The following is a 136,755-nucleotide window of genomic DNA, read 5'->3' on the forward strand; positions in this document are numbered from 1 at the left end:
CGTACCGGCTTGCGGGGACCGACCCAGTGTTGCGCATACTGCCGAAGTGGGCGCTAGGTGTCGCGGGCTCCGTGTCGCCCTCTGGGCGCTGTCCGGAGTTGGTCCGGAGCCTATGGCTGAAGTTTTCGCCGGGTCAGGCAGGACTCCCGCGGCGTTGACGACATGGCCCAAAAACTTCAGTTCCTCGTACGCGAAGCGGCACTTTTCAGGCTTCAGCGTTAACCCCGACGTACGGATGGCCTCGAGTACAGACTGCAACCTTGCGAGGTGTTCGTCGAAAGTTTGGGAGAATACCACAACGTCGTCGAGGTATACGAGGCAGGTGTGCCACTTCAGGCCAGATAGCACAGTGTCCATGACTCTTTGGAACGTTGCTGGTGCCGTACATAGCCCAAACGGCATTACCTTGAACTCGTATAGGCCGTCCGGGGTTATGAATGCAGTCTTCTCTCGATCTCTCTCGTCCTCTTCAATTTGCCAGTAGCCGGTCTTCAGGTCCATCGACGAGAAGTACCTCGCATGGCAGAGGTGGTCGAGGGCGTCGTCGATTCGTGGCAGGGGGTACACGTCCTTTTTGGTGATCTTGTTCAATCGCCGGTAGTCAACGCAGAACCTAAGTGTGCCGTCTTTTTTCTTCACGAGTACGACCGGCGCAGCCCATGGACTTTTCGATGGCTGTATAATGTCGTCGTTGAGCATGCCGTCGACTTGAGTCCGGATGGCTTCGCGCTCATGGGAAGAGACGCGGTACGGTGACTGTCGGGTAGGTCGGGCTCCATCCTCGGTTATTATCCGGTGCTTCGCCACAGGTGTTTGACGTAACTTTGAGTTCGACGAAAAACACTCGCTGTAGCGACGCAGCAAAGCCAATAACTTGTTCCTTTCTTCTTGCGGTAGCGCCGGATTCACGTCGAAGGGGTGCGGAAGCTTGAAGGTATCGTCGGGTGCGCGTTCAAAGTCGGCGACTGCTATCACGTCACTTGCTTGTTGCGTTTCTTCGACGAACGCAATTGCAGCGCCCTTGTTTAAATGCTGGTACTCCTCGGTGAAATTGGTGACCAAAACGTGGGATTTGCGCTGCTTAAACCGCGCAATGCCTGTTGCGACAGACACACCGCGGTCAAGAAGCAACCTTTGGTCACTCTCCACGATAGCGTCGACGTCGGGAGCAGCACCTTCACAGTAGACGGTGATCATCAAGCTTGCGCGGGGTGGCAGGGTGACGTGATGTGGAGTGGAGTGGCGTCATGGAGTGGTCGGAGGAAAAAGTTATCGACTTCGTCTGCAGATCGATTATTGCGCCGTTGTCCGTCAAAAAGTCCATTCCGAGAATTACGTCGCGGGAGCAGTTGGGCAAAACGACGAACACCGCAGGGTACGTCGTGCCGTCTATGGTGACGCGCGATGTGCACGTTCCACTTGGCGTCACGAGGTGGCCTCCTGCTGTGCGTATGTGCGGACCGTCCCATCTGGTCATAACCTTCTTCAGCTTAGACGCAAATGGTCCGCTCATTACGGAGTAGTCGGCTCCCGTGTCTACGAGGGCGACTACATCAAAGCCGTCGATGGACACCTTGACGTCGGATGCCTCCTTCCTCGAGTTCCGGGTGCGTCGGGGCGTCGCATCTCGGCTTGTGCGTGTTGACGATCGGGCACTGTGCGTCATCGTTGTCATCGTCGTCTCAGCGGACGTCTCGGTCCAGTAGGGTACGCGTCGCGGCGTATAGCTGTCGTCGTGTACGGGAGTCTCGTCTGGTCTGGGTCGGGTCGTCGGGATGAGGGCATGTTGTGAGTCACTGTCTTCCGCGAGTCGTTGCGTCGTTGGAGGGTTTTCATTTTTCCGCGATCGTGCAACTTTACCTCCAGAAGTTGCTGCTTTTAGTTTCCCCCGCGTGGGCTGGGGGACCTTCCACGGGCGAAGTCAGCATTGCTACGGCGGTTCGGCGATTGGTACGGGTAGGGCGATGGCGAGCGGTTTAAACGGGATGGGCCACGGCTGGTTTCAGATCATACTCGTCAATCTCACGTGGTCGTTGGCCAAGGAGAGGGCGAGGTGCGTCGACGGAGAAACCACGCAGTCCGAGTCTCTTGTATGGGCAGCGACGGTAGATATGTGGTCGGCCTCTCCGCAGTGGTAGCACAGAGGACGATTATCGGGAGTTCGCCATACGTCCGTCTTCCTCGGCGTCTGGTTTCGGGCTACCGGGGGTCGGGCGGGTGACAGTGGGCGGCGGTACGGCGGGGCCTCTTGACGGCGTGTTGGAGCAGGGCGGGGTCGACGAACAGCCGCAGAGTAGGTCATAGCCTCGGGCCACGGAGCAAGAATTATTCAGGAGGCGCAACAGGGCTTGCTCCGGCGCCGCGATAAAGTCACTGCGCTAGGCACGGCACCGACGCGCCCTCTGTCGCGAGGCGCCAAAGGGAAAATCCGCGCAGCGCGCTTTCCGAAGAGCTTCGCCGGTTCAAGGTCAGTCGGCGCATAGGCGGCTGCCGCAATGGGCAGACGCCCGCCAGAGGCGAGAGCGGCGAGAGTGAACATCTCGTGGCGAGGAGGCGGTGTCGGCAGTCGTCGTCTGCTCCGGGATTCCTTCTAGTACTTCGTTTCGAGCGCGGTACGGCATGTAAATAGGGCAGTATTTGTTAATAACTGCTGCTAAAATGTCCAGCACTTGTAATTATTTAATTTACAGAAAGAAATCTGGCAATCTTTACAAAATATTCTGTGACACTACAATTTTTGTTCGTCGTGTCCATAGAAGAGCGTGCAAAATATGGCAACGCGGTTGACGCGCCATCTGTTGCGCTGCTCCGCAAACTGCATTTGCTCCTCGCCACACAGTGACATTAACGCACCGCCCGCCCGCGGTGTCCCAGCGCAGCAGTTTCTCCTCCTGAAATACTTCTTTCTCCGTGCCTCGGGCTCGCGGGGTGCTTCAGACAGCACAGAAGTTCCTAAAGCCTGCTGTATTCTTCCCGGATCACGTCGGTCAGTGAAGTGACTTGAGGTTGTGGTGTCGTCATCGGGAAAAGTTTCGGCAGCTCCTCCCTTACCACTGCGCGGATAGTGTCACGTAGTGAGTCGGAGTTGATAGCGCTGGCACCAAGCGTCTCCGAAACCAGCGCATTGATTGGGCGGTCGTACTGCCTCGTTCGGATTTCGAGCGTCTTCTCCATCGCGGCGGCCTCAGACGCGAATTCGGACACGGTCTTGGGGGGGTTGCGAACAAGGCACGCAAAGAGCTCTTGCTTCACACCTCGCATCAGAAACCGTAGTTTCTTTCCTCCGTCATTCCTGGGTCCGCACGGCGGAAAAGTCGGTTCATTTCCTCGACGAAGATTACGACTCCTTCGTTCGGGTGTTGCGTTCGAGTTTCCAGTAAAATCGCAGCTCGTTCTTTTCTCACCACGGTCGTGAAGGTCTTAAGGAACTCGCTTTTGAATTGCGTCCAGTCGGTCAAGGCGCTCTCGTGGTTTTCAAACCAAGTTCGGGCTGCATCCTCCAAGTAAAAGAAAACATGCCAGAAGGTTTCTTCATCGTCCCAACTGTTGAAGATCCGCACGCGCTCCAGCTTCTCCAACAATTCCTCTGGGTCTTCAGCGGGGGCTCCCCGGAACGATGGCGGTTCCCGGGGCTGCTGCAGCATGATTGGCGACGTTGTTTCTTGTACCATGGTGTTGGTTGCAGCGTTCCTTCTCTTGGGCCCTTCTGGCATCAAACCGAACTCGGGTGGTAAATCTTGCAGGCGGAGGCTGGCTCTTGTTGGACTGGCTTGGCGGCTTCCCGACCGGTGCGTACCCAGCACCTCCACCAGATGTCACGAAGCCAAGGACGACGCAGTTGTCTTGCAGGAGAAACAAGTTTATTGGAGCGAACTTGTGCTCCCCTAACAACTCAAAAGAATACAGAGGCGGCGAAGCAGCGGTCAACAAAGTGACTTGCGTCAGCGAGCGTCGCAGAATCGAATGCCCCGGCGTCTGCTCTGCAGGCTTTTAAATGCAGAGCATTTCTTAGCCTCGCCTCTTCCTGCGTCGGACGGCGTCCACAGCTCCGCGTCCGCAGCAGGTGCGCCTTTCCTCCTTCCCTCCTCTCTCTCAACAGCAGCTGCAGCGCGCATGCGTCGTAGTCAGCCCGTTCGCTCCGTCGCGGTCTCGGCGTAACAGGTGCGTGATAGCAGCGCGGTGGGGCGTGGAAGGGCGCGCGCTGCTTGCGCATGCGCGCTCTCCCCCTCGTACTGCTCTCCCTCTACTGCGCGCGCTGCAAATATAAAGCGGCTAGCGGTCGCTCGTGCTTCAGTCACTGCGTTGCTCCTTCCTTCCTTGGTTGACGCTCGCTCCACCCTAACGCGACTTTACTCTCCTCTCTCTACCCCAAACCAACACCAACGCAACTACGTACGACCCAACCACCCACCCTAACGCGACTTTACGCGGCATTAACGACCCCCAATGCTCTGCATTTACTCGTGTTCCCCTCGCGGGAAGGCGCGGGAATTTTTTATCTTTCGGCGCGCGTGGTTCTGGAACCGTCGATTCGCATCGAGAACATTGTAGATGCAAGAAGATTATTCCGGGATGTTCACGTTACATCGGAATGCTCTCCCTATCAGAACAGATAACACATGCGGCACAGAAAGAAAGAATGGAACACGCGCTTCCCTTGGCACGGAGATAACACAGACCGGCGCAGCCGGGCGGTAAAAGCAAAACACAAATAAACAAACCCAATGCATGGTTCGCGGCAATATTAGCGACGGTGCAGCCAGCCATATCAAGAACAAATATCAGCTGTACGAACTTTCCAGAGAAAACTACACGTCTGCGAAGTGGCTGTTCTCTGCTACCGGACACGGAAAAAAGTCGTGTGATGGAGTTGGCGGTATATATTGTAAAACATCACGCTTAGAGTTACACAACCTCAGGGCAGGCAGCACCAATAGCATTCGGTCAGCAGCTGAAATGATTGTCGAATTGCAAAGCAAGCTAAAAAAGGTGACCCTGATTCACGCATCTGCTGCAGGCATCGATGAGTTTCGCATGGAAAAGCGTGAAGAATGGAAGCGTCTACCACGCATATGAGGCATCCAGTCCTGGCACGTGTGGTCTGTCACGAAGGAATGCCCAAACGAACAGCGTTTAACCGTGGCCACAACCACTGACAGTGAGCCCACTGCCATTTGCCCGTTTTCAGTTTCCTGCGATTGACTGTACGAGCTCCTGAGGGCAGATATTACAAACATTTTACTTGAGTTGTATTCCAACACGCATGCTTTTGGCTGTGTTCCCGACTGTAAATAATTAGTAATGGTAGTCTGAGAGCCAATTTCCAAACTTCAGTGTCTTTTTACTTGAATAAATAATTTTGTGAAGAAAATTTGAAATCCCTTCAGTAATATACTCGTGCTGTGACCGAAGCGCCATAATAATTGAAAATTTCGACCATTCCTACCACATCTACCCGATAGAACCACCGGAAAAACTTTTCCTGTTGTTTCCCATCCATCTTTCCTTTCCCTACAAGAAGAGTGGCATCCGCAAAGGAGCGCTTTCGAGCTGGTATCGGCCAGAAACTTAGCTCGTTAAAGAACACATAGGGAAACAGTGGCGGGCAAAAAAAAAAAAAAAAATCCCCAGAATGGTGTTTTTCGTTTAGGAAAATTGGGAAGAGATTGACCGTTCCGAGATGTGACAGTGGACTGTGAATTAGCACTCGTATACACCTGTGCAACGTCCGGCAACAGCGGCCGGAACTTACCGCGCCTCGCGCAAGCCCCAAGTTTGGCACCTTACAACTTTGTTCTGAACAGAACGATGCAACATGTTTTTCCACAGTTTTGTTGTCCATGTAAAGGAGTCTTGTTTCCACAATTTTGAAGAAAATGGAGTATGGGTTTTTTTTATATCGAGTTTTGAATTAGCACAATTTCTGAAAAAGAGCCAAAGTTATTCAATTTTTTTACGCACTTATAAATTCTCTACAAACACCACCTTTTGCTGATGCATTCAGACACGTATGGCCAACAAAGTGTCTGAATTAGAAGTTTTTTAGAAAAGAAGAAATGTAGATAGGGGGCATCAAAAACCGTAACGAACTATCATCTGGACCGATTTCACGATTTTTTCTTTAATTTTTGTTCGCTGCTGGACGCCGATTTCGTGTTGCACTGATTAGCATTCTGGTATTGTTTATGGTTCGAAACATTTTATACACACCCTTTTTACTCCTTGACGTACACAAAGACGCAAACTTGAAAAAATCTGCAGTTGCTGGAACCACCGCTGCGCTCCGGGCACATTCAAACATTTTTTTTCTCCCGAACTACGCACCTAGGGGGGAGAGAGAGAGAGAGAGAGAGAGAGAGAGAGAGAGAAACTTTATTTTGAAGCCTGTGTCCAAAGGACTGCTCGGCTTCTTGGTTAGGTTACAGGGACTCTAGTCCTGGCTATCTATAGTCCTGGCGTGTTTTTAACGTGGTCCAATAGAGCTCTTCAAGCTCCTTAGGGGGTGTGACCCATGCCTCCCAGCAAGGACACACCTAGGAGGAAACAAACTTGATCTTTGGGAGTTTCCATATTGCGCGCATATATCATAAAAAAAACAAGGGTGAACAAAAAATTGTTGTGTACATGCATGTTCGTTTTCTGGTGGAATCGCCCATAGTTGGATTCCTGGTCACAAAGGGGTCAGGGCCACGACTCCTCGTCAGCCACGTTGTCCAAGCGCCCCAACCGCTATCCCGGGAGACACCACCAAACAATGTCTTGCAAGCTGCCCCGTGACTGGTACGAGCTCATGGCAGTGGGGACTGCTGCGCGCCACCATCCCTCTGAGGCCACACAGGGGTGACTGGCGGCACTCTGGTCGTGCATGAACCGAGGTCGGCTGAGGCCTGGCTGCATGCCCAACCACGGCCCCATCTGGAAAACACTGCCTACGGGCGCTTCAGGCGTCACCATCCGAGACCTGGACAGTTGCTCCTCCGTTCGTAATACCCACTTGGCTTCCATAATAATGGCGCATTTCACAACAGCAGCGACCTCAGTTCCATGCTCTTTCAAGGGCACGAAGGTGTGAAAGCAGGCTGGCCGGTCAAGCAGTCGTGCAGCTATGCGAATGGCAGCTCAGCAGCTGGCACATGTCTTCTTCCCCCCCAGCACTCAGCAGGATGGCAGGATGGAAGGAACAAAACTTACCTCGCATTGTGTCCGCTCAGCCGGAACTTGGGCACACCTACACATGCAACGCAGCAGCAATAACTTTACGCAAGCACGGCTGCAAGTATATTGTGGCTTTATTTTGGCTCGGAGGAGTGCCACAACTCAAGAACAGCACGAGGGATTCTTAAAATACAGCTCAGGGGACAGCATTGTGCACAGTACTATTCAAATATTGCTCGACCCAATTCCAGACAGCTACAAACAGCTAAAACAGTTGAGGATCATTTGTATTCCAAAAATCTAGTGCTTCCTCTGCAAAATGATGGCTTAAGTACAGATAAAATGATGCAGGCTTTAAGTCCCACGCTCACTTAAAACACTGTACAGTTTGTATGCACATCCTGAAGAACAAAGTGTGTTTTCGCTTCTGCAGATTTAAAAAGTCCACACTAACACTGACTCCGAAAATGCAAGTGCAGGATTCTCAACGCATCGTACAGTAACGATGCATTGAAGGAATTCTTACCAGTCCGTCTAGGCATGAACTCGAAAATATGTACACTTTCTCTCGCAACATCAATTACGAAACTGCTGACGTGTAAAGGTGCAGAACATCGTCAATGCACTGACATTTTCCTTATATATATATATATATATATATATACATACACAAGCTGCATAAATACCAGCCAGCCTTCCCCTTCCTTGCAAAATCAGGCGCTCCCAAGCTTCCCGTGCAAAAATAAGCAGAGCCCGCACGCTGCAATGGCGACAAATTAAAAATCGCAGAAATCTCCCTGCTCCTAAAACAGCACGACAAAGGTCTTTGGGATTCTAAAAGAGAGAAGAGGGAATAAAAAACACAGGCCGCAAAATAAAAACCTGCGCTTAAAGAACGAGAACGGCCGCACTTGAGAACGACACACGCACCGCCTGGCCGGAGGACAGGAGGCACTGCGGCCACAGGCACAGACTAGCATGGGGAAACCGCAACCAGCCAATGCTGCTGTTTCCCTCGTCTTCTCACTTCCCGGCACCTGGAAGAAGGGAACGACGAGAGCAGGGAAAAACTCTTCTTGGGGAGGAGGACAGTGTATTCATGTAGTGGTACGGGCACATGTGAGGCTTCTGCTGTTAACTCGCATCATAATCATTGCATTCTTTTTTCTAGAAACACTGATGCAAGTTGGGGATTCGCTTATTAACGATTACGCTTTTTTCCATGAAAAATTCAGGCAGACGAGGGGGTGCAATTATTGCTTCGGGTAAAAATTTAAGGGAAGATTCTGACGTACAGAACTGAGATGCAAATGTGTTGTGTGTACGAACTCGTGAGATGGGAATTGGTAAGCTGGAAATCAAAAATCAATTCTCAACAGGACCTACTTTTGTAACTAGCAGAAGCTCGTTATTCAAACTGCCAGGAACGCCACCTTAGCTCGAAATAACAAACGCTGGTAAGTCTGTGATTGCAGCCTACCTTTTATCCTTTAACTCTTTCAATACCACGCCTAACCAAATCGATCACCAGTGATCGATGATTTATATTGCCTATTTTGACAGGTTGTAGTCGTTCATCGTACACCTAATGTGGCCAGTGGTTAGTCTAGGCACTGCACTTTCAGAATCGGTTTAAATTTTCCCGCTCGGGCGACATTGAGATTTTTGATGGCGTCTTTTGCCAGCTTACGTGCGCATGTTTTCGCGAAAGGAGGCGTGGCTACTGCACTTCACAAAAAAGCATGCCACTTGGGGTTATGCAGCATTACCATCAATATTTTTTTATCAAAGTGCTCTCAGCAAGTAAAATACCAAATTATGTTGCCAGCTTTGGCGCTACTACGCAGTTACCCAACTACAAGCTTATTTGCCATGGCGCCTCCATTGCCCGTTACTGTTCCTCAAAACAAGCATGCCGCTCGTGCTTCCACTTTATCTACGTCTTACTTCTGCGATAACAGCTTTCGCTGAAAGTCAAACGATAACACCAAGTCGTCGGGTATCAGTTCGGACTAGGAGAATGCTTCCAATTGGCCTCGAACACCGCCAGCTGTTCACCGGCCAGTCACAGTTTCGTACGAGGGTATTTCCGGAGGTCTAGTATCACTGGTTAGTAGAACTAACCAGCGATAAATAAATAAAGAACTGTCTATCCTGACAAAGTCTTGAACAGCCTTGTATTTGTTTCTTTTTGAAACTGTTAGGTGGTGCTGCAATGTAGTAGGCTCGTAGTGTTAAAATCGCTTCATAGCACGACAGCAGCTTGGTGAAAGCTTGCTGGGCACGGTTCTAGTGCATCGTACCTTATTCCTGCAAGCAGGGTTACCACAGCGACTCAAAACATGATAATACACTGCAAGTGAAAGTTCTGACTGATAAGTGACGATCAGAACGTCAACAAGCATCCACCAAAGAGTTTGGTTTTCAACTCCAAGCGAATTTTCTTCACATCGTTTGCTTGCCTTCAATATTGTGCGGGTCATAATTATTGACAAGGTGTTTTTACATCATGTGGAGGCTAACTGGGGCCTTTAAAAATGTCAGCCCACCAGATTTCTTCTAGAGAACCATCCAAAATAGCAAAATTTGAACTAGTGGTTGGGCTTCACCACAAAGCACGAGCACCACGCGGGCTAACGTTTTCTTTTATATCTGACAAATTGTACCACGCAACTCAATTTTTTTTTCTAGGACGGGTTTCTGACATGTTTATCTACAAAATGTATATTCTAAATTTTTTCTACAACTGGTGGTTTATTATACCAAACTTACTTTTTTTTTATTTTCTTCGACGCCTGGACAAAAATTTCGAATTCGATAATTTTCTTCGCAATCATTATTTATGAAAACATTATTAAAAGTGGTGTTGTTGCCATCTGCATTTTATGTCACTGCAATGTGTGCCTAACCAATATGTACAGCACAGAAAAAATGTTTTGTTAGGCCCCTCAAAATTGGTCAATTTCCCACGGTAACGAAAGAGTTAAAGTGGAAACCAAAATGTAGGGAAGGCCTCCCTTTTGCATACCCCAAAACTGAAGAAGAGGCGGGCGGCACTCCATCCAGCCACTACTTCGAAGCAGCGGCCGCTTTGTGCGGCGTCCACCTCTCCGTGTGGCCAATGGCAGTAGCAGCTTCTACGCATCTAACCTCAGAAATACTGTCGTCTGTCAGCGCGCCCCATCCGCACCGACACAGTCGGCAACATGGGGGTGCTTCTCCCCGTTCCTTCCTTTCCGGAGGCCACACAGCCTCGTGTGCGGGCAGCCGGAGCGTTCCTCGGGCCGTGTGCAGTGGCCCGAGGTTCCAACTATGCCAAGCGGCACCTACGCGCGCTCCAATTAACGAGCCTTTTTACGCATACAACTTCTATGGGGCTTGGCCGGACCAAATCGTAGTTCGAAATATCAGTAAATCTGAATAACTCAAGTTCGAATGACCCAGCTTTGACTGCATACACATCCACTGCGTACAAGGATGGCACCATGCCCGTTTACTTTTCAGAGAATGCAAGCTCACTCAAAATCGAAACCCCAACTGCTGCCCCACACTGCCTTGTCAGAGTCCGCACTGCCATTGTTGTCTGCTCATCCATGCTCCCAGAGCAAGTCGTCCTCAGTGGTGTCGAGCGAGTTTGGTATTCCAGTCCTGTTGGAACTCTTGATGAGTACATCGTCACCAGTGCCACGAGGGCAGAATCGACCTATGGGTGGACACTTGACCTATTCGAAAGTGCTGCTCTTCAATCTCGCCGGAGTGTGTTTTTCAGCAGCGGCCTTGTTCTTGAAGGTCAAGCGGACCATCTGCCAAGACAGGCCCGTACTTCTAGTGAAATCGGCATGTTGGACAGTGTTAATTATGCTTAGATTAACTGACAGTGAAATCAGCTACCCTTCCACTGGTCACGCACACACAATAAAAGGCCACTGGCACTGGCTTGGCTGTGCCAACGACCAGTTATACTCCGCCGACACTGTTGCGAGACAGTATTTTCCTTGCCAAAATGAACAAGGCACTGCAGCACTGCAAAATAATTTCCGCCTAAAATTTAGTGTGCTGTAGCCATACGTCGGCAGGCTCGCCCACGAGTGCACTCGTGAGTGCGCGGTGAGTGAGCCTCGCCATCGTTTTGGACTGGCGAGTGCGCTAGCGAGCGCACTGAGCTCCGCTCACCACGCGCGCGATCAGCGGGGTTTACCATGGTGAGTGCCACTACTGCGTTTGCACTCGCCATTGGAGCCGCTCGCTCTGATGGTTGTTAATGGCGAGATTGCTTTTAGCTTCGGCAATATGTCACCGCTGCACTCCTGCTGTGCGGCACTGTAGAATTAACTCTTTGGTGGCACGATGGTTTAGGAATATGATCTGGATTTATTTATTTATTTATTTATTTCATGTACCCTCATGGCCCGAGGGCATTGCAGAGGGGAGTGGTACAGCGCACATTTTTAGCAGAGAACAATGTTCAACAAGTTTCTTTACAGACATAAATTAAACGCAAAAAAGATAGCGGTATATAATCCAATACCATACAAGGACAGAAAAAAAAGGGAAGTTTTGATTACAAGAAGTTTTGATTACAAGCAATGCAACAATCAGGCACTTCAACCGTACAAAAAACTAAAAGATGTACACAATGACAACAATGCAAAGCAGGCAACTAATCAGCAGCCTGTACTCCAAAGTGCGCGCGCAGCCGATTTTTGAACTCTTCTAAATTGTTAGTTTCAACGACCGCTGCTGGAAGGTGGTTCCACTCTGATGACGTCTTTGGAATGAAAGATGATAAGTAAGAAGCACTACGACCAAAAGGCGTGCCCACTTTGTGGTGATGATCCATGCGCGATAAAACATAGTAGGTTGCCGCGGTGAACAATGCATTTCTTAGATATAAATTCATGTGATATATTTTAAAGAACAAGCTTAAGGGGGGACGTGGCTTTCAAAATCAACTTTTTTTATTTCTTTGTGGATTTTGACGAAAATTGGCACAGCAACTGGAAATGCTTCTGTGATAACACCATAAAAATTTGAAGTTAATATTTTGATAACTTTTTTATGTATGAAATTTTCTTTCTGTTCCGCTTGTACCGAGCTTGAGCGGCTTATAACACACGATAGAAAACTTGTTCGAAGTGCTTTGCATTCTCAAATGAATGGACGAGGTCGTGACAGTTTTAGAATTTTTTTTTTACAACACAATGTTTTTTAGTTTTCATTTTTTTAGAGGTTAATGTGCAACAGGCATGTCAACTGTGAACGATTATTTGAATAAAAAAATCACAAAAAACAAATCTGGAAAACTAAAAGTGTCACGACCTGAACAGTTCATCAAGGAATGTAATGCAAGAAACGGAATCAAAATAGACCCAGCAGTCACGAAGAAATCCCTGGGACAAGCGACACAGGTGGCAAAAAAAAATGTTTTGAGAAAACGCCTTCCGAAGTTGCAACATAGGTTTCGCATATCAAAAGTCGTCACGGTTGTAGCCTTTCATGTCCTTTTGAACATGGGGCTTCTGGAAGGCCTTGCCTTGAAATTGGAGTGCCTTTTCAGCCTTTCTCTTTCCAGAAAACATCATTTTCAGCTCCTCCGTGAAGAGTACATACCCCCCTTTGCAAACCAAACGGAGGGGAGATGGGTTTCAATGGGCTTTCAATGCAAAGTAGGTTAGTTGGTTGGCTGTATCGCACTGGACAACCTCCTTTTGCAGTGTTGTCACCATGGCAACAAGTTAAGCATTTTTTTAACTTAAATTTGAACATTTTTGGCTTTTTTTTTCATGTTTTATCTTGCCTGGCACAGCAACTTAGTACTCATAGTGCAGGTGTTCATTGCCAAAAGTTTGCATACCACAAGGTTGAAAATGAGCTACTTTGAAGCTTGGTAGAGTATTCTGCATAACTCCCAACTTCAATGCAAGAGCATATTTTTTTTTTACTACTTTTGACATTCAAGGCATCCAATATTCCTCGCAGCACAGCCAGTATGCCCTGAGCAATGGTATCAATAATTTCCCTAAAAAAATCACTGTTAAATGCTGCCACAGTAACGTACATTTTTAACGCAGAGAGCATATTTTATTCCTATATTACTAACTCAAACCTGTTTGCATGAAAATTACAAGTGCACGGGAAACATTGCGCAAGAAAGGCGATATGGCTCGCGCGCATCGCAGCGCACGCTTACCGCGACATATCGAGCTTTGATTATACCTGATATGGCTGGTCAGGTCGCTTTTAAGATTAAAACTAACGTCGCAGGCAATAATTACAACTACTGGCGTTCAATCGTAACCGGTTGCCCAGTCATGTGATGCTCCAATGCGCGTCGGCTATGCCGTGCGCGCCGCAGCGTTTGACGCGTCGACCGTTTCTTTCTCAAGGCTAGCGAGCCCACAGTCAAAACACAGCACTAACTAAGCGTGTAAACATCGCAAATCCGACTAAAAGTTCACTTCACGAACCGCTATCGCAAGCGCGCACACCGCGTCACCCTCCGGGGTCTGGCGACGGTACAGTCACGCGCACCACGAAGCGTTCGATGACCTCCGCCTTTCGAGCCACACAACTTCCCGTAATCTGGCTCGTTATCTCTGGCATTCCCATCGCGATAACGTCCGTGTTGAATACCACAGATTGAACAGAAACTCGGCCGAGCGAAGCGGCGAAAATGAACTCAATCCGCTCGCTACGCAGCTCAGGCGGCCGCCGTCTTGCGTTGCGCCCGCGACATCCAATCAGGAGGGTGGACGTTCTGCGCCCCGACCGGAGGACCAATAGCACTTCAGCATTTATTTCTAGCTTCGTTTGTGCGTCGTTTCTTTTCTGCCGTTTGTGCGTTTGTGAATGAACGAAGATAAAAGAGACGAGCGGAACCGGAAAAACGATCGCTCGGCCGATCTAACCATATCAAAATGGCCGCGCCCGGTGGCACCGTTGCGGAGATAGAGCGCTCCGAAAATTGCCGTTTTTTCGCCCTTTTGCGCTGATAGTTTGTCACCGCGCCTGACAAAAGTATTTTTTTTTTGCCACTTTGCGACGCTTTTCAGCGTAAAAACTTTGCAGACGCACAGAATAGGAAACATAGAAGCCGAATATGCGGGTTTCAAAAAAACGATGTTTTGGTCATTTTTCCGAAGTTGAAAGCCGCGTCCCCCCTTAAGCGCGAAATTTTTCTGCGTAGTTCCAGGGGTGTCAACGATAAAGACTGCTACATAAGTGTAACACTAGCTGTACGGTGGTAGTTAGAGAGAATAAATTGAGCTGCGCGATTCTGGACAGCCTCAATAGCATTTGTTAGTGCTTTAGTTCAGGGGTCCCATATCGAAACGGCATATTCAAATTTACTGCGAATTAACGACTTATAGAGAAGAGTTTTAACAGAAGGTGACGTCATATCAAAATTTCTTTTAATATACCCCAGCATGCGGTTCATTGGCGATTACGCGGCTGACGTGACTGTTCCAAGAAAGATCGGAAGTGAGTAAGACGCCCAAGTATTTGCACGATGTTACTGTTTCTAATAGCGTGTCATTAAGGGTGTAGGAAGCGTGGTCAGTAATTTTACGACGTGAGAAGTGCATTAGTTTGCATTTGTTAGTGTTTAGTGTCATTTTCCATTTGGAGCACTGACTGGACTGGATTGGATTGCTGAACCTTAGCTCACGCTATGTATATCCCGGCGTAGCCGAGCTAAGCCACTGCTAATTTTTTTCCTGTGTGAGTGTGAATGAGTGGTGCCTAGTTTTGCCGAGGTATGGTTGTAGACGATAGTCTGCCTGCTATAGCCGGGCCTGTTATGAGTGGAATGGCCTCCACTTAACTCTTTCGCTACCGCCGGAAAATTGACTAATTGTAGGGGTCCAACAAAACATTTTTTTTCCTGCTAAAAAATTGGTTAGGCACTAATTGCAGGAACGCAAAATGCAGATTTTTTAACGGCCTTTTCAATAACACCAGTTTTTTAAAGGTTTTTATATATCATAGTTGTAAAAAATATTAAAATCAAAATTTTTGTCAAGTTGTCGGAAAAAAAAATGATAAAAAAGGAGTTGTGTTTATCAAACCACCGGTGGTAGAAAAAAATTAAAATATACATTTTGTAGGGAAACATTTCAAAAACACACCCTAGAAAAAATGTCGACTTGTGCAGAACAGTTTGTCAGATATAAAAAAAAATCTTAGCATGCATGGTGCTCATGTCATGCGGTGAAGCCCAACCTCCAATTCAAAATGTGCAATTTCGGGTGGTTTCCTGGAATAAACCTGGCGGTTTGTCATCATCAGAGGCACCAATTTGCCCCCACATAACGTAAAAACATCATGTCAATGGCTCACTTTTCATTTACAGCGAGCACAATATTTGGGACTAGCACGCGATGTGGAAAAAACATGCATGAAGTTGAAAACGGAACACCGTGGCTGATGCTTGTTGTCGTTCACGGTCAGTTATCTCTCAAAACATAAAGCTGAGCTTTATTATCATCTTCTTACTCGCAATTGTAGCCTTGCTCGCAAAAATGAGGTACGGTGAGCTAAAATCGTGCCCTGCGATCTTTGGCCGAGTAGCAGTTGCGCGATGAAAAAGATCAGCACAACGAGCCTCCTCTATTGCAGCGCCACCTAACATTTTTCAAATGAAACAGTACAAAAACTTACCGGAGACTCCGTCCGAATAGACAGTTCAACTAAGCAGCAACATTAGACACCCGGATATACCCTCGCATGGAAATGAAACTGGAAGTCGAACAGCTGGCAGTGTAAGGCCGGTTTGAAGCGCTGTCCTCGGCGGAACAGATATCTGGCGACTGGGCGTGATCTTTTGACTTGCATCTGAAGTTCTTATCGCAGAAATCGGGTTAGGGTGGGGGAAATCGGGAGCGCCGTGCTTTGTTCGAGGATCAGTCGCGGACGCTCCAGGCGCCATGGCAGGTAGCCTTGAAGTTGGGTAACTGCGTAGTAGCGCTAAATATGAATTTCACGATACAGAAACGAAACCGAAACTGTTGTAAACTGTTTGCGAATGGTCCTGGGGTAAGTAGAACTACCACAGTACTTGGAACAACGTGCGCAAAGGCAATAAAACTGCCTAAAATCATGAAGTAGCTTTGCAACCAGGCAGTGCTTGACATTTTCAGCCGATTTCCGGGATTATTACTGTCAGAATGCAAACCTGACGATTGAAAATCGTTCGCTAGTTCCCCATTCACACCCTGATAGCAAAAAAACAAGCGCTGGTGCAGAGTAATTACGAGTTGCACGCATTCTTTGTTGGTAGCAGTGACGCGCGATGACCACACCCCTTTTCCACACCCAGGTGATTCAAAAGCGTGTCAAAAATCCCGTTTCCGTAGCAAAAATAAAAACAATACTGATTTTGAAAGTCCATTTTCTGATCTAACTCTGAACAGCTTTACTTGTTCGAGAAACGCCTGGAACGCTATGAAAAGGCGCTCCCAAAAGTATCGATCAAATTGATCATTTTGATAGGCGCGGTAGCGAAAGAGTTAAAATGCAAGGGGACCACACCAAATCAACAGAGATGGCCTCTCGTTACTGGAGGTCCGTTGTTGCCGTATCCGCTGTAACCAGCGTGGACTGTGTACCACAGCCTTCACCTGAATGGCACCCCAGAATGGCACCTTTTCAGAGCCACAACGCTTCAAACGAGCTGCTAACAGCAGCAGTAGCAGCAGCCTGTGCGGCACAGGGTAGGCAAGGAAATGCCACAATTTGCTCACACGATGCTGACAGAATTCTCGAATTGGATTCAGTCACATTTCAGGAAGAATTGGTGTCTACGCGACGCCGGTAGCCTCTTTCCTGCCGATTTCGCTTTCAAACCGGTTTCTAATGCACACAGAAATTTTAGGGCTACTCTTAGCAAAAAGGTGTTCTTTAGAATTCTGCAAATACAGTACTTATGGCAGCAAGTTCAGGTGGAATCATTATGCAAGTTTGATCAGTATGCAAATAAATACAGTTAAATCTGGATATAATGAAACTGACAAAAATTCACAATTTTTCGTTACAAGCAGGTGTTGAGTTAAGGCTCGCGTGAATGAAGCGGAAACGAAACCAAAATGCTAGACATCAGTGGTGGTGAATTCACCCTTAAAGAATTTATTTCGCAGTGAAAAACGGGGATTTGTGCCTGCTGCTTTCCCACAAACTTAGTGACCAAAGAAGCTAGGTCACTTACCCCCCCTTTATTCACAAACACTTTTGCCTTTTGACACTTTCTTGGTGCCTCACCCGTTTCAAGGACCAAGTTAAACTTGTGTGGAAAGTGCACCCTTTTGCGAACTTGACGCTTCTTTCCGCACTCAAAATTATTGAGGGTGCTGGCTAGGATACTGTACCGGCGGTAATGGGGCTCTACGATTTACAGTCTCGTACTCACCGCGGACTCCCCGAGAAGCAGTCTGACATTCCATTTTTCCCATGTATCCCTATGGCTTCGGGGAATCCTGGGACTATCCGCGGGCTGTCCGCAGTGAGTCTGAGACGGTAAATTGAAGAGTCCCAATGTTCTTCTTTCTCGCGGTAGGAGACGGCATTTAAATTTGCGAGCTTGTCTTGAAAAGACAAAACTTTTCATTTTCTGGCAGCATAGCTCATCACTGACAAACTAACACCACAGATGGCAGTGGAGACGGGCGACTACAGGCCGACAGGCAGCCTAGCACCTAACCGACACCGCACTCACACTGGAGGCGCACGGTAGTTTGCGGTGCGTGCAAAGTTCGCTAAATTAGTGCATTTCTCCAGCCGATTTTTCAGAAAGTGCAAAAAGCAATGGGTCATCAGCGTAGCGAATTCGTTACATAGAGGTCGCAAACACGCGTGTTTCTATGGGGATGGCAATGGGGAATGGAAAAACTTCGTTGAATCCAGGGGTTCGTCACATCGAGGTTTAACTGTACTGCATTTGACATGCCTTGTATTAGAGGACTACGGATCAATTTTAACCATTCGGGGATCTTCAACGTGCATCTAAATCTCATCACACGAGCATCTTCGTTTTTTTCAACTCTACTGGAAAAATGGCGGCTGGAGATGGAATCAAACTGGTACCTAACCTTAGATCATCCGGGTCCATTACTGCAGTGCTGCGTAGGCTAAACCAGCCAGCTCCTTCATAGTGACGCAGAACAGCCAAATTAAATTGTGTCCACCTAATAATGCACCAAAACCACTTGAACTTTTATACCGGAGTATTTACACCTTTGGCCCTCTCAACAGTAAAATGCATTAGCAACACAGATGAAGTAATGCCTAAAATGACCTTTGCCCCTGACACATTGCTCAAGGGAATACTTCAAGTCAGGCTAAAAAAAAATCCTCTCAAACCATTTGGCTGCTTATACTGCAGCCACATTTTAATACTTCAGCCTGCCTGACCCGTTCCTCCCAAGGATGGAAGTAATGTCACAGCACCAGTTTCACTACAGTGCGATAGTCCAAGTGTTGGGACCAGGCTTCCGAGACGAAATGAGTAATAACTAGTAATACTAGGCACACCTAGCACCCGCCTTGTCACAATGCGTTCACTTCAATGCCCCTGAAAGCATCCGATGGCTCCACCATAAACATCTTTCGTGAGCCCCTGCCGGCGTTTCACGGGCAAGATTACGGTAGACAAAGCAGGGTGGACACGGCGTTAAACTCATCTTTTGACAGGTGCCTCAGTGATGACGAGCGAAGAAATACCCTACCCGACCCTGCAGCCTGCCCACACCGCATTTTCGACTCCTTACACGCGCAGCCCCACTAACGGAGACTACGCACCCCATCCAGGAGGCAGACGAACGGACAGCCCTGCTGCACAGCGGCCCCTCGGCTGCGGCAGCAGGCAGCTTCATAGCAGAACCAGGTCGACCAGGTTCCCCTTGGGCTGGGTCATGGACTCCGGAAAGAACTCGACGATGGTGTCGAACAGGGTGCTGCGCAGCTGGAACTTGTAGTCAGGGTCGCCCGTGTCTGCAAGAGAGGGTCTCGTGAGCAGGCTGCGCCTCTTGAGGGCCTACGAGGGGGACCGCACAGATCCTTCATGCGCAAAAGTTTCCATGCAAAAGCAACTTCTGCTTTTCGCCTCCACAAGAAACACTGCGGCCAGGACTGAACCACATACGGACAAGTTTTTACCAGCAGCCACGCAAACATTGCAGTCTACGGTGCAAGGAAAACAACCACGAAATCTTTTGCCGATTCAATCTCAGCTGATACAAACTGCCACCATACATACCGCTTAAGGCGCAATATAGGTAGAGATTTTTTACCAAAAAATTTGCCGAAAAGCACCTATATAGCGCTTACTGGCGTAATGTTAGTTGTCATCTGGCAACTGGGCAGCCCATCAAGCCCATCCAAACTGCAAAGGCCACCATCATCAACTGCTGCGATCTGTTTTGTTGCTTCTCTCGCTATCGGTGAATGTGTGCGTGCTCTTTTCTTCTTGCTCAAAATTAGTTTAGACACTTGGTGCCACTTCATTGCAGCATTCAAAAGAAAAGTTGGGGAGTATGCCAAAGCCAGCAGCAACATGTCCGCCTTGCACCAGTTCGGCGTCGCCAAAAGGGTGCACGCTACTGGCGGAAGCTGAAGGGGCGGTTCTCGGTACGCAACGCTCGGAAGAGCTCGTTTCGTGAGCCCTTCAGAACGTGGTGGCGACTGCGAACGGATACGCCAAGGCGCTTGCTGGCTGCCTGCACAGACTGGCTCTCGCTACGGTCTGCACACAAGTGTCCCATGCTTCGCACTCACGTCACGATGACACGCTCTTGTGAGTGTTTAGAGGCCAACTGCACTCACATCTTCGGCAACGCCAAAATAATTCCACCTAATAGTGCACACAAACAGAGGGCGAAATGCAAAATACTGCGTTTCAAACATGAACACACGCAACGCAAACGGCTCGTGAAGATTGCTGTTTTCGGAAACGAAAGGCGGTCATTACCGGCAGCTGGTCGTGAAGTAGGTGATGGAAAGGAAGCAGGAGCGCCAGTCCCGCCGGCCGCTCACAGTGGCCTCCAAATGCGCATTATTTCCACAGAAATTTCACTCACATTTGTGTCCAGGGTAAGGGAGTCGGACACAATTCCGACATCGCGTTACTATTAATCGAGATGAAGGGGACTATCCGACAGTTATTTTTGCATCAGAATAACTGCCGGAGTAGCAATCTCTGGCATTGCGAGTAAAAAATCAGGTCCAGATTTACAAAACTACTTTTTTGTTTTATTTATTGGTACCCTCAGGACCGGGAGGTGTTACAGAGGGGAGTGGTTATTACACAAAAAATATACAAAAAAGCAGCAGATGATATGTATTTATCACAGTGATGCGGCTCCTTCGCATACGATATTAGGTGTCACCGTTTCCTTAAATTGGGTGCGCTGCGAGAAGATATGGGGAGTCGACTCAAGCGAGCAAACAACCCCACCGAATCTACAGGGCACAGGTGACGAAGGGGGTGGCCGTCTGATGTGCGGCTTTCGCCGACCAGAGCGGTAAGAATGAGTCAGAGCCTTGAACAAACAACAAAAGAAAGACTTATATTTGTAAAGGCAAAAACACTATACAAGCATGAGGACATGTAACGTAAACAAGAGACAACTTAGATCGAATACAAAATGCGAGAAACGGTTCAAATACAAAAGGTACAACAGGGAGCTTTGACCAGGAATATTACAAAAAAGAAGAACTAACTAGAAGAAAGACAGTTCGAGGCATATGAGAGACAGAGTCCCACAATATTCACCGACCGGGCCGGATGATGCACCGCTGTCGGAGGCGATTCGGCTACCTGGGAAGCGTGGCTTCGTCGTAGGCCAGGCCGTCCGAGACGATCATGGTGATTCGAGGCCCGGGAGTACGTCGGAGTCCTCCAGGGTGTGGGTCGCCGATGGTGTGGTGCACAAACTGGCAGAAGCCATTGTCACATCACGACGTCCAACGTAGCTGGTTTGCTTAGGTGCGGCTTCTCTTTTTATAACTGTGCCGGCGCGAAGAGAGAGGGCACAACACACAATGGCCCCGCCGCCGCCGACCGAACAGCTTCCCTCTTTCTCCCTTCTGGAATCACCGGCGCGATTTAGCACTGGCAAGGCCACGCGTGCCCCCTCGAAAAAGCTCGAAGCTTCAGTGAAAGCTGAGCGGCGGAGCTTTTATTTGGGTATTTTTTTGCCGGCGAGTGGTCGTGTTATCGCCTCTTCATTCGAGAGAGTTGCAGCATTTTCTCGGGGCGAATAGCATCGAACTGAATGAATCGGACGACTTTAACAAGAATTAGGCGCTGTACAATAAAATGAAAAATAGGCGTCGTACGCTTGAGTTTGTGACATTAGGTAATAGCATTTTCAAACAATTCGTGATCACGGATGATTACAATTGATGCGGGAAGGCGATTCCATTTGATGCTCGTGCATGGCAGGAATCACATGCCGCAGCCATTTGTTCTGCATAATGGTACTTCAACCTTGCGATGATGGCCTAGACCAGGCAAAATATACTCTGGTGGGGCTACAAGTTCACTGTGCAAATGGGGATGGTGACATATTTTGTGGAAAAGACACAGTCGAAGAATTTTACGGCGAGATGCTAAAGATGGAAGATTCAGGCTAGATTTCATCGCTGTTATGCTGGTGGTGAGGTTACAGTTAGAAAGAATAAAACGGACAGAATTATTTTGAACCATTTCAACTGAGTGTATTAAATTGGTGTGCACAGGATCCCAAGCAGAGGCAGCGTATTCTAATTTAGGTCGAATCAGTGTTTTGTAGACGATGAGTTTTAAAGAAGAAGGAGCTTTAGCAAAGTTGCGACGCAAGTACCCAAGCATTGTTTGGTTTAGTAATTATTTGTTCAGTGTGGATTTCTAAGTTTAAATGGACCTTTCCGGAAAGTTGCGCGCCCCCAAACGGCAGCCGCAAAGCAGCCTGAGAACTGTGAGCGCTGCAGCAGCTGCCGCCGCTGCTGCCCCGGCCCCTCTTCATGTAGCTCTACTGTGCCAAACCGTGCCGTGCGCGACAGCGCCTGTGGAGGCAGCATTTGCTGACGGTGCAGCTTCGGCATTTAACATTGTGTGATGCATGCAGAACATCTGCTATCCTGGACAGCTGTTTTATTACCTGGCTTCTTTTTCAAACTTCAGCATTTTTACCACAGCCCGCATTTCTTCACTGCTGCATTTTGGGGAGTTGCAGTGTGTATCCAATCAATTCATGCTACTCTATGTCTGTATTTGTTTCAAGTACTGTTGCCTAAGAAGTGGCAAGTCTTATTGTGCAATCCCGAGCTCTTTTGCTGTTTTCGGCTGTGTGTAAATATGAAAATAGAAATGTTTACTTCCGTAAAAAAAAAAAAAAAAAAAAACGAGGCAGCTAGTATGGTATCATTACAATAAAAGACACGTACACTTTTATTCTAACCAATACCGACTAAAAGGTAAAACTGTGCAGAGGGCGCTAATACAAAACACGCATAGTTGACATTTTGCTTACTTATCGATTGAGAAGTAGTTCATGTGGGAAGTTGTTCAGGTCGCAACAAATTTTCCATATCTGGTTTGGCTTGTCAGCCATCGAATTTGGGAAAACATACCACAGTATCCTCAAGTTCTTCACTTCTCGAATAACTCACTCAATGTGCCCTCAGGTTGTCGATCCGCTGTGTGTGTGTTTCCTCCGCTACTGTCAGTTGACGCCGACCATTTAACATGGGGGGTCTGTTCAATTTAACGCCAAGTTCACGGAGCTCATCTTCAATCAAGAATCCTGGGTCAGCCATGACGAGCTGTCTCCTTTGTTTTCACACAGGAAGTACACCACACCTTAAAAGTGGGAAATAATAATTCCACAATGAGCGACCCAAAAGAAATAGCCGAAATGCTGAGCTCACAACAGCAGAAACCCCGTGCAGGAAACAAGCTGCAGGCAGTCGCTGTCGTTGGAAAAACGGCATCGTTGCCTGCTGGAGCGAAAGTATTGCTTTATCGCCCTGTTACACCCTTTGTGCTGAAATTCATTACAAAACGGGCGTTGATTACTCTGAGCTGACAGGGGTATCTCGACAGTGCTGAATATCACTAGTTCGTCTTGGATGCCTGTAAGTGGGACGGGCGCTTAGGAGGCGGCGCTTCGTTCAATTCGCGGCAGCTAGGAAACAAAACATATAAAAAGCATAATTTACGTACTAATGCCGGGGCTTGCCTGTCTTTACCGGAGGACACTCTCGGTGTGGAAAAATGCTCGCATACGGTCCATGTAACATTTGCGTCTGCTCGCGCTGCAATGGGCTCCACATACAGTCTACGCTCGTTACTGCGGATCCGGCAACAGCGGACTTTTGGTTACAACAGACCATTTCTGTTGGTTTGTCTGGTCCCCATGCATTTTAAATGGAGTCCACTCCGCTCATAACGGACCCGGCTATAGCAGACTATCGGACTAAATTTTAGGCAAAAATTGTTTCGACCAAATGTTTATAGCGGACTTCCGCAGGGCCAGCACCCGATATGCTCTTTCTTTGTTTAGTTTGGCAAGAAAGCTGTTATGTCTGGCAACATTGATGGCGGCCGGGTCGTTGGCGCAGCCAAGCCAAGCCAGGGCCAGTAGCTTCTTTTTTTGTGCGACCAGCAGTATGAGTGGTAGGGTAGCTGATTTCACTGTCGGATAAATTAAGCGTAATTAACGCTGTCGAACATGGGGAAAGACAGGCCGACATCACCAGAAGTACAGGCCTGTCTAAGCAGGCCGTCCACTCTACCGTCAGGAACAAGGCCGCTGCTGATAAACGTGACTCCGGTGAGATTGAAAACAGCGCTATTGAATACGCAAAGTGGGGCACCCCAAGCGCCCTCGCCAGTTTCTTTTTTATACAACTCGGGTTCAGTGGAGTTCGGTCTTTATTATTCCGACGCATGCATCGTTCCCATTCCTTCAGTGAAAAAGGTAAGAAATGCCTCAAGTTGGTTCCCATCCATTGTGTGCTATCGGTGTGCAAACTGGTCTCTTTTGATTTCCCAGCTTTCATAACAGCTGTTGCAGTGACTAGATTAAAATCGTTAAAAATGTGCAAGCTGCCTTGGGGGAACGTCAGGCAGCGATCCGATTTGTTTAGCGAATGGTTTCAGGAAAACCTACCTCGTCGTGAAGGGATTTAAAAGAGCCTAGCTAATCTTGATGGCCATGACTGGTGTTTTATAGCTGGTTAATAATTGCGCCTAGTTAAATTCTTCCTTTATTTGCGCAGCTTATCATGCGTCTTTACGTGCTTGACCGCATGCGCTAGGTCTTTTCCAAGTGCCGGTGCTAAGCTTCGGAACGGTGCTTACGCGATTCTTTGCCCTCGCATTAACACTCCGCAGAGGTGCTGCGGGCATGTAGAAAGAACAAAGTGTATGTACTATGTATATGCAATATCGGTCAAAGTACCCACAAAGTACCCCCCCTGTCGGATACTGCATACTTCGGCTACAGCGGACGTTTTTTTCCGGATTAAGACGGTCCGTTATAACGGGCATAGACTGTACCCTGTGATTCTCGGACGGCTCCCACAAAGCGAATTGGCCATCACGACCCTGGCGATTTATCCGGCGAACCCATTCGTTTTAAAGAGTCGTCCTTCGGAAACTTGTGCCATGAAACATGGCGGTCTTGTAGTGTATTGTTGTACCAACCGAACACACAATTAGTTTGTCCACCTCCTGCAGCTTCCTTGGCGCCATATCATCAGTATCGCGTAAACTACAAACGCTAAGGCAAGTCGTAAACGAGTGTAGCTTTACACACACGGAAATGCGTCACGAATAACGTGAGCACACGATATGGGATTCTTCGTTTTTTCACTCGGCTCCCGGGGGCTGGCGGAAGCAAAAGCTGGTTATTTGTGTTTTTATCGGTTAGCTCAAGCGTCATATTTGTTTTCTATTTCCTCGTGTTGAGGAATTTCTCTTTTCCCGCGGGCAGCCAGAAGCGCGAAGACGCTTTTCAACTAGCAGCAGCTGGTTCCACACTGCAAGCTAGCAGACGACAAAAGGTTCTCATGCAGTGCAGGCAGTTTCAGAAGGATGCGGAGTTTATTTCTTATTAAGGGTTCCATGATTTAAAGATGCTTTAATTGATGCGCAACATAATTTCGCAAGCACAGCGTTTCACTCTACTTTGTCCTTTGACGAGCTCACTCGGCGCACGTGGAGCGCGGTGCGGCCACTCCGTCGCCGCTCGCACCGCGCACGCACGCAGTTCCCATGACGCCTTGCGCGGGCCCGCCAGGAGAAGGAGTGGCGCTGCAGTTTCTGGGAAGGTCTATTACCGGTTATATGCAAGCCTAGGTATTTATAGCTAGAAACAGTATCCAATGCAAGATTACTGAGACAGTAGGTGAAGGTGGATTAGTTGTTCTAGACACTCTCATAACTCTACACTTGCTCACGTTGAGTTGCATTAACCATTTTTGACACCAACAGCAGTAAGGTCAGTTTGAAGAGCAGTTACGTCGGAATCCACCGAATATTGCACAGTCGTGAGAAATAAGTGTACATGAGAAGAAAGGCACGCAGGTACTTGCTCGCACGATATCAAAAAGCAGCTTTGGTTAGGCAGCGCCTAGGCCATCGTATCGCTCTTTTTGAAGGGAACAAACTGCGCACGGGTGGAAGCCGATTACCAACTATTTTTACTAGTACGTCATTACGAGCAAACATGCAGCTTTGTGAGCATCGGACCAGTATTTTCCACGTTGCTGCTCATCGAGGATCAAATTGCAAAATTGGCCTCAAAGCATATGCCATCTCCCCAGTTAGATGATGCACTTTATAAAACGCGAAAAAAGTTACCTATCTAGCGCTGTTTTCTACTTTCACCAGCTAAATGTGCAGTTGATAACATTTTACTTTCAAGTAAACTGAGTGTGACGCTCCACAAAAGTAAATACTTAATTTCTCAGTTGAAAAATAAGTATTTTATTGTTTAGCAGAGGAGCAGTTTGGTTAGCTTTTGCACTTCGCGAAGACGACGGCCGATCTTTGTGCGGACATGTATTTGTTGTCGCAAGCAAGGCTGATTTTCGTTGATGGAGTGAGTGAGGCGAAAGTTGCAAAAATGTTTATTCCCACACGTAGAACAACTTTGGTTAGGTCGCCAAAATTTTGGAGAGGTCTAAGGGGTGGAGGTGGTGCTGGGCCAACCCAAAAACGGCAAATACTGGATGAGGAAGTGCAAGCGATCAAGAACTTATAAAAGATCCTGTAAGGGTTCCAGGCACCAGCGACGCTGTAAAGTCGAACGCGTGGGAAGCGGCGGTTCCGAGAAGTGGGAATGAATGACTTTATGGCAGCCAGCTCGTTAAGAGCAAGCGATCTCTGGGTCATGCCGCTCGCGGGAGGACACATTGTCTGGGGTCGCAGCTGCGCTGTCGCGTTGTTTTGGCCGGAGTGCGTGGTGTAGCCATGGGAAAACATTGGTAGCCTGGCGACTCAAATGGCATCCCGGGGGCATGGCGGCCGCTGGCTCGGGGCCCACCGCAGTTTCCATTAGCAGGATGTAGAACCATTTGGTCCGTCGAGCGGCTGGAGACGGGGAGCGTGGAGCTGTCAACTGTGGTTAGACAGTGGCCGATTTACGGCGATAGCTTTCCTTTTGTTGGCCAGTGCGCGCACGGAGTGGAGGCGTGCGAGGGAGCGCGCATTGCGGCCCGGGATGGGCGCGGCAGAGGCGACGCCTGAGCCGGCCGCCGTGTCCTTTTGTCCCTACGCGCTGTTTGTGGCCCACGATCCAATTAACGGGGCATCGCCTGTCAATGGCGGAGAATCTTGGGGACGCGCCGGGTCGTTAAGACGGATGTTTATGGGTTTCAGCTGGCTTAAGTAGCTGTCCTGTCTCGGACGAGATGCGTGGGAACAGGCGATGCAGACCGCGTTCGTGGAAGCGTGTCCCTGGCGCGCCGCGCTTGCACGTGTTTTCGCGGGTTTTTGAGTGTTTATCGTGTTTGTTTGGTTTGCTTTTGATCCTTTCCTTTTTTTCTGGAGAGAGAGAGAGTGACCAGTGTTTGAGGGTTACGGGGGCATTGCCCACCGTGGTTTAGGCCCGGATTTACTAATCCATCCTATCAGGTGCCCAGGAGATACCGATTGGCCTGTGTATCGGGGGTGGGGCCTAAGTAACCCATTAAAACCAGGAGACACGAGGTCTCGGGGTCGAATCCTCAAGGTTTAATGTGCTATGCACGGCCAGCGTATTGCCGGGCTAGCCAGGTTCGGCTAGAGAGGATCTCACCACTTGGGTAGTCTTAGGTCAGGGTCCGTCGCCGACGGGGGTGCCGTGTGCACAAAGTCTTAGCTGACCTAGGAACCCACTTTATTTCTTACTCTGTCTACTTCAGTCTGTAAATATCCTGTATATGTCTTCCGTGTAAATAGACAGTTTTAAAACCCTCAACAACTCTCATCGTCATCGTGTCATCAGTGCCGTCACCATCAGGCACCAACGCAGATCATCATCATCATCATCAACAAAGAACTACAACGAACAATCATTTACTGATCCTTTTCCTTCCCTGAAGGATATAACAGGAATGTATAACAGGCAAGTGCACGTTGTGCGCTAGTTTTTGGAGCAAAAATATTATTTCAAGTTAAGGGGGGACGTGGCTTTCAAAATCAACTTTTTTATTTCTTAGTGGATTTTGATGAAAATTGGCACAGCAACTGGAAATGCTTCTGTGATAACACCATAAAAATTTCAAGGTAATATTTTGATAACTTTTTTATTTAATAAATTTTATTTCTGTTCCGCTTGTACCGAGCTTGAGCGACTTATAAAACATGATATAAAACTTGTTCGCAGTGCTTTACATTCCCAAATGAATGGACGAGGTCGTGACAGTTCTAGAATTTTTTTTTACAACACAATGTTTTTTAGTTTTCATTTTTTTAGAGGTTAATGTGCAACAGGCATGTCGACTGTGAACGACTATTTGAATAAAAAAATCACAAAAAGAAATCTGAAAAACCAAGAGTGTCACGACCTGAACTGTTCATCAAGGAATGTAATGCAAGAAACGGAATCAAAATAGACCCAGCAGTCATGAAGAAATCCCTGGAACAAGCGACACAGGTGGCAAACAAAACTGTTTTGAGAAAACGGCTTCCGAAGTTGCAACATAGGTTTCACTCGTCAAAAGTCGTCACGGTTGTAGCCTTTCATGCCCTTTTGAACATGGGGCTTCTCGAAGGCCTTGCCTTGAAATTGGAGTGCCTTTTACAGCCTTTCTCTTTCCACAAAACATAATTTTCAGCTCCTCCGTGAAGAGTACATAGCCCAGTTAGCAGACCAAACAGAGGGGGAGATGGCTTTTAATGGGCTTTCAATGCAAAGTAGGTTAGCTGGTTGGCTGTATCGCACTGGACAACTTTCCTTTGCAGTGTTGTCCCCATGGCAACAAGTGAAGCATTTTTTCACTTAAGGGGGCAGTTGGGTCTTAGGGGCCGAAAAATGGTAAAAAAAAAAGTGTTTTCAGAAAAATTGCATTTTCAGCCTCCACAGCCTTTTTTCTATCAGTCTGTAAATTTCCTCATCAAAAGGCACCATATTTTGTTGTTATTATATTATAATAGCATTTTAAAGTGCACTGTTCAGCTCAGCTAGCGCAGAATTCGATGGTGAAATGGCACTTTTCTTGCAATGCAAAGCTAGCATTTCGTCCTCAGATATCTTGGCACCCAGAGCAGGTACAAGTGTAATTCTTTTTGCTTCTGATACCGAAATGTGTGGAGAATACAATGTTGGAAACAAATTTTTCAAATGGAGGCCTTGGAAAATGATTATTGTGTTCAATTAGAACCACCTGCGAGCCATTTCTGGCAGAGCGCGGGAGAAGTGAAGTTCCCTGTGTTGTAAAACGACCAAAAATAGCTGAATCAAAAAAGTTCTTCCTATGTTGTATTCTTTAGTCATTTGTCTGCCTAGCCATGTTGTAATTGCCATTCTGTATGGAGTGGTTATTTAGTAACTGTGACCCAAAATAATGGTAATTAATTATTAATTAACTCAAAATATAATCAACTTACAAAAAATCTAATGGTAGATTTGAAACCAGCACAAAAAACTCTATAATGCAGTGCAGTGTTACTAAAATTGGTTGGTAATTAAAAAATAGCTCTAAGACCAGTCTGCCCCCTTAAATTTGAAAATTTCGGGCTTTTTTTATGTTTTATTACTTTGCCTGGTGCAGCAACTTAGTACTCGTACGTGCAGGTGTTCATTGCCAAAAGTTTGCATACCATAAGGATGCAAATGAGCTACTTTGAAGCTTGGTATAATATTGTACATAACTCCAACTTTGATGGAAGGGTTTTCTTTTTTCACTACTTTTGACGTTCAAGGCATCCAATATTTCTCGCAGCACAGTCAGTATGCCCTAAGCCATAGATTATATGCATTGGTATCAATAATTTCTTTAAAAAAATCACTGTTAAATGCTGCGACAGTAAGGTAAATTTTTAATGCAGAGAGCATTTTATTCCTATATTCTTAAAACTCAAACCTGTTTGCATATTTATTAGAAGTGCACGGGAAATGTTGCGCAAGAAAGGCGATATGGCTCGCGCGCATCGCAGCGCACGCTTACCGCGACATATCGTACTTTGATTACCCCTGATATGGCTTGTCAGGTCGCTTTTAAGATTAAATCTAACGTCGCAGGCAATAATTACAACTACTGGCGTTCAATAGTAACCGGTTGCGCAGACATGTGATGCTGCAATGCGCGTCGGCTATGCCGTACGGCCGCAGCGTATGACGCGTCGACCGTTTCTTTCTCAAGGCTAGCGAGCCCACAATCAAAACACAGCAATAACTAAGCGTGTAAGCATCGCAAATCCGACTAAAAGTTCGCTTCACGAACCGCTACCGCAAGCGCGCACACCGCGTCACCCTCCGGGGTCTGGCGACGGTAGAGTCACGCGCACCATGAAGCGTTCGATGACTTCCGCCTTGCGAGCCACACAACTTCCCGTAATCTGGCTCGTGATCTCAGGCCTTCCCATCGCGATAACGTCCCTGTTTATTACCACAGACTGAACAGAACTTGGCCGAACGAAGCAGCGAAAATGAACTCAAACCGCCCATGCTACGCCGTTCAGGCGGCCGCCATCTTGCATTGCGCCGCGACACCCAATCAGGAGGGTCGTCTTAGCCCGCCCCGACCGGAGGACGAATAGCGCTTCAGCATCTATTTCTAGCTTCGTTTGTGCGTCGTTTCTTTTCTACCGTCCGTGCGTTTGTGAATGAACGAAGATAAAAGAGACGAGCGGAACCGGAAAGACGAACGCTCGGCCGATCTAACGATATTAAAATGGCCGCGCCCGGTGGCACCGTTGCGGAGATACAGCGCTCCGAAAATTGCCGTTTTTTCGCCCTTTTGCGCTGATAGTTTGTCACCGCGCCTGGCAAAACTATTTTTTATGCCACTTTGCGATGCTTTTCAGCGGAAAAACTTTGCAGACGAGACGCACAGAATAGAAAACATAGAAGCCGAATATGTGGCTTTCAAAAAACCATGTTTTGGTCATTTTTCTGAAGTTGAAAGCCGCGTCCCCCCTTAAAAAAGTTTTGCCAACTCCAGAACCATCACAAGCGCGCATATAGTCTGTAGGCTTCCAATCGCTTTTACTGCATTGAAAAAAGAAAAGAAAAGGTGGCTATTGCTAACTATGCGGCTAGTTAAAAATATCTGATACCGACGGTGGTACAGTACGTTGGTGTAGCCGAGAAACCCCTGGCAGCGAATGCATCCCTGTGCCCAGCAGAGCGCCATGCAAGTTGCCAGAGACGCGCGAGCTCCCCTGGACAGGTTCCTCTTGTCCGTCACAGGCCACTCGGTACTCGCTTCCCCCACTACCTCCACAGTCACCGCCATGGGAATGCATTTCCCAGACAGATGCAAAGCCGCTACCACGGAACATGGGAAATGATCAAGAAGCCAGAAGACTGGCACACGCAAAATGTCGCGGGAAGTGGCTTCACTGTCTCAAGGAACACTCCTCCGGAGGCGAATAAAGTCGCTTCTTCTACGCCGATGTGGCATGTACCATGCACCTTCCCAACTTCGCCACAGCGTGGGTTAATGATTACGGCACATCACAAGGACGCAAACTTCACATCACGAAAGAACCGGGACACAGCACCGGGCAGAACTTCACGCCATATTGGATTTAATCAAGCACCTGAGCTTTCAGCGCAGTTCAGAAGACCGTGGTCTGAAGCACACCTATCATGTCTTTACGGACTCACAGGAAGCGTACAGGGCCCATGACGACGCTCGGCACACGTCCACCGTAGTCAGCCACCTTTGTCAGTACATCAGCGGGCTCCGCACCCTGGGCCACGACTTCACAGTTCACTGGATACCTGGCCACTCAGGCATACCGGGTAACAAAAAGGCAAACCGACTAGGCGCGCTCTACTCCAACCTAGTTCAGAGGATGACATCGAGCACGAAACAGAGACACCAGCAACAAGTTACGACCCAAGAGAAACCACCGCCGGGAATACTTAGCGAGCGCCTACAACCCCTCGGGCAGCCCTCTTCTTCCTGGCCATGTCTTTAGTCACTATGCGCCAAGTCCAGCGTGGCACACTCGGAACCCCCTTTCTGCTGCCGCGTTTCCGCAGACCCCACAACGCAGGTTCATCCCTTCACAGCTTGGGCTCGCGTGACCTATGCCCAGTTCGAGCGGACCTGGAGCACCTGCTTTGGGCCTGTCCGCTCTACTCGCTGCCCCGGACTCGAGCCCTGGCCACTCGGCCTGAGCGCCCTGCGAGCTTGGGCCCGGCAAGACTCATCTGCCCCAACTGCGACTGCCATCGAGCTCTGGCGGGCGCTAAACGAGTTCCTTCTGGATCCAGCTGCTCCGCCTCCTCGCGCCCGAGGGGCACACCGGAAGACCTCCGCAATGGACAATGGTGCCGTGGGCCTCCGATCCGTAACTGCCCAGGACCTCGTTTCTTCCTTTTTGATCCCCTTAAGGGTTTTCTTTTTCCCCTCTTCCTTTTTCCTTTCACAGCAGCCCCCCAGGGGCAATTCAAGAGGAATAACGACGTGAAACAACAATCACAACAACTGCCAGGGGCAAACGTCGTCTGCTCGGAGCTACTTTCAACAATGGTACCTAGTGTGTGCTGCGTTTACGAGGCTTAGGACTTCGCCATAGTGATTGCAAGAGCATGAACTACTTACAGCTGAACCTCGTTATAAGAGACACTGATGTAAGAGACAAATGGGTATAAGAGACACTATTCACCCACATGGTTGGCTGCCCTATCTTTCCCATTAAATCGACCTCTTTTATAACAGACATTGGATGTAGAAGATTGGTTATAAGGGACAAGTCATCCTTGAAGTTTAATCAATACTCTCGCTTCTAACAGACATTTTAACTTCAGATGCAGTGCCACCAGTCACTAATTGCAGTTGCTTCCATTGTGGAAACACAGGTGGACAACAGACAGGTGCAGTCGCTATTTATTTTAACTTCAGCAAACACAAAGTGGTTCAGTCAGCTATGAAATGACAATGAGAAGACCTGCCAATGGAAATGCAACTGACAGAAGTAGCTGAAGCTTACTGCCATTCATTGGATGGAGCGCGATCACACATGCGGGCTCTCCTACTCACGTAGCTCCCAATCAGAAGCACTGCAGACGTTGAGCCCTGCAAGCGTAATGAATAGCCTGAGCACACAGTGGAAGAAGCTGTGCGCTCTGGCTATTCATCAGGCTTGTTAACTCAACACCTATGATTCATCTTCCAGAAACAAGGAAAGGAAAAAAAGCTTGTAGAATCGGTTGTAAAAAACAGTGTAAATACAGTCATGAAGCAAACAAAGTTTCATAAATTCTGGGACCAAACAATAATTAGAATGAATCTTTTGAAACATGCTGTAGCATTCTTTTGAGCTTATTGTAGTAATACAAGTGCCCACATTGAACTAGGGTCTGATTAGTAAGTGAAAACATGGTACCCTGTTTATAAGAGACATCTCGTATAAGAGACAGAAACTGCTCCCCGGTACGTGTCTCTTATAAAGGGGTTCAACTGTATTTGGATCAAATATGTGCAAAGAAAAACTTGAGTGCAGTTGGCCTTCAACAAGTGCTGCACATCCAACTGCCTAGACTGCACTGAGGACGACTTGCTGCGTGGGCGACAGCCAGCCAGAAGCAGTCCGGCTTCTGATGTCCTTAAACAAGTAATCTGAGAAGAAACAAGTTATAGCCTTAATAAAACAATGTGTACCTATTCTTTTTTTGCATTTTTCGGCTACAAGCTAAGAGGGTTGACATATATTCCTCATTAAGGCTCAATTTCGGCAGTTACAGAGCAATTTTGGAACCCCAACAGGTGATACAAATCATCGGGGCTCCTAAATTAAAATTTGAGAACAATTACAGTGTGAAGAAATCGGCGCATGTTTTCAGAGCTGGGTAGCTTTCTCAGCGTAAAGAAAAAGACAGGGAATGTGTAACAGGCTTCTGCAGGTGCAAGGAGATGAAACAAGCATATACTTTCTTTGTGTAATTTTGCAAAGTTCTTTTTGATAATACAAATAATTTGCAGTACCCAAAGAGATTTGTATCACCAAGGTCCTCACGTAACTGCACAACACAACGGTGCACTGTTTCGTAATATGCTGCGCTAATTTAGGCGACAAAAAAAGTGTACCTCCCAGGGGTGCCGGGGCTGTTGCGTCGTCTCGATCAGTGTCGGGATGCTTGAAGAGACTGGACGCTTGCAGCTGGAACTGCAAGGCAGACGTGCACTGGCTTGGCCTTACAGCCGCTTAATCAAGCAGCACTGCATGCGGGCGAGATCACGCCTAACCCTTTCCGGCCCAACAAAAATATTTAGAAAAAATGGCCACAAGTAATTAAATTTTGTGTATTTACCCCTTACTAATGATGCTTCGACAAGTTAAAATGGAAATCTCAGAGTATTTCATACAGAAAACAAACCCACACATATGTGTGGGCTGGGCTTCTATTCGTATGATCCGCACTTAGTAAGAATACCTTAAAAACGGCATCAGGCGCAGAAAAACTGCATTTTTACGTATTATTTATAAGTTTCATATTGTTTTCAGGAGTACTTGCATTATAAATAGGATTTTGTGAAAATAAATAACAATGATGTTTTAATTAATGTAATTAATAATTATAATTAATAATAATATCACAAGTAATTACGGAACTATTTCAAGGTTAAGGCGCCAGAAAACATTACCAACGAGCCAGCACAAAACCGCAAATAATTGAGACACCAAGAAAAAATTATTTATCGCTAGCGCTGCAGTGCACGAGCCCGCCAGCCTATTCGCCCCGAGCGCGAACACAGTCGGCCCCTGGCGGCGGCGGGACGAACCGCTCCTAGTGTGGATGGCGCTCTCGCGTCGTCTGCTTTTTCACGTTGCGTGCGGCGCAAGACGCGTGCTGCACACGACAAAACAACCAATATCTGTGCTCGTTTGGCAGTACACAATGACATAGTTATCTCTGCTTGCGCATTTCCTCTAGAAACGCAATAATCAGCGGCCGTTGCGGGTTAATGCACTGGTTTAATTCCACAAAACACCTTCGCCCTGGTCACCGCTTGAGTGTGAAACGTGTTAAAAACATTGCTTCCACACATTGCACTTTTCTTATTGTTGAGGGCAGTCGTCTGCCGTTTCGGGAACGTTGAAGGGTGCTTTTTGAAGGTGGCGTGGTGATTATTTAAAGGATAAAAGTTTAGTACGCGAAACGGGTAAGAAGCGACAAGACCTGTGCATACGCGGACAAATTCCACACCCTTGTAAAATTGCGCTGTGTCCTTATAGAAAGAAGAAACAAACAACAACATTTACACTGCACACGACCCGTGCACTATCGCCCATACATTACCGGACACGTATTTTACACCGGCAAGCTCCTGTGTGATCGTGTCCTTCCCGTACCTTTTCTAAAATAAATACTATTTTTGGACAGTCGTTGTTTATACTGTGGAGGAGGAATAAACATTTATTCAACTGCATCGAGTTGCTAATTTTACGTATTATTTAAAATACGTTTCTATGGATGCGCAAGAATATTTAGGGGGATTCTTCGGTAAAATTAAGCAGTTGTGAGTTTGCAACTGTCATGTGGCATTTCGTGGGTCATGTTCATATATATCATTTTCAAATCCGACATGAATCACCTTGTCCAGAAACGTGTCTCACTCAGCATAACCAAATGCCTAATATGGTCACGTCTTAATCTCTTAAGGTGAACCTAAGTTTTAAAAAAGAGGAGAAAACGCGTAATATAATGCACGTTGTTGCCCACATGTGTGAGGGGTTTGTGCCATGACTCGCTGTTTTTTTTTTAATTTTTTCCCACAGTGCTTGCTGTCAATACAATTTTGAAAAAGGCGAGCCACAATTCCTGGACCAAAGGGGGGTTAATCAGTTTTAAAAATACGTACTGCTTTTTCACCGCTACAGTCACGACAATAATGATAACCATAGTTTGGCTTTTCGCGTTACATGCGTTCTCTTCTCGCTGCCCTTGCAATGTTTGCAGGACCCCCCGCCCCCCCCCCCCCCCCCCCCTCTTCCCGAAAAAAAAAAAACTAAATGCACAGAATTTCATTTTTTAACCAATCCTCAAGAATTAAATGCCAAGACAAAGGCGATATTCAGTTTATAAAACAAAGTTACCGGGAACCCGTTGCGCTGATTCGCAACGAGAAATAAAAAGGAATGTTTTACTACATCTGCAACAGCACAAACTCATTTATTGCCATCTTTAGGGTTCGTAAGCGACCTTATACGCAAGAATGCAAACACATCTCGCTGTTACAGGCACCTGTTAGATTTTAAAAGGAACGCAATTGGTCAACAGAGCCGCCGTAACAGAAAATTTGTGCTCACTGTGAGGTCCCAGAAGCTTGGTTTGCACACTGTAAACCTGCTTGTCACTTCGCGAAAACCTAGCTAAACATGAGATGTTGATTGTACTGCGTGCGTTGACAATTCAATTCGCAAGTTCACTTGCGACGGAAGCCGTAAATAAGTGATCCGAAACCGTTATTCGTCAAACCTTCCTTCAGAGTCGTTGAAATTTCATTTAAAAGACCCGTTAGAGCGGTTACATTTATATTTCTGCGCTGATCAAAATTCAGTAATTTTATGTTGCCTTTTGACCCCACAAAAAATATCGTAAGCTCTTAGAAAGAATTTCGGGGCAGTCAAGTAGTGTTACCATTTCAGGGCATCCCACAAATGCAAGAATGCGTCATGCTACCAGTGAAAGCGATTGAGATTGCCGTTGTAAACTGAATTTCAGAGATCGATGCTTCCTGATTTGTTTCTATTTATGCTTTTATGAAGGCTCAAAGCCGTAGTCTGGAAAGATTGAGCTTGCTACCAGCCACAGCGTACAAGTTCATTGTCACAATTACGGCCATTCTGAGATTCCCGATGAGTCGTCGCTTTTTTGGGCGTAGTAATAAAAACTGACTGCCGCTTCCATGCTATACATTGAACGTTGAGGAACCGAACTACAGCATACCACTCTTGTTTGCACCTTTCGTGCGCACATACGGCGGGAAAAAGGCACGAAGCGCGCCCACAGTGTGCATTCTTACGGGCCGCTCAGCGGAGCATCCACACTAGCAGCGCGACGCTGTCGCCACCTACATGTCGAGCTCGCGGCGAATACCGCCCAGCAAAATTTTCGTAACGACGAGAGCCCAGCCCACACATATGTGTGGGTTCATTTTTCAAGCGTGATGACGGAACACACACGAAGGGAACGGGTGTATTTTTTAGCCGATCGTGTTTTTCCAAGTCCTGCAAGTCGTGTCTTACGCTTGTTATTCAGAAAATATGAGAATAGCAAGAAGAAATATCAGTTTTCATCTTGAAGGCGGCTAGCGTAATCGTGCCTGCTGGGGCGCCATTTTTAATGCGCGATTTCTCGCCCCCTGGTGGCGAAATGTATGAACTACCGAAACCAATAAAGTCTCGGAAGTGTTCGCAGCGGCTACCCAGGGCTGTGAAACCAAAACCGGAACAGGCGCCATTAAGTGAACGAATTCGCTGACCCACACGTTTGTGTGGGCTGGGCCTTAAAGGGCTAGAGGGGGCTCCACCAAGACCAAACACAGCTCTGTCGAGTCTGAAAGCAGCAGCCTCAGGCAAGTCGCTCAGCTCCATTCCAGCCACGAGAGACGCTCTCTCACGCAAGGAGTGCTCAGTTCGGGGCCGCAGTGACGCTAACACGGTCAGGAGTGACGGACCACGGGCCGGCACCAAAAAACGGGCTCATCAGTGCCCAAGCGGAACTAGAGGCCCCACTGCAATCTGGCTTCTGTCGGCAGCCACACACAGGACTCTCTGGTGTAGTTGCCTCCCTGCTCTCCTAATGAACCCAAACGTGTATTCTGTCTTCTTCGGGGCCCCTTTCGCCGTGCTGTGGCCCTTACAACTACAGTGGAATCTCGGTCATACGAATCTCAAGGGGCGGCAAAAATATTCGTATCACCCAAAAATTCGTATCATCAGAAAACGAGAAAAAATGGAAATGTGCTGCGCATGCGACAGGCGGCGGCAATATGGCGTCGGCTCTTGCCGCGAAGAGGTACAGGTAGCTTCAGCAACCGCTTCTAACCTTTTGTTAAAACGGAGCTCAATGTGTAAATTAAATTGCTCATGCGGGAAAGGAGCTGACAGTATGGGAGAAGCACTATAAAATGTCATCTACGCCAAATATCCACCGCGGAGGTGGCCCAGCCAGCTGCTGCTAGCGCTCCGAAATTGCCGCAATCACAATGAGGCGCGCGTCTCCCTATTGGCGCAAGTCGTGAGGCTCCTCCCAATGCAGTTAGCGGTAACCGAGGCAGAGGCTGGCGCCTGGGTGCCGGGCTGAATCGTCAGCGCGGGCGTCAAAAGAACGCGCGCTCATCGCCGACGCGACGCGCGCACACGAACTCAAGCCTGAACCGCATGCCATTCGGGCGCGTCGGCGTTTGCGCGCGCGTTGTTTTGACGCCCGTGCTGACGATTTCGCCCTAATGTCAGATTTTACCTCGCTCGTAAAATGACGCGCGACGCGCACGGCAGTGGGAGGAGCCTGCCGACTTGCGCCAACGGGGAGGCACGCTCTTCATGGCGGCAGTTTGAAAGCGCTCCGGACAGCCCGCTGGCTCCGCCGGAGATGTTTAGGCTTACCAAGGTGGCGGATATTTGATAGGCGCTTTCCCTAGCCGCGCGGACGATGCTTTACAGTGTCGTTTTCGGACTCATCAGCTCCCTCACTTCATAAGCAACTTCTTTTGTTCTTTAAAGAGCGGTCAGAAGCGGTCGGTCGAGCCACCCGCCCTACTTCGCGGCCGTTGATGCCGCCATGTTGCCGCGGCTTACCGCGCCGCGCGCCGCATGCTGGTGGTATTCGCGGTGGCGTCAGCGCGCCTGTGGCTTGCGCGGCGCGTTTTCGTGAGCAGAAAACGCTCCATGCAGTTCACGCTTAATGATTTTGTGCCTGCGTGCGACCAAGGCCACACGGCCGCACATACACTCCCGCCTCCCGTCCACGCCGCAGTCATCTGCTCGCGGCTCGCGTGTTCGTATCAACCGCACCGGGTGATAAATGCGAACGGATCATCCGAATTTTTTTACATTGCGTACAATGCATTTTGGCCGGGGAATTTTGAAAATTCGTATCACAACGAAATTCGTATCAACCGAATTCGTATCACCGAGATTCCACTGTACTTGACAACCTCGGGGGACCAAGGGGAAAAAGTTGGTTCAGGTGGCCAACCTCACCAACCTTTCAGGCTGGGAATTTCCCATCAGAAAAGCTCGTCTAACCCAGACGTTTTGTCACAGAAAAGCCTTACTATGCTCCGTACGCACAGCGCTCTTGTAAAGGCCCAGTCGTCAACGTGCACACTTGACCAGCAAAATAAAACTGTGCAGCATGCGTCCCTACTCTGTAATTTGCATCCTGTGGTAACAAGGCTCTTTCGGCATTGCCGTGCCCCCTTAGAGCAGCGTTTCAGTGACAGCCCTGCACGCCTCAAAGAGGAGGAGGGGGCTCCCCTCACCTGCCTCTCCTCGTCGGTGTTGGAGTGGTCCACCGTGTCGGCCAGCTGCGTCTGCAGGTAGCGCAGGGCCGCCAGGGGGTCCTCGAAGGTGATCTCGCGGAAGCAGTGCTGCCGCACCAGCTGCCGGCAGCGCCGCAGCAGCTGCTCCTTGGACGGACGGCACAGCTGCTGGGCACAGGCCCGCCTCCCGGTTAGGCGCTGCCGTGTTACAGCGCCCACTCCCGACGACCGCCCAGTAGCAACCCACACCACTGGTGCCCACCAGCGGTGGCTGCACTATGCGCACTAGATGAAGACAACGTGGCGCACGCTCCATGCGCAAGACGTGATGCTGGCCGCCTGTAGTGCTGGCGGCCACGGTCAGCTGTTAGAGCCCCGTAACCGTCAATCCTTAGTAGGGATGAGAACCCACCCCAGGCCTTGAAATGACCCTCGTCCTTGCACACCGGACAAGGTTGAGCAGCCTGCCTGACGCGCTGCCAGTCACTGCCTCTGCCGGTACGTGACCACCTTGGCGCCCACACCCCCTTTTCTGTCTCTGCCCTCTCGCGATTCACGCAGCGCACTCCCTTCCCGTACACAGACTGCACTGCAGCCATTCCCATCCGGGGCATGCCACAGGCACTAAGCACGCAGCAGCATGGGGCGATCAGCTTAAGTGGCTCAAGGGCAAAAGAGAAGGTGGCACTAACCTGCAAAGACCAAAAGTCGTCCAGCCTGACCTTTGGCGAGTTGGGTCGGCCAGGGTTGCCCCCAAAGAGGTAGTGCACCTGCAGAGAGACACTCGCGTGACGCCTCACAGCCCCCTTCGTGGGCAATGCCTGCAGCGCCTTTCTTCTTCTGCTCCGTCACTCTGGTCCCTCTATCCCCATCACGGGGCAGCTGCCAACTGCCGCTGCCAAGCGACATTCCGTCCTCCCTTTGCCAGTAAAACCAACGCTAAAGCGCCCAGGCTGCATGTCTTCCCTGGGGAGGATGGCAGTGAAGGGGACGTCCTTTCACTCACCTTTTTGACGTGGTCGTACACGAGCTGGTGGGCAAACCGAGGGCAGGGCTCTTGCACGCTCTGCTTGGACGTCGCCTGTTGGCCATAATCGCTGTGGTAAATGCACGACCTGCACTGGCCAAGCCACAGTGAGATGAGAGCCCCGTGTGTGGCGGCAGCCACTTCGGCCTCACCACTTGTTCTGGTTGATGTCGTAGATCCAGAAGGAGTTCTTCACGTTGTCTTCCCGTTTCTCCTTGTCCTTGTTGGAGCCCGACAGGACGTGGATCTCGTTCAACTCCGGGTCAATGGTCGCCCTCTGTGTGAAACCGGCCGCCGGAACTGCAGAGACCGGAAGGAACTCGTACTCGCACCCATGGCGCTTAGCCACATCACCACCAAAGCGCACAATGTTCCTGGGGACAGGTCAGGTGAGCCCGTCAACCCGATTCGAGCAATCACAACAACCTCGAAAAGTTCATTTCGCACTGAAGCTGCGCCCACCCAGACTGCCGGGGAGGGCTCCAGGTTAACCTGGGCCACCTGTGGCTCTTTAACATGCACCGAAACACACGGGCGTGCCTGCTTTTTGCCTCCATCAGAACCCGCATCCTAAGGCTGAGCCACCGCGACAGGCGTGCACAAATTTACCTTCAACTTTCTGGCCGTCGCACAGGATGTTCATCTGGTCTGTATCAACGTTGTATGTGAAGAAGTCAGTCAGGTACTCTTTGGAACGTTGGCCAGCAAAGATGTACAGCAGGCGTGATTTCTGCGAGACAAAGCACAAAACCCCGGCGAGCAAGGAGAATTATTGCAACGTCTAAATCACCACTTCAGCATCACTTCCGTGGCAAAGGGAATAGTAGCGCCAGCTTGAGCCATGAACAGATTCTCCATTGCAGAAAGGCATAACACAGCGCTTACACGATTAAAACATGCACTAACTTCTTGGTCTGGGAAAAAAAAGAGGTACAGAATCCAGCATATGCAACTAGGAGAGGTCAAGTTACAACATGGCTAATGTTTCAAACATTACACTCTAAAATTCCCACTGCCTGATGTCCCTTACTGTATCTACTGTAAAGACCCGCATGTAATACAGACCTGCACATGATACGAGGTATAATTTGGAAACAGCAAAATCAGAAAAAAAAAGTTTTTATCCACATATAATGCGAGGGCAAAGAGCTCACCGAAAGCATCTATCTGCACTCCAGTTACCGTTCAGTCATCGTCGGTTTCACTGGCACTGTCTCCTGACGTTGCTTCGTCAGTAGGGTTGCCACCTGCCCGGCTTTGGACCGGCCCGGCCCTTTTTTTAAACAGCGGGCCGGTTGCCGGTTCATACTTAAAACCGGCCGTCATTGGCCGGTTTTTCAGCCCTCGGGCCATGATTATGTCTGTTTTGGCGTTTTATATGCGTCAATTCAACAACTAAGACGATAAATATGTGTAAAATATGTGAATATGTGAAAAAAGATGATAAATAATAAATAAATAAATATGTGAAAAAAGATGATAAGTATGTGATATATAAGTCAAAGTGCAAAGTCCAAATCGTTACGCCCAAAACTCGCTGCAGGAAAGCTAACTCCAACAACAAGTTTCCACAAAGGCACATCAAGCGCAGATGCACAGCCAACACTTCATCCCTGCAAACATGCTGAGTGGCGCAAATACACAATACACAAGAAAGAAGACACGGACAGGCGCTTCTTGTGTATTGTGTATTTGCGCCACTCAGCGCGTTTGTAGACCTCAACCAACACACCCAGCAAAACGTTCTCTTGAACTTTATCCCTGGCCAATCTCCCCGAGTTGGTACGTTCCAAACATTTCAAGGGCATGATCATCATCTAAGTCCAAGCTCATACGGCTTGAGTTCCCCTATATAGCTCCCGCAGGGAGCTAAATAGAGGAACTCTACAGACAGCAACTTAAATTGAGTTAAACTTAAACTGGGGTTCAACTTAAATTGAGGACGACTCAGCGAGCAATGGAACGGAAGATGATAGGTGTAACATTAAGGGACAAGAAGAGAGCGGAGTGGGTCAGGGAACAAACGCGTGTTAAGGACATATTAGTAGAAATTAGGAAGAAGAAATGGACATGTGCAGGGCATGTAATGCGAAGGCAAGATTGGTCATTAGGTTGGTCCAATTAGGTTGGTCAAATTAGGAAGGCAAGAAGGTTGGTCATTAGGGGAACAGAGTGGATCCCTAGAGAAGGCCAGTGTTGGAGGGGGCGTCAGAAAGTTAGATGGGCAGATGAGATCAAGAAGTTTGCGGGGATAAATTTGTCGCAGTTAGCACAGGACCGGGGTAATTGCAGAATAATGGGAGAGGCCTGTGCACTGCAGTGGGCGTAGATAGGCTGGTGATGATGATGATGACATGGTGCAATTTTCCCTGGGAATTCGCAGATGAAGTGCCACTCGTGCGGCAAAACGACATTTTTTCGTTGCGGCGGAAAAGTGCCAAATGTTTGGAACGGTCGGGCAGCCCCCGCAAACGCTGCTCTTGCGACGCAGAAGGGCCGGACCTGCGGCCAATAGGGGCCCGAACGTGGGACAGGTGGCGCTGCTGGCGCCGTTCAACAGCGCCTCCCGCGGAATAAAATTGCATAAATGGTCTGGACGTGCCCTGGCGTCTGCATGTAGAGCACGCGTTTACGTGTTGCTTAACCCTTTGAGGGTTTTTGCTGTACGTGTACTGCGGCGGTTTTCCGTCCTGCAAGGTCTCTGCCGTACGGGTACGATTTCGAGCATCTGTTTGAAATTTCGCGCCATATTAACGATGCATGCCCTCTGGGAGGTGCTGCCACCTCCTGGGACTTACAAGAAGTGTTTGAAATTTGATTGTGCTACCTTCTTGCGGTGAAAAACAGAACTCTCTGGCTTCGGCGCGTTACGGCGTCTGTACGTGTCAACGCGTTTCGTGGTTTCAGTTTCGCCACGTGATCGCATCGGAGGCGCGAGAAACTTGATCGGCGCTCGCTATCAGGGGCAGCGGAAGTTGATTCTGATCTATATTGGCGCTGCTCTTATCTTGTTTATTACCCACGCTCACTAGGTATTCGTGCCCTCCTTGCTTGGAACTGAAGTAACCTACTCAGAGACTCCGTTGCGGGGGCGGCGGAAGTTGATTTCTATCTATATTGGCACTGCTATTAGCTTGTTTATCACCGGCGCGCACGAGTTATTTTGCTCTCCTCGTTTACCGAGTTGTCTTCGAGTTCTTCAGATGCACAGCAAAGCGGCGATATGGCCCAACGAACTGCCCGCTCTAATGACACCGACCGCGATGACTCTTCTGACTCTGAGTTTGCTCCTTTCACTGAGTCTGAATCGGAAGACAGTCTTTCTTCGGAAGAAGACAGCTCATTTTCGGACATGCGCTTTATGCGTGCAGACTGCGATAAGGCACTGCGCGTAGACCCGTGTTTCAAGGAATACCACACTCTGAAATACTACTGAACATTTTTCAGTTCTAAGTGATGCTGACCCCAAAATACTGTTCCTGCTAATTTTTTACCATTTATTCTACACTTTAGACATTTTGTACATTCCAAATCCGCAATAAACTAATTTGACCACCAGGGAAAGTTTTTTTCCAAAAAATTCGACCCTCAAAGGGTTAAAGGGACACTGAAGTGAATTTGTCAAGCTCCCGTTTTTGCTTGCACTGCGTAGACTGGCTCAAATTAGCACACTTTTCAACGTTTATTCGGTTGACAAATCGGTAATTATTTTACAAAGCGCGAAAGAAGAAAAACTACCATGCGCGGTTTGCGGCGGCCGCACCAACTAAAGCTGTGACGTTAGGAGGAGCGGGCACCGTGATTGGACGATGCCCAAGGTGAGCAACCAAACAAGTTTCGGTTTCGGTTCTGTAAAACACAACCGTTGGCGTTGTTGGATGGGCATTCTCAATAACTCAGTAATCATCGTACCGCGCTTCTGCCATGTTGTCAGCTGTAAAAATGCATAAAGATAAGCCTCCTAGGACGGATTGGAATCGTAGCATTCACTAGCCGAAACCTACGCAGTGCATGAACGCCCTCCGCGTACCCGCAGACGCCCAAATGTGATGCGCTTTTCCCCCATATTTGGAGCTTGCCTCCCTCATGCCTGTGTCGTAAAAAGCGTGTTCGCACCAGTCCAAGGGTCTGTTCATTCTGGCCTGTGCCCACTGCCTGCAAGCAGTCGGTGCTTATGGCAACAGCACGCCAACGAGAACTCGCTAGCGCGCCAGTGCCAGCCTGCGCGTGTTTTGTGAACTAGTTCGTGGAGCCATGAACGTTGCGGCCCAAAAAAAGGTGAACTCAATATAGAAAACATCGGTGGAAAACGAAAAAGTTAACTTACAAAAAAAAAAAAAAGCACGTACCCGCGGGGATTCGAACTCGTGACTTGCAAAATACTTGCGGTTGTATACCTATAGCAACCCAGACCGCTCGGCAACGGAGCGGGCTCCGCTGGCGTTGGTAATATAGGGTATATATTGTACAATCAGTTTACACTTTTATTTAGTTTTGGCATTTCAAGCAGCTTAGGTGACTATTTCTTGTATTGCGCTCGTGCAGTAAGCGTACCCCGAGTTTCCACAATAGCTCACGTCTAGCAATTGCATTTCGTAGGCGGAAAAGCGTTCGCAGATGCGTAGTCGTGCTGCTGACCGCTGTGCTTGTTCGCCCAGCGCAAAAAAGTGCTTCCCACACCCTAGTTTTACGCTGTACGGTACAAATATCAGTTGATTTTATTTCCTTAGTACCTATATTGACTTCGCTGACTCTTCTCCCGCCTTCAAGAGGCCTTATATTTTCCTACTGGCATACCAGTCAGCGAAGCGTCGCATGTGCGCTTGTGCAGCGCTTGTGTGAAGCGACCTTGACTTGGAGCTAGATACAGTGTACAAACTAACCAAGTAAAGAAAGGCAAATTCTTCCATTCACAAACGTGTCCTGGCTTCGTTTCAACTGAGCGAACGAATTGCGACGACCCGTCGGCGGCCGGCGGACGAAACGCTGGGCCGACTGACTCCGTCTGAAGGCCGGGGAGCCATGCAGTAGCGCAGCCAATTGCCAGGTTATCCCCTCCTGACGTCACACGAAAACGCCGCAGAAAATGGGCGAGCGTAAAGAGAGGAGGACAGCATTTTCGAATTAATTTTTCTACTAAATAAAGTCGCGTAAACGCGCCCAGGGTGGTCGAAACATGGCCTGGGGACTCCGGACTACAATTTGCGCAAGTAATCCCGCAATGTTTACATATCACTTCAGTGTCCCTTTAAAGCACGGGGATGCGGCCACTTGGAGCGTGTGGGTCGTCTCTGACACGAAGCCAAGACGACCTGTGATGAACAAGACGATCCCCACTGTAACAAGAACAAGACCGCAGCAAACTATACCGCCGTGTCTTTGTGTCGTGCACTTCAACCTAGGGAACGATGACTAACGGAAGTAGTAGCACTAACTACCGACTGAGGCAGCGGTTAGTGTGATTTTAAAAAGTGCCTAGCCGCTCTGCTGACATCGAGCCGATTTGAAGTCGACTTCACAACTAAGCGCCCATGCAATGCTGGTAAGACATGTTTCCAGCGTCTAATATAAACAGTTTGATACTGAAGTAGTTATATATAGGAAAGCGTTATAGGGCCTTTATTAAAGGGACACTGAAGTGAATTTGTCAAGCTCCCGTTTTTGCTTGCACTGCGTAGACTGGCTCAAATTAGCACACTTTTCATCGTTTATCCGGTTGACAAATCGGTAATTATTTTACAAAGCGCGAAAGAAGAAAAACTACCATGCGCGGTTTGCGGCGGCCGCACCAACTAAGGCTGTGACGTTGAGAGGAGGGGCGCCGTGATTGGACGATGCCCAAGGTTAGCAATCACACAAGTTTCGGTTTCGGTTCTGTAAAACATAACCAATGGCTTTGTTGGATGGGCATTCTCAATATCTCAGTAATCATCGTACCGCGCTTCTGCCATGTTGTCGGCTGTAAAATGCACAAGATAAGCCTCCCAGGACGGCTTGTAGTCATAGCATAGCGAGACCTACGCAGTGCATGAACGCCCTCCGCGTACCCGCAGACGCCCAAATGTCATGCGCTTTTCCCCCATATTTGGAGCTTGCCTCCCTCATGCCTGTATCGTAAAAAGCGTGTTCGCACCAGGCCAAGGGTCTGTTCATTCTGGCCTGTGCCCACTGCCTGCAAGCAGTCGGTGCTTATGGCAACAGCACGCCAACGAGAACTCGCTAGCGCGCCAGTGCCAGCCTGCGCGCGTTTTGTGAACTAGTTCGTGTAGCCATGAACGTTGCGGCCCCAAAAAAGGTGAACTCAATATAGAAAACATCGGCGGAAAACAAAAAAGTTAACTTACAAAAAAAAAAGCACGTACCCGCGGGGATTCGAACTCGTGACTCGCAAAACATTTGCAATGAATTCCTAGTGCCTCAGACTGCTAGGCTACGGAGCGGGACGTGAAGGTCCTGCTAATATAGGGTATATATTGTGCAACCGGTTTACACTTTTATTTAGTTTTGGCATTTCAAGCCGCTTAGGTGACTATTTGTTGTACTGCGATCGTGCAGTAAGCGTCGCCCGAGTTTCCACAGTAGCTCACGTCTAGCAATTGCATTTCGTAGACGGAAAAGCGTTCGCAGATGCGTAGTCGTGCTGCTGACCGCTGTGCTTGTTCGCCCAGCGCAAAAAAGTGCTTCCCGCGCCCTAGTTTTACGCTGTACGGTAAAAATATCAGTTGATTTTATTTCCGTAGTACCTATATTCACTTCGCTGACTCTTCTCCCGCCTTCAAGAGGCCTTATATTTTCCTACTGGCGTACCAGTCAGCAAAGCGTCGCATGTGCAGCGCTTGTGTGAAGCGACCTTGACTTGGAGCTAGATACAGTGTACAAACAAACCAAGTAAAGAAAGGCACATTCTTCCATTCACAAACGTGTCCTGGCTTCGTTTCAACTAAGCGAACGAATTGCGACCAAGCAATTTTTTTTAACCTCCTTGATTGCGACGACCCGCCGGCGGCCGGCGGACGAAACGCTGGGCCGACTGACTCTGTCGGCCGGGGAGCCGTGCAGTAGCGCAGCCGTGGCGCAGCCAATTGCCAGCTCATCCCCTCCTGACGTCACACGAAAACGCCACAGAAAATGGGCGAGCGTAAAGAGAGGAGGACAGCGTTTTCGAATTAGTTTTTCTACTAAATAAAATCGCGTAAACGCGCCTAGAGTGGTCGAAACATGGCCTGGGGACTCCGGACTACAATTTGCGCTAGTAATCCCGCAATGTTTACATATCACTTCAGTGTCCCTTTAAAAGTGCAACCGCTCGTTACCCTGATATGACACACACATTTTTTGTCAGAAATTAGGTGTGGGCGACGCTCGTTAATTTCATTAATTACCTAATTTAGGTTAATTATTAATTAGTCATTGATTGGGTTAAAAGTCAAATTGATGCCACTAGGGCTTCTGAGGTACCAAATTAAAGGTATCGATGAGGGGAATCATGTGGGACAAATGGAATAATGCATCCTGCTTATAGTCATGAGATAGTCACGTGAGTCATGGATTTGGTTAAAAGTTCACGTTATGCTACTAGACCTTGTGAGGTATCAAATTAAAGTCTCGGTGAGTGGAATCACGCCGAACAAATTAAAAATTGCATCCTGGTTATAGTCATGAGATAGTCACGTGTCATAGATTGGGGTAAAAGTCAAATTGATGCCACTAGGGCTTGTGAGGTATCAAATTAAAGGTCTCGGTGAGGGGAATCACGTGGGGCAACTTTAAAATCGCTTCCGAGTTATAGTCATGAGATAGTCACATGAGTCATAGATTGGGTTAAAAGTCAAATTGATGCCACTAGGTCTTGTGAGGTATCAAATAAAGGTCTCGTTGAGGGGAATCACGTAGGGCAAATTAAAAATTGCTTCCTAGTTATAGTCATCAGACAGTCATGTGAGACATAGGTTGGGTTAAATGTCAGTGTGATGCCACTAGGGCTTGGGAGAGATCAAAAAAAGGTACTGATGTAGAATGTTTTCATACAAAGTATTTTTTTAAAAGATAGCAAAGGAATGTTCTTGACTAAAATTATAAGAATAACCGGTTTGGGTGACATCAGTAGACATCACAAGCCGAGACAAGTCCGCGAACAATCCGTATTAGGGTAGAGCGCACATTGTGGATGAGATTTTGTTTTTAGCTAGTACTTGTTTGTCTTTATGTTTGCTGACTGTTTTTAGAAACCGTATTTCTTGGTGTATTAGTGAACTTTCTTCACTGTTGACGCGCCACTGCTGTCGAGGCCACTCAATTCGCCGCTGAATGAGCTGCCGAACCTCAGTTAGACGCTAAATATCATTCGCCTCTAATGTCCTTTGGTGTTGTCGTGTAGCGCTGAATTATTGACGTTTAGAGCAAATGTCATTCGCTCTAAACATAATTTGATCTGCCATCTGAGAGTTGCACTAGATATCCTACGCACTTTCGAACGTAATATCATATTATTGCTCATAAAAATAAAATAATGATAAGGTGAAGCATTTCTGGGGCAGCCACTGGTGTACCCAAGGTAATGTGGCCTTCGCAGAACACTCCGTGCCAATATATGGCTTGCACAACGTTAGCGCTGGCCGCTTGCATAATGTAGTTGTCCAACAACGTGGGGCGCGAGGGTAAAGTAACACGAGGGTGAGGAGGGAACACAGTGAGAGCCTCACATGTGTTGCTCTCAGTCCACCCCGGAGAATATTTCTACGGGGTTCTTTCTAAATACGGGCTGATTTTTCTCAGCCCCTGCAAAAAAAGTTAGTCAGGTTTGGATATATATATACTGTAACGGTGGAATGAAGTGAGCGTCAAAGCTAAGGTATCTGATGGGATACAAGATGTCTAGCGGAGCAGCAGAAAAAGGATGGTCGCAATGATCATTATGACCACTTCTTTGTCGACGCCTCGAATTCATACAGTATTGGAATGAAAGTGTGCGGATGAGTATTCATGTTCTGGAACCGCACATGTGGCAATAATAGATCTATTACCTTTGCATAAATGCAAGTAGGGTACCATAAGCCCATTCTACATGGTGCGGATTTACAATCGAATTCGCAGCTGGGGCATCGTTAGTGCGGCAATATGTCGTTTTGCTGCACAAGCTAAAGCAATCCAAGTGATCAATTTTCGTTGCTGCCGAAGCTACAAAATAGGTTGTTTTACTGCTCGAGCAGTGCTTGAGCAGTGCCGCAAATGCGAATTCGCAAGTATATTCGCACCAAGCAGAATGGGCTATATGCTATTAAAATATCATCGAGAAACGCTTCGGAGAGTTCCCATCCATCCGGCATATTGCTAGAACTATGGAGGTATTAGCGTTTCTTTTCACGCCCTCGGGCGTCGCTAGTATTGGCGTTGTGGCAATGGTGGCGTGGCGAAGCACCCACCGATCGAAGGCCTACGTCACAGCAATTCAAACCAGTGTCGCAACTTAAGGAGAACCAAAGGGAGAATGGGCTCAAAATAAAATAAAAAGTGAACACTCCTAATAAGGCGTTGCACGAAAGAGGTGGTCATAGCCTCTCCTGAAATTTCCTCATCTTCATGGTGGAAAAGTTTACAAATGGTGGTGCCAGTATTCAGATAGTTGTGAATAGTTGTACCAAGACGACACAAACAGGTACCTCTACATTGGGATTCATGTGTGTCCATTCATTCATTGCACTAATAAGGAGCAAAAAAAAACGTATAGTGCTGTTACGTTAAAATAGTAACCCTGCGAAACGTCGTATGGCGCTGTTGCGCCGCGCATTCCCGAAGAAAAGGGTGACGTTGCCACGAGTATTCTTGGTGACAGTCATCCTGGACAGCGCATCATGTGACTGAGGCGCAGTGTTGGCGGTAACGCGTTACAAGTAACGGCGTTACCGGTAACGCGTTAACTTTTTTGGTAACGTAGTAACGCACCCATTACTTTTCCAAAGAAGTAATGGGTAACGTACTTACGGTACTTATTTTGAGTAACGTGTAACGAAATTACGTTACGTTACTTTACTTCCTAGAACTTAAAAAATTAAATTTTAATTTTTTTCGCTATCGTGGTACTTTCTGGAGCCGCACAGCTTTGCACTGACGGAGCTAAAAAACAGCTTCCCTCTGGTGCACAAGCTGTTTCTCAAAGTAAACACGGCAGTACCATCGAGTGCATCCGTTGAACGCATATTTAGCGTAGGCGCGGACGTGTTTACCAAGAAGCGAGGTAGAATGTCAGATGCCAACTTCGAAATTCAGCTGTTGCTGAAGTACAACAGCGGAGTGTGCTTCGGGTAACGGAGGAACTTGTTCACAGAAACTATCTGTACTTTGACATGTGAATAAAACATATTCAAAGCTTCTATCTCGGCTGGTCTTAATTTCTGTGCTAATGAGGGAGGCCGGTTCTTCTGTAAAGTTCCGTGCCAACATGTTATAAATCAGCTTCATATATACTTCCGCGTTTTTTCTTGTAACTATTCGGGTAAAACCCTAAAAAAGAGAGGGTAATTAAGTTTCCGCATGGACATATTTTAGCTATGGCGCTTACGCACATATCAAACGTCGAAACAGGAAACCGCAAATGTTTTAGTTCGTGAATGAAAAGTAACGCAACAGTAACGTGCGTTACTTCTTATCAGTAACGGTAACGCGTTCCTTTTATTTTGAGGTAACGTAGGTCGGTAACGTGTTACTTTTATTTGCAAGTAACGAGTAACGTATTTAGTTACTTTTTTTCAGTAACGCCTACAACACTGCTGAGGCGTTACTCGTTCCGTCGGTGGCTTGCAACATACTCTCTAGAGCATGAAGTCATTTATACCAAATTTCACTACTGGAAAGTCTGGCACTGCAATCAGGTGCCGTCATGGGACTGCCTTTAAAATTCCTGTGTCCCGTGATTGACAACTCTCTTTCCCCAACGGTGGCTCGAGTTTCTTTTCCTCCTAGCAGCACGACGCTCCCTATGCATTACTTTGGAGCAAGCCCTGCTTGCTTTCTTCAGGCGCTGTGTGTGGCTTTTTTTTCGGGCAGTTAATTCGCAACAAAAAGCCATAGAAAAAAGAGCTCTGAACAGAAGGAGTGAATGCCGGAAAATTGGATCGAATTGAGCAAACTACAACTAGATCCATGATGGGGAGGGCGAGCGGGGGGGAGTGGAGGAAAGGTGGTGTTACAGGCACGGGTGGCAGAAGACTACTGTCTTTCGATGACATTTGCAGCAAAGGAAGCAGATACGGGGCCTTTTTTATATTATTTCACTTCAAAATTCAAATTATGGGGGATTAACTCGCTGCAGCTGTGCACCTGGGCCTTGAGGACTCTGGATTACTTTTTATCACCTGGGGATCTTTAACGCGTGACGAAATCTTGACATACAATCGCCTTATTTTTCTTCTCCATATGAAAAGCAGCCGGGATCAAACCCGCGTCCTTGGGCTCAGCAGCATAACTGAGCCACTGCAGCTGGTGGTATTTTCCGTTACTGCCGTAAGAAGCTGCTTCTGAAGTGCGCTGGTTCGTCATGTGTATATTTGTTTACTACCGTAAAACCGTAAGGCGCCCTAGATGTTTACCATCCTGGTACGTTATTGTGTTGGTGCCTCGTTGCTCTGCAGGTCATATAGTAACAAAGTAGCAATAAAGAAGCAAAACAAATGAATGAATTTAATTTGTATGTAAAACACAAGCGTTAATTCGAATGGCGAGGAGATGCCACCTCAGTAGAGTTGTAACTTTCCATCAAATAGTGAAGGGCGTGAAAAAAGTTTTCATGTTTTTTAGAAAAATATCGAAAAAAAAAAAAAAAGAAACACGATTTCGAACATATCAAGAGCTCGACATGCTTTTAAATGGCTGCTGAAGAGCTTTTCAAAAAATTTGTTGGGGGCATTGCTTTATAGTTTTCTTGACAGTGAATTCGATTGATTGATTGATTGTACCGTATTTACACGATTGTAAGACGACCCTTTTTTTCAAATTTGACAATCCAATGTTGGGGGGTCGTCTTAGAATCGAAATCGAACCATGTACCGCTTGCAACGACAAGAGAGACAAGAAATCAGGGGTGCTTCGAGGTGTAAACAGCTTTGCACGCTCATTTCCATGGTTACGGTAACCATTTCATACATTCTGGCGTCAATAAAAATGATGCACCTTTTGTAAGTTGGACCTAGAGCGACTAACCTCCCACTATCGCGTTCGGAAGTGTACTAAGCAACGTGATATGATAGTGGCTACGTTTGCACCGTGCATTGAATAAAGGGATTCGCTAATACTCATTTTGTTTATTAGAGACCACGACGATAAAGCCGGTCGTGTTAGAGACGAACAAAATGCTTCGTGAAAGCGAGTAACGTGCTCACGGAAATTGCGAGCGGCTGCTTCCGTCAGCCGCCATGTTGTTTTAATCACGATCGCGCGTGGCTGCTGCCGGTTGCTTCGATTGTCATCTCGAATAGTTTCCCGCTCAACCCAAAGCGCATAGTTTTCCGCATGCTTATACAAAAGCTTTTCTTTTTTTAGCATCTAATGTGCGCATTACGAGTGCCTTTATGACGAGCGCACGGCTCTTGAGGGAGCACCGATAATCGATGGAAGAGCCGCCGTAGGGGGGTATTGTATTGGTAGTTGACGGAAGAGCTTCTCTTTGTGATACAATTTTCTAAGCGGGCGCGTCGCCGCGTGCTCCTGTCGCTTGTGTCCACGACCGGCTTTCTCGAGTCACTTCTCGAAGAACACTTTCTCGAAGAACACTCGGCGCTCGTTTAACAACTGTGCAGCAGGACGGAAGTTCGGAATCGGTGAATGTGTGGTGCGGAAGTGGCGGCTTCAGCGCGAGAAAATTTTCTCATGCGACTCCAAGCGCCGTGGCTTTCGCGGGCCGAAGTCTGGCCGCTTTCCGGAACTAGAGACGAAGCTTGTGGCCTACGTGACTGACCTACGCGATCGATCGCTGTTGGTCACCTGCGAAATGGTCACGCAGCAAGCCCGTGTCTACGCTGTTCAGGCAGGGATACCAAGGTCTCAATTCAAAGCTAGTAGGGCCTGGGCGTCTAAATTTATGAAGAGGGCTGGTTTTTCTCTACGTCGCCGCACCAGCGCGTGCCAGAAGTTGCCGGCCGAATACGAGGAGAAAGTCCTCGCCTTCCACAGGCACTTCCTCAAACTCCGCGACACCCGACGGTACTTGCTTGGCCAAATCGGCAATGCCGACCAAACTCCCGTCTACTTTGACATGACGAGCAACACGACAGTGAGCGTGAAGGGTGCACGCGATGTAAACCTACTTACAACGGGCAACGAAAAGCTCCGTTTCACTGTCATGTTGTCGTGCTTGGCTGATGGCACCAAACTCCGCCCGTACATCGTCTTCAAACGGAAGACGATGCCTAAAGAGGCACTTCCCAAAGGCGTGGTGGTACGGGTGAATGAAAAGGGTTTCATGACGGACGACATGGTCGTGGAATGGTACCGTCTAGTGTGGCTCCTGAGGCCGGGGGCATCCCTCAAGAAAGACATCCCCAACATGCTAGTGTTGGACTCATTCAGAGGCCACCTTACCGCCAAGGTAAAAGCGGTGCTCCAGAAGGAGCATGCCGACATGCTTGTCATCCCCGGTGGCTTGACGGGGCAGCTTCAGCCTCTCGACGTGGAAGTCAACAAGCCTTTTAAAGACCTCCTGCGCCGCGAATACAACGAGTGGATTTCGTCAGGAAGCCGCGAACTTACGCCAAGCGGGCGTGTGAGGAGAGCCTCCCTGGCTACTGTGTGCGGGTGGGTCCTCTCCGCATGGGCGGCCGTACCACGCGATGCCGTGGTGCGGTCGTTCGCGAAGTGTGGACTCACACCTGACGACGACGTGCTGTGGGACTGCAGCAGCACCAGCGAGGACGACTCCAGCGACGATGAGTAATCCTCCGCAACCACGTGAATAAATTTCCCTTGTGTAAAATGCGCACGTTTTTTTTTTTTTTTTTTTTTGAGATGCGATTTCGGGGGGGTCGTCTTAAATTCGAGTCATCTTACAATCGTGTAAATACGGTAGGGTTTAACGTGCCGATGCAACGCAGACGATGAGGCGCGCCGTAGTGGAGGGCTCCGGATTAATTTTGACCACCTGGGGATCTTTATCGTGCGCCGAAATCTCGTACACACGGGCGTTTTTGCTTTTCGCCTCCATCAGAAAAGCGGCCGCCGCGGCCGGGAATCGAACTCAGTAGGACAGTGAATTCGGAAAAGATGTTTATTTCTCGTGAAAATACAACCAAACAGCCTTTTTTTCGTGAAAGCAAACGACCCCTGCACGGGGTGCGGTCAGAGCACTGACTACCATTCGAGATCGGGCAGCGGTGGATAACGCCCTATTCGGAAGCCCCGGAGCTGGGGTGACCACTCAGCCCGCAGAGCTCATTCTGTTCCCATTCAGATACGGGCCACAAAGTCCCTAGGAAAATGGAAGACGCACAAAATCTTTCCTTATAATAGGTGAGCTTGAAGGAAGCATAAACTGAACAAGTCTGCTCGCTGCGAGCTTTAAAAAGGAGTTTTCCCCGAACGACTCATGGCCAACTTTGGATTTTGGGATGCAGGGATTCTGAGCAGATATGGATCGTCGCTTTCACTACCAGCGCGAACACACCATCGCAAACACAGATCACCGTAAAGCACAGAGTTCAAGCCAACGTCATTTGTGAGCTTATGGGCCTCAAGAAGTTAGCCAAGGCGATCAAAGACTGCAAAGACGGAACTTTGAAACCTCTCTTCTCGGTCAAAACCCACAAAGCTGACAACCCATTCCGAGTCATAGTCGAGGACAAAGGCACATGGCAACGGACGCTCGCAACCATCCTTCAGGCAAAGCTCTCCTTGCTACCAGTCAACGACCCCTTCCTGATAATGAACTTTGAAGAAGTGGTAGAATTCCTTAAGACATGTCCGCCTGTGACCTGTGTATTGATCGATATTAAGGATCTGTATTACAACATACCCCAGAACAAAGCAATCAGCGCCGTCGTAGAAGCGATTGACACATACGGAGCTGTTAAGTTCCAAAATCTGTGTGGGTTTTGCGATAAGGATTTCTTACGATTGCTCGAGTTATACTTGAAATCCTTGTACACTGATTTTGAGGGGCATTTGTATGTGCAAGATGACGGCATTTCCATTGGTTCGTGTTTGGCGCCCGTGTTGTAAGACATTTTTCTGGCTGCAGGGGACCAAGGAATCGGGGCAGAGCTTGGCAACACGAATGTGGTAGCCTGCTTCAGATATGTAGATGACTACTTAATGTGCCTTGACACAAGGCTCGAACCCGCAGACACCCCCGAGCAATTGATAACCGTTTTCAAGGACGCCTTCAGCATGCTCGAATTCACCCACGAGGCCCCTGAGAATTCTTGCATTCATTTTCTAGACCTACACATAAAAATAGGCATGACTCACACTTGCTCGATGTACAAAACTAGGTCGGAAAAAGGGCTTTTGAGGTACGACTCGGCACATTCAAAAATAGTTAGAAGGGGCATTGCAGTCTCTTGCTTGACACAGGCCATCGGAAAAACTTGCTACCACCTCACTGAAGAAAGCTACGCCTTACAAACTTCTAGGCTCAGGAATCAGGGATACCCAGACAGCCTGCTGGCATTGGTCAGTGAAAAACTGCTCCAGTCTATCACAGGAGGAACTAGGAACAAAGAAAAGGATGTAACAGAGAAAAAGACTCCGGTAGCTATGCCATACATCCATGGAATATCACACAGCTTGCAGAAAAGAATGATGTCAGAGCAGTTTTCTCTGCGCCTTCAAAGCTAAAAGGCATGTGCGGAAAAGTGAATGGCAGAGAGGAAAGCAAAGAAGAATGCGGCGTGAAACACAGGCAGAAATTGGTTGATTGTCAGACGCGTGTAGTGTACAAAATACCGCTGGCGTGTGGGAAAGCTTATATCGGACAAAGCGGAAGGTGCGTCAATGAACGCCTCAGAGAACACTGATTGGCATGTCAGCAAACACAGGCAGCGAGCAACCTGTCACTCCATTGCAAAACTTGCAAACCGCGCGAGCACACCGCAGTTTCAGAACATGCACATTCTGGCACGCGCTAAACAGGATTACGCCCGAGATCGTAGAAGCATATCACATAATTACAGAAGAGGAAGGGTGCGTTAGTACTCCGTCAATACTGCTCACTAGTGGGGAGCGAAGATTCATTCAGAGAGAGCCACCATGATAAGAAAGATAAGATACAGCAAGAAGTCACTCCCACATTTTTCCTGCCAGTGTTCTTGTGTATTGTAGTCAGCTGAGTAGATATGTTTCTGCACCTTCATGGTTTGGTTTTTGGTTTTATCGGTTTTACTGCGCAAGCGCAAGGTGCCGCCCATGTGTGTTCACTAGGTGTCTTCCGTTTCTGTCGTCTTTTTAAATAAACAGCTGCAAGTTTGCGCCTCGTCCTTGTCTTGTTAGTGTCCTTTCGTCTGAATACTTAGTGCAATTCAACATGAAGCACCACCAACAAGCCCCATTCTATGTCCTTTTAAACACATTCCTAGCAAAATTTTTCAACACGCCATCAGCCCCTTTTTCGCATGTGTAACTTTTTTTTTCGCATTCGGGCGGGCGATAACAAGCTCTGGGGCATCACTGACTTTTATCCCAATCTATGACTCACATCACTATCTTATGACTATAACAAGGAAGCAATTTATGATTTGTCCCTCACGATTCCCCTCATCGAGACCTTTAATTTGATCCCTCACAAGCCCTAGTGGCATCAATTTCACTTTTATGCAATCTATGACTCAAGTGACTATCTCATGACTAACCGGAAGCAATATTTAATTTCTCCAAAGTGATTCCCCTGAACGAGACTGTTAATTTGATACCTCAGAAGCCCTAGTGGCATCACTTTCACTTCTAACCCAATTTGTGAATCACGTTACTATATCTGACTATGACCAGGAAGAAATTTTTAATTTGTCGTACGGGATTCCATCGAGAGATTTAATTTAATACCCCACAAGCCCTAGTGACATCCCATTGAATTTTAACCGAATCCATGACTCAGGTGACTATCTCATGGCTATCATCAGGAAGCAATTTTTAATTTGCCTCACGTGATTCCTCTCATCGAGACCTTTAATTTGATACCTCACAAACACCAGTGACATCAATTAGACTTTTCACCGAATCCATGACTAACGAGACTATCTCATGACTATAACCAGGAAACAATTTTAATATGTCCCACGTGATTCCCATACCTGCCAGGTTCGCCGAGATGGCATTAGGGAGATCTGTCCGGGGGGGGGGGGGGGGGGATTGTAAAATTAGCAGCAACAGAATGGAATAATATACATTTACATGCATTTCTAATTTAGTTACTACAGAGTAGGAGCTGAACTGTTTCGTCCAAACTACAAACGAGCTGCACCACTGGTCAGCTGCTAAATCTTCGATGCGGCTGATGCCACCTTTTTCAAGAAGCCCAGGGAATACTATCAAGCATAACAATGTTCGTTCCCGCTACACTTCGCCAAAAGAACGCGACTGAGCTCGGATTGTACCAGAACTTGATGCTCGGAACTGGGGGCAATTTTGTTTTACCATGCTGAACTGCCTCGCATTCAGCGTTTCTGTGGTACTGACCAGTTCAACTTGCGCGCATGGCTAACTATGCTTTATAAGTTATTACGATGTCCAATGGTGTAGGATGTGATTGGGTTGTCGGCAGCTCCAGCGCAATGTGGCTAGACTGAGAGAAAGGTTAAGCCAAACATGGGTGTGCATTCGGGAGACTTTTGTTTTGACCGTACAATCGTACAAAACCATCAAAATCCGGGAATCTCCCGGATAATACGGGAAACCTGGCAGGTATGAATTCCCCTCATGGAGACCTTTACTTTAATTTGATACCTCACAAGCCCTAGGGTATCAATTTGACTTTTACCTCAATCTAGACTCACGTGACTATCGCATGACTATAACCAGGAAGTAATTTTTAATTTGTCCCTCGTGATTCCCCTCATCGAGACCTTTAATTTGATACCTCAGAAGCCCCAGTGGCATCAATCTGACTTTAACCGAATCCTTGACTCACGTGATCATCTCATGACTGTGTTGAAGCAATTTTTAATTTGCCCCACGTGATTCCCCTTATCAAGACCTTTATTTTGATACCTCAGAAGCACCAGTGGCATCAATTTGATTTTTAACCGAATCCATGACTCACGTGACTATCTCATGACTATAACTAGGAAGCGATTTTTAATTTGTCCCTCGTGATTCCCCTTATCAAGACCTTTATTTTGATACCTCAGAAGCACCAGTGGCATCAATTTGATTTTTAACCGAATCCATGACTCACGTGACTACATCATGACTATAACTAGGAAGCGATTTTTAATTTGTCCCACGTGATTCCCCTTATCAAGACCTTTATTTTGATACCTCAGAAGCACCAGTGGCATCAATTTGATTTTTAACCGAATCCATGACTCACGTGACTACATCATGACTATAACTAGGAAGCGATTTTTAATTTGTCCCTCGTGATTCCCCTTATCAAGACCTTTATTTTGATACCTCAGAAGCACCAGTGGCATTAATTTTATTTTTAACCGAATCCATGACTCACGTGACCATCTCATGACTATAACTAGGAAGCGATTTTTAATTTGTCCCTCGTGATTCCCCTTATCAAGACCTTTAATTTGATACCTCAGAAGCACCAGTGGCATCAATTTGATTTTTAACCGAATCCATGACTCACGTGACTATCTCATGACTATAACTAGGAAGCGATTTTTAATTTGTCCCTCGTGATTCCCCTTATCAAGACCTTTATTTTGATACCTCAGAAGCACCAGTGGCATCAATTTGATTTTTAACCGAATCCATGACTCACGTGACTACATCATGACTATAACTAGGAAGCGATTTTTAATTTGTCCCAAGTGAGTCTCCTTATTAAGACCTTTAATTTGATACCTCAGAAGCACCAGTGGCATCAATTTGATTTTTAACCGAATCCATGACTCACGTGACTATCTCATGACTATAACTAGGAAGCGATTTTTAATTTGTCCCTCGTGATTCCCCTTATCAAGACCTTTATTTTGATACCTCAGAAGCACCAGTGGCATCAATTTGATTTTTAACCGAATCCATGACTCACGTGACTACATCATGACTATAACTAGGAAGCGATTTTTAATTTGTCCCAAGTGATTTTCCTTATCAAGACATTTAATTTGATACCTCAGAAGCACCAGTGGCATCGATTTGATTTTTAACCGAATCCATGACTCACGTGACTACATCATGACTATAACTAGGAAACGATTTTTAATTTGTCCCTCGTGATTCCCCTTATCAAGACCTTTATTTTGATACCTCAGAAGCACCAGTGGCATCAATTTGATTTTTAACCGAATCCATGACTCACGTGACTACATCATGACTATAACTAGGAAGCGATTTTTAATTTGTCCCACGTGATTCCCCTTATCAAGACCTTTATTTTGATACCTCAGAAGCACCAGTGGCATCAATTTGATTTTTAACCGAATCCATGACTCACGTGACTACATCATGACTATAACTAGGAAGCGATTTTTAATTTGTCCCTCGTGATTCCCCTTATCAAGACCTTTATTTTGATACCTCAGAAGCACCAGTGGCATCAATTTGATTTTTAACCGAATCCATGACTCACGTGACCATCTCATGACTATAACTAGGAAGCGATTTTTAATTTGTCCCTCGTGGTTCCCCTTATCAAAACCTTTAATTTGATACCTCAGAAGCACCAGTGGCATCAATTTGATTTTTAACCGAATCCATGACTCACGTGACTATCTCATGACTATAACTAGGAAGCGATTTTTAATTTGTCCCTCGTGATTCCCCTTATCAAGACCTTTATTTTGATACCTCAGAAGCACCAGTGGCATCAATTTGATTTTTAACCGAATCCATGACTCACGTGACTACATCATGACTATAACTAGGAAGCGATTTTTAATTTGTCCCAAGTGATTCTCCTTATCAAGACCTTTAATTTGATACCTCAGAAGCACCAGTGGCATCAATTTGATTTTTAACCGAATCCATGACTCACGTGACTATCTCATGACTATAACTAGGAAGCGATTTTTAATTTGTCCCTCGTGATTCCCCTTATCAAGACCTTTATTTTGATACCTCAGAAGCACCAGTGGCATCAATTTGATTTTTAACCGAATCCATGACTCACGTGACTACATCATGACTATAACTAGGAAGCGATTTTTAATTTGTCCCTCGTGATTGCCCTCATCAAGACCTTTATTTTGATACCTCAGAAGCACAGTGGCATCAATTTGATTTTTAACCGAATCCATGACTCACGTGACTACATCATGACTATAACTAGGAAGCGATTTTCAATTTGTCCCTCGTGATTCCCCTTATCAAGACCTTTAATTTGATACCTCAGAAGCACCAGTGGCATCAATTCAATTTTTAACCGAATCCATGACTCACGTGACTATAACTAGGAACAGATTTTTAATTTGTCTTTTGTGATTCCCCTCATCAAGACCTTTACTTGGATACCTCAGAAGCCCCAGTGGCATCAATCTGACTTTAACCGAATCCATGACTCATGTGACCATCTCGTGACTATAACTAGGAAGCGATTTTTAATTTGTCAATTTTTAATTTGTCCCACATGATTCCCCTCATCGACACCTTTAATTTGATATCTCACAAGCCCCAGTGGCATCAACGTGACTTTTAACCGAATCTATGACTCACGTGACTATCTCATAACTACAGTTGAACACGGATATATCGAACACGGATATATCGAATTATTGTCTATATCGAACAGTGCAAACATCCCCTTGAAAATCCCATGCAAAAGTATAGGGCTGTTGTGCGCGTGTATCGAACTCCCGATCACGGGCGAATTCGATATATCGAATTCCGCGCAGAAGGTGCCCCTGAAAGTTTGCTTCCTCTGATGGGGTGGAGTTGATGATAATGTTGACTCAACACAGGAGCTGCCTGGCTTGGTGAGACAGAGGCGGCGTCCGCGGCATTATGTCGCTTGAAAACGCGTTCGGAATTCCTCGCAGTAGTTTTGAGGGCGATGCACACATCAACGTTGACGTAAAGGCGAATGCAGCACAGCCCGCCCCGGCTATTCCGGAGCGTGTCGGGTGCAAAGCGACTTCGTTGCACGCCTCCAGAAGGGGGAGGTGTTCGGTTCGGATACTGAGGATAACGGCACTCAGTGCCTGACAACGTTCCCAACCACCTACTGCAGCGGAGGTTCCGTCAGCGTTTTTCGCCTCTGTTGTGGCACAGTGTACAGCGTTGGTTTTCTCATTTGTGCGTGTTTATAATCTTGAAAACAATTTGGTGATATTTACGACGCAGAAGAAAAAAACAAGCGAAGCTCAAAGACATTTCAATGATAAATAAAGTGCGGTGGTCATCATGCTGCGGCTCGGATTTTCCGTGCTTTGAGGGTCAAAACGGTTAACTACCGTTTTCCACGACTTCAGAAAACTCTCAGTGTTGTGCGGAGTTGTCAGATAATCTTTAGATAGGCGTATTTTATATATCGAATTATCGATATATCGAATTCTTTCGCGATCCCCTTGGAGTTCGATATATCCGTGTTCGACTGTATAACTAGAAAGCGATTTTTAACTTGTCCCACATGATTCCCCTCATCGAGATTTTTAATTTGATACCTCAGAAGCCCTAGTGGCATCTATTTGACTTTTAACCCAATCCATGACTCACGTGACTATCTCATGACTATAAGCAGGATGCATTATTCCATTTGTCCCCCGTGATTCCCTCCTCGAGACCTTTAATTTGATACCTCAGAAGCCCTAGTGGCATCTATTTGACTTTTAACCCAATCTATGACTCGCGTGACTGTCTCATGGCTATAACGTGGAAGGAATTTTTAATTTGTCCCACGTGATTCCCTTCGAGTCCTCTAATTTGATTCCTCAGAAGCCCTAGTGGCATCAATTTCACTTTTAACGTAATCGATGACCCAAGTGACTATCTCATGACTATAACTAAGAAGCGATTTTTAATTTGTCCCACCTGACTTCCCTCATCGAGACCTTTATTTGATACCTCACAAGCCCCACTGGCGTCACTTTGACTTCTAACCCAATCTATGACTAATCAATAATTGATTAAGTAACATAAATGAGGAAACTAATTAACGTTTGGGCCCTACTGCCCGCGGGAAAAACTCCGGTGACCACGCTCGCGCCAAAAAAAAAAAAAAAAAAAGTGCCTCTAGTTGTGGGCGAGACGGCATCCGTCCACAACTTATGTTTTCCGCCGCTACAGCAGAAAAGTGGCGCTAGTGTTGCGCGGCAAACTCCAGGTTCAGGGCCCTATTCGCCGCGAGATTGACATGTAGGTGGCAACAGCGTCGCGCTGCTAGTGTGGATGCTCCGCTGAGCGGCCCGTTAAGAATGCACACTGTGGGCGCACTTCATGTCTTTTTCTCACCGTATGGGCGCACGAAAGGCGCAGAAAAGAGTGGTATGCTGTAGTTCAGTTCCTCAACGTTCAATGTATAGCATGGAAGCGGCAGTAAGTTTTCTTTACTACGCCAAAAAAGCGGCGATCCATCGGGAATCTCACAACGGCCACAATAATGACAATGAACTGTTACACCGTGGCTCATAGCAAGCTCGATCTTTCCAGACTATGGCTTTGAGCCTTCAATGAAACCATAAATAGGAACAAATAAGGAAGCCTCGATCTCTGGAATTCAGTTTACAACAGCAGTTTCCATCTCTTTCGCTGGTAGCATGACGCATTCTTGCATTTGTGGGATGCCCTGAAATGGTAACACTACTTAACTGCACCGACATTCTTTCGAAGAGCTTACGATTTTTTTTGTGTGTTCAAAAGGCAACATAAAATTACCGAATTTTGATCAGCGCAGAGATATAAATATAACCGCCCTAACGGGTCTTTTAAATGAAATTTTAGCCACTCTGCATGAAGGAAGGTTTGAAAAATAACGGTGTCGGATCAGATTTACGGCTTTCGTTGCAAGTGAACTTGCGAATTGAATTGTCAACGCACGCAGTACAATCAACATCTCATGTTTAGCTAGGTTTTCGCAAAGTGACAAGCAGGTTTACAGTGTGAAAACCAAGCTTCTGGGACCTCACAGTGAGCACAAATTTTCTGTTACGGCTGCACTGTTGACCATTTGCGCTCCTTTTAAAATCTAACAGGTGCCTGCAACAGCGAGATGTGTTTGCATTCTTGCGTATAAGGTCGCTTACGAACCCTTAAGATGGCATATGAAGTTCCGCTGTTGCAGATGTAGTAAAATGTTTCCTTTTTATTTCGCGTTGCGAATCAGCGCAACGGGTTCCAGGTAACTACTTTGTTTTGTAAACTGCACATCGCTTTTGTCTTGGCATTGAATTCTTGAGAATTGGTAAAAAAAGATGCAAAGATAAAAGTTTTCTGTGCATTTCGTTTTTTTTTTGGGGGGGGGGGGGGGGTGCCAACGTTGCAAGAGCAGCGAGAAGAGAAAGCATGTAACGCGAAAAGCCAAACGTTGGTTATCAGTATTACTTACAATCGAAACTACACTAGGCGTCGTGTTCTGTAGCGGTGAAAAAGCAGTACTTCAACACGTATTTTCAAAACTGATTAACCCCCCTTTGGTCCGAGATTGTCCAGGAATTGTGGCTCGCCTTTTTCAAAATTGTATTGAAAGCTAGCATTGTGGGAAAAAATTAAAAAAGAAAAACACCAGCGAGCCATGGCACACACCCTCACACATGTGGCCAACAACCTGCATTATATTACGCAATTTTTCCTCTTTCTTTAAACTTGACCATATTAGGCATTTGGTTATGCTGAGTGAGAAACATTTCTGTACAAGGTGATTCATGTCGGGATTTGAAAATGTTATATATGAAAATGACACACGATACGCCACATGACAGACGCAAACTCACAACTGCTTAATTTTACCGAGAAATCCCCCCTAAATACTCTTGCGCATCCATAGAAACGTATTTTAAATAATAAGCAAAATTAGCAACTCAGTATAAACAACGACTGTCAAAAAATGGTATTTATTTTAGAAAAGGTACGGGAAGAACACGATCACACAGGCACTTGCAGGTGTAAAATACGTCCCCGGTAATGTATGGGCGATAGCGCACGGGTCGTGGGCAGTGTAAATGTTTTTGTTTGTTTCGTCTTTCTATAACGAAACAGCGTAATTTTAGAAGGGTGTGGCAAATGCACGGGTATGCACAGGTCTTGTCGCTTCTTACCCGTTTCGCGTACTAAACTTTTAACCTTTAAATAATCACCACGCCGCTTTCAAAAAGCACCCTTCGACGTTCCCGAAACGGCAGACGGCTGGACACAACAATAACAAAAGTGCAATGTGTGGAAGCAATGTTTATAACACGTTGCACACTCAAGCGGTGACCGCGGCGAAGATGTTTCGTGGAATTAAACCAGCGCATTACCCGCAACGGCCGCTGATTATTGCGTTTCTAGAGGAAATGCGCAAGCAGAGGTAACTATGTCATTGCTTACTGTCAAACGAGCACAGATACTGGTTGTTTTGTCGTGTGCAGCACGCGTCTTGCACCGCGCGCAACGAGAACAAGCAGACGACATGAGAGCGCCATCCACACTAGGAGCAGTTCGTTCCGCCGCCACCAGGGGCCGACCGTGTTCGCGCTCGGGGCGAATAGGAACACAGCTTGGTGAACGTCACAGCATCACTATTTGCATGCTGAGGAACCAGATGGCGTTGCTTGTATGAGTGCGGGTGCACCAAAACAAACGCACGTCTGCTCACAACACGATGTCGCGCGCCGTTTTCAACTACTGCTTCATCAGTGTCTACGCAAGTGACAGCCATCACGTCCGTATGGCTGCATTCAGGTGGATGTCAAACTTTCCTTCACAGGGAAAAGGTGTACAAAAAAACCCAAAGGAAAAACATCTAAACTGCACCAAAATGTTCTAGGCACGCACAACAAGGGAACCCATGGTTGCTTGCTATGTTTGTCTTCTCTGCTATGTGTGCGTATATTGAAAAATTGGCGATTGTCATATGAAACTGAAAATAAACATATTTAGTGGGGAACAGCCTGAAACAACTTGCCCAGAAAGTACAATAAAATCTATTTTTTATAATCCCAACAAGCTTTGCTTGTGGCAGACTTAATTCAGTCTGCGAACAATGTGCCTCTGAAATGCGAAAATTGCGACATTCGCACGCCATGTAGACATTTCCAGGCATTGCGAACTTCGCACGTGCAAATGTTCATTCCACCGAATTCGCAGACGAAAAACTCGTCATGTAGAACAGGCTTTTATGATACTCGATTATGGAGTTTTTTTCCCAATTTGTGCAACCGAAAGTCAACCCTTGCGCTATAATCGAATACCAAAATTCAAGTAGCCTAAAATGCGCAATGGTGCGCCAAATTCTCATCAACACCGACAGTTTTGGCCATTTTGCGATATATGCTGGCAACATGTGCCAGAGCCACTGTATCCACAAGCCACGACCGGCTACGTTCATTTTCTGAAATTTTTTCTGTGCTGGTAGTGATGGCGGCGTTGAGGGCGAGTGCAGTCGCACAGTGTGGGGGGGGGGGCCTCCTCTTCGGCTTCCCTTGTGACGGCATCGTGTCGTCCCCAGCAGGGCACCCGTCTCAAGAGACGCGCTATTTTGATGGCTGCAGAAATGGGCAGTTCAGCACCCTCCCGAAGATGGCAGCTCCAGCGGGAGCCCTCTTTCCCGTGCGAGCCCAGCCAAAAAGGGCCTCGTGGGCCTCGCCATAGCCGCCACGTCAAATTGGGGAAGGGTGTTGCGGAATTGGTCACAAAACCGCGCAACCGCCTCATGGCAGCCAGTGTTGTACTGATACAGCTCAAAACAAGCAATGTCGCTCGATGTGGGCATCCCGTGAACAAAGTTCGGAGCCTTACAGGTGGCTGTCTAGTCAGTGTTCCAAAAATGAGAGGGCTTTTCCATGATTCCGCAAGCCTCGCGTTTCTTTTTTGCCTCACTCGACAAAAAGTTACCCTTTACATTAGTATTGCGGTTTTATTTTTTTCTTTCTGGATACAATGAAAAGCCTCCCTGCGTGTCGTAATCGCGGTCACGCTAAATCAAGTAAATACAGTATCCTCACTTATACGCGACAACCGATTTTTGTCGCGTATATGTTCTCTAGCTCATATGAAAGCCAGCGTTTTATATAGCCCGGTAACCGCAAGCAATTTCTAAACAAATTGGCGGAAATAATTTTAATTTGGCAGCAAGCTTTCTGAAATCGGAAGGGTGGCGGTTCGTAGTGTCGAAACTTGACACTACAATATGTGTCCCTGTCACATGACCTGCAAACCTAGCAGCTACTGTAACTGCTGAAACGTTTATTTACGTATTGAAAATCTTTTACACTAGTATTTGTACAAGGTTAAATTGTATATGTATTTCTAAACACTATTCTGAAATTTTTAAAGACACACCACCCGCCATCACTGGGTGCCTCTCAGCATGCCTCTCAGTGTGGCTAACTGAGCCTCCATGCCCAGAATCAACGGCAGCGTTCAGTAAACAGACCCAGCGAAGGAGCTTTGACGATTCTGCCTGAGTCGGGGGCGTTTGTTCTGCCGAAATATTTGATTTCAGTTTCCAAATCGTCAACAGCAGCTTAAAAAAAAAAAAAAAAAACCGTCGCGCTTGGGGAGAATCGAACTTCTCACCTCCACAACGTGAAGCCAGATTCTACCTATCGTCTATCCCAACAGATGGCACATTCGTGCAAAATAGACCGTTGCATTAAAGGGAAGCTGAAGCACTTTCCAAAAAATTTGAGTTAGATTAACAGTTATATAGGTAGTTTCTTGAGCGCTGATTCCGAATATCACATTGAAATTTATCGTACATAAGTCCAAGTGGCATTTATCTTGCAAAAAGCGCGGCCCCGTTTGAAAGACGCGCGCTTTTCGTCTTTTGACGCCCCTGATTGGTTGCGCCCATCATGACGTCAAAGGAGGACACCCTTCGGCCGCGCGGGTTTTCGGAAGCATTGCGAACGATCGCACGGTTACCTTTGCGGCAATTTAGCTTGCAGTTTAATTTTCGCACATGACTGGAAGTTTGTTTTATAATTTCCCGTGCTGTTGGTTCAATTATCTTGGAGCTTAAATTTGCTTTACATGACAGAGAACCACAAAGCAGTGACTGTGACGTCGACTAGTGGGTTCCATCAAAATATTTTTGAATTAGGCAACCAGCATAGGGGGATTTTATACCTTATGTTAATATTAGGTACTGCCTTAACTGTTTCTTATTATACACAAAACCATTTATGCCGAAGATTAATGGGCGTTTTATAAACAATCTACCAGCGAAAAGCACGTACGTGCACTGCGCGAAAAAATAGCGTTCATGCGCTGTAAACGTATATGCGAGACACATCTTGCCGGTACACGCATAAACCAACAAGCAGACTCTGCTTCCGCATTTCCTTTGTTCGTTGTCGCCCACCCCAGCCCCGTTACTCATCCCCGTACACAGACCCACACGCGGGCGCCATTTCGGCAGCGGCACTACGGCGGCTCCGCGATTGCTAGCTGCACTTCGATGAGTGGCGTCTTACTGCTTCACATGCATTTATTCTGAAAACACTGCAGCATACTAGTGCCTGCTCAGCATTATTGGCTGTAGTAGGGCTTGATTTTCGCTTGTGCGTTGCGCATCCTGCTACAATATTACGGCCACCTCGTTATAATTTAACAGACCATTCGGACAAGGCAGTTACGTTGTAGTTACGTTACTTTAGGTAACAATCACCAAACATTTGTGATAATGAATCGATGGCCTGTTTCAGCATTTCTAGATTTAAGCATTTACCGCGCTAGTCGGACAGAGGCCGTATATTTACTCTTAGCTCCTAATTTTTTTAGTATCATCATTATATTATCACTGACTATCACTGGAGCACACTTGAGGTTCAGTGACAACAAGTGCTTGCCAGGTTATAATATGCAGCCACACGGAATCTTGGGCAAAAAATTAGGCCCCCGCAGTCAACACAAATTATGGCACGGTGGTGGTTCGGAGTGGTGTTTTTTTTTTTAATTCCAGACAAGCATCACCTTATCGTGACATGTATACTTGCAAAAGAAGTAATCTGGTTGTCTTGGTTCTTTTACTTTGTAGGAATACTGTTTACCTCTTAGCCGGGAGAGAACTTCTATCAGGATTGGCCCCTTGTTTTAGTTTCGCCAAAAAATTGTTTTTTTTAACACTGTCCTGAGCCCATAGGGAAAGAAAACCGACGCGTTTAACGAAACAATTATTTCCTGAACAAATGTGACTTGGTTTCTGGAATGGAACAAAACATCCCCGGCCAAAGTACAGCAGTATTCCCCATCCTTCCTAAATCTAGAATCTAATGTGAACATTCACGTCCGTCGCATAAAAAAAAACCGCATTGGAGCGGTTTACAAAGTATTTAACGTAGTGTAGTATATTCTCTGTCATCAAGCACAGCCACCTCGGCTGTCGCTTCCGTATGTTATCAAGCATCCCGGCGTGGCATTATTCTGCTTAGGAATACGGCATGATAACGTATGCCTCGTTTGGCGTTCGTGCATACTTTTTGAACACGAAAATTGTACAAATGAGTGCTATCAACCACAACAACAACAAGTATCATTCACAAGGAAACACGGCTAAAAGAGCATGGCCGAGGCGGCCGATCCAGCCGGAAGTCCAGGTATGACGTTTTTCAGCCGGTTTTCACCCGCGCTCTTCGGTCTTCCGGCATCGCGCGGCGAGATGGGGGCGGGGCATCGGGCCACTTTTGTTTGCTCATTGCGCCCCTTCTATTGCATGTATTGCGAAAATATTTCGTACACATGAACTATTCAATGTGTACTTGCTGCTAATCAACTTTTCTTTTAATTCTAAAACCGCTTCACCTTCCCTTTAAAAAAACACATAAAGGAACACGGAAGCCTGCGATTCAAACTTTTTTAGCTGGGAACAAGTTTTTAAATATCGTTTTTCATTTTGCATACAGACAAAAGTATGTTGCCGCGCTACTCTATGTCATGGTTGCCAGCATTAGTTTTGGTAGGGACAGATACGGCTCGTAGATCTGAAAATTTCGATTTAAAAAGTTCTAGGGCGTTATCTGCAAAACCGTTTCTCGTCAAGGTGCTTTAAGTCCTTTCATCTGGGATCGAGAATATACACTCGACAAAAATCGGTTGTCTGTCCCTTTAAAGACGGGCCCTGCAGAGGAAACAGATGCTCAGGGGGGAAACATTCCTCGCTGAAAAATGGTAACTTCAGAGACGAGTACCGAACCCTGAAAGTCAACCAGTAAGCAACAGTGCTGAGGACAACCCACAGAAGCAACCTCCGAGCCTCTGACACCAGGCTCAAGTTGCCCTTGACACGCCCCAGTCCCCCTGTTTGCAGGGAAACGAAATGGTTCGCTCCCCGCAGCGCAGCAAAAGCAGAGCGTGCCGAGACACACCTCGTGGAAAAGCATCGAGTGGCCTATTCTCGCCCGGACATCTTGAGGCCCACTGGCTGAGGAGTCGTCGCGCAGTTTGTGCCACGTGTTGGTGGGCACGTGGTAGGTGAACAGTCCGCTGAAGGCTGTCTCCAGTGCCCGGTCCTCCACCGGAAGGGAGCTGCTGCAAGACAAGAGGGGGGCCACATGGAGGCCACAGCCGGCACACACGCACTGGGCCACAAGAACCAATGGGGCGATGAAAGAACTGCGTCTTCCGGAGAACCCCTAGGGCAGCTAGCCCCCCCTCAACAGTTATTTAAAGTGTTTCACACAGCTCTATGTTATTAGAATAAAAAAGAAAGATTGTTTAACACAAGGATGAACTTGTGAAGGCAACTGGCAAGCAGTGGCCGCCAGGGGCGCTGTCACACAGCTGGACCTCCCCCGCGGAAATTTTAATCGCAAACTGGAGCCCCCGACCAGCCCGACGACGACACCCCTTTCTCTTCTAGTACAAGGGTATCGGGCGTTGCGATGCCGCCTCCTTCAGTATCTCTCAAATTTTGGGGCCTGAGCTACCAGGCGCCCAGTGTCAGAATATGTAGGTGCTGACACTGGCCGGCCACCGTGGCGGAGAACGCGGCCCCATCGTGTCCATCCTCCAGCACGTGCACTTTCCGTGTTGCTCAAGCTGTTTTCTGCTGCCAGAGTTCACCCCGAGGAGTAGTCGTTACGCTTCAGCTGCCACGCTGTGGTCGCCACCGATAGTTGTGGAACTCACGTGGCTGAGTGAGATGTCGTGGCCTCTGCACTTTTTTCGATGGCAAGCCTCGGCAAAAGGCAACCTGCAATGCATTGTGTTGTATCTAGCCAGAAAGGCGACTTATAGTGATAAATGTGTTTGTTACACATTATGGCTATTCTGGCTTCAGTGGAACAAAAATACATTTATTTTACCCTCATGTTTGCGAGCGGCATCACAGGCCCGTGTCCATGTACGAGGACTGGATGACGCCCCCTCAGTGCACCAATGCCGCCCGCGTTCTGCGTTCCCCGTAGGCTGACATCGTGACAGGGACTTAATTTGACCTCTCCCCTTTATTAGCCATCCCCTTCCTAATAAAGTTCCGCCTATCTAGCCATTCTTATGCTGAATGTATACGTGGGCAACCAGGGCGTAGACAGAGGGCGGCATTCTGGTGTCAGAATGCCCCCCAACATTTTCCGAGTGCCGCATCTTCCCCCCCCCCTCCTCCTCCTCATCCTTTTTGCCCAGGCAATCAACACATCACATCCTTATAGTGAAATGTAAAAACAAAAAATAAGAAGGGTTTGTTCAGAAATATGGTTCTTCGGAGTCCTTTACATACCCATATTTTTGTGCACATATTACAGTCGATGAAACAAATAACCCTTAGGCATTACTAAAACAGAAGAATGAATATTGTTTCAGCACAGGATCTATTTCATTTTATTTTTTTACCCGTGGCGTATAACGCCCCCCGAAAATATACTCTGGCTACGCCCCTGTGGAAATAATTGACACCAGAATGGAAGGCTCCAAATTAGGAGCACACGGGATTCTTCGCATCACGCAGGACACGGGCACCTTTTGCATTCTTTCGCTGACGTTGCAGTCAATGTTACACTTCCGTTCTTCGACTGAGCTCCCTGACCAGTAAAATATCACGCTATCAAAATTATGAAAGTCACAAGGTCCCTGAACAAAATAATTGAGACTTCTGCAAATTTACACACACAAAGAAAAATCCATGCATAGACAAGGACGAAGAAAGGAAAACACAGACACGAGCTCCTGTGTTTTCCTTTAGCTGTGCTCTCTGCGTGCTGTCTTTCGTCAAAATGTGCAGAAGAACCGATTGGCCCAAGTTCCAAATTTACAGTCAAACACGGATATATCCAACACGGGCATTTCCAACTAATGTCTATATCAAACAGTCTGAACATCCCCCTGGCAATCCCATGCAACAGTATAGCGCTGTTGTACGTGCGTATCGAACTGCCGATCACGGGCACATCGACATATCGAACGCTTCTCCTGATGGGACGGATGCAATGACGGCGACTTCTTGAGGCGGCAGCATGGCGTCGCCTCAATGGCCTTCAACACCCGCTCGCACGCCGGCATGGGGGGCAGCCCTAGGGCAGCGAGTGGTCAAGGAAGAGGGGGAAGCGACCAGAAGCGCCTGAGCGCTTACCAGTAGTGGCTTGCGCAGGGGAACTGATGCGGCGTGGTGCATGGTTTTGTCCGCGGCATGCGTTACGTCGTAGCCTTGGTCCCGAAACAGAAGAATTTGGATTCAGCGACGAAAGGGGACATTATTCGACAGGTGCAGGCCGGTGAAAAGATGTCGGCTGCGGTGCTATTCAAAATTTCATGCAGGGGATACTGCGCATTAAACCTGACGTAAAGGTGAAGGCCATGGTCTGGCCGATCCGAAGCGTGTGGTGTGCAATGCGGCTTAGTTGGCGGCTCCGGATGAGAGGTGTTCAAATACCGGAGACCCTCGAGAGGGAACTCAGAGAGCTGCCAGCATTCCCACGTGCCATTCTGAATGACCCAATGGCACACGAGTCTGCGAGTGCTGACGGCGACGATCGGGCTGTGGCGGACATCGCCGACGCCACCAAAGCGGACCCCATGACAACCTTCCCAACTGCTTACTGCGGCCGAGCTTGTGTCAGCGTTCAGATTAGCCACTACTGTGGCACCATGTACAACTCTGTATTTTCTCATTTGAATGGCGTTCGTGAGCTTCAAGTTCAACAATGTGGTGAACTTTGTGATACGGGAGAAAAGCAAGCGAATCTTAGACTCTTTTCGTGTTGAAGTGCGGTGGTCGTCGTGCTGTGAGGGAAAAAAAATCGGTAAGCTACTGCTGTTACAATCTCCGGAAGCTAACAGTGATGTGCAGAGTTATCAGATAATCTTCAGTCAGGCATATTAGAAATAACTGAGGCTACCGATGGCGGCATCTTCCAAGTTTTTTCAAAGAGGCATTTACACAGACACACCACATGCCGTATGCCATGGCAGTGGAGCAGTTAAGTTTAGACAGCCACGTCGGGGCCAGTTTCCACCCACTGTACATTTTGGTTTTACACAATATGTTGGCAAAGCTGTATAATTTGCCCTGACTGTATAACCGACCCGCCTACATTTATTCTCAACTGACATCCGCCAATTCCAGTTTAGAGTCACATAAGTCTTTTACCTCTGCGCATGCACGCCTGTCTTTCCGTGAGATGGACAATCACTTGGCACCGTTGATATTGGCGTAAAAGATGAGCTGGACAGAGAAACGCCAGGGACATTTTTGCTGACCATTTTCGCGTCGAGTAGGTCACTGCCTTAGCCATTAAAACGTCGCATCTGTAGCCTTAGGTTCGTTTCGGACCAGCCCTCCCACTACACCGCAAAACAGCGCGGGTTGTGCTCCTTGCTATGGAGGTAGCATTTCTGACGCAGGCGTAACAGGAACATTGCTGACGTCTTTGGGTACATTAACCCTTTCGCTGTCGCTGACGTCCCAAGACGTTCTCCATTGTGCTTCCAAAAATTCACACCATAGCGCAAGCTGGCACGCCTGGACTGTTCGCGCCATCTGTCGAATCTTTCTAGTAACTCGTATTTTCACTTGCAAGCTCTCTTACACGGTATATTGAAGAGTACGGAGCGACCGTGCGCACCCTTTGTTGCTGGTCACTCTGCGTGCTGTACCGTCGGGATAAGTGACCATGCAGCACGCGTGCGATTACAGGTGCAAGGGTTGTTGTTACATCCGCAACAGGTTTCGAGAACTTTTTTTTTTTATTCTGTTCCCGCATCTGCTACGGCGCGCCAGGTTAGCCCAGTGCGCCGTTGCCTCTCCAATAGACTAAAATATGGCTCAATCACGGCTTTCACTCACTCGCCGTGCCCTCCCTTGCCGGTTGTATCAATGTTGTATGTGTCCCCTTTCACCTCTATCTGCCATCATGATTTTGCAACATGTCATTTCTGTGCATTGTGTGGGCTGCTGATGCTGCTCTTTCCATGCGCGCGGTTACTTTCGGATGACTGACCGCACGGAAAGGGGTGCGAGTTCCGCAGCATCGGATCCTGAAGTAGAAGCGGTGAGGTCACCACCCCAGAAGCGTGCACGGCAAACTGAAAATATCTGGAAGAAAGGCGATTTCTCACCCACGGTCTGTCCTTTTGACGCGTTACTTTCCAGACGCAATGATAGTCAAATAAATCACCGTTCTCCTTCCCCGATATTCTAAAAACCAAGCCCACACTGGGGGTGCGTCACGGCTAGAAACACCCAACAGTGAAGGAACCACAGTTGGACGAATCTGACAATATTCTCTACACGGCAGGCATTACCACCTCGCAGCTTCAGCGCTTTACACTGCCCAAGCAACAGCTTATGCTGTGCGCAGACTCTTCGGCCCAAATGGGCGAGCGTGCGCGTTTAGGGCCAGCTTTCATTTTAAAAGTCCGTAAAGTAACCATGCTCTCCCGAGTCGTGCGGATGAGCGATAAAATTCTCTGCCATAAAAGTGTTTTGGCAACGAGCTCAGAAGGGTCGCACGGCTGCGTTCTCGCTGCTGCTGTTCTGCGCACTCCTGCAGTTTCAGCGAAAAAAATTAAAGTGGCCCAAAATTATTTGGTGCTGACAGCACTTTCAATGTCAGTGCCAATGCTCTTTTTTTTTTACCCCAGCAGCAGCAGCGATGACTCCAGCAACAATGTGGATTCTTCAGATTTTAGTTCTGATGAAGACTCTCCCATTCAGACTTTGACAGGTGCTGGCAGGGAAGGTTTGTTTTCGACTTTGCGCTGTATTTATAAACAAAGCCTGCCTAATATCCGACGACTGCAGTATTACTTTCATATATAGGGTCTGGAGAACTAGCGGCAGGGATATTTTTCCAAATGCACCGCGCCGTAACGCATTATCACCTTTAAGACAGTCTGGCGCTCGTGTAAAATTAGCGCTGCGGAGCGACGCACGCTGCTTCTCAAGAGCACTAAATTTTTTAAAGACGATAGTCTTTCTTGGGCTACATAAACACAGAAATTTTGGTCTGTCTGTCTGTCTGTCTGTGACTCGATAAAGCCATCCAGCCAAAGTGAAACAGAAGCTGCGCAATAGTCTTATATACTCACGCCAAAATCTAAACATTTAAGTCCAGTGGCAATGTTTATACTTGTCAACGTTGTTGAACAAGAACAAGAACAAGACATTACGCAAATATAAGGCAGAAAATGAATACGTAAGTGACATCTGCCGTGTTCCTTTATTAAAAACATTGTGGATGCTTGGTTTTTGCGATGGCAAATGAAATCTACATCAAGTGCAGAGAACCATTGCCTGGTGTTGTCCACGCTACTACAGTAAAGCCCGCTTATATCGAACAGCGCGAGGATTGTAAAATAGTTCGATATAGAAAGTGAAGCAAAAAAAATACTTATATGAGAGCAATCTTGTGGATGGAGTCACGAGCTAACGCTGAGCTCTTACCACCCCGCAGTTCACTATTGATACGACCCTTTCTCGGAAAGAAAACAATAATTTATCGTGGCGGAAGAACTGCGTGAGTGTAGCCTGCTTCTTGGAGCGAACGCGTTGCTGGTGACTGCTTGCTCCACAGTATCTAAACAGTTGACAAGCACAAGACCACTGCCCACAATGGCACTGCAGTATCCCCGTAGCAGGGCCACGGCAGCGACGGTTTCGCTCGTGCTCGAAAGCGGTACATAGTCCTCGGCGTCTTTGACAGAGCGGCAGAGACAAGCATGGATACAAGCGAATAACGGCGAACCCAGCCAACCGAGCAAGTGAGCGCAGCGAGTGGCGCGGACTTGAAGTTCATTGACACCACAGCCCGCAGCGCCCAAGTGGCGCTTTTGGCTCCAACGGCATGCATGCGTGGAGCTGGTCCACTATGCAACGCTAGTTCACTCTACTGCCACGGCCGGTTTGAACGCGCCTGAGCTCACGCGAGAGTTGCAAGTGACACCCGCGCCACCGCTGCGTGCCGGTGTATTGCGGGAAAGCCTGCCGCACGCCTAAGGAGAGCGAAAAATCTCGCGCGGGAGAGTTCAATATATCCATTGTGAGCAAAATCGCGTTCAATATAAAAAGTTTTAAATGCATGTAATTTTTACCAGAATTATACAAGGGTTCGATATAGGCAATAATTCGATATATCTGTGTTCGATATAAGCGGGCTTAACTGTATAGCTCCTGGTGGCGTTCATTAACTCTTTCGCTATCGCGGAAAATTGATAAATTTTAGGGGTCCAAGAAACCATTTTTTTTTTCCTGCTAAAAAATTGGTTAGGCACTAATTGCAGGTACACAAAATGCAGATTATTTAACGGCTTTTCCAATAACACCAGTTTTTTAAAGGTTTTTATATATCATATATCAAAATCATCAAAATATCAAATATCAAAATATCAAAATCAAAATTTTTGTCAAGTTGTCGAAAAAAATGATAAAAAAGGAGTTGTGTATATCAAACCACGGGTAGTAGAAAAAAATTAAAATATACATTTTGTAGGAAAACATTTCAAAAACACGCCCTAGAAAAAATGTGTACTTGCGCGGAACAGTTTGTCAGATATAAAAAAAAATGTTAGCATGCACGGTGCTCGTGTCATGCGGTGAAGCCCTACCTCCAATTCAAAATGTGCAATTTCGGGTGGTTTCCTGGAATAAATCTGGCGGTTTGTCATTATCAGAGGCACCCAATTTGCCCCCACATAACATAAGAACATTTGTCAATGGCTGACTTTGCATTTACAGCGAGCACAATATTTGGGACAAGCACGCGATGCGGAAAAAAACATGCATAAGTTGCAAACGGAACGCCGTGGCTCACGCTTGTTGTCGTTCACGGTCAGTTATCTCTCAAAACATAAAGCTGAGCTTTATTATCATCTTCTTACTCGCAATTGTAGCCTTGCTAGCAAAAATAAGGTACAATGAGCTAGAATCGTGCCCTGCGATCTTCGGCCGAGTAGCAGTTGCGCGATGAAAAAGATCAGCACAACGAGCCTCCTCTATTGCAGCGCCACCTAACATTTTTCAAATGAAACAGTACAAAAACTTATCGGAGACTCCGTTCGAATATACAGTTCAACTAAGCAGCAACATTAGACACCCGGATATACCCTCGCATGGAAACGAAACTGGAAGGCGAACAGCTGGCAGTGTAAGGCCGGTTTGAAGCGCTGTCCTCGGCGGAACAGATATCTGGCGACTGAGTGTGATCTTTTGATTTGCATCTGAAGTTCTTATCGCATAAATCGGGTTACGGTGGGGAGAAATCAGGAGCGGCGTGCTTTGTTCGAGGATCAGTCGCGGACACTCCAGGCGCCATGGCAGGTAGCCTTGAAGTTGGGTAACTGCGTAGTAGCACTAAATATGAATTTCGCGATGCAGAAACGAAACCGAAACTGTTGTAAACTGTTCGCGAATGGTCCTGGGGTAAGTAGAACTACCACAGTACTTTGAACAACGTACGCAAAGGCAATAAAACTGCCTAAAATCATAAAGTAGCTTAGCAACCAGGCATTGCTTGACATTTTCAGCCGATTTCTGGGATTATTACTGTCAGAGTGCGAACCTGACGATTCAAAATCGCTTGCAGGTTCACCATTCATGCCCTGATAGCAAAAAACAAACGCTGGTGCAGAGTAATTACGAGTGGCACGCACTCTTCGCTTGTAGCAGTGACGCGATGACCACGCCCCTTTTCCACACCCAGGTGATTCAAACGCGTGTCAAAAATCACGTTTTCGTTGCAAAAATGAAAACAAAACTGATTTTGAAAGGCCATTTTCTGATCTAACTCCAAACAGCTTTACTTGTTCGAGCAACGCCTGGAACGCTATGAAAACGCACTCCCAAAAGTATCGATCAAATTGATCGATTTTGATAGGCGCGGTAGCAACAGAGTTAGGAAATCAAACGGCAACAGTAAGAAAAGGTTCCACCAGGTAGGTTCCCCGTTCCTGTTTGGAATGCTCGTGGAGTAAGGCAACGTGGGTTATAGACGTTGCAGTAGGGTGCCTTGATTCTTGCACGTCTCTGCCGTACAGCAGCACTGGCATCAAGGCACCTGACTTAGAGCAGTGGAACACGGTAAATTTAAATTGACTGGAGCAAATCTCAAGCGTGTTGTCTTGGGAGGAATGAGACGGGAGAGGAACAGCACGAGGTGAGCGGGAAACAGAAGGGAGGCCTTTACTTGGAGTCGACTATAGTCTTTCGTCGACATTTGCAACGAAAGGAGCAGATACGCGGCCATTCTTTTTGCTTGTTTTTTACCACAGCGGTGACAAAGAGTTGTTGTGAGAACACCAACAAGCATGCTTGCATGCGTATTTTAGAGACCGACTGACTCTCGAGTGGCTTCGCGAAGTGGCACAGCTGCCAGGGCTGTTAGGTTGGTGGGCCCGCAAAAATCCAGAACCTGGTGTACAGCGTTGATGTATATACAGTCGAACCCCGCTACAACGAACGCCGCTTCAACGAAATATTTCTAATTCCCCGTCAGCTAGCCATAGAAGTCAATGCAACAAAGTCCTCGCCACAACGAACCGATTGTCGGGCTTGCTTTCGCTTCAACGAAATTTGCGATGATTTGGGCTGGGTTTGAGCATTTGTTTTAGAATAAAATAAGCATAGTGCCAGCTGTCTGTAACTTTTTATACATTCAGGACGCTTAGTTTCACCGCCCACACCGCCACCAAAAAAAACTCATAGGCGGACGCCATTGTTTGATGGTGATAACAATGTGGCTGGCCGTCTTTACCTGAGGCGCAGGCCCGGTTCGCCAAGCCAGAGCTACAGCCTAGAGCACTGCACGGGCCCGAAGTCGATTATCGGCGGGCCCGGCCGTTAATGGGTCCGATGTAGAAAAGAGCATCACAATGAATATTCTTGGTTCATTGTTGCGCGCTTCTTGCTGTTATTTGTATGCATTGTTTTAAAAACGTCTTTTGCTACGTCTGATGGTCACTATACTGCAATTTTAATGACATTTCTTGTACTGCACCAAGATTTTATATTTTGGTGTATAACATACCAAAGATACGATTACAAGGAATGCCCAAGAGGGGAATGAATTAATTCAGATATCCTGGAGCTGTGCACCTATGTCTATGTATGTACACGTGTTTTAGATGTCGCACCAATCAAAATGCGGCTGTCGTGGCCGGGAATCAAACTCGCGTGCCAGAGAAACCCCACCGCTTAACAACCACTGCAGGTGAAGTATTTCAACGCGCGTACATACTCGTTGATTCAAATACGGATCAAAAAATTTCAGCAATACCAACTTGTGGCCTAGACAACCACGTGAAGTTGCCAAGAGTCTGGTAATCAAAGGTGATGATGTCTCTCGTGCAAGAATACGAGCTAATATTATGCCGATGTGGCGTGAACTGCAGACGGTGAAAACTAAACTATGTGCACTTTTAAACCCTTATTTGTTGCGTTTCAGTTCATGATGTGCTTGTACAGACTAGATGCTCCGTCTGATCACCCGGGATATAATAAACAAACTTGCTTGAGCGTCAAAGACCGGGCCTGGTCACACACGCGTGGGCCATCCCTAGACCAAAAAATAAATTACCGGTCCGGGCTCGGGCCAGGCTCACTTATGAATGCCCGGGCCCGGACTGGGCACGGGCTAGGTGTTACGGGCCCGGGTTGGGCTCGGGCTTCGCGAAGCGGGCTCGGGCCAGGCTCGGGCCTTAAAATCAGGCCCGTGCAGTGCTCTACTACAGCCAATTCATATCCAGTTGAAATCGCATTGATTTCAACTGTATTGAATCATAGCTTAGAAATGTAGAAACATTTTGTATATCTTAGAATTCCTAAAATGATTTCTCGCTCGTTAAAATCGCCTATTTCTTGTTTGTGTATACTTTTTGTGCTTTTTTTTTTGTTTCACTGAAAAATAAACTGTCAATAATTACAGCTTTCACAAAACTGCTGTTAAGTGTCTTAAAAGAGAAATTTTTGGGGTACAATTTCATGAATAGCAATGTTAAGGGGGGACGTGGCTTTCGAAATCAACTTTTTATTTCTTCGAGTATTTAGATGAAAATTGGCACAGCAACTGGAAATGCCCCTGTAATAACACCACAGAAATTTCAAAATCATATTTTCAAACTTTTTGATTTACAAAATTGTCTTTCTGTTCACCTTGCACCAAGCTTCAGTGGCTTATAAAACGTAATAGAAAACTTGTTCGAAGTGCTTTGTATTCCCAAATGAATGGACAAGGTCGTGACTGTCTTAGATATTTACAACACAATTCTTTTTAGTTTTCAGTTTTTTAGAGGTGAATGTACAACAACCATGCAGACTGCAAACAACTACGTGAATAAAAAATTCATGAAAAGTAAATCTGGAAAACCAAAGTGTCATGACCTGAACTGTTATGTAATGCAAAAAACGGAATCAAAATAGACCTAGGGTCATGAAGAAATCACCGGAACAAGCGACTAAGGTGGCAAAAAAAACGTTTGAGAAATCGGCGTCTGAAGTTGCAACATACATTTCACTCATCAAAAGTCGCTAGGGTTGTAGCCTTTCATGTCCTTTTGACCATGGGACTTCCGGAAGGCCTTTCCTTGAAGAGTTTGGGTTTGGGCTAGTTGGTAGCAGTAATCCATGACTTCGTGTAGCGCAAAAAAAAAAAAATGACAGAGGACACAGGGAGGTGACGGGCACAAGCGCAAACTTCCAACTGAGTTTATTGAAAAAATGCGTGAATGTAAACACATTACCATAAAGAAAAAAAGACAAAAGAACAACAAAAGCAAGGCACGATAAAATTTGCACAACGCTGTGACGTCGACAAAAGGCAGCGTTTAAATTCACGCATTTCTTCAACAAACCGAGTTGGAAGTATGCACTTGTGCCCGTCTGTGTCCTCTGTCGTCTTTTTGCGCTACACGAAGTCATGGCTTTCCTTGATATTGGAGTGCCTTTTCCAGCTTTTTTCTTCCCACAAAACATCATTTTCAGCTCCTCTGCGAAGAGTACATAGTTTGCCAGTTTTCAGACCAAATGGGGGGGTGGGGAGATGGCTTTCAATGCAAAGTAGGTTAGCTGGTTGCCTGCATTGCACTGGACAACTTCCCTCTGCAGTGTTGTCGCCATGGCAGCAATTGAGTGAAGCACTCTTTTTTTTTTTTTTACTTAAATTTAAAAACTGACTTTTGGCCTCTTTTTAGGTTTTATAACCTCGCCTGGTGCAGAACTTAGTACTCGTACATGCAGGTGTTTATTGCCAAAAGCTTACGTACCACATGGATACAAATGGGCTACTTTGAAGCTTGCTATAATAATCTGCATAACTCCAACTTCAAAGCATGCATATTTTTTTAGTACTCTTGACATTCAGGGCATCCAATGTTCCTCGCAGCGCAGCCATATGCCCTAAACTGTAGATGTATGCATTGGTTTCAATATTTTCCCGAAAAATTTCATTTTTTAATAAATGATACGACAGTAAGGCACATTTTTAACGCCGCGAACAGGTTTTTATTCCGAACTCGGACATGTTGGCGGGGATTACTAGAACTGGATAGGAACCGTTGCACGAGAAAGGCGACATGGCTGGCGCGCATCGCGGCACGTGTTTACCGCGACATATGATACTTTGATTATCCTGATAAGGCCCATCAAGTCGCCCTAGGATTAAATATAACATCACAGCATTAATTATAACTACTAGAGTACAATTGTAACCCGTTGTGCAGTCGGGCGATGCTCTAACGCGCAGCAGCTATGCCGTTTCTTTGCAGAGGCTATGGCCAAACATAGCAATAACTAAGCGTGTAAATATCGCAAATCAGACGAAAAGTTCACTTCATGAACTGCTATCCCAAGCACACACACCTCACACAAGCACAACGCACAGGCACGCACACAAGCAAGCACCCTCTGGGATAAAGTCCCACGCACCACGAAGCGTTCGATGACCTCCGCCTTTCTAGCCACGCAACTTCCCGTAATCTGGCTCTCGATCACAGGCATTCCCATCGCAACGTCTGTGTTGAATACCACAGCAGATAAAATGACTGAACAGAAACCTGGCCGAGCGAAGCAGTGAAAATGAACTCGGAAACGCGCACTACACAGTTCAGGCGGCTGCCATCTTGCGTTGTCGCAGCAACACCCAATCAGGAGGGCCGTCTCAGCGTGTGCCGATCGGAGAGCCAATCGCGCTTGAGCATCTATTTCTGGCTTCGTTTGTGCATCTTTCTTTTTCCACCATTCGTGCGTTTGTGAATGAACGAAGATAAAAGAGGTGACCTGAACCGGAAACAGGATTGTTCGGCCAATATAATGGTAACAAAATGGCCACGCCCAGTGGCACCGTTGCAGAGATACAGCGGTCCGAAAATTGCAGCTTTTTCGCCCTTTTGCGCTGATATTTTGCCACCACGGCTGGCAGAAGTATTTTTTGTGCCACTTTGCGACTGTTTTTGGCAGAAAAACTTTGCAAACGCACAGAATAAGAAACATAGAAGCCGAATATGTGGCTTTCAAAAAATGGTTTTGGTCATTTTTCGGAAGTTGAAAGCCGCGTTCCCCCTTAAATATGTCGAGTAGCTCAAGAGAAAAAGAAAAAGTTTACTGGAAGCACTCAAAATGGGCCATTTTTCTGCGGTCACGAAAAAGTTAAAAAACTTGACGTACACGTCTCTCCACCGAACGATTCCAGGCACCTGCATTACGGCCACTGCAGCTTGGTGACCAGACAGGCCCCCGTGGCGGGACGCACTCTGGCGGCGCTCCAGAGAAGCACATGGAGCAGTGAACGAGACCTAGTCACACCGCCGTATGCAGTGTCAGCCCCTAAACATGTTCTTACACCGTGGGGGCGCCTTTGTGGAGGGCTCCGGATTAATTTCAATGACCTGGGGATCTGCAACCTATCTCGACACACGGGCGCTTTTGCTTTTCGCCTCCATCTGAGCAGTGGCCACTGCCGTCGAAACCATGTCCTCGGGCTCAGCAGCGCAATGCCTCACAGCCGCCGCAGTGGGTGCACGCCTCCTCACCAGAAATACAGCACACGGAACGGGTCGTGTCGGTTTCGAAGAGGCCCACTCCAATCGTGACTGACGGACGATGCGCTTCGAAACCGACCGTCCCGGTCGCCTGCTTCCACCCAGTCGGAGCTCGCTTTTGCAAAAGGAGCACTTCAAAGCAGGTGGGAAGTGACGCACGACTGGCGAGCATGCCCCCCGTCCCATCACCTGGTGAGGATCTTGCCCCCGAAGACGTAGATGGTGTTTCGCTCGACGTCCATGCACATCTGGTGGTCAAAGATGAGCTTGGGCCCGCCCATGGCAGCGGTGTCGTCCGTGATCAGGGTCCACTTGTTCCGCTCAATGTCGTACACGTAGAAGTCACTCTGCGCAACAAGCACGGCGCCCGTGTGTGGAGGCACCGGGGAGCCTCCCCCCGCTGCCGCCCCCCACCTTGAGGCACTCGGTGCTCCGGGCCGAGGAGTCGAGGTAGCGGCCCAGCGTGAAGATCTTCTTGCGCTCGGGATCCAGGCACATCTTGTGGCACGAACGTGCGCTGGGGCCACCCTGGGGCCATCGGACAAGACAGCGCGAGACGATGCAGCCACTTACTGCAGGGACTGATGCCCCTGTCACATGGCAAAGTACACGTCACTGGCGAATGACACGATCAGGAAATGAGAAAGATGATGACGCAAATGCCCCCAGAACATTGTTTAACCTTTACCTTTTCTAAACAAAACAAATTTATTTTTTAAATAAAACGGTACAGCCCCTTTTTAGGTGACATTCACAGCACAAGCCGCGACAAGTAAGGACTCTTTTCAAGGGTAGAAAACCTGTGCGCAAAAGGCAAGACAATAGGGAAGGGACAGGGCGGGCCATTCCCCATTGTCCTGTCCGTTCCCCATTGTCTTGTCTTGTGTGCGCAGTTTTTGTAACCCTGGAATGCAGCCCCAACTAGCCCAGCAACACACTGTACTAAGTAAGGACTCCATATCTGACTAAGTAGCAAACACGGCAGAGCTTTGCAAAGGTGTTGTTTGCTTTTTTTCTACATAGAACAACACGCAGGGAAAGATATTTATTTGCTACTAGGTTTTAGACACGTTATTAAACTTCTTTGTTTAGTGACGGACCACTGCTGTCCAGACTGGGTTTATTTATTGATACTGCTAGCCTCAACTCTGGAGGCTGTTGCAGGATTGTGGGATACACAAATAATAAGTGTGCTCTCCTGTACAATTCACAAAAGCAGAAACAAGGATCAAGGTGAAAACAACCACATCCGTCAAATAGACTACACACATAAACACATAGCGATTCAAGGGATAACAACGATTATGCATTACATATACAGTGTAGACCGCTTATAACGTATGTCGCAGGAGCCGCAAAAATCCGCACTATAAGCGGTACCGCACTATAACCAAAACATGCGCGAATTCAACCAAATCGCCACCTACCTCTCAAGTCATCCTAAATTTTTTATCACCCAAACGCACGGCACCTAAAAACGAAGGCAGGGTCTTTATTTCGTATTATTTTTAACATCAGCCGCTGCTGCAGGGTCTCACATTGCAAAAGCGCGGTCTTACAAGCGGCGAGTGCGGCTTTAACTTCCGTTGTGTTTGTGTTTTGAAAGACTATGGCTGCGTTTTTTGCGTCTATGAAGATGCCGAAGGACATGATAAGAAAGGCCAGCGGGATTTTTTTTTTTTTTACCCCACCTTGTGTTCACGATGCCGAAGGCGGCTGCTTATCAGCGCAACGTACTGGTGGTGGAAACCTTCGCGCGGCTCGCTTGTTCGGAAAGAGCGGTGGCTTACCTGCACAATGTTCTAAAGCGTGAACCGCATGGAGCGATTTCTCGTGAAAACGTGCAGCACACGCCGCAGGCGCGGATACAACTGGAGTAATGTGTGCGGCGCAGTAAGAGGCGGCAACATGGCGTCGGCACTGGCCGTGAAGCGGTGCAGGCAGCTCCAGCGACAACTTCTAACCGCTCGCTGAAATGCCGCACGAGGCGCAACCGAAGATGCTCATGCAAGAAAAGAGCTGATAGTGTGACCGCAAAGTAGAATATAAACTGCCATCCACGCTGCTTGTGAAAGCGCCCATCAAAAAATACCGCGGTGGTAAGCCTAAACTAAAGTCCCTTCATCTGATCGAGGGACTTTAGCCTAAACACCTCTGGCACGGCTAGCTGGCTCGGGGCGCTTCGAATCTCCCGCCATTAGGTGCGCGTCTTTCCATTGGTGCAAGTCGTCAGGCTCCTCCCACTGCCACGCAAAGAAGCCACCGCGAGTGCGGAATCGTAGATGCGAGCATGAAAAAAACGCACGCGCAACGCCGGTGTGCACAATTCGTGTGCGAAAACGGGCCATGCGGGTCACGATTAATAGAAACAACTTGCCACGCGCGGACGGGGAGTCAGTCGCTATCTTCCGAGGTGCATCAAGCAACGACAGCTGTGGTTATCACGTACACGCGAACTAAAGGGTGCCTATTTTTTTCTTCTGTGTCGAAGTTAGAGGAGAGCAAGGGGTGTGCGCTGCGTCAGATAGCCGATTTCATCATTTCTTTTTTTCTTTTGCTACCCTAAAACGATGCCCCAGCTGCGCCGGTCGATCAGCAGACCCGCCGAAAAACTGCACTATAAACGGTATTGTGGTTCGGCCAACCGCATCTTAAGCGGTATGCTTATGCATTTGAGTTCTATGGGAGGCAAACCGGTGGTCACAAAAACCCGCATTATATCCGGTCCCGCACTATAAGCGGTTACGTTATAAATGGTCCACACTGTAGTAACACATGACAATTTCAGCAATAGGGAGTACAGAACACTTATCAAGAAGGACTATTCAACAAAAAATTAGACAATTTAGAAGAAAAGTTATCAAGGGATGAACTAGTAACAATTACATTAGGAAGACAATTCCATTCTCTTATCACACGTGGAAAATAAGAGTATTTAAAGGATTCATTGATCAGGAGCTCAAGTGAATGTGTTCCCCGAACTCATACACATTTGTGTAAATGCCATCTATTCTTGCGCAGTGCCAAACTTGTGCTGCATTCGGGTGGTCGCTCTGATACTATGGCTCGGAGTATACCGATGCGGACCCTTACCCCAATACCTGATCTGGGAGCAGCACGCGACCGTGGCGCCGCGGCATGGCCACCATGGCTACTGCAAACAGCCAGGCCAAGCTGCTGTCCTCCTCGGCATCGATTTCGAGCTGCAGAAGCAGCGCAGACGGTTCCCCTACACTCAACAGGCATCCCCGTTTCGCCATGATGCGGAGATGCCCTCAGTAGTAGCAGAAACGTCGGAATACTCCCGCAACAAACTGCAGGCTAGGTCTCAGCGAACGCCCCCCCCCTTCCCCGGGAAGGCGAGCATAGGCGAGTTGCAGCGGCCGGGTTCACGCGACCCGACCGCCTCCAGGTTTCGGCGGCACTCCCATTTCAGAGTCAAGAGCAGTCAGAGGCGCTCGGAGTGGAGTACGACACCCTAAGATGACCCATCGAACATACGTCGGGCGCTCGATTTCGACCACCCAAACACGGAGCCGCTTTCCAGAGTGCTCCCGAGCGCTCTAAAACGACCACCCGAACACAGCATAAATGGCCTTCACAGCTAGTGGCACTAGTGTTGTCGTGAGACAGGGGTGCGAGACTGCGCCTTACAGAACCACCACTGTGGGGGTTGTGGTTGTGGTGGGGGGTTGTGACGTCCAAGGACGTTAGCGACAGCCAGCCCCAAGTTGTCTCCATCAGAGATGCCGAGTGAAGTGAATGGAATTGCCAACTGTTCCTACATTCCCCCTGGGCGTGGGCAGCACACGAGGAGAACAGATGCCGGCAGTGATGAAGCAAGGAGGGCCCCCCCCCGCAGCAGCCGCCAGCGCTCACCTCCGCCTCGGTGTCCCTAGACAAGCACGTCCAGAGGCCCGTCGATGTCTGGTACGACCAGAGGTCTGCAAGGTCCTGGACGCCGTCCCATCCGCCAAACAGGTACAGGGTCTCTGCACGGCCAGGGAATAAGCTCCAATGGGGCCCCGCTGAATCCCTTGGGGGGGCCGCATGGCCAGCCCAGCAATCCTGCGGCTGCTCACCGGTCTGCACGTCGATGCACATCTGGTGGCCCCCACGCATCCCAGGGCGGTTCTTGCCTTCCGCTGCGCACGCAGAGAACCTCAGTCGGCACTCCCGCCCTCCTCCCCCCAATTCCTCGTAAAGAAAAACCAGCTGGGCTAGCAGACAATAGAAAAATGATGCCTCTGAGGTGCCACACCCCTTCCAGCTTGCCCGCCACAGTGACCCTTCTCCTGAACTGTCAGCCATGCTTAAGCAGAGAACGACGTACGCTTGTCGGTGCACAGGATGGGTGTCCACTTGGGCCGGTACTCCTCGTTCTTCAGGTACTCATTGAACACGCCCTCTGGAACGAGGCAAGACACGTTTCCACAGGCAGGTTTGTTTTTTGCACCCTTTCATCGTACGCTTATTCCTCGAAGACAACTCCCAAATAGCTGGTTTTAAATGTTAGCATTGAAACCAGCTAATATTGAAATTATGCTGGCTTCACACTCCACCCAGGACCTGAGGCACGCTGCAGTTGAGGGCTGCAGATTAATTTTCGCCACCTGCCGGGGGGGACTCTGGACGAGGGCCCAAGTCTCAACATTGTTCCCCCCCCCCCCCCCCCTGAAAAGCCACCACTGTGGCTGGCACCGCAACCCTCGAGCCCTTGGCCGCAGCACCACAATGCAGCGGCTGTGATTGGTGTCCCGTTTGCTGCTACTATTAAACGCATCCAGCGACGATTATGCCGTACTAATACGGTGGCTTGGTGACGGCACATCCCCTATCGGCAATTCACGGAACAAACGTCCGAAAGATAGCCCTTGCCTCAGAGCATCGCGACCTACAAAGAAATTTGTTCCGCTCAGCTGCAAATGTCGTCGACAGCCGGCAGTCTTGTGCAGCCCCCGGCTCCCTCGCCCTCCCGTGACAGAACCCATGCCAGCGTCCGCCCAGTCTTTCCTCGTGTCTGCACTGACACCTCGTGTCAGCGTGACCCCCGTTGGGCCCCGTTGCGAGCGCTGCACTTGGCGCTCCAGGTGTGAACCCAAGATCGAGGGCGAGCCCTCTTTAATTGTGCGATTGAAATATTACCTTGAACATTTTTTTTTGTTTGCTTCCGCAATAACGATGCCCGTGTGCATTTTTCAGAAAAGCCTGCTAGCAGCAGTTGTGCATTAATGTGCCACCTCAAATTTGGCTCGTATTTTCTTTTTGCTGAACAGTGTTCACAAGCATGAAGCGTGCTACCACCAGACCTGGAAGCACTTCGCCCATATAAACAACGCCTTGCTTCCACCATGTCTTGGCCTCGGCGGAAGGCAGTGCTCACCGTTGGCTGCCTTCTCCAGGAGCTGCTCGCAGGCCGCGAAGTCCCCCTTCTGCACCTGCACGGAGGAGAGCAGCACGCGTGAGACGGAGCCCCCCCCCCTTCCCTCGGGGGCGCGGCTCACCAGCAGCTGGTGCAGCCTGCTGAGCAGGGCGTCCTCCAGCTGCACCTTGGTCCGCTTCTGCAGGGACTCGAACGCCTCGCAGTAGTTGTGCTGCCGGAAGTGCTTCAGGCACAGCCGGATCGCCTCTTTCTCCCGGAACTGGCAGGGGGGCAGCAGCCACTCCTCAACGCCCGTCCCGGGCCCCCCCACGGGCCAGCGCACAAGCTTCGCCACCCTGCTCCCACCCAAGCAAGCAAGCGCAGGCGAGGAGGACACCACTCTTCCCCAAACGCCCCCATTCTTGCACGCACAGCCTCGACCAGTGTGAGCCTGCCCATGCCGCAAATAACCCCCCTCGTTCTGCTCGCCATGTGCACTACCATCGCACGCCTGACCACTGCCTCACCAGCGCGTGCCGTGCACCGCCGAGTGGGAGGAACAGGAGGCACGCGCTTTCCTCCTGGCACTGACCACCCTGCGCACAGGCAAGATACATGCAGCCGCACATAACGCAGCACGAAGCACCCACAGCTGTCACCTCTAAGGCCCCTCGCAGCAGAACCAGCAGCCAAAAAAAAAAAAACACATGCTTGATGAGCTTCTTCTGCCAGTTACGCTGACAAAACTGACCCCAGGCCCCCCAGTGCAGTCCTAAAGACTGGGGGGTTGCACATGCCGAAGCTGTGGGGGGCGGCCAATTAATTCTGACCCCCCGGGGAACTTGGTGGCCCGCAACCCACGGGCGTTTTCCCTTTTCACCCCACTTGCTGGGGGGGCTCAGCAGCAAAGATCCAGGGTGGCTTACCGTGCTGAACCAGCGCAGGGAGGAGAGCACCAGGTCCCGGTCCTCGTTGCCCTGAAGCTCCACGTGCCAGATGCTGAAGTTGAAACTGGGACCCCACGACTGGATGGGCACTGCAACAGCCACGAGAGCAGCAGCCGGCCACTGACAACACCGCTCCTCCCGGGCCAGCTGCCGAGTGCCACACTACGCTACGCACACTTGCGCTTCTCAACAATGCAGCCGTGCGGGCTACTGCAGTTTCTGTGGGAAATGCAAGGCATAAATATGGACTGCACTGAAGACGGACACTGCAGGGTTTTTATCAAAGCGACGGCACAACTCGCTTGCTCAGAAGTGTCGTTTGGCTCACTCCTTCTGCTGAGAGGAACTCTTTCAATTTTTCAAGCACAGCACGCATCTCCTCTGTTTGCAGACTTTCATCCCGTTTAGATTGCGCTCTATGTTTAGTTTGTGCTGCATGTTTTCCACGACAACTTCCATTGTTGAACTTACGAACTGGAGCTGAATTTGAGGATTTCATTTTAAACTGCAGAGGAGAAGAGAACATTACCTATTTTGATGTAACGCGAAGGAAACTGGTTGCCACTGATGGAGTGCTTGAGTGCGAATGTCTCCGTCAGGTGGTCATTCTTCAGGCCACTGTTCAAAAGGGGAAAATGTCACCCGAGCGAAGCAAGCACTGCACAAGGCCTCGTGACGGTTGGCCAGAAAAGGCTGCACACCTGTCCAGAATTTCCAGCATGTGTTCGTCCGTGAGCCCGCCATAAATCTTGAACTTCTTCATGTTGCACACATGCGTTTTCTCGTACTTGCCAAATGTTATTGTGTGAACTATTGCGGGCCGCTCCAACTTCAGGATCAAAAACTGCAACAAAAGACAAATTATGTTGGAGGATTTGCCAACGCTTTCACAGCTACAATGTGGCCAACACGGGTATTTTCGAGTTCTTTGCATCAACTGATACATATTCCGTGATCAATCCGTTACTCTTATGAGGGTCACATGTAAGAAATGAATGCTTTGAACGAGGAATGTACGATCTCCTTGCAAGGCACCCAACTGGAAGGGGACCATGAAGGCAAAACCACCTGGTTTAGCATGAAACAACTGGCCTCTGGTAGCTCACTCAGCCCCACTCGAGCCACGCTTTTAGCCATGCAGAGCAGCCCCACATTTTGCGCTACACGACGTAAGCAGTGACACAAAGGGGGAACAGTAAAAGCACAGTTATCAAAGTATTAAATGCACATTGGCAGTGAAGTGACACGACAGAATGGAACCAGAGGCACCACTATAATCCAAAAGTCATGTTTCTTTGCAATCGCTTTAGTTGGCAGCCGCCGATTGCACAAGCGAGATCGTAATGAAGTGGCAAGAAAGTTATGGGTTTATCTGTTTTCCTTAAGGTTATTTGTTAGAAGCTTTCTATAAAATTGGTTATCATTGTCACTGGGACAAAGCAATGCCTTCAATGAACCAAACTCACATTTTGTCTTCATGCCTCTTTTAAGGATACACTTGCATGCCAGAATAACAAGGTGCTGCAATTGGTTTTGACATTCACCTCTCAAACAGCCCCAGACACCCTTTCAAATGTGGCTGCATCTACGTTCTAACTTGCGACCGAATTTAACACTACAAAACTATTTCGTTTTTCGCCAGCACCTTCAACTTACTTCAGCGTTTTGAACAGCACCATGCCTCTAAGAGCTCGTATTCTTACGAGAAGGAGGGTTCGATAACCGCTTGTGATATAACCACGAATGGCACTACATGCCTGAAAAAAATCAAGGCTTCTCTTGAAGTAGCATCTTGAAGTGTTTTCTTATTTTACAACTGCCCCTTGAGTGCACTAAAAAGTAATCCTTAATTCGAGTATTCTTCACGCTCGACGTTGTTTCTAGCGTGTTACGAGACTGAAGCACTCAAGACAGCAAAATAATTTAGGAAGAAAAGCGCGCTTTTGTACGGTCCACGAGGACGTTTCAGAAAGTCCACGCAGAAATCGCAAAAAGTGTACTGACCTGAGGGGGGTAGTTGGAATCGGATGACCATCTTGAGTACTGATCTGCTGGCTTGTCCACGAGTATGTTTCTAAAGAAAAAACGAAAATGAAGTGAGCCACACGCGAGGCTGTTGAACCCGATACACAAATAGCTCGGACAACGCGACGGTTGCCACAATGACGCAGCATAGCAAGCACTATTATTGTCCAACAAAAACTGCACGTTATTTATGAAAAGAGGTCATAAATGGTGAAGGTGACTTCACTGCTTCTTGAAAACAGCTGCCGCGCTACAACGAGTAACCGACACTGAGCAACGTTGAGTAGATCACAATGCGACTGCCAACATTGCGAGGGAATCGTCAACCAATCGAAAAGAACGTTGGGGTCTCCTGAAACATATTTCCCCGGATACGTACTCTGGCAGGTAAGACCCCGTGTAACTTGAGCATTTATGGATGCTGTACTTCAACTTTTTGCATGCCGCGGACGCCATTTTTGGAGTTGACGGTAAACAATGACTAGACCGCACTCATATAACTAAAAACAATACTAAAACAAAATGCATAAATATGAAATATAAAAAATAAAAATTAAAAGGAAGAGTTTTATTATAATTGTTATAAGTGTTTAGTTTAGGTGAGATGGAATAAAATCACAGCCCGCATTACTCCGCGTTTAGCTGGCGCAGAATTTAAAACGGCCTCACGACCAAACGAGTACAGGCTGAATTTTTAAAAATGCGAAGTGGAACCATACGGCGTGCTGTAAGTTACAACAAAAGATGTGGGATTGGCGCGGTTGGAAGCAAACTGTGGCTCGCTATTTTGCACGCTACGACCCTCGGGCTTTTTATCTAAATTCGAGTGAATTGAACGCAGCGCCGTTCGCATTTGGCCTTTAGTACACGCTTCGCCAGCCATTACCACATTTTAACAGCCTTCACAGTGGTCAGGAACTATTTTTTTTTTCTAGACAAAATGCACCAAACCTATAAACCGATCATAGATTGACCAGTATCATTGTAACTTTGCAGAAATGAGATCGATGCCATCAGCTTCTGGGGGGGTAAAGTGATACTACGGTGGCTAGAGGGGGGAGGGGGCGACGGAGTGGCAGGACGTGTTCGTGTCGGCTGCCGCCTTTATGAGCAGTTTTGACCGGGTATTTTTCGCGTTGGTGCCTAATTTTGTGCCCAACGGATCCGGGAAGTTACCAGCTACACCGGGATAGCGGACATTTTTCCGTGAGTGAACTGTACGTGACTTTACGGCCTTTTTTGTCTCGACCACGCCGGCGGAGGTGTTAGCCCTGATCGCCGTGTTCGTGGGCCGCGCCGGCCTTCCGGCCGTCTGAGGCTATTGTCATGGTGGAATATGCTGTGGAGGGTGAAGGCATTGCTCCGGAAGAAGTTTCAGATGATGCTGGCTGGAAAATTCAGAGCGAGAGGAATTCTACGACCAAGGCAAGGCTACCATTTGGCGGCAACGCTGGTAGCCCTAACGTCGGGCTGGGACCCACGAACGGCCGAGTGAGCACAAACACGCCAGCTAGTGTGAAGAAGGGTATCATCCGGCGCGCGAAAATGCCTCCGCTGCCGAAAAATGATATTAAGATTATCGTCAGGATCAGGGGAGGTCTGAATATTGCCAAAATTGGTGTGGCCGTGGTGGCTGATGCAATCACGGCTGCTGCTTGCATAGACGATGTGAAGCGAGAAGCGGACACGATCTGCCCGAATTGTCAACAGAATATTGTGGTGGTTAGCACGCCGGAGGACGAAAATGCTACGAAGTACGTGAGGATCAAGGATCTGTGCATTGCTGGGCACATGCATGAAGCTGCGGCATATCGTGCGGCGCCACATGAAACGTGCAAGGGGATAATAAGAAACGTTCCTCTCAGCGAGAGCCCTGCATCGCTCCATCGCAAGATTGTTAACCCGCATAATCCCCTCGCCCTGGCTGCCAAGCGAATCAAGGAGTCGGGCACGGTCATCATCGCCTTCGACGGGTACAAGGTGCCCAATTATGTCCGGTATGGTAACGCACTGGTTAGGTGCACGCGCAAGCAGATAGATGTTTGTTATGCGTGTGCAAAGTTGGGACATCGCGTTGACGTCTGCCCCTCACCGGAAGAAGCGGTCTGCAGGGGCTGCGGATCACCCAATCCCGGGGAACCCCATGGATGTATGCCCAAGTGTGAACTGTGTGGAGGTGAGCACATCACGGCGGGCAAGGAGTGCAAGCAGCGGTTCCGTACCCCATATGTGGTCAGGCGCCGTCGTTTTGAGCGGGCTATGGCAGATACCAAGGTTGAGGAAGAAGAGAAGGGAGGCTTCAGGTACGACGAAAACCAGTTTCCGTCGCTGGGGAAGACACCGGGGGCTGGGCAAGAACAGGAGCGTGGGCGTCGACGTTCCAGATCAAGATCAAGGGGACCAGGAAGAGCATCTCGCAGCCGCTCCGGCGGCCGGGCTGGGAGCAGATCGGCGTCCATGGAGGTGCGCTTCGGACTGGACAGACAGTTGGGAACTGGGACTGTGCGTGGCCCCAAGGGGACTGAGGGGCTGGGTGTGCGCAAGAGTGGTGTGTTGCATGGTCTACAAGGCAAGGGCCACGGTGGAGTGGCCAGTGATACTGCCTGGGTGGAGCGGGCAAGTTCCCGAATGGAGATGCCTAGTGTGGTAAGGCCAGAGCATGGTAAGAATGAGGAGAGATTCAAGAGGTTAGAGCAAGAAAACGCAGAGTTGAGAGAAATGGTGAGGATGCTTAGGGCAGAAATATCGGCTCTTAAAGGAGCCATGAAGAGAAAATACAACTTCGTTTAATTTAAAAGAACTAGGATTCAGTATCTCACTCAGCTCCATTACAGCCACAAAAGATGTTTTTTAACGAAAAAAAAAGCAAGAAGTATTTAAAAACTTTCAAATTTTGCGCCACAGTGACGTGTTATGAGCGAGAATGACGTCAGATGGGCCAACAATAAAACATAATTTTCAGTGCGTTAACTGCACGTTAGCATTAAAATGATGCGGTCAAATGCAACTACAGGCCCCATTACAGACGTCCAGTCATGTGTCGTCGCGACACGCCAGTTAGGCGGCCGCCAATCGCACAAACAAGGTTTCGTGACGTCATAGAAAAGTTGCGGGAAATTGGCTAGGGGGTCGCGACTGCTCCACACGTTTTCTTTAATATCTCCGTTATTTGTTTGAAGATTGCGATAATATTGGTATCATTGTTATCGGGACTAAGCAGTCTTTCTAATAAACCCAACTTGTATTTTGTCTTCATGGCTCCTTTAAGGGTGCGGCAGTCCCTGCACCGGCCGATAGTGCAGTGCTTGAGCCTGTAGAGAGCATGGATGTTGCTGACGTAGGTGAGGCTGGTGGGTCGCGCCCCTCAAAAAGGAAGGCATTGACCCATGAAGCGGAGCCCGTGCCGAGGAAGTTGAGGTCTGAGGTTAAGGAGATGATGTCGGGTGTTATTGATAGTATTAAACAGGTCAACGATGGTCTGGCGCAGCTGAATAAGCGTCTCACGGAGTCGCTCGCCTCGATCGATGGAAGTTTCTCGGAGATGCGATGTAGAATCGAGGCGTTGGAGAACAGGTGCAATCTGAGTGCCTCTCACGCCCCGAGATCGAGATCTCAGTCTCCAGGTGCCCCGACAGGGAAGTCTGAGGCTCAGCAAGGTGGCTCGCAGCAACAACTTCAACATGGCGCGGCGAAATGAGACTTTTCGTGTATGGCAATGGAACTGTAGAGGGTATTGTCGGGCGCTTCGACGCGCGAACTGGCGCGGGCCCTGGGGCGAGCAGCGCGGAAATGGAAAGCACGTGTTGCGCGGCGCTTTCGAACGCCGCGAATTCCGACAGGGCCGCGCCTGCTCGCACCGGATGCCCTAACCGCCGCCACATGGGATGGCCACCGACGAAGATGACTAGCTTTTCCTTCTTTCCCGGCCCTCAGCGGCAGGAGTAAGGGAAGATGAGACGAGGAGACGCGGCCCGGGCGCAGGAGAGCTCGGCCCGTCGTCTGCGTGCTCCGCGCGAGTACTGTTTTTTAGTCGCCCGCCGGGCTGTAAATAAATCTACAGTTTGTATCGGAGGCTGAGTCTGTCGGTTGAGGATACCCGGGGTGAGATCCTCAGCGCTACTGCTGCTTGGAGGAGAAGCCCCGGGGAAAAGAACAACCACGAAGATAACTGGCGCAGTCGACAGGATCTTCAACAGCGACGACTCAGCTAGCCGGCGGGCGAGAAGGGCCCTCGACGGACGGAGCAGGCGGAGAAATCGCGGTCTGCTGAACGAGATCGGCAGGAGCAGCGAGCTCGCCACCCAGGTGGAGAAGCGGCTCGACCGGCGCTCTGCGAACTTCTCATCGGAGACCGAGGCAGTGTCTGCGGCCTGCTGAGCGGCGGAGAAGTAGCTTGACCAGCGCTCAGTGGAGGCATCAGCAGCCCACTGAACGAGGAGCGGCAGGAGCAGCGAGCTGTCGGCAGGCGAGAAGTCGGCGGGCCATTGTTTGGTGGACACCTCGGCTGAAGGAGCCGCGCCTAAATGGATACCCCATCTGCACCGATGCGGCATCTCTACAGGCACGGAGCCATGCAGGTCAGTGCCTCCCTTGATCCTGGGTGCGTGGCTCACCATGACATGTAGGGTGTGCTACATGAGCAGCCCTGAGATAATGGGGGGCGGTTAGATATGGTGCGATGGAGCTGTGTGTGAGGGCTGACGAGGCAGCAAGCGTCAGGATTAGGTCAGCCATGTCATTCGCTGAGCAGAAGGCGCTACTGCAGGCGAAATTGAAGATTGCTGAGGCGGAGTTAGCAGCGGAACGTCTAACGAGTGAGCGTTGGAGAAGAGCTAACAACGCCACCGCCTCACCGATCGGGCAGCGAGCGCAAGGGTGCAGCGAGATGGATGGGAGATTAGATTTCATGAGCATGCTGGGCGATTCCACGAGAGAACGAACATGCGTGTACACGACCATTTTTTGTTCATTCTGGTTTTTTTATTATATATGCGCGCAATATGGAAACCCCCGAAAATCAAGTTTGTTTTCTCCTGAGGCGCGTAGTTCGGGAGAAAAAAATGTTTGAATGTGCCCGGAGCGCAGCGGTGGTTTCGGCAACTGCAGATTTTTCCAAGTTTGCGTCTCTGTGTACGTCAAGGAGTACAAGGGGTGTGTATAAAATGTTTTGGGCCATAAACTGGACCAGAATGCTAATCCGTGTAACGCAAAATCAGCGTCCTGCAGCGAACAAAAAATTAAAAAAAAATCGTGAAATCGGCCCAGACGATAATTTGTTAGTGTTTTTGACGCCCCCTATCTACATTTCTTCTTTTCTGAAAAACTTGTAAGTCGGCCATTTTATTGGCCATACGTATCTGAACGCATAAACAAAAGATGGTGTTTGTAGAAAATTTAGAAGTACTAAAAAAAATTGAATAACTTCGGCTCTTTTTCAGAAATTGCGCAAATTCAAAACTCAATATAAAAAAAACCCCATATTTGATTTTCTTCAAAATTGCAGAAACAAGACTCCTTTACTTGCACAATAAAACTGCGGAAAAACATGTTGCATCATTTTGTTCAGAACAAAGTTATAAGGGGCCAAACTTGGGGCTCGCGCGACGCGTCTTGGCGCGCCGCGGTAAGTTCTGGCCGCTGTTGCCGGACGTTGCGCGGGTGTACACGGGCGGTAATTCATATTCCACTGCCACATGCCGGCACGGTCAATCTCTCTCCAGTATTCCCAAACGAAAAAAACTATTCTGGAGATTCTTCTGTTTTTTTGGTTTTTTTTTTCCGCCTGTTTCCCTAATGTGTTCTTTAACGAGCTAACTTTCTGGCCGATATCAGCTCGAAAGCGCTCCTTTGCGAACGCCACTCTTCTTATAGGGAAAGGAAAGAAGGATTCGAAACAACAGGAAAAGTTTTTCCGGTGGTTATATCGGGTAGAAGTGGTAGGAGTGGTCGAAATTTTCTATTATTATGGCGCTTCGGTCACAGCACGAGTAAATTACTGAAGGTGTTTCAGTTTTTTCTCAAGAATATTTATTCAAGCAAAAAGACACAAGTTTGGAAATTGTCTGTCAGACTATCGTGATTAATTATTTACAGTCAGGAACACAGCAAAAGGCATACGTGTGGGAATACAACTCAAGTAAAATATTTATAATATCTGCACCACAGCTTCCTCGGGCGCTCATACAGTCAAGCACAGCCACTTCGCAGACGTGTAGTTTGCTCTGGAACGTTCGTACAGCTGATATTTCTTCTTGAAATGGCTGGCTGCACCGTCACTAACGTAAACAACGTAGCTGTACACAGGGGCACTTTCTTCCAGGCATTCGTGCACCTTGTGGAGCGAGCGCATAGCATGCATGTGCGGTATCGTGTTGCATGTGATCGCTAACTACTGCGAAGCTCTGAACTGATTTTCTTGTAGTTACAACGCACGTAAACAGTGAAACCTGTGTTTTGTGCCAGTGGTACGACTGGATTTCATTTGGCAGAATAACTGTCCAATTTTCAGAGAAGTCGAAGTGCAGTACAATGCTTGATCGCCGTTCGCATCTTTTTGCTTCGTTTATGGCAATGGCCTGGGTCCGCCTAATAGAGTCATGGGAAATCCACTTGATGACCCATTTGCCTAGCTCCTTCACGAATGCAGCTGGCGGTAGACTCTTTTTTATCAGAGAACCAATTTCCCATACAGCGTATGTGACGTCTTCTTCGTCCGAAACGCCCAAAGCGGACATGGTAAGGTTGTCGGACATTGGGAATTGCCGGCACGCGCCCAAGAAACACTGCGTCGATGGTGAGGTGCAAAGACAAAGCTCCTTTAAGTTGCTCATTCTTCGGTCAACCCCTGTAACATTTTGCAGGGCCAAAGCAGACAGGTCGGCATTCGCACAATAAACGCAGACGCACACTTCATGCTGGGGTGAGTGCAAGACTTGGGCGGGAATGAACTGTGGGTGGGGGAACGGGTCACACTTTTTTTTTTCAGAACAACATCCGCTAGGCTTCCCCTGCCACATCTATCAGGATAAGAGTGTGCGGGTAGTCGAGCAAGCAAACACGCGCACAAATCCACGTGCAAACACTTAGGCACAAACGAAAGCATCCACCCATGAAAAAAAAAAAAAAAAAAAAAACTTTTAAGGGGAGGAGTCAAAAGCAAACAAAAATATGGCAAGAGTAAAGCAAAGGGAAGCATCCGTTGAGAGCCCATCAACCAGTGAGTTGAAGGACAGAAAAGGACGGGGCAGTAGCCTCCCCTTACTGCAATTTTCGTACGCAAGCGTATCAAAATCGCTAGTAATACTGTAATGTACGCTTCGCCTTTGTGATATGTGACTAAACAATAAATATACGGCAATAATATGACAACAGACCAGAATTTAATAATACGTCAAGAAGCCAGGTACCCGACCGCACCTGATTCTCATTCCAGTAAAATAGGTTCGCGTGCACGTGGCGTCTCCGAAAAGCCTCCTACGGCCTCGTAAGCCGTGGTGCAGGTGTTTGTTTCCTGGTTAGTTATTTTTAAGGTCGTTCTCTTATGTTTGCCTCAAAGAATGCGGTGGGATACCCTGTACTGACGCCAGCGCACCATGCACCACCAGCGGAAATGCGCCCGTCGTGGTGGGGAACTGATTAGGGTCTGAAGGTCAATCCATTCCCTCCCTTGTAACTGCCCGAGCGCCATCTGTTTCGGTTGCCTGCGCATCGGAGGAACCTTTGTTTTTTTTTTTTTTTTTTTTTTTTGCATCCCGCAAAATACTGGCGCCGCAAAGGAGCGCTTTCGAGCTGATATCGGCCAGAAAGTTAGCTCGTTAAAGAACACATTAGGGAAACAGGCGGAAAAAAAAAAACCAAAAAAACAGAAGAATCTCCAGAATAGTTTTTTTCGTTTGGGAATACTGGAGAGAGATTGACCGTGCCGGCATGTGGCAGTGGAATATGAATTACCGCCCGTGTACACCCGCGCAACGTCCGGCAACAGCGGCCAGAACTTACCGCGGCGCGCCAAGACGCGTCGCGCGAGCCCCAAGTTTGGCCCCTTATAACTTTGTTCTCAACAAAATGATGCAACATGTTTTTCCACAGTTTTGTTGTCCAAGTAAAGGAGTCTTATTTTCGCAATTTTGAAGAAAATCGAGTATGGGGTTTTTTTTTATATTGAGTTTTGAATTTGCGCAATTTCTGAAAAAGAGCCGAAGTTATTCAATTTTTTTAGTACTTCTAAATTTTCTACAAACACCATCTTTTGTTTATGCGTTCAGATACGTATGGCCAATAAAATGGCCGACTTACAAGTTTTTCAGAAAAGAAGAAATGTAGATAGGGGGCGTCAAAAACACTAACAAATTATCGTCTGGGTCGATTTCACGATTTTTTTTTTAATTTTTTGTTCGCTGCAGGACGCTGATTTTGCGTTACACGGATTAGCATTCTGGTCCAGTTTATGGCCCAAAACATTTTATACACACCCCTTGTACTCCTTGACGTAAACAGAGACGCAAACTTGGAAAAATCTGCAGTTGCCGAAACCACCGCTGCGCTCCGGGCACATTCAAACATTTTTTTCTCCCGAACTACGCACCTCAGGAGAAAACAAACTTGATTTTCGGGGGTTTCCATATTGCGCGAATATATAATAAAAAAACCAGAATGAACAAAAAATGGTCGTGTACACGCATGTTCGTTCCCTCGTGGAATCGCCCTGCTGCAAGGGGTGCTCGTAGATATGCCCTCCCAAGAAGCGCTTGTGCTTGATTGGTTCGCTGGTGCCGAGGCCAGGCTAGACTCCTACTGTGTCCCGCCAAAATGGCGAGCAGGGGTAATTCTTCCCTACTTGAGCGTGAGGGCTAGACGGTGCCTAGCTGGACTCTCAGGGGAGCAGCGGAAGAGCTACGCAGTTCTTAAAGCAGCAGTACTGAAGGGGCTGAGGCTGGCTTCAGTTGCGCGTGAGCCTGTCGTCGCATCGTGCGGAGGCGCAGAACATTCGGGGAGCATGGCCGAGCGGCCAAGAGCTTTGCAGGATGCAGCAGCCCGGGAATCACGGGAGGAATCGGATGCAGTTGATGTCGCGCACACTGCATCTTTTGTTTCTGGAGATCCCCAAATGTCATGTTGCGAAAATGTGATCCCCATGGGGAGCTCCTACGAATTGGAGGAGGAAAGTGTAACTCAGTGTACGGCTGCTTATGTAATGCAGCCCCTGGCAGTTACAGGTAGGACTGCAGGCGTAGCTGAACCGACAGTCAGTGTCAGGGGTAATGTGACCGCTAAGCTGCCTTCTCCTGATTACGCTGACCAGCAGTGCGTAGTGGAGCACGGCGCTCCGAGCGCAGGAGCGGCCGAACCAGAGGGTTCGCCTAGAAAGGGGAGGAAGCGTCAGCCAGCTTCACCGCAGTGCAGCGTGGCTGCAACGCATGCTGACGAGCCGGCAGTGGTCCCTTCTCGAGCGAGAAAGCGAGGAGTAGAGGGGTTCCCGATACTGTTGCGTCGGTCAGCTTCACCTGAGTGCAGCATGACTGCGGCGTATGCTGACGAGCCGGCAGTGGTCCCTTCCCGAGCGAGGAAGCGAGGAGGAGAGGGGCCCCTAATACTGTTGGGCGATGAGGTGCGCCGCATGGCAGGGGGGTTTTCGGACGACGACGGCCGGTGCGTACCACCTGCTAAAGGCCGCTCGCTCTGAATGAGCTAGATGAGGATTGTGGCTGTTTTGTCATGGTGACCTGTAGCCAGGGTCAAGAGGCACTGGCCGTGCTATTGATATGTCGTCAACTGAAGGAACGATGGCGCACGCGCCAAAAGTGTGTGTGGTGTGTGTTTCGTGTGTGAAACATTCCTGAAGTTATGTTTCACAGTGGTGGTGGAGGTGTCGGGCGCTTCGACGCGCGAACTGGCGCGGGCCCTGGGGCGAGCAGCGCGGAAATGGAAAGCACGTGTTGCGCGGCGCTTTCGAACGCCGCGAATTCCGACAGGGCCGCGCCTGCTCGCACCGGATGCCCTAACCGCCGCCACATGGGATGGCCACCGACGAAGATGACTAGCTTTTCCTTCTTTCCCGGCCCTCAGCGTCAGGAGTAAGGGAAGATGAGACGAGGAGACGCGGCCCGGGCGCAGGAGAGCTCGGCCCGTCGTCTGCGTGCTCCGCGCGAGTACTGTTTTTTAGTCGCCCGCCGGGCTGTAAATAAATCTACAGTTTGTATCGGAGGCTGAGTTTGTCGGTTGGAGATACCCGGGGTGAGATCCTCAGCGCTACTGCGGCTTGGAGGAGAAGCCCCGGGGAAAAGAACATCACGAAGATAACTGGTATGCTCGTAAAAGGGCGCCTCTACAGCAGTATATTCGCACGTGTGAGGGTAGGCCGCAGGCTATACTATTGCAGGAGACAATGACGGAAGAAGTTTCTCTGACGGGCTACCGAGCCGTCTTCGGCGGATGTAGAACTAAGGGAACTTGCATTATGGTGGATAACAAACTGACGCAGGTGGTGCATGACCTTAAGATACCGTTCAGTTCCCTGGAATATGTCATGATTGAGGTTATTCCGAACCGGGTGACCAAGGGAAGCGTGTTTATTCTGAACGTGTACAGTGCCCCGAGAGATAGGGCGCAGAGGTTCAAGCTCAGTGCTGCCACTCCTGCGCCAAATGAGGTATCCTGCGCCATCCTGATAAAAAACCACGATTTTGCAAGCAAGTGCGCCAAAATTTGTGTCGCGCCAATCGCGTGCAGCCTGTTACAAGCACTACTTCGCAGTGGTCTCTAGATATGTATAACTAAATCGGGTTGATAACTCCCTCGCACCCGCAATCGTGTTTTCCGCGGTGAGTTTGGTTGGCGCTGTCACTGTACCGCCGATCGTCTAGCAAGTCATTGCAGCGCTGGCGTACCGCGGGTAAAAACTTTCCTTCTTGTTGCAGTTTCCAATAATTCCTGCTATAAACAATAGGTAGTTTTAGGTGGCGTTTATTGCCGGTTCTCTCCGCTCCGAGAGCCAGCGGGAGCGCCGTTTCGCGGCATGCATGACGCGGTCGTCTGCAAGCTCTCGCTTCGCTTGTTGGGCTCGCGGAGGGGACCGCCGCAAGTGAAGCGGGCCGTGAAAAACAGCCCGTCTCTCTAAAGCACGAACCTCGTGGAGCGTTTTCTGCTTGTGAAAACGCGCCGCGTAAGCACCCGCAAGCTGCGCGTGGCGCGGCAACATGGCGGCGGCTTCGGCCGCGAAGTGGTGTGGGGAGCTCGAGCGACCACTTTTAAGCGCTCTCTAAAACACCGCTCAAGGCGCGCACGAAGTTGCTTGTGTGGTAAAGGAGCTTATAATGTGGGCGAAATCGGTACTATAAAACATCATCCGCGTCGCTAGTGAAAACGTTCATGCAATACCTGCCGGGGTGGTAAACCTAAAAACCGCCGACGGAGCTAGCCGGCCGTGACCGGGCTGTCTCGAGCGCTTCAAAACCGCCGCCATGAGGCACTCGCCTCCCCATTGGCGCAAGTCGCCAGGCTCCCACTGCCGCGCGCGACGCGCGTCATTTTCTGAGCGTGGTAGAAACTGCCGCGTGCGGTCGTGGAAAAATCGCACGCGCAACGCCGACGCGCACGAATCGCATGCAAAAGTGCTCCATGCGCATTTCACGTGCACATTTCCAGCTAGCTTGGAAATGCGCACGAGGACTGATAGCAAGCGCCTGCATCTAATAACATGAAAAAGTAAAACATGAGGGCTTGCCTCAACAATTAATAAACTAGAGAAGAGGCGCGAGAGGCGCGTTGTTTTTTTGCTAGGCAGGTTTGTCGAAGCCTTTCAATATTCATTATCGTGTTGTATGTTGTCTTTTATCCACACCAGAAATAAACTAAATACCTTGCAAATTATGTTTTGTTGCATTTTTGCTATTGCGTGGATACTTAGGGGATTTAATTGCATCAAACTTTTGGCGACTTCTAGCGACTGTTTCGAAATAAGTGGAAAAAAAATCCCATTGCCCCAGGAATGACAGGTTGGGCTATAAAGAGCCAAATATGGCTACTTTTTCTTGTGGTTGTAGAACTTTTCTTTATTGGCTATTTCTCTATTCTTGGGCTATTGGGAGAGCTGACTTGTGAAAGCCATTTTTAATGCATGTTCGAGCCTGCCAACTATGAAGCGTTTTCAGTGACTCCTTGAAAAAAGACTTCCCCTAGTAGGGACAAGAAGACCATTATTCTTGAGCTGTGCCATCCATTTGTGATCGCATGTGGGAAAAGCACCTTGAAGCGCATTCCATGACGACCTCCACATCAATTACTGGACGATACTGGTCAATTTTTAGTGTTGAGAGATGCTTTGGACACATCTAGCAGTTGATGTTTAGTTGCTCCAAGGTGCTCCAAAACTGGAATTTAGGTGCTCCAAATTGCTCCAAAATTAATAATTTGCTGATACAAAAATTGCTCCAAATCACCGTTCATCAGTGGCACCACTGCAAGCTGCTTCTTCAGAAGGCCTCTAAGCTTGCCGGGAACCACCCGCTGATCGTGGCGGGGGATTTTAATGCTCCGTATCACGTGTGGGGGTACAACCATGACACGGCCAAGGGCAGGGACCTCTGGCAGAACGCTGCAGAGTTCGACCTTACACTGGTCACTGACCCTGCCTTTCCGACGCGCATAGGGACGTCTTCGTGTAGGGACACCACCCCTGACCTCTGCTTTGTAAAGAACGCTACCAGGCCTAGTTGGTGCAATCTTGTCGAGGACCTCGGTAGTGATCATTACATTAACCAAGTCGCTTTTGAGGTTGAGGGTAGGCGCCCGAGGGAGTTGACCTTTATAGACTGGGATAAGTTTCGTGTGATCTGGGAGGAGAGAGGAGAAAGGGAGGAGAATATCGTAGGCCTGAACCGGCCGTCTCTGGAGGATTGGGTCGCCCAGGTGAAGGAGGATGTAAAGGAAGCTACGGATAGGATCACTATGGATCTGGAGGTGGACAGTGTTGATAGCAGGCTGGCCCACCTGATTGAAGCCAAGCAGTCTGTGCTGGCTAGATGGAAGGGGCAGCGGCTTAATCACAGGCTGCGTAAAAAGGTTTCAGAGCTGAATAAGCTGATTGAGGAGCACTGCCAGCTTTTGTCTAGGCAACAGTAGGATGAGATATGTAACTCGGTGGATGTGCAGGTGCGCAACGGGAAGTCGTGGGGCTTGCTTAAGCATTTGCTCAACGATTCCAATACGAGAGCTAGTCAGGGGCACGTCCTTGCTAGAGCTACACACGATGCAGTGAAGTCTGCCTCGAAGGAAGAGCTGGTCGAGCAGCTGGCCAACAAATACCTCCCTGTTGCAGCCCCGGATGATCTTCTGGCGGAGCAGACGTACACGGGGGACGACAACTTTTCCTTAGATGAAGACTTTTCTGTGGAAGAGATACGTACGGTTTTGCATAACCTTAACAGCAACTCCGCTCCCGGGCCGGACCGGATTTCGAACAAGCTTTTGAAGAACCTGGACAATAGATCGATCGAGTACCTTACCGGGGAGGTTAACGCTATGTGGAGAGATGGGGAGGTTCCGCAGCAGTGGAAGACAGCGCTCACGGTGCTGATTCCTAAGCCTGGCAAAGCCCCGAGCATTGATAACTTAAGGCCCATTTCGCTCACTTCATGTGTGGGCAAGGTGGCGGAACATGCGGTGCTCAATCGGCTTACGAGGTACCTTGAGGAGAACGAATTGTACCCCCACACCATGATTGGTTTTCGGGCCGGGCTGTCGACTCCAGACGCAATGAAGCTTATTAAACATCAGATCATTGACGGGGGTAGTGGGGGCGTTAAGGCCATCCTAGGGCTGGATCTAGAGAAGGCTTTTGACAACGTTCGACACTCATATATTCTGAAGTCTATTTCGGATCTAGGCTTGGGGGTGCGATTTCACGACTATGTGAGGTCCTTCCTGTCAGGTAGGAAGGCTACCCTGAGGGTTGCGGAGATGGAGTCTCGGACACTGGATCTTGGGGACAGGGGCACTCCTCAGGGGGCCGTCATCTCGCCCACATTGTTCAATCTGGCCATGGTCGGATTGGCCAGGAAGCTCTTGGAAATTGATGGTATTAAACATACCATGTATGCTGATGATATAACCATGTGGTGTCCTGGGGGTAGTGAGGGATATATCGAGAGTGTTCTGCAGGAGGCAGTAGATGCAATTGAGACTTATTTGGTCCCAACGGGGTTAAGGTGCTCTCCCGCCAAGTCGGCGCTGTTGGTTTACAGTCCCACTAGAAGGGGACCCAAGCCCAGGGGCTGGGTTCCCGTGGACAAGATTAGCATTCAACTTCGAACGAGGAATGGGGATATGATACCTAGGGTAGATAACATCAGGGTTTGGGGAATGCTGATTGAGTCTAATGGCGCCAACCCGCTGACGATCGCGAAACTTATTGCCAAGACAGAGAATGCGGTTCGCTTAGTGAAGAGGGTGGCCAACAAGCAGAATGGGTTGAAGGAGGACAGTCTAATCCGGCTTATGCACGCCTTTGCGTTGTGTCACTTTACCTATGTGGCGGCTATGCACAAGTGGAAGCCTTCAGAGAAAGAGAAGCTTGACACGCAGATAAGGAAGATCACCAAGAAGGGGTTGGGAGTGCCGATGTGCACCAGCAACGAGCGGCTTCTCTAGCTGGGTATACATAATACCTTGGATGAGATAGCTGAGGCTCAGGAGAGGGCGCAGATGGTGCGTCTCTCTACGACTAGCGCGGGTCGGCAGATTCTGAGAGAGTTAGGTGTTCCTCAGGAGAGGATTTCGCTGCTTCACGTCGGTATACCCTTGAAGGCCCGTCAACGGTATCAAGTGATGCCTATTCCTAGGAACATGCATCCGGAGCGAAATGTCGCTAGAAGAAAGGCCAGGGGGGCTTGCCTGCTGAGACTCATTCGCAATAAGAATCAGAGGGTTAGCTTCGTCGACGCTTCTTTTAACGAAGAGAGGAAGGCGTTTACCGTAGTTGTCGTGGATAATGAGGGCGCGGTCGTCAACGCTGCTTCTGTTCGGACTGATAGACCGGAGGACGCCGAGCAGGCGGCTATTGCGCTCGCCCTGGTTGACAGGAGCAGGCCTTTTATGTATAGTGACTCAAAGTCAGCCGTTAGGGCTTTCGAGAAGGGCTCGGTGGCTAAGGTTGCTTTCAGAATTATGAAGACCTGTGAGATCTCTCAGCACTACTTATGTTGGTTTCCTGCTCACCTTGGGGTGATTGAAGGAGCCCCTCTGAATCTCAACGAGTCATGCGGCAGCGCGAGACCTTACCCTCCGCTCTGCCCCGCGCCACGGCGTGACAGCACTCCCTGAGAACAGAGACCCCCCTTCCACATACAATGAGGTAACTAAGTACTATCTTCTTAACCGCAGGATTTACGGTTTGCCGCATCCTAAACTAAACCGGGCTCAGGCACTTACATTACGCTTGCTGCAGACTGGCACTTATCCTTGCCCGCGGAGGCTCCACATGTTTTATCCTGAGACGTATACGGAGCCTTATTGCATGGACTGTGGTGATTTAGCCACACTGGAACACATGCTCTGGTCTTGCGAGCGAATTGAAGATCCGGCTATCAAGGACGCGTCCAGGTGGGAGGCTGCACTTCGCAGTCCGAACCTGGACGATCAATTCTGGGCTGTGCAGCAAGCTCACGACGTGGCTGTGAGGCTTGCGTTGAAACGGAGGAAAACGTTTGAGCGATAAAAAGACAGTGGTTGAGAGTCAATTTTTTTTTTATTTGTGCTGAAGGACATTTGATGCGCGGTGCAAACATCACGAGCTGTTTGCAGCTCAGAGCTGCATAAATACGATTAACTAAACTTATTTTAGTGAGGAGAGAAAAAAAACCTATGCGTGATTCGCTAGCTAGCGAACGGCAAGAGAAGCTTAATGTGACAATCTAAAAAAAAAGGAGAAAGAGTCTCAATGCGGGCTTGTTGGTGCATACTTAAATATCGAAAACAGCGTCTGGTCTCGTCTCGCCTTTCTTGTTCTTTGTAGCGCTGTTTTCGATATTTGATGAAGAGTGCATTTTACACCCGGACGTGTAGCGGAATTTTCAGACGCTGCAGGGTGCGTTGGCATTCACGAAAAGGCGTGATGCTAAGTTAACGCAAGCAAATTGGGGAAGAGAACACGAACGACTCGCAACGCGGATTTTCAACTTAGTCCTTCACCCGTCCGACGTATGGTCGGTGGCCACACACATAAACAATTAAAAACATGCGAACAAGCAAAAAACTACGTTGGGGACACACGCAATAAATCGCGGCAACTCTTTGTCGTTCTGTTCGCTTCAGCGTTGGCCAGCACGGTATACCTTTAACAGAAGCTTTAGTATTGTAAAAGAATGTGTTCATGTTAGTGCTTTGGCGAACCTAACATGCAGCAAATATTTTCCAATGCAGTAGCTTTTACAGCGCGGAATCACAAGGTCAGAGGAAATACATATAGCACAGCAATCCACATACTCAAAATGTTCACTGGAGCGCACATGAGCTTTTTATTTCATAGAACACCTATCATATTTACATATCAGACAAGGAGAAGCAGCGGTATAGCAGCGGACTCTACTTGACCCTCAACTTTAAATGCTTCTGGCGCTCCCTTTGAAGAGCCTTGTTCTTGTTCAAAGACTTTGTATACATGCAGCCTACCACAATTTTCGCAGTAAGTTCTTTGCGATGATGCTCGCCCCCTGCTCAAAAACTGCACAAAGTCGTGCACACTGAATGCGTGAAGTTTCTCTGTAGAGAAGAACAACGTAAATACATCCTCTAACACCATTACAATTGTGGCCAACGCATCGCCAGGCTACAAAAGGCCTCCCTCTCAAACTGTAGCGTCCACACTATATCCGCAAGGCATTCAGTTGCTGCTCTGATGACTGTCAGGCCAGAAGCACACTACTGGCAAGAAATTTTATCACATAACTTTCTCGTTACATATCCTGCACGTTCGGTAACCGCTTCATTCAGGCAAAAAAACATAATTCGCGCTTTCGACGCCATCAGTGCACGCAACGTTACCTATTACAGCGCACATTAATTGCACAATATCACGCACTGCACACCTCTGGCACAGTGGCACATGAGCTACTCTTCCGAGCTTTGACGTGACGGCGATTGACGTACACAGCGGGCGGGTGGGCGGGCGGGCTCGCCGGCGAGCACACCAGCGTTTTCTTCCTCCATGCCAGCGGTGGTTTCAGCGCCCCTAGCGACGCCGGAAAATTTCATCGCACATCGCGCCTCTCCTTTCCACGGCGCGGATACGTCGCCCGTCACACTTCCCACCATAGTGATACTGGGTCGGGTCATTTGTTCCCATCCGCCGAAAACGTGAAAACCCTGAAAAAAAAATCATCAGAGTGGTTCAGCATAGCTCCGAGACTAGTGATTGTTTTACCGTATTTTTGCGTGTTTTTATACTGTGGTTTTATACTGTCTAATGAAAGGCAAAATTTTTGTGGACCATTTTTTATTAATTTCGGCCAACTTGGTTTTGAACTAGAATTCTCCGGCTCACCTGGGTGCATTAGGAATAATGTTACGAACTTCAACAAGATGATAAGAAGCCGAACATTTTTGCCGCAAGCCCTTGAATTTTGTTTCAGACGTGAGTTTAATCTATACATTCATAATTCTACTTTTTCTGTCCTCTTAGCTTTGGCAGCAAAATAAACATACATATTGAGTTTATCCCAAACAAGTGCAAAGCCATCATTGCACCATCTCCCTCATCGAAGTTCAGCAAATGTGATCGAGCACGGCTGAATCATCACTTCTCGAGTTTTTTTGTTGTTTTTTGTATGGGGGTGGGGGTTTAAACAGTCAGGCCCCGAAGCAAGCTAAGACAAACAGGAGAAATTTTATTGTCCGATTAGATTGGTATAATATAAATATCCTACTGATTAAACGATCGATGGAGAAACGTAGGGTGAGCTAAAAAAAAAAGAGTAATTGGAAATGCAGTGATTGTTGTCAGAAAGCTTGCGTGATGTCAAATGTGTCATTAGAAAAGCGGCAATCTGATTTTGCGGGCAAGCGATCTAAGTTGATAGTTAATAAATTCAAATCGCCAAGACGTAATACCTCGTATAAAGAGGCTAAATTGATCGATTGATTGGCTGTTTATTGAAGGAGGTCGTAAGACCCTGAAGGAGACGGGGATTTAGCCTCTGTTAAAAAACAGAGGGTAAATAAAGTGTCACTTTATTATTTTGTGTGGAAGCCTGCCTGTCAGAAAGTCGGGCCGGGAAGCGGGCAGTTTTGGGCACCTAAAGAGAACCGGCCACCGGAAGAAACCCTCAGGCCCACGCTTCAAGTACTGTCAGCCCATTGCGTGGTTCTGACTGGGTGGAAACTGAGCTCGGTCTTATTCAACCTGGTTATGAAGGGACGAGCGATCGTGTGTTCCGCTATTCACAATAGCGGCGGCGGCGTGCGGGCTGACAGGTAATAGCAGCACCTCAAGCTCGTTTACTAAACTGCGACTCCGGGTTGCGTCTCTGGAAAGAACATGGTCGTCATGATTCAAAGTTTCCTGCCCCGGACGATGTGCGCGAATAAAACGTGGCTTCGTCTCAGTGAAATCAGAAATAAGACGCCGGAATATTGTTTTCAAATCAAGCGTGGCGGGCGAGCCATTTTCTTCGGGAGAGAGTTAAAAAATGCCACTTAATTTCCCCGAGCCGGCTCTTTGCAGCTGTCGAAACAAACTGTGGGGTAAAAGCGTGCCTCGCCCTGGCACGAGGACATTCCTCTCTCTCTCTTGGCTGTGCACCACACGCGGCGGTCCGCTTTCTTTGGCCCCTTTGCGTGCGGGGAAGTCGGGAGTGCTCGGCTCTCTTCTGCCCTCGAAGCATACGCGGGCTCGTATGAGCGCAGCGCTCTGCTGCAGGGGTCGCCGCCCAAATACATGCGACATGAAGGGCGAAAATAAACGCGCCAGCATAAAACTGGCGCTCCTCGAGGCGTGTCCCCCGTGAGTTTTTTTTTTTATGGGTTTCTGGGGCACGGTCTGCGCCTGGTAACGTCACTGCATACACTGGCATGCCATACCAGGCGCACGGGAAGGCGGGTATGCGCGTGGTTATAGGCTATAGCTGACAACAGCTGCGTAGTATAACGCAATGTCACCAAGCCTGCTTGGTGTCGCCTCTGCTGTAGGTCAAATTGGCCAGAGAGGCAGCCCCAAATGTGGCCATCACAGGTTTCCCACTATCAGCGGCGCACCGAGTTCCCCCGGCATCCCGAAGAGGCTGCTCAACAAGTTTACCCGGGGAGATAAATGTCATGCGTGCGAAATCCGTGGACAGCCCCTTTGGTGCACGAAAGGCACTCACCGGGACGAAGGACGAGCACTGCAAAGAGAGCGACCAAGCAGGCTTTATCGCAAAAGATTCCACACTTCATCTCACCTTCTCAACGCTCTTGAAAAAGCTCGCAATTGCTGCGGGTTGCAGATCACTTTGAGTGGTGCTGAAACCGTTCAGCCTCGTTGCTCGGGACCAGAAGAGCCGCCAAGACAAGACACCGGGCTTGCACTGACGACGCCACTGTAGCTGCCACGAGGAGGAAGAAAAAAGAAACTTTGTTAAAACGCGTTGAAAATGTCCCGGGCGCGTATTTCCAAACGCTTCGCTGCACAGCACACCCACGTGACATGTCCGCTCGCGTGATGCAGAATGGTAATTAAATGTCATTGGCTGCGCCCCAAACCTGAAGCGACCTAAAACATAACAAAGCACTATTATTGACAAGACAACACGTAGATTCATGAATAAACACAAAAACTAAATTTAGAAAAAAAGGGTAACGAATTAAAAAATTCACAGCATATCCACGGGGTGAATGATGATGAGTGGGCGAAGCTCCTGAGGGGAAATCATCGGTAAAACCGTGACTCTTCAGTGAAAGTTCGCCCACTACATCTGTGCCCGAACGTAACGTCTAGAAAGTCTCGCTTAAACCGCGCGTCGGCACCTTGGGGCTGAGCTCGCCTGATGCGTTTTGCAGACGCCTCACGAGCTCTCACTGCATCGGGGTCTGCCTGCCGATACGCGCGCTTTCTCGCCGCTTCCCGTTCTCTGACGTTTTGGAGATCCTCTTCGCGCCGCAGCCGTGCCGCTTCGCGTACGGCAGGGTCCTCGCGCCGTTGTCGTGACGCTTGGGCCTCTCGTTCTCGAACGCTGGGATCTTGGCGGCGTCGTCGCGCAGCCAGACGACACGCTCCGGCCTCCCGCCCTCGTACGGCAGGATCTTGGCGGCGGCGTCGCGCAGCTTCACGGAGCGCTTCTGCCTCGCGGGCTCGCACATCTGCAGCCTTATCCATCGGGCGACTCCGAGCGCGCGCCAACAGCGAACGGATTTTATTACAACGCTCCCCGCCATCTATAGTTCATCTCACAAGCCAGCTGCAGCACTGTGGAGGCTACATTGTTATCAATAGTGCGCCCACTGAGGGCGCCTAATCCGCCGTGAAGGGGGTCCTGAAAGGACACTCCCTTCTCCCCTCTCGGCAAGTGGCACCGCACGGCCCCGGCGCCTTTTGTCGCTTCCTTCGCGGTGAGTTAGGCGCCCTGAGGGGGACAACAATGTAGCCTCCACAGTGGTGCAGCTAGCTTGTGAGATGAACTATAGTAAACAATCCAAGAACTAAACTAGAGGTAGCCACGCCATCTAGTAAACAATCCAAGCGCATCTTTTCATCATATACAAGTACCGCCATCTAGTAAACAATCCAAGAACTAAACTAGAGGTAACCACGCCATCTAGTAAACAATCCAAGAACTAAACTAGAGGTGGCTACATACATACGTCGAGAATGGACAGACCCACGCCCTAAGGAGCTTCGCCCCTAAAAAACAACTAATAAATAGACGTGCTAGGGCTCGAACCAAAGCGGTCAGCGCCAGTGCTCAGTACTCTACATCGAGGCCACAGAGCCGGAACCGTCGGCTCCTTTCAGCACGCGCTCAAAAGAACAGCGCTCGCCGTGGCATCGCACATGTCACGTGGATGCTCTGTGCAGCGAAGTGTTTGGAAACAAGCGTCCCCGGGCTATAGGTTCACCAAAGACGGTCCACGCTGTGGAAGGCTGTGAACTTGTCTCTTACCGCGAACAGCCCCGAGAAAGCTGAGAGCTGTGCAGCAGGTGACGTCGTGTGCAATCCATGTGAACACGGATATAGAACAAAAAACAGATACTAATCAAGTAGACACCCTTTGTTTGGCCAAACCCAACGCGCGTCGGAACACCGCGAGCAGCCGACGTGTCCCTTGGAAATCTGCAGGATTGCTTGTTGTTGTTGTTGTACCCACGCTGCTGATTGGAAGAAACGGGGTGGCCTTTTAGGGCTATGACACTTGAAAATGACTGTGGAAATTGAGCTTGTCACTGCTCAGAGGGCGCGACGAATAAAGTACACCCAGCGCCGCCCCGCGGAAGCTTGAGCTAACTTTGGGTCGGTGAGAGCCAGACGGCGGGCGTGCGTTCATATTGTCACGGGACGTGGCGGACAATCCCCGTGGCGCCATGGCCCACCATCAAGGATGGTGACGATGAAGAAGAGCTGTGTGCGCCGCGCTGCCAGGCCCTTCGTTCATGCTCAGACTATATTCACCTCTCTCACTTATGGAAGCCTAAATTCTGCGAATCTCGTAAATGTGAGGTCGCAATCACAAAATTTCGTTGCAGAATCCCCCCTTTAAATTTTTATCTATACAAAGCTGGTCAGGCGTTATCTCCTCAATGCCCTTTCTGCAATGCCCCTGAAACAATAGAACACTTTCTTTTAAATTGCCGCAGCTTTTCCTCGATGCGACGCACGCACCTTGAATACACGTTTAATCGGCTGAATCTCCCTTTATCTTTAACCGTTATTCTTTCCCTGGGTGCTTCCGTCGTAGGATATTGCCACAGAGATGTCGTGATCGCCTTTCATTCCTTTGTTGCGGCGACAGGCCGGATGCCCTGCTAGATAGCTATGCCTTCATTCGCAAGATTTTTTTTTTCCTGACAATCCTGTTCAATCCAAAGATTTTTTTTTCTACTCTCAATGTTTTTTCTCGTACTCCTTTTTTTTTTCTCTAAAATAAACCGGGTCACAGCCTAATTATTACTGGCAGCTTCTTGGCCAATCCCCCGCGTGGGTACGCGCCATATCATAAGGAACCAACCAGCCAGGCCGGGCTCCATTTTGGCAATGATGTAAATAGTTGTTTAACCATTATGTAAATACATCGCTACGTGGTCCGTGTCATCTGCCGCCACGTAACATTTGGTGGAGCGTGCGGGTTCGTCATCCCCATCCTAGTCCCAGCATCGCATCGCATCGGTATGGACGTTGCCGCCAGGGATATCGAAGCCGCGCCGGGCAGCCCCAGCCCAGCAGAGACCACCGCACGACGATGTCCCCCGCCTCGTGTCCCCAGCCCGAAAGACCCAAGTGACGACAAGCCGAGATGAGCCGTGCCCATACAAGCCGAAGATGGATTCCCCCGCCCTTCCGTCCGACGTAGCCTTAGGACCTTTGGCGTTTCGTCGCGGCTGAAGCCATTGCTGTTGCTGGGCCAGGCATCAATCAACACCATCATCGTCATTCGTGGCGGCAAGCGATTCGTCTGCATTTCTCATCGCACACTCATCCGCATTGATTCGCCAAGTGGCGTCGGCGTCGACCGGCGGGGTGATGTCACGGGACGTGGCGGACAATCCCCGTGGCGCCATGGCCCACCATCAAGGATGGTGACGACGACGAAGAGCTGTGTGCGCCGCGCTGCCAGTCCGGGCTCCGTTTTGGCATTATGTAAATAGTTCTTTAACCATCATGTAAATACATCGCTTCATCGCTACATGGTCCGTGTCATCTGCCGCCACGTAACAATATATACGGCACCTCTCAATTGTTTGTTTTTGCGATTCTGCAATTGTTTTTGAAAGGTGTCTCGTGCTTGAAAACTGTTCTGGCAAATAGTTTCCCCATGTCTCAAGTGCTTCGGTGCGATTTCCGGACAATTACGGGGCTGATCGAACTACTACTGTCGGCCTCGCGTGCGCGAGGAGTTGATATTCTACGTTCCCGCGCGCGTGTGCGCCGTGAAAGAAATTGATGGGGCTGACTGTAGTATCCGGAGTTTTCGCATCTCGGTTGACTGGTAGTTCTACCACCAGGGGGATAACCCCAGGCTATATATATGACGTCACTGAATAAATTATTCTCTTTTTGGCTTGACTCTTTCAACGGGCGTTTGTCTCCTGCTTCGCCCTTCGGGGCCGTCGCCGACGCGACACTACACTGACATCGTTGCCAAGTCCCATTCTCATCAAGGGAAGCTTATTTACAGCGCCAATTCAGGTAAGTATTAATTTTTTTTTTGTGTCACAGCCTAATAAAGTGACCCCAGTTATATACAACGCCGCTTCACGACAGAAGCGCGTTTGTGTTGTTTCCCCTGTTCGCGAAAACACACAGTTACTTTTTCGGTTGCCCTTCTTCGACTCGGTTGGTGTTGTCACTTATTGACAACGGATTCCAAACGTTATTAGCTGATGGCAAAGTAAACGCAGTTCCACACAGTTGGAAATCTGCTGCGGAGCTGCGGTTGTCTTTACGAAGATTCCGTTAGTTTCGGCTTCTATCTTGTGAGTAACGTTAGAGCCGTCTTAGCGGCTAATTGTGATACAGTTTGTTCAGGCCGTTCAGAATTCTCCAAAAAAGTATTTGCTCCTCCTCCTCATCCTCTGCTTAAACAATACTAACCTCAACTTTCAGAGTACGCAAAACGCATTAAAGAAGTCAGCGCGAGTGAATGCAACCTTGCCTTTGATAGCTTGCGACGCTCTCGCTTGGAATGCGTGGCCGAACTCTGTACACTTCAGGGAACAAAGTAGGGCAGTGAGCGGGATGCCGCCTTGACATTGCTTTTGGCATCACTCGCGAAGTGCTGTAAACATATATTCTTGTGCCGCCTTTTGGCATCCATTCGGTGCCGTGAATGTCACTAAAAAAAGGTTACTGCTGATAAAACAATAGTGGTGGAAGCCCTAACACCTTGTGTTATGCAAATACTATAGTATTTGCATAATGCCGTCGTATACGACGGCATTCGATTCATCGCAGCGCGCGATGTATGGAACACTGAATGCAAACGTTTTAGTTTTACGGCCCTCCGTGTCTGCGCTGCGCATTAAAAGTCATCGTACTCATAATTTTACTCCTTCCACTCACAAAAAATGTCATGGCTTTCTTACTGCTGAAATGCATTTCTTGCGGCGCTTATTCTCCAGGGCTGCCCGAGTGTACAGAACGATGGCAGTCTGCCTTTCGCAATTGTGGCAGTTCTTCACGCATTAGACTAATTGTTTTCTGCGGCATTTTATCTTCAGACCCTGCAACTTGCAATTATAACAATGTTTATAAAAAAAAATTCCCCCGCATTTCCCCGCGGGGGAGAATGTGAAAGTGCGAATGCACGGTTGTCGGCCCGCTTGCGGCGCTTGCGCTCGGCCCCCGCAGCCCACCGCCTCGCCGCCTTCTCTTCCATCTCTTCCATCGGGTTTGTAGTATCACGTGTACACCACGCAGTTATCAAGCCGCTATAACGCCGCTGAGTCGCCAACGCACGCCGCTGACGACGTAGTTTGAATGCGTTAAAGATATAAGGCGCGTCACTAACACTGATATCAGCGTCGCGTCCGTGGCTTGGTCGGTAGAGCGTCGCGCTGCGGCCGCAAAGTCCTCGGATCGAAACCTGGCGCCGGATGCTGTTTCTTTTTTAAATATAGAGGAGCACTGCGGACGCCGCCGCCGCCGCCGCCGGCGGTGGATGGTTTGGGGTCGCTTATAAAGTGCATTCGCACTTAAAACTTCCGCCACACAACGTCGAACCGCACGCAGCGCGCCTGTTTTTACGTGCGCTGAATGGCCGGTTGCGACATCCACCGACCCAGAGTTGCAAAGCGGCGGAGATAGATGGCGCTGCAGTCGCGCGCTGCGCTAGGCAGGGGGCGCTGCTAACGGCTTCCGGGCAGTACTTTCGGTTTGGTGGCTACTTCCGGGTAGTACAAAGCTGCGCGGGACCCATAGCCACCATAGGGACCGGGTGGCCGTTGTATGGCACCACCGTCGCTTCAGCGAACAGCGCTGCCCGTGGCGAACCGCTCGTCAGTGGAATGCCGGTGGCGGTCAGCGCAGCGTAACTGTGCATGGCTTTCTGTCGTTTTTCTGCGGTGCGGCTTGCAAAGCGTACGTAACCCCACGTGCATTTTTCAGATCGGTAAATCTTGAGCGTGGATGTGACGTTTACGAGGCATGCCATGTGTGTGATTTACGCCCATACTCAGTATTTACAAATAGCAAACGACGCTCAATGCGCCAAGCTGGAAGTCAAGCTGGAAGTGAAAGTTCGTTGCTTCATGCAATTTTTTGATGCCTGCATGCAGTTTCGCGTATCGAGGAGTATACTGCAGCTAAATGTTCCCACAAAGCCGGTGTGTGCAACCGATCTATGAATGCTGCGGCGCTGGCCTTGGGCAGTTGATGGCGAAACGGCGTCGACGTCGTGCACAAGCGAAAGACAAAGTTGGGGGGTGTCTTCTAAGATTTACCTCAAAACAGAAATTGTGATGGACGACGCTTCCGTAACTTCATTACCTACGGCTGAAACGTGTTTAATTTCACAGAAATGATCTTACTACAGTCATCGGGAATCGTTGATAGAATAAATACCGCATGATAGAGAACGTTATTGCTTGTCGTGGAGAAGCATTGCTTTACAAGAATTGCAATGGTTGCTGGCTAGTTGGTAAATGGTTTTTCAAAAACCGATTCCTGCATGGCTGAAGGACGCAAGACAGGAGGACGTGCCCGAAACCTGTACTCAGCTTCACAACTGAATGCCGCAGTCGGTTTACAAGCTGCCACCTACGCTTGAAGAATCATGCACACCTTCGTCTAACGACGATGAGGGTTTATCGCAAAGCTCTATCGTGTGGGTTTTCTTGGTTGCCTTCTGGATTTAAACTTTGACTAGTTAGCGCCGAATTTGACCAGCACGCAGTTTGGTCTTTTGATCGCAGCGTCTTTGACTTTGACCATTTCCCATTCGATTTCGCAGGAAGAAAGCTTTGCGTTCAACCATCATAATCATTAGACGGAGGGCTAGATGACTTTGCTATTTAATTTTGAACTTCCATGCCCCCCTCTCCAAATCATAACTTTGTCCAGCGTGTCGGAAATGTGTCTGTGCTGGAGGACTCGGGCTGATGCACCCATATTTGAGGCAACTAATAGCGCGTTTTTGGTGTCTTCACCAGGCATTACACAATTTTTTAGGTACTCTGTAAAGAATACTGAAGCATTAAAAAACACCGGCTGACGTTAACACTGTTACATTTTTAACGATCGGTGCCAGCATTTATTTCACGCAGGTGGTAAAACGGGAAGGGGAGGAGGGATGGTGGATGGTTTGTAGCTTGGGCTGTTGAGTTGGTGAATAACCTTGGATCTTGATAAAATGACCACCACAAATGTGGGATTTCCACTTCGGCTTTCAGGCTCCCATGCTGTCACAGTGTCGCTCACCAAAACCGAAGGCACAAAGCTCACGGTTACAGAAAGTGTAAACTACCGCAACATTTCTACGGCTACACGGTAATCCATCTCGTATGCAGGTGCCTTTCTATTTAAAGCAAACATATCGAGGTATCCCAGCGCTGCGTAGTCATTTAAACCAGTGAAGATAATTTAAAGTGGTATAAATGAATTATAATATTGCTAATTGTTTTATTCCTACTCAGATCGCGCGGATCCAGGCGCAGAGCGCTGCAAAAAGCGCTCGTGTCAATGTAGCCCATTCCCGACCTTACAAGCATCCAATAAGTTTGCGTAGCCGTTAGTGCATTTAAGAAGAAAAGAATATTACTAATAGTAGTTTTATTCGTACTCAGAACGGGTGTAGCCAAGCGCAGATCGCTGCAAAAAGCGCTCATGCCATTGCAGCCGATACCCAACTTTAGAAGCGTCCGACAAGTTTACGTAGTCATTACTGAATCTAAGAACCCAACACATCTGTCTAGACTTTGTTTCACCGCACATATACGCTCACAAAACCACCAAAACATTCAAAGCACCGAAGCAAACACGACAAAAACAACGGGAGGCTGTGTAGTCCAATGCACCGGCTCATTCCACTGACGAGGGGAGCGCCGAGTGGTGGCGCCACCCGTCCAGCTGCCCGGTCCCTATAGCATCCCGCGTTGACAGAAGCAAAATGAGCTCGATGCTCCCGATTGTTTCGCGACATGGTCAGCAGCCCATCCTCGACGCGTCCGATCTCTTACGGCGATCAACTTGGAATTAGGGAAAAAAGCTTTGCAGTGCTAAATACGTTTACAGCGCCGACGAAAGTGCCGGGACGGTGACGGAGCTCTGCCACTCGCAGGTTCACCGATCGATGGTCGTATGAAGTGAAATTTGAAGTGAAACTTCTTGTTTAAACTAATGCTCTAGGTGACAAGGACTTTTCAACAACAGTCGATCAAAAAACAAGAGTGACGCGATCGGAGATGATCTTTGTTTTAAAAAGCCAGCGAGTCCTGCGGACCGCAGGCTAGCTGCGGCGCGCCGCTCTTTTGCGTACCTGCGCACTATGCGTGCACTTTCATTAAAGAATGCTTGTTTGCGTCGCCGTTACGAATACATGGTGCAGCGTTAGCTTGCTTTTTTGTTGCGTGTCTCGGTAACAAAATGCAGCGAGCGTCACAAGCGTGAAATTTGTTGTGCAATTCCGAAATTAGTAGCCGTAAGACAAAGTGTTCGGGCGAACTGAGAGGCGCTCGCTCTCCTTCTTTGTTCTCATTTTACTTAATTACGCTCTTGCACCATATATTCCCAGTTCGCACTTAATAGGCTAGAATAAGGGTCAGCAACGTTTTGAAGTGTAGGGCCCAGTAGCATGCAGCCGACACGGCGGAGGGCTGAAAGGCAAATCGGGTGGGAGGGGGAAGGGGCTTTGAATGCAAAGGAAAAAATTCAGCGAATTGCCAATAATATTTGACACTAATCTGGCGAAGTGGGAAGATGAGAGACAATTCAACTGGAAGCTATCAATTCTCTGTTCTTGTCTCACTGTCATAACTCCATCTGAGGAAAAAACTGGCGTGTCGGCGTTCAGATGTTAGCGACGACCCCTGCACTAGAAGATAACCAATAGAGTCAGTGATGATCGTATGTAAATATTGGGGGCCTTGCGCCGTGTATTCGGCTGTGTTATGTTATGCAAATATAGAACACATATCTGCAGGCAGCGGGCGTGCGGTTTGGTGCTTGTTTTGCGTCCTTTAATGGCGCCTAATTTGTTTATTTGACGCTATTGCCTCGCCTATTCGCTAGTATACGTGTACCCTGCCGTTCGTAAATCGTGCGGCGTAAAACGTTACGCAAGAATCATTTAGTTTGCGCAAATACAAAACAAAATTTTCACTCTTTTTCAAGCCGCTGCCAGACCAGCAGCGTCAGCTGAGTCGGCTGCGCAATTCTTACGTTCGTTTGCATGCTCCCGCTCAAGCAACCTGCAGGCTATAGGATGCAGCGTTCCGTGTTTATGCTACTTGTGAACTTTCCTTTGTCGACCGTAAGCAAGAAGAAAGAACGATAATTGTTGCCAGGAAGTTAGACCACCCGACCTGTCACCTGGTGATACTGTCCCACGCCGCGAAGACTGTGACAGCTCGTTCAAAAGAAAGCCGATAAATCGGCTTGTTTTAGCGGATATTATTTTGTTTAGCCTCTGCAAATACTTTAAGAGCTATTTAATACAGTATGCAGTCATTTAAACACGCCACTAAGCGATAAAACTAAGCACAACCAACGTTCACTCGGGCTTGTTATTGAAAACACATGGGGGGCGGCGAGGTTCGTCTGCTTTTGTACTACCCAGACGTGTCGGACACGAGGGGGCGCTGCATGCCGTGCTTCAGGGAAGAGGACGAGGCATAGCGAAGCAGGTGGCGAAGGGGGTCAATGAACTCCGGGCGATTTCGGACGACGTCCATAACATCGCCGTCTGCACGGTGCCGGAAGTTGATCGGGCAGAGGAGGCCACGTAGCAAGGGCAGTGGTAGAAGCCAACAGGGAAATTTGGACGCTCGCTAAAGCAATGAATTTTGAAGTGGTTGACCTCAACCGGGAAGTGCACCGTGCAGGCCGGGGCCGGGCGTTTGTTAGGGACGGAGTACATTTCACTGAGGGCGTAGCGGAGCCGGTGGGCAGGCGACTAGCTGCGCGGGCGGTAGCTTTTTTAGGGGGGGCAAGAGCATCCCGGAAGCTGGACTAAATTACAGGCACAGTAAAAATGCGGCAGGGACGAGCGATTGCGATCGAAGTAGAATGTACAGCGCAAAGGAAAGTACCAAAGTTAGCACACAGGGCGCACAAAGGCTTAGAAAGGGGCATGAGGTAGCAATGCAGGCGAGCGAGGAGGCAAGCGACGTCCCCCCGCTAACCGACTCTTATCCCCAACATCGGAAAAGAATTAACCGAAAGAAAAATCGGGGGGTGACTGAGATTAACTACATAAACATGCACGGTGGCAGATCACGAGAAAAATAGTTAGAGGTTCGCGGTCAACTAGAAAAAGAAAAAACTGAAGTATATACCTTTACAGAAACTTCTCTTCGATATTTAGAAGACCCCCAGCAATGCATGAATATATATGGCAAGGCTGTAACAGAACGGTAGGTACTAGAAGGGGGGGAGGGGTCCGCATGCTTATTCAACAGGGAGCCAATTGGCACAGAGTAAACGAAAACTACGAAGAACATATGTGTGAGTTAAAGGGGTCCTGAAATGCCTTCCGCCGATGCATAGATGTACATGTAACCAAATAAAGCAATGTATTAGCAGTCTCCTCCCGCAAGAATTTTGTTAAAGCGATGAGTATTACCTGAGAAATCGTAAATCAAAAACCGCGCATTATCGTCGCGCCGCGTTTCCTCCTCCTTTCAACTTGCTCTCCGCTGTTGACGGCGGCGAGCCTTCCCTCCCATGGTGCTGCGCTCCGCAGCGGTGACGTACTTCCGCTATTGTGCTGCTCATACTGGCGTCTGCTACGGGCAAGCCATTCCTCCATGGGGCAAGCTTTGTTGACACCATGAATCCCGCACTCCGCTCAAGGCTGGAAAAGCGAACGAAAAATCTGGCCGCATGTGTGCGGCGGTCTGGCCTTGCCCTTTTGCGATGTACGTTGGTACAGTTGCCATCGGCGGCACGGCGGCACGTGACTTTTTATCGGCGGCGAACTCGCAGCCGCACGGAGAGGATCGTGCACTCATTCTCTTTGATGCACCGCGCACTGTTTATCCAAAAAGCGCCGTATCAGATGTGGCCCCGCTGGTGCCGGGTCTTATTTTGCGGCGGTGGTAATTCCTGCCGGCGGCATGTGAAAAAGGCATTTTAAACCGATACAGAACCCGTGCACAAAACGCTTCAATCATGTGACCAGTTCCGCTTGGGGCGACGCGTGGTGGAGAGCGGCAACGTTGGCAATGCTCCGCCGCGGCTCTGAGCATTCTAGCGCTGGAGCGAGCGCCATTTCTTTGACAATCTCAAGCATCGGTTGCCTTGGCAACAAGGCACAAACCGCTCTAGAAGTCAGTTATGGTTCCGTGATCCCGGTTCAGCTCGGGGCCCCACCTCGCGACATGTGGGCACTGCAGTCCCGTCACGCGCGCTTTTGGCTACTCCTTACACCGGCGGCATCGCTCTTGGCCGGTCAACAACGACGCTTTTCCGCACAACGCGCCCGAAGAGAACGGACCGACCGTGTCCGACGCTCTGCATTTGCACAACAATGCACAATTTGCGGAGTAAACGCATTGTACATCATTGGCGAAAAGAAACAAAGTGAAGCCTTAAAAGGGTAAATATAACTAAGGTACACTCTTCTACTCGTAGCCAACTGTGGCTGTCGAAAATCACAATTGCGGCTAAGAATGCTGGACAACATTAATAGATAATGACTGTGTGTATTTCTTTTTTCTTTTCCAGTTGCGAAGTCAACCTATGTCGCCACCGAAGGCTAATCTCTCTGTGGGAAGTATCGGTCCAAGGAGGGCCTAGCAGAGCGGGGCCAACAAAAGAGGCAGTCTCGGCTGCGTGAAGAGTCGTTGTGTTGCGGCAACAGCACGCGCTCGTGGCCGCCGCCGCCGCAACTCCATCCGCTTCCGTCGCGCACCGGTGGGAAAGGTCGTGTGCGCAGAACAACAAAAGGCTGGAAAGTAGATTGGAAGAAAATAAAGGTAGAGGAAGCCGAAGGGGGGGGGGCATTGATGACGGCGGCCGTCATCGTGAGGGAAGCGGCGGCGAGCGTGCGCCGTTAACCCTAATCATTCTTGGTCACAAAACGATGTCGGCGCGGCAATTTCCTGGCTCTCCTCTCCGGCCTCTGTGCAAAGGGGCCATGCGGCGGCAGAGCTCGGGGCTGTTGCGCACGATCGGCTGACTCGAACTTCGCGGCAGCAGCCGTCCGTTAGCGCTCTCTGGCCCCCTCGCAGGCGTGCGCCGCCGGGACCGCGCAGAAGTTCGCCGTCGAGCCTCGACAATCTGTGCGAAGCGTAGCTGCCACAGCGCACAGCGATCACAACCAATGGCAAAAAGGAGAGATGGAGGAGACGTGTCTCATGTCGTCTGCTACTTTACTTCTTTTGGACGCCCGCCCTGCACGTCGGTAGTGAATGTGCCGGTACAGAAAGTATCATCATCATCATCATCATCATCATCACCAGCCTATCTACGCCCACTGCAGGGCAAAGGCCTCTCCCATTATTCTCCAATTACCTCGGTCCTGTGCCAGCTGTGACCAATTTATCCCCGCAAACTTCTTGATCTCATCTGCCCATCTAACTTTCTGCCGTCCCCTGCAACGCTTGCCTTCTCTAGGGATCCACTCTGTTACCTTTAATGACCAGCGGTTATCTTGCCTTCGCATTACATGCCCTGCCCACGCCCATTTCTTTTTCTTAATCTCTACTAATATGTCTTTAACACCAGTTTGCTCCCTGACCCACTCCGCTCTCTTCTGGTCCCTTAATGTTACACCTATCATTTTCCGCTCCATTGCCCGCTGAGTCGTTCTCAATTTAAGTAGAACCCTCTTAGTGAGCCTCCAAGTTTCTGCCTCCCATGAATACGCCAATTAACAGAGAGTATACAGTTCCCTTATCCATATTGCGCGGTTGGACGGGTGCATAGAGCCACGCGCGTCCGTGCACAGGCGCAAACGCGCACCAGGGAATCTCATTCCACAAACATAGATACGGTCAGCGAACAACGGAGAGCCGGAGAGTGACTGCGGCAACGGCTGGGTTGCACATGGCGGGGGAAGCCAGAACTCTCGGCCGGGGAATGGGTTCCGCTGGTGCAAAGTAAAAGCGAGTCGATGGCGCGGACTCGAGACCCAAGTGTACTTGCTGCTGTGCACCACACACACTGCTGAAAGTGCCCGACCGGCCATACCTGCAACACAGCCTCGGAGTGCGGGCGAACCGGCTCTTAGCTCGAGACTCAGAAACGCAGCTGGCCTCCCGGGTTGGAGCAGCGTCGTTCGCCCGCGGCGTTCTGGAACACGAAGAGGTCACACAGCTCTATTTTATTTCATTTCATTCAGTTATTGGCTCCAGGAAATGCTCTTACAACAAGAAGTCATTGGGAGAGCATCCATCTGTGACTTTGCAGACTACATCCAATGATACAACTTTCCCCAAAAGTCAGTGGGGCTGGTCTCGGACTCGCTGCGTAAAGTTCACGGGCGGTGAACGATGATTCTGCACACTATACGGGAAAAACCGGGCTGCTTCGGGGGGAGATCAGTCCAAACGGAAGGGCCCATCCCCACTTCTTACATTCTCCAACCATCATTATTAAAACTGTTTATTTGCATCAGAGATTATCGTACGTTCGCGTCAAAATTCCCCGCTTCTACTCAGCATCGCCGAATCGAATTCATTGCCATCCCACATAGCCATCTTGACGCAGACTTCATCGTTTCAATCTGCACTCTTAGCCTTCCTTGAAAATGAATATTTATGATGTTTTTTTTACGGCTTCACATCTGTATTTCCGCTGTACGGCGCTTCCTGTGCCTAAAATGTTTTTTTCCCCTTCTTAGTGTTGTAGTTCCTATTGTTCATGTGGTTGATTTATTGAACTGTGTTGCCAAGAACTGATTTTATCTGTGTATAATTTAGTCCCCCCCCCCCCCTATGTAATGCCCACGGGCCCTTAGGGTATGTATATGAATGAATGAATGAATGAATGAATGAATGAATGAATGAATGAATGAATAAAATGCTTCGCGTTGAAATACATTGCACATGCTTACAGTACTTCTCAGACCCGAACGTGCGCAGCGTTCGACGAAGGGCGCGAGGTCCGCATTTGTTTTGGCCACTTCGTGACGAGAGAGCCAGCGCATGGCAACTGCCTTTTCTCTCGTCCAAGCACTCAGCGCTGTTAAATAATACCCCTGTCAAACGTGCCTATTTAAGTGCACTTCCGCCGAGTGCACTCGGGCTTCCCAAGTGACACTTAGGCTGCGCGCTGCTAAACGACGAAATAAAGTGCCCTTGGCCGTGATGTCAGTGACGATAGCCGGCGTAAATATTACGCAAAATTACTTGAAATCCCCCCTATTTATCACGTGAGGAATATTGTAAACAATTCGTTGGGTTTGAATTGTTTAAAATCGCAATCGGCGCATCGCACAAGACCACAAAAACAGAGTCGGGACGGCGACTGAACACCGGCGCTTTTATCTTCAGTGTTATTCACTGCGCAGTGAATGACAGCTGCATTATTGTTCGGGGGAAATTATCTGAAAGCGTTGAATACAACGGAAATAGGCTGAAACACGAACACAATCACAGGGCCACAAGAAACCACCTACGAGAACGCCGCAGAGAACGGCTGCCATGGAGCAAAACACCCACCATGCGGCGCTGGCACGTTGTTGAGAGAGAGGTTATTTTCTTATTTTTCGTCGCTGCTTCAATTTTTGTAAAAGTAAATAAGCAATATATCTATAATTAACTTTTAACGTTACTTATTATCATCTAAACGCTCGCGGTTTTACGTTAATCTTTCCGATTTTTGGACTTCTGTTCCCGAGAGTACTCACTCGGCGAGCTGGCCCCGGTAAAGTGTGTTTGGGGACCACACTCAGCTTAAAGTGCGTTCCTTGTAAAGTGTCATTCGCGTTTGCCGTTTAGCTGCTCCCGAATGACATTTTATCCAAGTGCACTCCGTGTAAGTGCACTTAAATAGGCACGTTTGACAGGGGTATTAGGCCATTATTTTCTGGCGAGCAGCTGCAATTGGTGATCCGGATGAAGGGGCAGGTAGAAGGTGTTTTCTACTCGGCATGGCGTGACCGGTGTGTCTCAAAATTTCCAATACCAAACTCGGGCAGCCGCTTTTCTCGAAAACTTCCGCCATTTACTACTTCCCTCAGCCGCAAGTATTACACGTGTAGTCGCGCTAAGAAGAACGTGGAAATGCGGCTCGGCGAAAGGGATTCTTCCTTCAGATCTGTCTCCGGATCTTTCGGGGGGAGTACAGAACGGCGCAACTTTCACAGTACTCCATATAAGCGTCGATCGAATGGCAGAGTTCGCGCTCTCCTCTTCGCCGTGTACGTAGTGTTTTCTTTTTAACACGAAAGTGTTTTATTCTCGGATACACAAAGATTTCACCGACGTCATATCCGTCACGGAAATGACGTCGGTACAATGGAGCAAGCGGTCTGTAAAGGGTGCAGCCCGGCACACAGAGTCTTCTTGCAGGGAAGCAACATTTTGCACTGAAGAGCATGTTATACTTAGGGTTGTCCGTTTTCGAGTTTTATATTTTCACACGAAATTGTTTTATGCCGGGATACACCAAGATTTCGCTGACGTCATATCCGTCACGGAAATGACGCCAGTACACGTTTGCTGAAGAGACCCGCCAGCAGTACGTTGCTCGCCAAGCACACCCACAAGACAGCCGCCGACTCGCAAATCATGCTCAGCTTCAGATTTCGCGGCACGTTTTGCTTTCGTGTTTTACCGATTCCTGTGACAGAGAAATCAACCAAGGTTTCTTTTTCGTTTTTGCTGCTTTTCGGCGGCGAAATTTAAAAAAAATCCTGCGTGCACTTTACACTTCGGGTCGCATGATGGCTCGGGGACTTCGCATCACTGCCCTTAAAAGTGCCCGAGCGAGCTTGCGATGGCTGCAAGGACTTACGCACGCTTTCTGCAGATATCGGGCAACCATTACTGGTTCAACGTATCAACTAAACTGCATCGGCTCTTCAACTAGCGGTGCACACTGAAAGCCACCATACTGAAAAAGCACGAAACGCGTCCACATTTTACTCAAAGGGGCCATCAAAACACAACTTTGTTCAATTTGAGAGAACTAGCCTTTGGTAATGCAGGAGAGTTTGTTGCTGGGCTAGTTGGTGCATATTAAGTTTAGAAGAAACAAAAAGTAGCAGGGACACTGCTGGGGGCCCTGTCAGCAGTGTCCCGTCATCAGTGTCCCTGTCACTTTTTGTTAACTCTTAGTCCTTGTTTCCATGTTCAGCTGGTTTCTTCTAAACTTAAAGGGGCACTGACACAAAATTTTGAAGGCGAGATAACTTCGGAGATAGATTGGTGGGAACACATATACATCATCTACAAAATATCAGCGGCGAATACAGCCTAGAACATATTTAAAATCAATTTTGAAGCGTGCGAAACGCAATCGAGCAGCCAGCAGAAGACCACGCGCAATTGTAAATAAACAACATCCAAACACGTCACGAGTTTGTGTTTGCCGCTTCCGCACTGCCGGCGTTTTTCGCCGGCTCGCCCGGCTCGCCGCTCCAATCGGAGGGCCGGAGGGCGGAGCTTCTGCTCTCGAGAACGAACGACCCGATCGTTGGCGGCGGAGGCCTTGGCGGAGGCGCCGTGATTTCGTCAGCTCTTCGGGCAGCTGGCCGCGACCAAAGTTCTACAGCGATTCCAGGCACTCTGTTTCTATTACTGTTTATTACCATTGGATGCGAAAACGCGCCGGAGGCACGAAAAACCCACTGAGCTAGCCGCATGGTCACTGTGCAGGCGGCGGCCACGGCCGCGAAGTGGCCCAGGCCGGCGCAGGTAGCTCGAGTGATAGCTTGTTACCGCTGCACGAAATTGTCCCCAAATTCCGACCATCGTGGCTTACATGAGAAAGGAGTTAATGATGCGATGGCGGGTTGCATTAAAAATTGTCATCTGCACCGCTTACGAGAGCGGCACTCGAATATCCGCCGCAGTGCTAAGCCGAACACATCTGTAGGCGGACCTGTAGGCAGACCGGCCGGCTGCTCCCAGCGCGCATCTTGCCACCCACCGTCTCGAGCGTCGCGCGTCGTTCTTTAGCCGCGGTAGCATTTGCACTCGCAGCGCCTGCGTCACATCCACGGTCGCTTTTTAAGCGCCTCACGAGATCAGTACGTGGGGGCATTCGCAGAAACTGCCGTCGATGCGGATTCGACAGTGCTACGGCGGCTCTGCTCTGTGATATCCCTCCGACGGTCACGTGGTCAGCTTTGTTCACACAAAATCCACAAAATCCATCGTTTCGCGGCACTTGCTGAAACCGAAACTGTGACTGGCCGCATTGAAAATGCCTCTAATTAAACAACCGTCGCACGCTGAAGCAAATGAGGTTTCTACAGGTTATAAGTAGGTCACTAGCTACTTATCGCAACAAAAAAAAACAAGATGCAAAATTTTTGTGTCAGTGCCCCTTTAATAGCCTTTGGTAAATCACTCAGCGAACAAAACACGAAAGAATTTCAAATTTCGGAAAAGCTTTCAATTTTCGCGCTACACTTACGTATTATGGGCAGAAGTTACGTAATGTGGGCCAGCCCTAGAACAGTCATCAGTGTGTTAACTGCGCGGGAGCATTGGAGTGATGCGATAAAACACAGCGCTAGAGCCCCAAAAATCACGTTTCTCGGCCTCGGCGGCTTCGTTGGCGGCCTACAAACAAGATTCGGTGACGCCATAGAGAAATAGGGCTCCTGCGCTGCCAAGGGAGCGCTGCGCAAACGACTTCCAGATAGTACTGCCGGGTATACATAGTACAAAGCTGTCGGGGTCCCATATATAGGATACCGTGTTGACAGGAGAAAAATGAGCTCGATACTCCCGACTGTTTTGCGACAAGGTCTCCTGCTAATCCCTGACGGGTCCGATCTCTTCCGGCGATCAACTTAGGATTAGAGAAAAAAAGCTTTGCAGCGCTAAATACGTTTACAGCGTCGACCGAAGTGCTGGGACGGTGACGGCGCTCTGCCACTCGCAGGTTCACCGATCTATGGTCGTATGAAGTGGGATTTGTAATGAAAGCTTCTTGTTTAAACTAATACCCTTGGTGACAAGGACTTTGGAACTACAGCCGATGAAACAAAAATTGGCCGCGTATCTGTCCTTTCGCTGAAAATGTTGTCAAAAGACGATAGTCTTTATCGACTTTTGCCAAGTAAATGCCTCCCTTCGCTTTCCCGCTCACCTCTCATGTTGTTCCTCTTGCGTCGCACTCCTCCCACAGTAAAGATGCCAAAGGTTTGCTTAAATCATTTTAAATTTCCCGCGTTCCACTGCTCCAAACCGGGTGTCTCGATGCCAACGCTGCCATACGGCGAAGGCGCGCGTGAATCGAGGCGCCCTACTTCAACGTTTATAGAACCGTGTTTCCCTATTCTACGTGCGTTGCAAGCAGAACGTGGAACCTATCTAGTGGAACTTTTCGTATCTGTTGCCGGTTGATTTCTTAAAATGGCGCCAGAAGCTATAGTGGCGCGGGCAACAGCAGGCGACGGCAGAGTGAATTTTTTTTTTCTGCAGTTGATGAAGTATTTAAAGGGACACTGAAGTGAATTTGTCAAGCTCCCGTTTTTGCTTGCACTGCGTAGACTGGCTCAAATTAGCACACTTTTCATCATTTATCGGGTTGACAAATCGGTAATTATTTTACAAAGCGCGAAAGAAGAAAAACTACCATGCGCGGTTTGCGGCGGCCGCACCAACTAAGGCTGTGACGTTGAGAGGAGGGGTGCCGTGATTGGACGATGCCCAAGGTTAGCAATCACACAAGTTTCGGTTTCGGTTTCGGTTCTGTAAAACATAACCAATGGCTTTGTTGGATGGGCATTCTCAATATCTCAGTAATCATCGTACCGCGCTTCTGCCATGTTGTCGGCTGTAAAATGCACAAGATAAGCCTCCCAGGACGGCTTGTAGTCGTAGCATTCACTAGCCGAGACCTACGCAGTGCATGAACGCCCTCCGCGTACCCGCAGACGCCCAAATGTCATGCGCTTTTCCCCCATATTTGGAGCTTGCCTCCCTCATGCCTGTATCGTAAAAAGCGTGTTCGCACCAGGCCAAGGGTCTGTTCATTCTGGTCTGTGCCCACTGCCTGCAAGCAGTCGGTGCTTATGGCAACAGCACGCCAACGAGAACTCGCTAGCGCGTCAGTGCCAGCCTGCGCGCGTTTTGTGAACTAGTTCGTGTAGCCATGAACGTTGCGGCCCCAAAAAAGGTGAACTCAATATAGAAAACATCGGCGGAAAACAAAAAAGTTAACTTACAGAAAAAAAAAGCACGTACCCGCGGGGATTCGAACTCGTGACTCGCAAAACATTTGCGGCGAATTCCTAGCGTCCCAGACTGCTAGGCCACGGAGCGGGACGCGAAGGCCTTGTTAATATAGGGTATATATTATACAACCGGTTTACACTTTTATTTAGTTTTGGCATTTCAAGCCGCTTAGGTGACTATTTGTTGTACTGCGATCGTGCAGTAAGCGTCGCCCGAGTTTCCACAGTAGCTCACGTCTAGCAATTGCATTTCGTAGACGGAAAAGCGTTCGCAGATGCGTAGTCGTGCTGCTGACCGCTGTGCTTGTTCGCCCAGCGCAAAAAAGTGCTTCCCGCGCCCTAGTTTTACGCTGTACGGTAAAAATATCAGTTGATTTTATTTGCTTAGTACCTATATTGACTTCGCTGACTCTTCTCCCGCCTTCAAGAGGCCTTATATTTTCCTACTGGCGTACCAGTCAGCGAAGCGTCGCATGTGCAGCGCTTGTGTGAAGCGACCTTGACTTGGAGCTAGATACAGTGTACAAACAAACCAAGTAAAGAAAGGCACATTCTTCCATTCACAAACGTGTCCTGGCTTCGTTTCAACTAAGCGAACGAATTGCGACCAAGCAATTTTTTTTTAACCTCCTTGATTGCGACGACCCGCCGGCGGCCGGCGGACGAAACGCTGGGCCGACTGACTCTGTCGGCCGGGGAGCCGTGCAGTAGCGCAGCCGTGGCGCAGCCAATTGCCAGCTCATCCCCCTCCTGACGTCACACGAAAACGCCACAGAAAATGGGCGAGCGTAAAGAGAGGAGGAATTAGTTTTTCTACTAAATAAAATCGCGTAAACGCGCCTAGAGTGGTCGAAACATGGCCTGGGGACTCCGGACTACAATTTGCGCTAGTAATCCCGCAATGTTTACATATCACTTCAGTGTCCCTTTAATTTCGCAAAAGTTAAGCATGTATGGTTTTTTATAAAGGAACACTGCAAATATCACTTCTGTATTAATTTGTTGTCTTATGTTTGCGTAATGTCTTGTTGTTCTTCAGCAATGTTGACCAGTATGACCATTACACCGGACTTAGACGGGTAGATTTAGCTGTGACTATATAAGACTATTGCGCAGGCATTGTTTTACCAGAGTCCGTCAAAAGCATTGACGGACTCTGGATTTACTTTGGCCGGGTGGCTGAATCGAGTCACAGACAGGCAGACATACATACAGACAGACCAAAATTTCTGGGTTTAAGTAGCCCAAGAAAGACTATCGTCTAAAAAAAAACCCTCGCGGGAACCCCTGTGTAGATGCGACGCATAGGGGGTTCACGTTGCAGCGTTGGACAGCGGAGGAACGGCGCTGGAACGATGGAGCGGAGTGGCGCAGGCACCGCGTTTTATAGCGCGCATAACGGTGAGGGGACGCGCCGGCGCCAGTGCGTCTGTCGCGGCTATGACGCAACACAATCCAAATCAATCCACTTTAATCCAATCCAATCCAATCCAAACCCAATCCAATCCAATCCAATCGAATCCACTCCAATGCCCCTCGCGCGAGAGTGTTCGCTATCGGAGAGCGAAGCTGGCGCGGCGAGGAGAAGGGGGGAGGGGCGGACGCCGACAACAACGACGCCGACGCCGGATGGAGGGAGGAGGGACAAGGCGGGTGAATGAGATGCGTGGCATCTAAAAAGAGTAACGCAAACGGCGATGAAGTCCGGCGGGCCGCAGGCTCGTCTGCTGCGGTGCGCCGCGCTTTTGCTACGTGCGCACTATGCGTGCACTTTCATTAAACGCTGCTGGTTTGCGTCGTCGTTGCGAATACATGGTGCAAAACTAGCTTTCCATTTTTTCGTGGCTCAGTGACGAAATGCAGCAAGCGCCGGAAGCGGAAAATATGTTTTGTGATTCCGAAAGTAGTGGCCATAAAACGAAGTTGTCGGGTGAACATAGGGGCCGTTCTGTTTCCTTGTTTGCTCTCACTTTATTTAATTCCGCATAATATATAGTGAGCATTCGATGGCGTTTCATAAATGTGATACGCAGTGCAACCGATATAATGGCCAGTGTGAGCAACGAGGGGTACGCTTTCAAATCTCTTGTACTCACGCCCCATCTCCGTTACCATCTGTAAATAATCATCATCATCGTCGTTGGACTCGCGCTTCCCGGCATGGAGGAAGAGGGAGAGAGAGAACTCTTTAATGTGGGCTGGAGAGGTCAGCTCTGCTAGCGGCAGTGCTTGCTACGCCAGGCGTCACGCAGCTAGCCTTCGCAGTCCCATGCCGCTCCCTCCGCCGTTTCCCTTTCTGAAAGCGACAAAGTCGTCCCAGCACGTGACCTCCATGGTTGGGTGGGCCGGCGGCGGCGGTGGTCTCCGACGTCGGCGCATCTCTCGTGTTTGTTGGCGGTAGCTTTTCCCCGTCTGCTCGGTGGTGGTGGTGGTTGTGGTTTGCGACGGGAAAATGAACGGAAGTTCACTGGGGATATTTTGAGCTCGGCAGGGAGCTCACCTGCATACAACCCAGTGCAGGGGAAGGGAAGTAGAGGGGGAGTGATAGGATAAAGTAGAAAGAGAGAGAGAGAGGGAGAGAAAGGTATAAAGAGAGCTGTCAGTCCTAGAACGCTGTCAGTCCGGGCACAATAGTCAATCACTGCACTCCGGGCTACAGTCGCTGCGTAAGGCCGGTCGTCTCCAGGAAATGAAGCAGATAAGTAAAGACTTCCCGTTGGGTTGCCGCTGGTCCCTTCGGGAACAGAAGGTCCTCCATGTCGGCGCTGGGAAGGCCTCGACGCTGGAGCGCTCGGTGGAGCTCTGCTCTCGGGCCCGCGTGGTGGGGGCAGAAGCAGAGTAGGTGCTCGAGCGTCTCCAGTTCGGAACAGTCCGCACATGTAGGGGAGTCCTTGCGGCCGTGTCGGTGCGGACGCTCCGCCACATTGCAGCAGTTCAGCCGCATGCGGAGAAGCAGGCAGCGGGCGTCCCTGCTGATGCGTGCGGGCAACGGTCTGGGCGCCAGGCCGCTCACGACCCGAGGGTCGGGGTGCATCGTCTGCACCATGCGGGCCAGGGCAGTGCGGGCCTCGTCGAACGCGGTGACGTCTTCGGAGACTGGGGTGCCCTCCTGGTGGGCCTCCCTGGCGCGGGCGTCGGCGTCTTCGTTGCCCCGGATGCCACTGTGGCCCGGCAGCCAGTGGAGCCGCAGGTCGCAGCCTCTGGAGGCCACAGTGCGCAGCTTGATTGCAAGGGAGCGCTCCGGGTAGCCGCTGCTGTTGGTGGGTTGATCGGCCGCGTGCAGCCGCAGCAGGGCAGTCCTGGAGTCCGTGAGGATATATGACCGCCCCGGGGTGGTTATGGGGCCCCCTCTCGAGGAGGAGGTCGGCGGCCAGGTGCAGCGCTGCCAGCTCCGCCCGTGTGGAGGAAGTGGGGAAGGGCAGGCGGCAGCTCCGGCTGGCTCCCAGCTCAGGCACCACGCACGCAGCCGCCCCCTCGCACGTGCTGTGCTTGACGGAGCCGTCCGTGAAGAGATGCAGGTAGCTGCTCAGCTCGCCCTGCAGCAGGACGGCCGCCTCTTGGCGGATGGCCTGGGGTGGTGTGGTCCGCTTGTTGCGGACCCCGCGATCTCATGCCCGCGTGCGGGCAGGAGTGCCGCGTACGTGCGAAAGACAAAAGCCGTGTGAAAAAAACTCCCACCTCCCCTCGCGGGAACCCCTGTGTAGATGCGACGCATAGGCGGAGCGGCGAAGGGAACGCGTTTTATAGCGCGCATAACGTTGAGGGGACTGCGTAAGCCGGTCCCAGTCGATGACGACGTTGGCGTACTTGTAAAGCGGCGTGGACTCTAGGTGTTTGAGCCAAGCGTGGATGTTGCTTCGCCGGAGAACGGCACACCGGTTATATGCGCAGCGCGCCCGAAGGAGAGGAAACCGCGGAAGAGAGTACTGCACATGCGCCGGCCCCAGCGCGTCTGCCGCGGCTATGACGCAACGTGCCGCGGCTATGACGCAACACAATCCAACACAATCCACTTTAATCCAATCCAATCCAATCCAAATCCAATCCAATCCAATCCAAGCCAAGCCAATCCAATCGAATCCAATCCAATGCCCCTCGCGAGAGAGTGTTCGCTATCGGAGAGGAGAGGGGGTGAGCGGTGGAGAGCGCAGCTGGCGCGGCGAGGAAAATGGGGGAGGGGTGGACAACGCCGCCGACGACGACGACGACGACGACGCCGCCGGAGGGACAAGGCGAGTGAATCAGATGCTCTCCATCTAAAAACCAACATATAGCAGGTTGCGCGACAACGGGCCGCAGAGCAGTTTCGAGCAAACGAAATTGAAGAGTGCGCGGCGGCCCATACGGCGGCGGCGCGGTGGGGTCACGTGGTGCAGTGACGCCTGGGCCGACTGTGATTTTACTTTTTATGTATACGCCTCGAGCGCTGCCTGTAGGGGCTAAGGTCCCTGAAATTTTAGGGACTTTAGTAGGGGCGCCACTGAAATCCCCCTAGCGGCCCGTTTCGAAAGCATACGCGGGAGTCGCTGGCCCGCTCACCACTGTCGCCGTTGCTTTTGAGGCACGTTCGCGACCGATATTTTCCATTTGTATGCGTTGGAAATACATATTTATGTGGAGAACTCACTCTGTTCGCAAATGTGGTGTATTTACGAGAGTGTAAATGCTTCTGACGCGATGTTACTGTGGTACATTTTGTCCGCATAAGCGCCAGGTGTGTGTCACAGCCCGGCGTCGCGAAACCAGCCTATGCATGGAGCTGATTTGTAATTACACTGCCTTGAAATTTACTAACAGTACCACCGTAAGCAGCGTTCGTTCACATGCTCATGCTATCTATACACTACGATGTAAATCGGTTTCGTGTGCTTTCATAATCTAGCGGAGCACTCATACCTGACCTCCCGCCAGTTACGCTTCATATCTCGGATATTGATCACTACCCTGAACAAGCCAATGTGGCTTAAATTCCACGGACATTCTACGCAATAAGGGCGATGAATAATGCAAAATTACATGCGGGAGTCAGCACAAAGATTTTACGGCTGGGTCGTCTTGTCGCGAGGTGAGCTTTCCCAAACAGTCATCGGTTACATATATCCCCCGCTTATATCCGAAGCCGCGACTAAACGGTTCTTCGAAACATCATCAAATGACACAGGGAGCCTGCAGAATTCAGCACAAAAGTGAAATCAGAGGGCCTTATCAGATACCACACTGTTCCAACGACACCTTTAATCGCTTGTAAAATTCCGTACTGTATACTTCAAAAAAATGTGTCTGCCGAGTGATCTGCTGTTCGTTAAAGTCGAAAAACAAAATAAAGGTGAACGCTCAGCTTGTGTGTGATTACTAAAACGGTCATTCCTTGATTTAGCTCCGCATTTGTACACAACGACAGTTAAGCGCCCGCCTCCTCCCCCTCCCTGTATTGGAAAGTATCAGCGCATTTCGCATCTAGTTGGTCCAGTGAGTTCAACCTTGCTTAAAGTAAGACGAACGTCTATAGGATTTCCGAAGCTGTACTGGGTTTTTTCATTCCCGCACGAGCTATTACATTGCTTCCGGACAGACCATTTATTTTTCCGTGGTTTTATTAACTCTCCTTGGTCCATGCTATCAGGCGGGAGTGGGCCCATATTTAACGAACCATAGACTTAAAATATACTTAACATTATCGCGTGGCTTCTATTTCTATAAGGGCACAATCTATTGTCAGGTATTAGGTAATCCCCTCCCCGAATGATATTTTTCTACGACGTATACATTCAAAACAAGGCCGAATTCGTTGTCTGCGCTGCAAAACAATACCAACCTCTCACTGTGCCAATATTAGGACTAAACGAGGCGTCAATAGAATTCACTTGCGCCTGAGATATTCGGAGGTGACAGTGGTGATATGCCGCTGCCGTCGCCGACGGCCGTAAGGGCGGCGAAAAAGCGCGCAGTACCGCGTCCCCGGTTAGCTCTTGTTGGCGTTCGAGCACTCTAATCAGGACGCAGCTGTTTTTTGAAGTGCCCTAAACGTACTATTTGCTTACAGACATCACCCTAACAAGATGTTCAGGGCGCGGAAAGGCAAAAAGAAGCGTAAGAGAACCAAAACATTGCATGAGCCGCTATCAGCTGGGCAGCGGACATCCCGTAAGCGCCGCGGAGAAGCGGCGGCAAGCGGCGCAGCGATCACGAAGCTCGAGGCGTATAGGCTTCACGTTTCTCCGGTGGCGCCGTCTCCTAACTTTTTTTCTTCCTCCATGCTTCCCGGAACGTTTGGTCCGAACAGGACAATAAACCTTGCGAAAAATGTCCAGGGAGGCAAGGGAGGAGGCCGTCGTCGATAGAAAGCAGATACATTTACATTATGTACAGGGAACCGTTCATCTATGCAGCCATCTGGTCGCCTCTGCTAGTCGTCTTCATCTTCTTCCTATGCGTCGGTTGAGCTAGGTGCCTGCATCGTCTTCGTCGCCATCGAAAGTTCCAACAAACGTCGCCTCCGAGACCTCGTCCCTCGCTCTCTCGATATCCCCAGTTCGCTCTTAATAGACTAGAATAAAGGGCGGCAACGTTCTGAGGTGTAGTGCCGAGTTGCATGAAGTCGATACGGCGGAGGGCTGGAAGGCAAGTCGGGGGAGGGGGCGGGGAGCATTGAAGGCAAGGAAAAAAATAAATCAGCAAATTCCCAGTTGACAATAATCTGGCTAAGTGTGAAGATGGGGGCCAATGCA

At 48.8% G+C, this 136,755-nt stretch overlaps 1 protein-coding gene across 4 annotated transcripts; it reads right to left on the reverse strand.

Annotated features, from left to right (window-relative positions):
- Positions 1 to 7,271: 7,271 nt before the first annotated feature.
- On the reverse strand, positions 7,272 to 91,839 carry Muskelin (muskelin 1). 4 transcript variants are annotated; one of them, XM_077682590.1, is made up of 21 exons: positions 91,713 to 91,839; positions 91,313 to 91,382; positions 90,010 to 90,152; positions 89,838 to 89,926; positions 89,288 to 89,397; positions 88,504 to 88,641; positions 88,383 to 88,437; positions 87,333 to 87,407; positions 87,082 to 87,144; positions 86,879 to 86,991; positions 83,414 to 83,527; positions 83,189 to 83,346; positions 69,904 to 70,063; positions 40,922 to 41,042; positions 40,465 to 40,612; positions 40,292 to 40,400; positions 39,978 to 40,055; positions 39,286 to 39,450; positions 33,883 to 33,961; positions 18,949 to 19,140; positions 7,272 to 8,192 (listed from the first exon to the last, which is right to left on the reverse strand). In XM_077682590.1, the coding sequence occupies exons 1-20, from the start codon at positions 91,787 to 91,789 to the stop codon at positions 19,019 to 19,021; spliced, it is 2,187 nt and encodes a 728-aa protein (XP_077538716.1). In that variant the 5' UTR covers positions 91,790 to 91,839; the 3' UTR covers positions 7,272 to 8,192; positions 18,949 to 19,018. The 4 variants fall into 4 exon arrangements, with proteins under 4 accessions (XP_077538716.1, XP_077538715.1, XP_077538714.1 ...); XM_077682589.1 differs by having other exon boundaries at positions 39,286 to 39,453; XM_077682588.1 differs by having other exon boundaries at positions 69,904 to 70,066.
- Positions 91,840 to 136,755: the final 44,916 nt, after the last annotated feature.

This window comes from Haemaphysalis longicornis, unplaced genomic scaffold (assembly GCF_048455015.1).
Source record: "Haemaphysalis longicornis isolate Haplotype H1 unplaced genomic scaffold, Haemaphysalis longicornis Haplotype H1 scaffold_9, whole genome shotgun sequence".
NCBI lineage: Eukaryota > Metazoa > Arthropoda > Arachnida > Ixodida > Ixodidae > Haemaphysalis > Haemaphysalis longicornis.

Bases quoted from the DNA above. Each gene is read 5' to 3' on its own strand.
- Muskelin (XM_077682587.1), bottom strand. From the start codon at position 91,789: ATGGCGTCCGCGGCATGCAAAAAGTTGAAGTACAGCATCCATAAATGC. The intron at 91,383-91,712 runs GTACGTATCCGG...TTTTTTCTTTAG, and splicing joins ACGGGGTCTTACCTGCCAGA to AAACATACTCGTGGACAAGC. The intron at 90,153-91,312 runs GTCAGTACACTT...CTTTTGTTGCAG, and splicing joins ATTCCAACTACCCCCCTCAG to TTTTTGATCCTGAAGTTGGA.